The sequence below is a fragment of the Molossus molossus genome, unplaced genomic scaffold (assembly GCF_014108415.1).
Source record: "Molossus molossus isolate mMolMol1 unplaced genomic scaffold, mMolMol1.p scaffold_m16_p_1, whole genome shotgun sequence".
Taxonomy (NCBI): domain Eukaryota; kingdom Metazoa; phylum Chordata; class Mammalia; order Chiroptera; family Molossidae; genus Molossus; species Molossus molossus.
Genome location: NW_023425344.1, coordinates 99,554,928 through 99,699,106, shown reverse-complemented (window position 1 = coordinate 99,699,106; position 144,179 = coordinate 99,554,928).

Here is a 144,179-nt window from a genome sequence, read left to right as displayed (position 1 = left end):
CCCTATAGCCAAAGTGAAAGGTGATCCTGGGTCAGAGAAAGTCCAACTACCCCTCCCTCACTCTTTGTACACTCTCTTCTTCCCAGGGGCTAAAGCCCAGTACAGTTTAGGCCAGCTCAACGCATAACAAATGGGAACATTTTCTCTTGTTGCTTCCTCTGGTTCAATTTCCCTATTGCTGACCTGGCTCTTTGGCTCTGAAAGGTCTCAATCTCAGTGGAGCATATATGGTCCATTGGCTGACCTAGGAGTCAGCAAACTGTGGCCTGTGTGCCAAATCCAGCCCTCTGCCTGTTTTTGTAAACAGAGTTTCATTGGAATCCCACCATGCCCATTCATTTATATCTTGTCTCTGGCTGCTTTTGTGCTACAAAGGCAGAGTTGAGTAGTTGTGACAGAGACCATATGGTTTGTCAGCAAAGCTAAAAATATTTACTAACTGGCCCTTCATAGAAAGAACTTGCCAACACTTGGTTTAGACCAATGTAAGACGGACCTGAAATACTCAAAGTTGGGTTACCTAAAGGTGAAACATTCCTAACAGAATGAAGTTTCAATGTAAAACAGAGTGGAAGTTATTTGGGACCATCTAGATTAGATTAGGGAAAAAAATGGGTCTCCTAACAGTCCAGCCCAGCTCATTCGATTTCTGTATATTGGGGTTTTGAATCAATGCGCATTTAATTATACACTATTACTCTGCCTCAATTTGTCATTGTTTCTCTCAGGCCATGAGGGTCTGGGTTTGGTAGAACTGGCAGTAAAGAAGGCTGGCTAAGTTCCAGCCCCTCCCGGGATTCCCAAACAATTGGTTTTTATAATTCTCAGTTAAGAAACTGATGGGCCCCACCTCGGTCCCTCCATCCTCAGTCCCTTTGGAAACTTGTACATGAGGGATCTACATCAGGACCCAAATATTCTTGGGTTCCCTGAGCAAAATGCCATTTAACAGTACCCAAACGTACTTTCCATCTGCATGTAAAAGAATTATGTTTTATGTTTTTCAAATGTGCACATTTCCTGAGCACCCTATCAGAGTGGGCCTTCTAATGTGGTTTCTACTTTCAAGGAAGTTACTCTGTAACCCAAAGAAATAGATAAGTAAATCAAAAACACATTCCATTTTGCACTGCAAAGGAAAGTATCAACAAGATGGAAAGGCAACCGACCATATGGGAGAAAGTGTTTGCAAATCATATATATGATAACATATGATATCCAAAATATATAAAGAACTCATACAATTCATAGCAAAAATCCAAATAACCCAATGTAAAAGTGGGCAGATAATCTGAATAGACATTTCTCCAAAGAAAACATAGAGATGGCCAACAGGTACATGAAAAGGTCCTCAACATCACTAATCATCAGGGAAACACATCGAAACCACAGTGAGATGTCACCTCACATCTGTTAGAATGGCTATTATCAGAAAGAAAAAACAAGTGTTGCTAAGAATAGGGACAGAATGGAGCTCTTGTGCACTGGTGGTGGGATTACACATTGGTACAGTTATGGAAAACAGTATGGAGGTTCCTCGAAAAATTAAAAATAGGTCTACTATACATAATACCCAGCAATCACACTCTGGATATTTATCCAAAATAATAACAACACTAACTTAAAACAATACATGCATCCCCATGTTCATTGCAGCACTATTTACAATAGTCAAGATATGAAAACAACATAAGTATCCACTGAGAGATAAATGGGTAAAGAAGATGTGGTATACACAGAATATTTTTCTTCCATAAAAAAGAATGAACTCTTGCCATGTGCAACGACATAGATAGACCTTAAAGGAAGCATGCCACATGAAGTAAGTCAGATAGAGAAAGGCAAATACCGTATGATCTCATTTATATGTGGAATCTAAAATAGAACAACAACAATAACAAAAGACAATTTGAGCTCATAGGCTCATGGATACAGACAACAGACTGGTGGTTCCCAGAGGTGGGGGCGGCGAAATGGGTGAAGGGGGTCAAAAGGTACAAACTTTCAGTTACAAAATAAATAAATCCTAGGATGTGTACAGCATGGTGACTATTGTTAATGATACCATATTGTATATCTGAAAGTTGCTAAGAGTAAATCTTAAAGGTTCTCATGACAAGAAAACAAATTTGTAACTATGTGTGGTCATGGATGTTAACTGGACTTATTTTGGTGATCATTTCTCAGTACATACAAGTAGCGACTCGTTATGTTGAGCACCTAAAACTAAGATAATGTTATACGTCAATTATATCTAAAAAAAAACCCACATTCCAAACAGTTACATAAACTACCTCTCTGTGGAGTGATAACTAAGTGTTGAGGAAGTTTCAGTGAGGCAAGTGGCCGATGTCAATAGGGTGGCCAGGCTAAGTTACGCTGAGGAGCTCACGTGTTTTCATGGAGAAGGGAAGAGCGTTCCAGGTTTTGGGCACTCAATAATGGCTGTTATGATCAATAATGAAGATATTAATGATGGGAAGCCATGTGCCGAGGCTCAGAAGCAGCATTACGTTCCATTTGTAAATGCCAAACTTAAATGAGGACAACATTTTTCCCATTTACAAAATCTTTCACTTATCCACCAGGAAACATGATAAACTATATAAAACTGCTGTTGCCACTGGCCTTTAACAATTCTTTCTGGCTTAGGCCTTTGTGTCTCTATACGAATGAAAAACTAGTGCAATGAAAAACAAAATGGAGCTCCAAAGTCATGGTTAAGGGTAACACCTGCAATGTGGTTAGATGGCAATATTCAGCCTGGCAGGAATAGTCACATGACTGCTAATGTCAGTAGGTGTCAGCAGGGCTGCTCCCTGCAACCGCTGATTTACATTATAGCCCTAATTCAGAGACAGAACATCTGAAAACTGGCTTGTGGTTTAGTCTATCAATGCTATAAAAAGACTAGGAATAAAAGATCCTTGAAGGAAAATGAGGATCAATATAAAGAGAATTGCTTTGCTTCCTGAAAAACTCTAGAGTGTGGGCAAAGGATGCATAGTATGGTTCAGGGGTGGGACTTGGGATCTGTGGGAGAGTGCTTCTTTGTTCTTTCTCACTGACCATATAATTTTATGAATGTGGATCCTTAGATATATAGTCTGGTTCAACCTCTCATCTTACAATGAGGAATGTGCTGATGTTCATTCAAATATAGGCTGGGCAAAATGCAGTGTCTCTGCGTCTGGTGATATGAAGTATGCAAGTGGACGCAATGATGAATTGGGTATGGACCTTATCTATCTTCAGAGAGTTTATAGCCTACTGGTGGTGCAAAGATATATATGAATATTACGAAGGAGAGAACATGCAGCTGCATTGGGGATCTCAGTGCTATGGGCGGTCAGGGAAAGGACATCATCTTTCCTCTGGGAGGTGGGATGGCAGCAAGGAAGTTTTAGTGGAAAGTTCTCAGCTGCAATGAGGAAGTGGCAAACCTGGGTCAGGACTAGACATTGCTGGAGTCACCGTGGTAAAAAAAAAGACAGACAGTCCATGTCTTCATTAAAATAAGAGGTGTGGGAAGTAGATTTTTTAGTATAAAATTGAAGAAAGGATGGTGGATTAGTTGATCTCTTGAGATACCTTTTCCCGTTGCATTAAAACGCAGAGGCGGGGTAAACACAGGGGCTCTGCCTAAGAACAGACAGGAAACCTGCACACCCAGAGCACACCATATAGCATATGATTCTAGAAGTCTGGGAGTTTGTGTATGAACACACACTTGGGGGGTGTAGGGAGGCAAGTGGCACATTCTGCTTTTTATTCCCAAATGGTAGAATAAAGGTGGCAGGTGGTTCTCCTCTATTTTGGGAAAACAGCTTCACCGTGGTCTCTGCCCTTTGGGAGATTACATGAGGGATTTCTTCTTGTGTTTCTCCTAACAGAGTTTTCAGATGATCTGGATGTGCTAGTTTTGCCCTTGATACTTTGCTGGTCAGCCCGCTAGGGAAGCAGACCCATTCAGGGGAGGGGGAAAGATAATTGTCAGATAAATGTTTTTCTACTGATTATTTGTGTCAATGGAGTGGAAACAACTTATGAGGGCATTTTTTGTTTTTTGTTTTGGTTTTTTTTTTTTGAATGCTGGAATGAGATGAAAATGCAATGACATTTTTATGTGATCTTATAATAACCTTTGTCATTATTGGTTATATCATCTGCCACATTAGTCATGCTTTCTGAAAAATAGATTATTCTCTAATATAATAAATTATTTAAGAGGCCCAGATCTTGTATTCACTTTCATAAACATATACGGTAATTCATTCTACCTAGAGAATTATTACCGAATTTCCTTTATATTCTCATAGCCTACTTCCCCCTGCTCTTGCGAAGGTTTTTTTAAAAGTACCCAGTAGTAAGTAGGTCATGATTCTTCAAACTTTCCTGTGGGAAAAGGAAGAATAATGTGGTGCAAATTTTTCCCATCTGAGGCATAGTTAAGGCAACATGCTTCATCAAGTTACCAATGTACCAAGGAAAGGTGCTATGTCAGAACAGTATATGGCATTGCTTTTTTTTTTTTTTTTTTTAAGTGCTCTGGCTCAGTTTGTAAGAACCAAGCCCACTTTGTGGCAAGTGGGAGCACCTACTTCACAGTGTTGCTGCAAAGATTAAAGGACATATTAAATATAAGCACTTAGCATAATACCTGGCCTATTGAAAGCATTCCTATTCTTATCTCATCCTCTAAGAAGACGAACACCCGAACTTCGATGGCAGACTACCCGCAGTGGACACGGCAGAGCTTCCACATAATCTCTCCTTACCCCAAGTCTCTCTAAGATGTCATGTAACGTGAGCCGAAGAGTATCTACACATGGCATTCATTCAAAGTTACACAGCAAGCTTTCCTCTGTGTATTTGGAATTCATCTTGGGAGATTTATCAGGCATGTGAAAGGGAAATGTCTCCTAAATGAGCTTGAGAAAGCAATGAAAAAGAAAGAAAGAAGGCCAAACATGTCAGGGTCTGGTCTATTTTTTCCATCAACATGTGCTGTTCTCATTAATGGGAGTTTCTCACACACAGAAAGGGAACAGGCCAAAGTATGTTTTGTTATATAGTATTAAGGCTCATCCAAACATTTCAGGGATGTAGTAAGCCATAAATTTTCTCCAGACTATAATCATCTTTGTGAGATAATGTACTCACAACCTAAAATATCTTTGACCTTTGAAATATTACCAAGATCTTTAAAAAACTTTTTTCCCAATAACAAGGCAAATTTATGAAATGTACTTTGTCATGTGAGATTGAAAACATCTTTCCAACTAGATACCACAACACTTCTATTTTCTTGTTGCTCAGATTATTAACCTAGATTATAGATGAGAGGTAGACAATGGCACATGGGCCAAATCCAGCCCACTGCCTGTTTTTGTAAATAAAGTTGTATTGGATTGCACCTAAACTTAGTCATTTACATACTGTGGCTACTTTCACTTTAAAAGGCAGAGTACTCCTGGCTGGTTTGGCTCAGTGGTTAGAGTGTTAGGCCCACGGACCAAACAGTTGAGGGTTTGGTTTCAGTGAAGGGCAAATACCTCGGTTGCAGTCGGGTTCCCGGCCCCGGTCAGGGTCAGGTGGGAGGCAACCAATCGATGTGTCTCTCTCACATTGATGTCTCTCTCTCTCTCTCTCTCTCCCTCTCTCTCTCTCTCCTCCCTCCCTCCCTCCCTCCCACTCTGTCTGAAAATAAATGGAAAAATATGCTCTGGTGAGGATTAAAAAAAAGCAGAGGAGGTGCAGCATTGCAATAGAGATTTTGTGGCCACCAAAACCTAAAGTATTTACTATCTTGTCCTTATAGAGAAAGCTTGTCAGTTCTTGATCTAGATCATTCTCTTGTATAAAAGGAATGAATCCTGCTTGAATTATAGGTGTCTAGCAGATGTCTAGAGAATTTAAAAATTTTCCATGTTATCAAATTTAACTTTGCTCACTGGAACAGAAATGAGGACCTGGAGATAGAAATAGTAAATTGGGAGTTAGGAATGAGTCATTCATTCATTCATTCATTTCACATAATATACAAACATTACTGTGGTAAATAGTGGCTTTAGAGTGTGAACAGAACAGGCAAACCTTCTGGCCTCAAGAAGAGTCTAGTCAATGAGTGAGACAGTGAGCAATTCATTCATTCATTCATTCATTCATTCATTCATTCATTCATTCATTCATTCATTCATTCGTCATTCATTATCTGTTATGTACCAGGAAATATTTTAGGTACTGGGTATATACCAGTTAACCACACAAATAATAGACTCTAAGGAGACAGAGACATAATACATAAGTACATGTAAAAATAGTAGGCATTCCTAAGTGTTATGATAAAAATATTAATTAAAACATATGAAATTGAGAATTTTTTTAATAGGTCAAAAATGGTTGAATATTGGCAAATTTATATGGTTCAGCCTATCATGGAGATATTCTAGAGAGTGACTTTTGAATGACTTTAAATTGTGGGGTCTGGGATGACTTCACTGAGGTTGGTAATATCTGAGCTAAGATTTGTAGGATAAGCAGCATCCTGCCTTGCAAATAGCAAAGACTTCCAGGTAGGGAGAGGAGTAGCTTGTGCAAATATCCTATGGCCAAAATAAGCTTGGCTTGTCTGAGGAAGAGACAGAAGACCAGAGTGGCTAGAGACAGGGAGGAGACATGGCTGGACAGGTAGTCAGGGCTAGGTTAGATGGGGTCTTGTAGGCTTGACTAAGGATACTAGCTTTTGTTTGAATAGTAGTAATGGGGGGATTTTAAATAAAAAAGTCACATGATATGATTTATGGCCTTTGAAGTGTTTTCATTCCTCATGTGTGGAAAATAGACTGTGAGAGCAAGAACCAAAGCAGGGAGATGTGTTAAGAAGTTGTACAGAGTTCTGAGCAAATCAAGATGATAGCAAGGAAAGGTAGAGAAAAGCGAAGAGTTGGTAGATGTTTCGGAGTTGAAATCAACAGAAAATGGTGACAGTGTGGATGTAATTAAGAGAGAAAGTGAGGGAATGGAAAGATTCCTAGCTTTCCAATTTGAGTACCTGGCTGGATGGCTGTGTGACTTATTAGCTCGTTAGCACCAGAAAAGAACCAGGTCTTTGAGAGATTATAGTTATAGTTTACAGCCTGTTGAGCTGAGTCATCTTTAAGACATACCATTGGTTGTGCTGAGAAGTCTGGGAACTCTGAGGAGAGGTCTCGGCTGAGCTGGCTTAAATTAGGGAAGGAGAGATGGGGAGAGATGGGAAGAGAAGTGAAGGCGAATAAAACACCTCAACAAACAAGACGGAGTTCAAGAGAGGATATAGAGGCAACCTGTCCCATTAATGAATTCTGTGACCTCATCTAGTCTCTTCATCTTCTGTGCTCAATTCCTTCACCGCTAAATGGTAGAGCTAAACAGATTTGGGGTATTTTAGACTATCCCAAAGAGGTGATGCAGGGGCAGGGGTATGGATACAGCAAAGGCCAGGTATTCAGAGGTTCGCTCCCCGTCAACTCTCTCGCTGTCAACTTTTTCTCTCTCAAGTAATACCCATGAACATTACATCTTGGATTAATCACATTGCCAGGCTTGTTTTTTATTCTTTCTATCCAAGGTCTACCAGATTGCCATTTCCATTTTCTTCTGTGCACTAGGAATCTTTATTCTTTTTTTTTTTAATCCTCACCCGAGGACATTTTTCCGTTTTTTTGTTCAGATAGAGTGGGAGGAAGAGAGAGAGAGAAACATCGACGTGAAAGGGACACATCGAGTGGTTGCCACCCGCACGACCAACCAGGGCCGGGGACAAACTGCAACTGAGGTACATGCCCTTAGCGGGAACCGAACCCTGGTCTCTCTGGACCGCAGGCCGACGCTCTAACTGCTGAGCCAAACCAGCCAGGGCCTTTATTCTTGATGTAACTGATTTTGAATGTTTTCTTTGAGTGATGCTTTTGTGTTTGTCCTTTCCCAATGATCAAGAGGGGAGACTTACTGTTGAAAATTGTTGGCATGTCTTTGGGTGGAAGTTAGATTTCTTTTGTGCCCCTTAATATAGACATTAAATTAAAACAGCCAGTGGCACTATTCCCTGCCTTGATTTTTCCATTTGACAAATTATACCTAGGATGATGTCAAATACACAGTTCTTGAGAAAAGTTTATGACCTGGACTTGTATCCCAGCAGCAGATCATATCTTAAAACACTAAATTATGGTGTCAGCAGATTTAAAAATTGTTCCTTGCGATCACTTTTCATGAGCAACAGGTTTGGCAGACCTCCAGGCTGCATACCTGGAGCAAACATCTGAAAACCTTCCAGGTTTGAAAACCTTTCTACTATCATAAATTAAGCATTCTGCTCATTTGTTAATTAGACAAGGGGAGTCACAGTGCTCCTTTTCCTTACCAGAATGGGGTCTCTCACCTCTGGATTTCTAAAGTATTTTATTGATGTAACTCGTATCACATACAACGCTGTATGGCATCAGCATATACACCTTCATTCTCCTGCTAGTTGTCCCATTTGTAAGATCTTGTTATATCTTGCTTCCCCCACGCATGATAGGAAGAGAGACTGTTGTTGGCGACTGAATGGTTCAGTGAGTCAGAGTTAGCCAAAAAATAAGATGCCTCACTGTAAGCAATTAAAGACTATAAAATGCAATTCATAAACACTACCCCCTTTACAATGCCTCACCTCAGGAAAGGATTACACGCAGTTAAGAAGCTGATTAAATTATGCTTGCCAAGAAGAGATGAGGATAGGATGAACTTGGCGTACCCAAAGTGGTCGATGTAAAAATGTATCTCTTTGCCAGGTCTCTCCAGTCAAAGTTTGAGAAGCTTTCCTTACTCTATCCATAAAGTAAAACTCACTTATGTTAAGGACACATTTAGGAGACAGGCAACATTATCACTGATTTTTAAGTGGGTTAAGACTTGGGACCATCACCAAAAAAGGCCTTTACAGGACTACATCTTCAAAATTTGTATTGTCACACACATTCTGAGAGTTAGGGCCCATTTTATCCACTTGTGCAACAATATTAATAACTTAATCACCCAAAACAAATTTTAAAAGCACTCTTAAGAGCTATTTCAATTTGAGAAATAGACTACCAATCCAGCAAAAGGAAAGAAGAATGGAATTCATTCTAAGAGCAGCGTCATAAGGACACTTACTACTTTACTATCTCTCAAGTACAAATACAATTTAAACCTACAAACAGAAGAAAACATCAACGACAGACCCATAAAACTGTGCTTTTTCATCTAGAAATCCTTAGAATTATTTTGAAAAAGCAAAAATCTACATGCACAGAGATGTTCATTGTGTTATTGTTAATAAATATTGAGGGCCCTGGCCTGTTTGGCTCAGCAGTTAGAGCATCAGCCTGTGGACCAGAGAGTCCAGGGTTCGGTTCCCACTAAGAGCCTGTACTCGGTTGCAGTTTGTCCCTGGCCCTGGTTGGGGTTGTGTGGGTGGCAACCAGTCGATATGTCTCTCTCACATCGATGTTTCTCTCTCTCTTTACCCTTCTCTCCCTCCCACTCTATCTGAAGATAAATGCAAAAATGTCCTCAGGTGAGGATAAATAAATATTAAGAACTGGAACCAATAGAAAATTTCAACAAATGATAATTTAGTAAACAATGTATACCAACATTATGGTGCTTTATTTAGCCATTAAAATCATGGTTATGAATGGCAGGCAGAAACATGAAAATATGTACGGTATTTACCTGGAAAAACAAGCAGATTATAAAATAGCCCATGCAATATGATCTACAACACACATACACATTAACGTTCTAGAAAACAAGATTGAAGAATTTATAAAAAGAAAATCATTAAGATGGATATTGCCTACTCTTTCTTCTATTTGGTCTATTCTATATTGTTGCTTAAAAAAAAAAGACAAACACAAAGGCAGAACTCACAAGAGGGAAATCAATAGTAGGTAAGTAATATAAGATACATGTCAGGAAGTAGAGCCCCCCCTCCCCCCCCCCCCAAACACACACATACTTCTATATTTAGTTCCAATGGAACCATGTTTTGGGGTAGATATTTAGAACAATTTGACCTTCTATAGAATCACTTTTAATAAAAATTCCTCAATTTCACTTCTTTACACTCGAAAACTTGCCAGAAGTGCTTTTTGCTGGGCAATAACACTTGGTGTTACGTCGAACCTATGAATTCTTGGTGAACTCTACAAGAGAGCCAGCTGAGACTCAGGTGGAGGGAACACATGAACATTGCCACTTTGAGCCCCTTGGTTCTAATTTTCCTGGGCCACTGAGAGATGCAAAGGTCAGAGTTCGCCTTTTTTTAGGAGCATTACGAGAAAGACCTCATTTCATAAATTCTACTCACTCCGTTTTAATGTTGGCTGAGGTTTTCTAGCTTTTCCAAATTTGACCTAGGGAGAAGGAGAGGTCATAGGAGGAACTCATGTCCACAGATTGATAAAAGAGGAGCAGGAATCATGTTTTCTGGAAAGAGTTCGCTCTTTAAAAAATCTGAAGTCCCCAAAAGTTTGCTTCATCCCCTCTCATCTCTGCAGGGCCCCAGGAACTACAATAATAAATATGAGAGCGGGCTCCAGGGAGCGAGCTGGTGTCAGGACTCATCTCTGTAAGACTGCGCACACTCTCATTAAAATGCACCGCATTCCCCTCTTGGAGTGAAACTGAGCACCTCTCGCGCCTCGCTCTGCACAACTGCTGGGGTTGTTTCCCCAGCGAAGCGGAGCGTCCTCCACGCAGGTCTGGTTGTCACTGAAAAGCCACCACAGGCATTTCCCGTCGCATCCAGCGCTCCTTAATTGGGGTGGGGGTGGGGAGGGACTTGGCCAGGAACTGAAACAGCGATGGGAGAGAAAGAAAGCAGGCCTACCTTAAAACTTTCCAGTCTTTGAGTGGATCCAAGTCAGAGATTAAGGAAACCATTGTCTAAGAGGCAGCTGAAGGCGAATCCAATCGGAGAGGAGGGGTGAGGGGGTGGGTGCAGGGGAAGGAACTGGCCAGCCTGCTTCTTGGCGCAGGCCAGCGCGATGGGGCGCCCAGCACAGCTCTTCTTACTTCTAGGATTGATAAGCACTTGTCCTGGCTTTTCTCCACCCCCCAAATCAATCTTGCGCTATATTCCTTCCCAGCCCCGGCTCATTTCTCCACACCACCTTTTAAAGCCCCTGTAATCTGCTCCAACTGATCAAATTTGACCTTTTTGTAGCCCACTTTATTCCAAGCACAGCTCTCCGTTAAATCTCTCTTTATTAACACCGTCCTCCTTGGCTTTCTTTGGGAACAAACACAGATGAAGGCTGAAGCCTCCAGACTTTACCCGCAATCATTTACAGATTACTGCAAGCTGCAGCCCTCTCCTCCTCTGGGGCATTGCCGCTGCCTCCGAGATTTTGCTTTCAGATTCCTGTCAAAAGACTGCTTAGGTTTCTTTCTTCCGGGGTGCGTGTGTGAGTGTGCATGTGTGTGTGTGTGTGTGTGTGTGTTTTGGGTCCTGGGACACCAGCCTTGGGCTTAGAGCTTCCCTCTGAGGCTGTAACTACATGACTGTTAGGATTTGTTTTTTAAAAATAATTTGGAACCAGGCTGCTAACAAGCCTGAATTGACTGTGTTTTCTGGCAGAGATTTTGCTACACTGCTTCCCCCTCTCCTTTTTTTTTTTTCTCTTGTGTTTTTAAATAATGAAGTGGGGGAGGGTGTAAAATCTGTCAACATTAAGAAAAAAGGGTGTGGCCTTTTCTCCCTCAACTTGTATATCTTTTGTCTTTTATTTAAAACGAAACATCCTTTTGGTTATTATCTGAAACTGTGGATAGCAGATATTCTTTAACTATCCAGAGCAGATCGTCTTCGGTGTCCAAGTTCTCTCTCCCTGTGCTGATGTAGGTCTTCGTGAGCGGACAGATTCCTTATTTTCATGAGCACTGTCTCTGCTTTCCCAGGTCCCACCTAAGACTCTATCGCTGTCCTCCGTGGGTCCTGGAATGAGAAGACCTTGAAATCAACTAGTCCAGGGACTTCCAGACGATGGTCTCTCCTGTCATCAAGATTTTCATTATCTCTGCATGCCACAGAGCTGTGCTTGGTAGCCTCTCTCTTTACATCAAATTTCTCTTTTCCTCACCCTTATTATAAAAAGAGTTTTCAAGATCATTACCATAAACGAAAAATCAGCTTCACTGGTCTAACAAAACAATTATTATTTACCCAGACACATGGACCAGCCAAAGGTCTTTTTTCTCTTGGTGAAAAAGAGTTTCGTGAGTGTCAGGGGTGTTAAGGACTCCCTTGCACCAACCAGAGACTTTCCCTGCGTGGAAGAGCTGAGCTTTGAGGAGAATATTATGTGATTCCATGTTCTGTAATGACCTTACTACCTAAAATTGTCAGTTGGGAGGAAGAATTCCAAGTTGTTGCCTTCAGGCAGAACCTACCAAGAAAGAGGATGTGTTCCTTCCAGAGGAAAGATGTGATGACAGCTTTGGGAAGCCGGCCGCTGTTACTGTCAGGAAGTTCTAGTCAGCTCCAAATGCCCCTCACAGCATTTGAAATCCACTCTCTATTATCCTTTTCTCTAAGAACCCCATCTGTAACACAGGCAGCAAGCCCTCAGTGTAGACGTGTTTCCCCTTGTACACCTGTATGTCCTTTCCTTAATGGCTGTAAACGGTTCTTCAGAAATGCAACTGTCTTTAAGCTAAAACGAAAGAGAATTTCATACCTTTTACAAAAACCATTGCCTCTCTGGGGCTTCTTGCTTCTTCCCTGGTTGTCTTTGCTGTCCCACTGTGGATCGTGGGCCACAGTGTAATAATGTGTAAACACTGACATAAGGCTTCTAATCCCCAAGCACTTCCCGAATGCGGGTGATAATAACAGTATTTGTGTAGAGTGTACCTCCAAAGGGTTCCAAATGCTTAGATCATGAATAAAGTGTTGCTCCCTTTAAAAAGCTAGCAAGAGAAAAACAAAAGATTACCAAGAAATCATTTCTGTGACAATAATGACATCATCCTAACATCATTAACCACCACACCCCTGAATTCAGATCTGGGAAAGGAAGGGGAATGAGTCTTTAACCCTTGGAGTTCAGGGTTAATGGGTGAAAGGGGGAGGGACTTGGCTTTCAGCCAAAGGACAAAAGGACAAAAGCATGCTCATATATTATGAAATAATGTTTTTGAAGTGATAGTCCTTCCAAAAACTTTTAAAAGGCAGTAGAAACTTTCCCTTGAATAAAATCTTGTACCAAGTCCAAGAACAGAAACAAATAGCGAAAGGTTTATTACCAGGTACCAGGCACTGTTCTAATTTCTTTGGGTGTGTTAACTCATTCAGTCCTAGTAACTAACTTGTTAAGGAGGTGAGTTACCAGTAACACCCCCATTGTGTTAACACACATGAGGACCTTTGGGCATGTAGAAGAAAGCAACTGGTCTGAGCTCACAGGGCTAGTCATCTGCAGGGTATGTGTGGGACCTAGGAGGTGTGTCTGTGGAGAGAGAGAACTACTGAAGCAGAATGAGTGCATCTGTTTGGGGGTAGGCTGGGGCTGGGACCAGGGTAGGGGTGAGTAAGAGGGATTGCAGGAATCTCCTGCTGCCCCTCCTAAGGTGCCTGTGTTTAGAAAGACACACTTGGAAATCCACTTCCTGAAAGTATTTGGTGATGAGGGAGCAAAATGATCTTTCAAAGGTTGTATTGAGTCCAAAATGGGGTGAATAATTTGCTCTTCTCTTTCTTAATTTTGAGGATCAAGTGTTGTTTTTTTTTTTTTTAACATGCTGTAGATTAATTCCATGTTTATATGTTGCAGATTTCCATTTTCCTGTTCCCCTAAGCATTCCCCGATTCTGAACAGCTTCCCATCGAATGGGTCCATTTCCTACTAAGAAAAAAGCGATCAGAATGATTTGCTCACCTTCAACAATGAGGGTGCTCACTACAAACAAACAAACAAATAAACAAAAGTACTGCCCTGTTTAAAACCAGGCCAACTATTCATCTGTAACTCAGGAAAAGCAATAATAAACTTTCTATATATAAAACTCAAAGGTGAAGATTAACCTTCAGAAACTTGGGCTAAAAAATATAATTTTCCTCTATGTTGCTGTATAAATTACAAGATTTCATTTCATTTGTCTTTTTTTGTCTCATATTTTGATAAATTTACACCTTCAAAATCAAATATTTTGTTGTTGCTTATAATGGCTCTTCAATAGCTGGCTTTCTGAATGGTCCCTATGTGTTAAAAAAAAAAAAATCAATCCATTTAAAGCAACATTCATGACTGTCCTGCTATTACCATCAACAAGACTCATAATTCTCCTTTTCATATAAATAAAATTTCTGTGATGTCCTTCCCTCTCCTCAAGTACAGAATCCAAAACCAAAATCCAAATCCAAACCAAAAGCAACCCCACTGTTTATACCTCTTTCATCCAAACAAACAACTCCCCAAACCCAGAGCCATAAACCCTCTTAGCCTGTGAATTCCACATGTACTGGGATTATAGTCACCAAGAAGCACATTGAAATGCAGCATCTCAGTGAGGAGACACCAGCAGGAGCCAAGGCATCTGCATTTCATAGCAGACCCGGGTGCTCACAGAACACCCTGGGACATGCTGAGATAGAGCCAGCAAGCAGAAAATCTACCCCCGCCACACAGCACCCCAGGTGGGTTTTCCTATAGTTGTGGGCAATGTCATTGGAGTCAGGGGAGTGGAACTGTGGGAGCTCATGTTATAGGATATAGAGGGGCAAGAAGCACTGCAGGTATGAATTAGCTGAAGAGAGAAGGAAAACAAGCGTTCTCTGTTGGACCAACTATTCAATGGAGTTTCAGAAAGACAGGTATGATGTGTTGGGAAATTTCTCTCCCACAAAATATCTAACTTTCTGATCATCAGGAATTAAAAAGAAAAAAAGAAATAGCTGCCTTCCTAGGGAAAGTATACAAAAATTTTCTTTACATACTTTTTAAATTTTCTGTCTCCAATTTCTGATTTGTAGGAAGCTGATTAAGGTAAGTATTTTGTTTTCTTGCCTCAAACATATTTATACGCAACTCTGTTACTTCCTGATAAAAATTCTTTCCCCTGCTGCTTATTCCAGATCTTTCTTTCTTTTTTTTTTCTTTTTATCCTCATCTGAGGATACTTTTCCATTTGTTTTCACATGGAGTGGGAGGGAGAGATAGAGAGAGGAAAACATGGATGTGAGAGAGATACATTGACTGGTTGCCTCCCACCCAACCCTGACCCCAGCCAGGGCAGGGGACCGACACCCCAACTGAGGTACGTGCCCTTGACCAGAATCAAAGCTGAGACTCTTTGGTCCACAGGCCGACGCTCCAACTGCTGAGCCAAACCGGCCAGGGCCAGGTCTTTCTTTTCCTCACGTGCCAGCTCTTCCCTTCTCTTCAAGTGGGTGAGGTCTCTCTCTCCCTTTAAGAAACTGAAATGACTAATTGGAAATGCATTCTACTTCTGGTAAAGAAGCGTTCCTGGTCTTGTTGAGGAGCCGGAGTTTCAAACTTGGCAGCTGGAATGAGCTCAGAAACTCCAGCACTTGTTCTTGACCCTGGAAACACCGTCCAGCTTTGCATGCTTTTCATAGCAAACCAGTGTGGCAAGGATGGTGGACAAGGGCTGCCAGATAAAATGCAGCATCCTCTGTTAAAGTAGGATTTAGAAAAACAAGGAGTTGACTTTGAGTATAAGTATGCCCCCAAATAGTGCACGGGACACATTTACACTAAAAAAAAAAATTGTTTGCTTGTTATCTGAACTTCAACTTTCATTCCATGTCCTGTGGATTTTTTTGTTTTTAATCCTCGCCCGAGCATATTTTTTCATTTTTATCTTCAGATACATGGGAGGGAGAGACAGAGAGACAGAGAAACATCGATGTGAGAGGGATACATAGACTGGTTGCTTCCTGAACGACCCAACCAGGCCAAAACCAAGGTACTGACCAAAAGTGAGGTACGTGCCCTTGACCGGAATCAAACCTGCCACTCATTGGTCCGCGGGCCCTTGTTCTGAGCCAAACTGACCAGAGCCATCTCCTGTGATTTTATTTGCCAAATCAGGCAACCCGATGCCAGATTGACTTTTAAATAAAAATAGCAACATTGCTGTGATTACTATTTTTTTTTTTATGGAGTTTTGTAAACGCACTCTGATGTCATTGATGAAGCAACAAAATGCATTTATTTAACGGTTATTAAAGCTTTTTCAAAAAATTGTATCAGTTGTTGTAAGCCAAACAGATAAAGCCCCATTTCAGGTTGCTTTTTCAACAAAGCAGTGATATGAATGAAGTATGCCTATGTCTTCAAACACTGGAAATTAAGAAATGACATGCAGCCTTCCTGTCTTTAGACTGGCTAGATGATTGCATTTTTAAGTATTGGTAAGATTGATGTGGTCGAAAGCACTGAAGCCGATGTTTTATAAAATCTGGGAGCATCTCTATATTATATTTACTTTATACAGTGACTTGACAGTTAACTCAGCTGCTGTGTTTTCCACCAAACATCAGCTCCTACTGTAAGGCATCCGCACCTGAATAGCAAATCATTCATCTTCAGTTACATAGAATGTGTATTGTACATATTTTCACTTTAAGGATGTCTATAGAGACAAACTTCCAAAGATGGTGCCCCCGCCCCCATCCCGCTTTTTAAAATAAATGCATTCATTTATAGCTTTAATGGGATTTCAAGTGCTTTCGGGTTTGACTCACAACAACTGATACAGTGAAAACCCTATGAACAAAGGTCTGTGTTTTGGTGCTTTGTCAGTGAATTGAAAATTGCTATTATGGGACACTAAAAAAATTGCTATTATGGAAATTAAGAAAAAAAATTCTTCAGGGTCTCTATAGAGACAGCTACAAAACCTGCTAAGCATGGGGAAAGACCAAATGTGTTATTCAGACTCTACATATGTATGGAATATTTTCTACCAGGCTCAGGCCCTAACAATTGGGAAGGAATTTGTCTTTCATTGGAGTCTTAGTCAGCTGAACTGGAGGGCAGAATGGATTGGAGCTGGGGGAGGGGGACTGTTGAGTCTTTGCCAGGCATATTTTAAAAGTGAGAAAGGAAGAGAGGGGAGGAGACTCACACCCAGCCTGCTGCTTTTCATGCCATTCAAAGGAATCATAGGCCAAATTTGGTACATACAGTGAAAGAAAAAAAAAAAAATTGAGCTTTAACTCCTGTACTGCCAAGGAAGATGAGATTTTCCAAAGCTGTGTAATATCCTTCTTTCACTCTCCAGTCTGTTTCTGTTGTGCACAGGGCTGACACCAGGAGGGACAAAGGAATGCCCAGAAGGAGGACATTGTTCAGACAGTACCCGTATCCCAGGCCAGGGACTGAAACCTGCAACATTGATTTTATCATCTTTTTCTGTTTTGTTTTTCTTTAAATGGCAGTTTCAGATGACTCGGGGTTTGTGTGCCTAAAGACAGGACTCGTCGCAGGGCTTGAAGAGAGAAATCTGGGTTTTAGAGCAAAATCAAACAGTATTGCCAAGTTTCCAGTCAATGCAACAATGTCAACATCTGCTCACTGGGAAGGACTGCCTAACCACAAATACCGCAGTGTAATCACTAAGAGAAACACATAAGCCTTCCATGATTACTCTGGAAGAAAAAGCCAGCAGACAGAAGTGGAATGAAAGTGTGCAAAAAAATTCACTTGAAGACACAGATTAAAATACTTAATGACTTGTTAATTTAATTCAAAATGGTCACTACAACAAGCAAAAATATTAATTATCGATTGACTGTAAAAAGTGTTTATTTGGCAATCCGATGCTCTATTAGTGTGCCAAAGCATTTTACAATTTGTCTAATAGGTGAGACAGTGCTTCTCACCATGGTGAAGGACCAGGTTTCTTTTTCTTTTAAATTGCCAATATTTTTGCCAACGATGCTTTCGTAAAATACAGTAAAATTGAATTACTAGGGGGGAAAAAGCAAATAACCCCCAATTTTTATTGTTTTCATTTAATCAATTTATTTATTTAAATATTTTTATACGTTTTTATTGATTTTTTATAGAGAGAGGAAGGGGGAGATAGAAACACAGAAATGAGGGATAAACTTTGATCAGCTGCCTCCCACATGCCCCCTACTGGGGATCCAGACCACAACCCAGGCAAGTGCCCTGACTGAGAATCGAACCAGCCACCTTTGGTGCATAGGACAGTGCCCAAGCAACTGAGCCACACCAGCCAGGGCCCGATTTTTAAAATCATTGGATTAATGGACATAAAATTACTCCATAAAATTGCTGTGTGTGTCAAAACTCTTACTCCTAAATGTTATCAATTTGTTTATAATTTGTTTTAACCAAATAACCCACAGACCAGCATTGGTCTGCTTTCCACAGGGGTACTGATGAAAAGTATCCAACAACAATAAGAAAACAATTTATTCAGATTTTAAAAGTTTCAGGATCTGTATTGAACGAATTCCTATATGAGCTAAAATGAATAGAAACTATATCCATTTATATTGTTGACAAAAAGCAAAAATACACTAACTACTCTTGTAAATAATAAAATATTAAAATCAATGAACTTAAAAGCCACCTGATGTTCAACATTCCTAAAGCCACCACTTAATGAGAAATTTAAAAATAATTTATTATTTAATTGGGACTCAAGTTCAATGCAAATACTTCTTTGTTGACTGGTGAAGTTGGTAATTAGTAACTGTGACATAGCTCCAACTGGTTCCTCTAATTCCTATTTGATTTACTGATTCCTATTCTACATTAAAGAGAGGAAAACAAAGCTGCAGTTTGCCACAATTTAAGATATCTCAACACGTAAAAATCCAAATGTATTCCCCCACCAAAAATAAAAACCATTTAGATTACAAAATATTTTTGAAGGTTCCTAAATCTATTTAGTTTCCTCTAGCGTACTTATTTTTTTTAGGTCACTAAACAATGGAGACACAGTTGTAAGAAGACCCACCTAGATATAAAAATAGAGGGAAATTTCATTGATTTAACAAAAACATAGGAACTGTTTAAAGACTTCACAAAAATTAACTCTCATAATCCTCATAACAACCTAAGTGGCAAACTCTTTTTATTTTACAGACGAGGAAACTAAAGGACGGAGAGGGTAAATGATTTTCGCAGTGAATAGGTGGCCAGGGCCTATTCTGAAGCGAAACAGTCTGGTTTTGGAGTCCTACTCTCCTGCACACATGAGGGGCACTTCTCACGGACAATCAGAAGGAAGGGTAAAGCATTTTAAAAATTATAAATGCAATTCCACTGGACAATTTCATTGACGAGCATTGCGATTTAAATAAAACTTAGCCATGAACATATTTAATTCATAAATCAAGCCAGAAGGCAAAAACCATACGTTTATCCTTTTTAGATCACCAAAGATGTATTGATCATCTATTCATCTCCTTTTAAAACTGTCCTTTCTGAGTAAGGTAACTAGTAACATGATGACCACTCACTTGCCTTCAGACTTTCCTTTGGAAACATCTATCCCTAATTGGCCATTTAAAGGAGAAAACAGTGCCCGCTCTAATCCTCATATGTATGTATCATTTATACACACTCTGCCAGAGCTCACAGAGGATCAAAGTCTTTGAGTGTGTTGGCCACAAAAGCCACACAGCTCTTCAGGTGCTCGAAGGGGAATTACTGTTTGCCATATATAAATTAAAACCTACATGTGTGTAAGTACAATTATGAAGGAGATATTTTCAAGGGGGAAAAAAGGAAGAAGACATATCTAGACAATAATTATCATAAGATTCTATTGGTGCAAAATTAAACACAGTATTTGTACTTTACCTTGAACAGTAAAATAATAGACGAAAGAAAACATAACAGAAGAACTAGAATAATGACTGAACTAATATTTTTGGGGAAACTGTGGGAATAGTGGGAGGTAAAAATATAAGGCCCTCAATTCATACTAGAAACAAACCAACAAAATAATAAATGAATTAAAGAACTAAATGTAAAAAGTGAAACTACAGCCCTGGCCGATTTGGCTCAGCGGTTAGAGCTTCGGCCTGCGGGCCAGAGAGACCCGGGTTCGGTTCCCGCTAAGGGCACGTACCTCGGTTGCAGTTTGTCCCCGGCCCTGGTTGGTTGTTTCACGTTGATGTTTCTCTCTCTTTTCCTCTCTTTCCCTCCCGCTCTAGCTGATCAAAAATGGAAAAATGTCCTCGGGTGAGGATAAAAAATAAATAAATAAAAGTGAAACTACAGAATATTAGAGGATAATCTAGGGGAGAAAAATCTTTGTCTTGATATATTTCTCTACTTTTAAGTAAAATCAATTATAAAGAAAATTTTTAAATAAGAGCAATTATTAAAATATGAAAGAAAGCCCTGGCTGGTTTGGCTCAGCAGTTAGAGAGAGTGTCGGCCCGTGGACCAGAGAGTCCTGGGTTCGATTCCCGCTAAGGGCACGTACCTCGGTTGCAGTTTGTCCCAGGCCCCAGTTGGGGTCGTGTGGGTGGCAACCAGTCCATGTGTCTCTCTCACGTTAATGTTTCTCTCTCTCTCTCTTCCTCCCTCTCTCCTGCTCTATCTGAAGATAAATGCAAAAAATACCACAGGAAAAAAAAAATATGTAAAAAGTTTTACGTTTGAGTCCATAAAATTCCATTTATTGCGCTGGCTGGTTTTGCTCAGCAGTTAGAGCGTCGGCCTGAGGACCAATAAGTCACGGATTCGATTCCAGTCAAGGGCATGTATCCCGGTTGCGCCAGGCGGGAGGCAGCCAGTGTCCCTTTCACGCCGATGCTTCTCTTTTTCTCCCTCTCTCCCCCTCGTCTCACTGTATCTGAAGATAGATGGAAACATATCTTCAAGTGAGGATTAAAAAAAATCCATTTATCAAAAACATCATATATAACATTAAATAAAATATTAAGAAACATATACATCTATAATGGAGCAACCCCCTGTGGATACAGTAGTAGAAGGAATGTGGCAAAATGCCAACAACAAAAATGTACAGAAGAAGAAATTCAAATAAAAACATGCATATAGCCCTGGCCGCGTTGGCTCAACAGTTAGAACGTCAGCCTATGGACCAAAGCGTTCAATTCCTGGTCAAGGGCACACGCCTGGGTTGCATATTCCATCCCCGGCTCCAGTGGAGACCGTGCAGGAGGAAACCAATTGATGTGTCTCTCTCATATCAATGTTTCTCTGTCTCTCTACCCCTCCCGTCTACTCTCTCTAAATATCAATGGAAAAATATCATCTGGTGAGGAATAACCAAAAACAAAAACAAAAAAACCATGCATATAAAATCTCTGTGAGAATCCCAGTTATAAAAGTTTAAACTAAGATAGTGTTTTACCCAGTGAATTGATAAACACCTTTAAATGATTATATGTAATGGCAGAGTGAGGTGGAATTAAATATGCCCACTCATATATGAATTTTTTATTTTTATTTTTTCCTTTATTGATTTTAGAGAGAGAGGAAAGAAGAGGGAGAGAGAGAGAGAAACATCGATGAGAGAGAACAATGATTGGCTGTCTTCTCCATGACCCCCACTGGGTTTCAGGTCCACAACCTGGGCATGTGTCCTGAGCAGGAATCGAACCAGCAACCTCCTGGTGCATTGGTCAACACTCAACTGCTGAACCATATCGGATGGACCATATATGAATATTTAATGGTTATCCAGAAAGCCATTTAATGGTATGTATTAAACAATTCTAAATATTTCTACCATTTGATTCTGAAATTTTACTTCCGAAATTTTTTGTTTTTAAGATTTACAAAGAAGAAAATTCATCACAATACTAATTCTACTAATAAGCTATTAGGGGTAACTTAAATATCCAACAATTAAAGGTGCATTAAAATAATGTCTGCATGCAATGTGATAAATATAAAATGGGATACTATGAAGCCATTAAAATCATGGTGGAATAAGTTTGAAAGATTTTCACAATAAGTGAAAAAAGCATGTCACAACATGTTGTATATGACGTGTTATCAATATTTGGAATTGCTACCAGGGATGGTAAACTCAACAGCCAAGAGTCCACACAGGTAATGCTGGCAGGGAAGACACCTTTTAAAATTCAATAATCCCCTTTCTCAGATTTTCAAGAAAAATTCAGCCTTCTTGGTCTTGCTTTCTCTTCTACAAATATCTTTCCTCCCCCACCACCCAACTTTTATCTCTACTGTAGAAAAGTATAATCACTGGTAACAGAAATTCAACATCATCTTAAGAAATAGGATGCAGAGGTAGGAGCAGGGATACCTGGACAAAGGTGCTCTCTGAGGACAGGTGTCCTGTTTAGTTCTAGTCTGTTCTTGCCATGACAGAGTGGAGCCCAAATGTGGTCAAATCCTGCACTCAATTCAGAGATGACATAAACCTTAATTTTTATGTGAATTCTGATTTTTAATTGTTGACTCAACATTTTATATCTGTCACTCAATCTCTATCTATCTATCTATCTATCTATCTATCTATCTATCTATCTATCTATCAATCTATCTATCTAATGTATATATACATACACACACACAAATACACACACATTCATACTGTGAAGGTCAAGCAATAAGGGACTTCAAGCAAGTGAATTCCAACTTTCACACTTATGTGTAAGAATGCAAAAATGATTGGAAATAAAAATATAAAAGTGATACATTACTACATAATTTCAATCATTTTAATTTTATTTTTTACACCATTTTTATTTCTTAAGTTTTTTCCATGTATTTATTTTCATAATCAGAAAACTATAGCCTTCTGTCATATTATTTTATCTATTTACTCATTCTTTTAAGAGATATGTTTTCTAAAAAATGAAAAGTCCTCTTCTGCAGTTTGTCTCTGATCTTATATTTCTTTTTTTTTTCCTCACCCGAGGATATTTTTCCATTTTTTGTACAGATAGAGTGGGAGGGAGAGAGAGGAAGAGAGAGAGAGAGAGAAACATCGATGTGAAAGGGACACATCGAGTGGCTGCCACCCGCACGACCAACCAGGGCCGGGGACAAACTGCAACCGAGGTACGTGCCCTTAGCGGGAACCGAACCCGGGTCTCTCCAGACCGCAGTCCGACGCTCCAACCGCTGAGCCAAACCGGCCAGGGCTCTGATCTTATATTTCTAAATATGTCCACACATCTTCACGGTTATAGATTGTGTTATTATATTTGAAATCATTATTTCTAAGCTGCCGGAAGCTTCTTTGAAAAACAGGGGTCGAAAAATGGTCTTATTTTTTTACTCCCATTTTTGGCCTAATTTCAGGTGCATTTTTCTTTTCTCCTTTAAATCCTATCTACCCTTTCCACTTATAGCTAGGTGATATTAAGCACTTTTTAAATCTAGTGGCAGAGTCCATTGATGGTACAATTTTGGCAGTTCACTGGCAAAGTGTCTTTTATTATTTGAAATATTACCACATCCCATAACTGTTTGGACAGGCGTGGCTTTTGAAGGAGAAAAGAAAGCTTTAAGATTTAATTAACACTGTCATGCCATCTCTCAGACACAGGCTTCTCCGGGTAGTCACCTTACAAAAGGGGATTAAAAAAAGAAAAAAGAAATGTAGTCAGAAAGTACAATACTCAATCTAGAAAAGAAAGACGTAATAGGCTCAGCTGATAGAGGGTTATGATAAAACAACTGGCGGAAACGGCAAAGCCCTCTCGCGATGTAGGGACAAAGAATGCTTTTCACAAAGCTCGCAACAAATTAATTACAAATCACCGCTGCACACATACAATAATCTTTATATACCACCCCTCCAGGTGTCTTATGTTTAAAGGGTCAGGCTTCTTGAAAACAAAGGTGTTTGACCATTTCTCTTGTTTATAAAGCTTGTATGTTAGGGAAATTGGAAAAACAGAGAGAAAAATCTGGCTTTCATTTTTGACTAGCCATTGTTTTGTTCTAATTCCTCTATGTTACTGGAAGCATGTTGTATTTTTAAAAGTATTAAGTAAAGAAGAAAAAAATTGTTTAAATTATTACAGCATCAAAACAAGTGTGTCCTAGCTGTTAGGCTGATGTTATTGGACCAGGACATAGCGTAATTTATTTTCAAAGAAAGGCTTGATATAACCTTTAAAATGAGAAATGTGTGGGGTTTTTTTTTTTAAGTGTGTGATATCAAACCTTGAGGGCTTTCTTCCCACTGAAGCATTAAAAAGTGAGAACTCTGATATCTTGTTGACAATGTTTAAATGAGTGTGTCAGTTTATAATTACAAATGCAGGGAGGAACTTTTCCTAACTGAATATTTAACACATATTAAAGTTATAACACAGACCACACAATGCAATTCTTGCCCCATTTCGTTCGTGTTTTCTTTCTACCAAGTGGGTATGTAAAACTCACTTTAAAACTTGAAAATCATTTACTGAGATGATAAGTTTGCTATGAAAATGGGAATAAATTACTTTATAGCTTTTCCTTTAATGTAATTTATTTTTAAAAAATTTTAAAATTGATTTTAGAGAGAGAGGAAGGGAGAGGGAGAGAGAGATAGAAACATCGATGAGAGAGAACATCAACTGGCTGCCTCCTGCATGTCCCCCACAGGGGACTTGGCCCACAACCTGGGCATGTGCCCTGACCAGGAATCGAACAGGTGACCTCTTAGTGCATGGGTTGATGCTCAACCACTGAGCCACACTGGCCAGGACCTTTTATTTATTTATTAATTTTTTTATCCTCACCCGAGGATATTTTTCCATTTTTTGTACAGATAGAGTGGGAGGGAGAGAGAGGAAGGAAGAGAGAGACAGAAACATCGACGTGAAGGGACACATCGAGTGGCTGCCACCCGCACGACCAACCAGGGCCGGGGACAAACTGCAACCGAAGTACCTGCCCTTAGCGGGAACCGAACCCGCGTCTCTCCGGACCGCAGGCCGACGCTCTAACCGCTGAGCCAAACCGGCCAGGGCTGGCCGGGCCCTTTTAATGCATTTAAATAATATAATCTTTACAGTTAAAGACTGAAAGAAGTAGGAGGCAAATGTTTCCTGAAGGGGCAGAGGGTACAGAGAGGTTAAAGTCACCATGTCTCTCATTGTACCATGTCTCTCATTGTCCTCTGCTTCATTATGGAATGCTTCCTACTCCTGTTCGTCTTTCATGACATGGCAGACCATCTGATCCCTGTGGAGGTGTACTTCCCAATCCTCTCCGTACTTCCCTGTGACCTCCTGCAGGTAAGGTTAGAAAACAAATGTTTTCTGTTAACTTGATTTCCATTCTTTGAGTTGAATTGCAGAGTATAGAAAACTTGTCAAAGCCGACTGAGAAATACAGAAATAGTTCTAGGGTCTCTGTGCTATAATTTCCTTTTAAAAGAATTAATCCTTTATAGGGTTTTGTTTTGTTTTTTTTTCAGATGAATCATAAGGTGTGATTGAAGACTTATCATCCAGATCTAAGTTTTACGAGCAGCCAACTATGTGCCTTTGTGATGTGGTAGTTTAGGATCATTTTTACTGCCTCCACTAAATTCCCAACATGACCAGGAATCTATATATAGACAGTCTAAAGGAAATTTTTGTTTTTGCTAACACTTAATATGGGCCAAGAATTTTATATGCAATTATCTGTTTCTGTGTTCACATGAGCACTAGGAGGTATGTATTATGATCGCCCTTGTTTCACAGACCAGGGAATGGAAGCAAGGCCACAGCAGTAGCATTAAGTGGTGGAACAGTGGTTCAGGCTCAGCTGTGGCTGACCACAGCATCCACCCTTTGCCAGTGTTCTGACCTTGGCTGGGAGCTGTAACATTCCAACATCAGGACACCCTCCAGATGAAACTGGCATAGAATCTGAGGGTGGTGCCATCCAAGCTTTGGTATTTAAAAATTTTTTTTCTTTATTAATTTTTAGAGAGAGAAGAAAGGAGAGGGAGAGAGAGATAGAAATATCGATGAGAGAGAACATCGATTGGCTGCCTCCTGCATGCCCCCCACTGGGGATCTGGCCCACAACGTGGATATGTGCCTTGAGCAGGAATCAAACCAACGACCTCTTGATGCATAGGTTGACACTCAACCACGGAGCCACACCAGTCAGGCAAAGTATCGGTAGTTTAAAAAAAACTTCCAGGTGATGCTAATTATGTAGGTGAGTCGATAACATTGTACCACATGGACTTCACTGACCATCATGAGGAGGCAAGATCAGAACGGGCTATAATTCAAACGAGTCAAGCGCACCAGGAAGTTTTATGAATCTAAATTTTATATTTGACAGTGATCCTTTATAATGGTTTCAGTATGCAAATGCAGTGAAATTCTACTTGAAAAAGTAAAAGTTATGCAATTAAGCACTTTGAGTTTTGGTTGTGCGTATTCACAGATCCAAGCTTGCCAATATGACATTTGGTGGTGGTAGTGAAGGTACATGGAAGGCAGGTGAGATGGGTACAAGTGTGTATAGCTAAATATCTCAAGCCATCTAAAACCCAGAGACATGGCCCAGCTGGCGTGGCTCAGTGGTTGAGTATCGACCCATGCACCAAGAGGTCACCTGTTCAGCTCCTGGTCAGGGCACATGCCCAGGTTGTGGACCAAGTCCCCACTGGGAGCAGGCAGGAGGCGGCCAGTCGATTTCTCTCATTGATGTTTCTATCTCTCTCTCCCTCTTCCTTCCTCTCTTTCTAAAATCAACAAAGAAATAAATAAAACTCAGAGACATGGCCCTGAGTAGCCAGTTTGAGATCATGATCTTCAATTCATATTTTGCTTTGGAATAGCCCAGCTGAAGGTGGAAAGATTGTCACCTAGAACTTCCGTGGCATCGCATCTCAGTCTTCCTGAAATATCATGAATTCTTGTCCTAAGGCTTTCATAATAAAATACCATCAACTGAGTGGCTTAAACAACAGAAATTTATGGTCTCACATCTGAGGACTAGACGTTTAAGATCAAAGTGTCAGCAAGGTTGGTTCCTTCGAGGGCTGAGAGGAAGCATCTCTCTCAGGCCTCCCTTAGGTATTTATTGGTTTGTTTAGCTTTCTTCTTTCTCTTCACATGTCTCTATCTCTATGTTCAAATTTTACCCTTTTATTAGGACACAGGCATACTGGATTAGGGCCCTTCCTAATGACCTTATTGTAACAGGATCACCTACAAAAACCCTATGTCCACAAGTCACATAAAATATAATATATTTATATTAAAGACATATTCAACCAATAACAAATACTTTATGCCAACTGAAAGAAGTTATCACTAGCCAGAAATAGCAAAAATCCTTAATGAGGGAAAATGACTTATTTTTCTGAAAAAATAAAAATGAAAAAGAACTATGCCTTAAATGTGTATAGGATTTTAAAGCTCATAACATTCATAGACGCTCTAACGCCTGATATTCACAGTGGCCCTTTAGATTTACTAAATAAATTTAAAATCAGAGAGTTAATTACCCTTGGGGCCACACAACTAATAAGAGGGGTTTATTCTTTGTTGAAGTTCAGTCATCCAACCTACTGTTCTGCCAAAATAAATTAAGGGTTTGGCCTGACTTGTCACAGCCCTTGAAGGCACCATGGCTGTGAAACCTCAGGTTTACTGAGCTGATGTCACAAAGAACCTGCATGGTCATCTGGTTGCAAAAAGGAGAATATATTCTCCCTCAGAAAGTGGAGCATTCAAGATGAGACAGTGAGGAAAAAATAAAAACAAACAACTACCATTTCGGAGATCCCTGTAGGTACTGTCTCCTGACAAGGAGAAGAAAGATGCTGAACACTAGCTTTTTAAAAAACAATTTATTAATTTATTTTTGTTACAGATGTTTCCCCTTTTTTTCCCCATTGACACCCTCCTCCCCATCCCCCACCCCATAACCGGCTTTGTTGTCCGTGTCCATCGGTTATGCGTACACGAATATAAGTTCTGTAGTTTATCTGTTCCCTCCCTCCCACCACCTCTTCTTCTAAGGGTTGTCAGTCTATACCCTACTTCCACATTTCTGGGTCTACCCTACTCCTCAGACTGTTATGTTCATTATATTCCACAAATAAGTGAGATCATGTGATATTTGTCTTTTCTCGGTTTGGCTTGTTTCGCTTAGGATAATACTGTCCCTCCATGTCGTCTCAAAGGATGAGAGATCTTTCTTTCTTACAGCTGCATAGTACTCCATTGTGTATATGTATCACAATTTTTTTATCCATTTGTCTACTAATGGACACTTGGGCTGTTTCCAGATCTTAGCTATTGTAAATAGTGCTGCTACGAACATGGGGGTACATACATTCTTTCTGATTAGTGTTTCAGGTTTCTTAGGGTATATTCCTAGAAGTGGAATCACTGGGTCAAATGGAAGTTCCATTTTAAATTTTTTGAGGTAACACCATATTGTTTTCCATAGTGGCTGCACCGTCTGCATTCCCACCAGCAGTGCAGTAGAGTCCCCTTTTCTCCACACCCTCGCCAACACTTGTTGTTTGATAATATGTCGATGGTGGCCATTCCAACAGGTGTGAGGTGATACCTCATTGTTGTTTAATTTGCATCTCTCTGATGATTAGTGATGTTGAGCATTTCTTCATATGTCTCTTGGCCATTTATATGTCCTGTTTGGAGAGGTGTCTATTTAGTTCCTCTGCCCATTTTTTAATTGGGTTCTTTGTCTTCCTTTTGTTGAGTTGTATGAGTACTATATATATTTTGGAAATTAACCCCTTATCTGATGTATCATTAGAAATTATGGTCTCCCATACAGTGGGTTGCCTTTCCATTTTGATGATTGTGAAGACTAGCTTTTTTGGTAAGTGGGTTCATTTTCTCAAAATGCTTTTGTTGATGGAATCACTTGATTTCTTAGTGTTTCTGTGATGACTCAAGAGGAGTAGAATGTTTTATCAACAAGGTGTACTGCTTCTTGAAACCTGCTGGGCCCAAGTGGAACAGTTATTCGGAGTCTGTATTAAAACCCATTGACAAGTTAGATTAATTAGAGTTGTGTTGACATGTAGGATTCTCAATAATGGTGTCATGCATAGAAACCCTTGCAAATACGGCCACAGAGGTTTGGGCTCCTTGGATTTCTGAGCAGTTTCCTCCATTACCAAACTACTTTCTCAGGTCGGAAGGGACCAGATCTCTAGAGTAACTGAGTTGGCTCGTTGACCTGGCAACACTGAGAAGCACTGAGTGTCTCCTCTCTTAGTAAAATGCCTAGAGTCAGCACCTCCAAGAATCTTTGATTCTTGCCAGATATTCACATGCACAGAATTTGGATGGGATTAGGAAGTTCCAAAAAATGGCTTTGGCTTTAGGCTCTAGTAAAACAAAACAAAAAAACAAAAGGGCCAGGGTATTTAAATCATATCAGATGTCCAAATATATGACTTAAAAGGCACTTTCTTCAAAGGAAGTGTGGGTTGTTTCTCTTGAGAAAAGCAAAACAAAGCAAAGCAAAACAAAACACAAACCCCTCTACTATAAAAAAAATATCAGGACTAAAGTTGGACAGAAAAGTGGTCAGAATCCACTCTCTCTCCTTCTCTTCCTGTCTCACCTAAAACCAACTTCATCTTGTCATCTTCTCAACTCCCTGCTCTGACCAAGCCTTTCCTCAGGGATCCACCAATAGAGGCCTTTGGGAGGGATACTGTATACTGGAAAGTTGAACATTTTCTTAAATATCATTTAGGCCAACGATTTCATTTTTGCAGAAAAAGAAATTAAGATAGGGAAGGATCAATGGTTCTGCACCCCCGACTGCACTTCACAAGCTTCTAGGGAAGCATTTAAAAACACACGTGTCTGTGCTTCAGCCCAGAATATTTGAATTTACAGCACTCGAGGACATGAACATCTGCCCCCCACACCCCAAATAGCCTCTGATGAAGGGCTTCATGGTCATGATCATTCAGTTTTTGGCCAGCAGAACTGGGACCAACGCTTGCTAACAGAAGGCTTCCTGCTGCCCCAGGAAGAAGGGGGTGCAGAGGCTGAAGAAAGGGCAAGAGGAAGAGAAAGAAGAGAACAAAACAGAAGAAGGAAGGAAGGAGAGACGGGAAGGTTTGTAGTGGCGGAATGGAAGGGGCCAAAGGATAAAGGAGCCTGCTGCTCCTCAAGTCCTTGTTTGATTAAGAATTTTACATTCGCAAAGTGCTTGGCCCCATTTTTATTCTTTACACTAACAGGAAAAAATCATGGCAGAGATAACTAGCCTAAAATCTATTTCTTACATCTTAGTGGTATTCTATGACATGGGAGGGTAAAAGGAACACCGTTTGTGAACTATAGCCCATTTTACAAAGGTAAGTTTTGGAGAGATGGCACACTGGAAGAAGGAGAAAAAAAAAGGTGAAGAAAGAAAGAGTGACTCACACTTGGTCAAATACACACTATTCTGTTAGGTTCTTTCCAAATGCCTCTTTCTTGGGTCTGTCCTCTGTACACGATCCATCTTTGTCTTTTTGCACTGACTCTCTGAGGAGATGGTGTGTATCCAAATTATGAACAGATGATTTCATTACCTAGGCCTGATAGGAGATCCAATTGGTTATCAGAACATGTTGTCTACCTAGGCTCAAATGGCATCTCCTCCATGAAGCCTTCCTGGACTCCTAGCAAGAATTTTAGTTCTCTCCAGTTTTCCCATTGCCCCATTTATGCATCCCTCTGCTCCAGAGTTACTTGTATTCTTGTTTCTCTCGCCCACTACCAGTCATTCTCAGAGTTTTTAATTATGACTAATTTTTAATTCTAAAACATGTATTCATTTGTATATTCTTTACATGTAGATTTATTGATCACCCAGTATTGGCCAGATTCTATGCTCTGAGTAAGGCAGGAATATAATACCATAAGGCACTAATGGTCTAGTTAGAGAGACAAACAAATAAATAGATGAGTACTGTACAGAGTGATTCAGTTCATAACTCAGGTGTGCCAGAAATACGTCTTTATTGTTGCTTAACTTGCTTTTTATGAGCTCCTATTTCACCAGGGCAACTCCATTAACCCTCACTTAAATATCAGTTAACTCAGAGTCTCTCCGCATTTTCTTAGACTTGGTCTAAATTCTGGGAACTTACAATTTTCTAAAGTTTTAGAAACAGGAGAGTCAGCTGCTGCTTCAGCTATCTGTCTATGCATGTGTGTGCTTTGACACCCATGCAGAAAGGCACCTACACATGTCACATTCTTGCCTATCGGCCCCTCTAGGTTTAATAGTTCCCTCTCTCAGATTCCTGTCAAGTCTTCCTTGGGAACTTGACCTCTACTATCACTATGCCCAAGAAAGTAGGATACATTCTCCATGCTCCAACACCCCTTGCCTCCTCTTTACTCTCAAAAACTTTATCATAATTTTGCTACCACTATATTGGGCTCTTTCCAAAAATGGGGTACAAGTTGTCTCTCTCTGGACTAATTCTGCTGTGCTGACATCTACTCTCATCAGGAGGTGAATTTGGGGGGATGATGGTCTAAATGGGGAGGTGAAATGCTCTCTTTTCTATTTCAAAACTTTGGTCTAGGGTGCTATGACATAGCATATGGGAGTGGGGTACGAAGGTTGGAGGTAGAGATGAGTTTGGAGAACTCTTGCAGGAAGTATCTCTAGGCTAAGACCTAAGGTTGCCAAAGAGAAAAGAGGTGTGATCCAGAGACTGCTGCATGGGCAGAGAGAAGAGCTATGAGGGAAATGAGAGGGAGGGAGTCAAGGGACTTCCAGTGAGTAATTATGGCTGTGGTGTGGAGATCAAGGCAGGAGTGATAAGAAATAAATTTGGAGAGAGGGGTAGGTGGGGGAAAGACCATGAAAGGCTACAAAGTCATGTTTTGGCCTTTTGGTTCATTCTCAAGACAAAGGGGGCTAGGGTAGGTGAGCACTTAAAGATTTTAAGCAGGTGAGTACATGATCGATTTATACCTTAGAAACCACCCTGACTGCAGTTGAGATATGGACTAAAAGGAAGTAAGACCTGAGGCAGGAAGACCATCTAGAGAATGTGGGGTTGATACAGGCAAGAGATGAGAGAGGATCACAATTGAGGCAGTTGTTGGGGGAGGAAAGGAGGCTGAATAGAAAGTTACTATGAAGATAAGATAGGACTGAACTGAGCAACTCATCAGACATTGAGGGTGAGGGAGAGAGAGGAGTCAGGAATGACATTTAATTCCAGCCTGAACAACTTGTTAGATGGGGTGTCATTCTTTAAGGAAGGAGGCTCCGCTTTGGAGAGATTCCTATGGATTCAGTTTGGGACACAGATAATTCATGGTACTTGTGACATCCATGTGAGGATGCAGAGGGACCAATTGTACACACTGGCCTGGAGCTTGGGAAAGAGATCTGGACGGACTCAGTATCATTAGCATAGTGATGTATTTAAATCCCGTGGAATAGAAAAGATCTTAAAAGTAAGGAGATATTAGAACCCAGTACACCATACTGTGGAATACTAACTATTCAGAAACTTCCACAAAAGAGGAGTTGGATTGTGGATAGAGTGGATGAATTAAATTCCAGAGATAGGGGTGTTGTGGAAGTCACAAGAGGGAGATTTCAGGAAGAAGGAATTGGGAGGCTGGGACCAATGTCATGCAATAGAAATGAAGAGATTGCGGTAGACTTAGCCTCAAGGAGGATGCAGTGACCTTTGCCAAATTATTGCGAGAAGAACAATCCAACCAAAGCCAGAGGCCAAGGAGTGAATAGGACATAAAGAAGCCATCCGCAGATCATGTAGAGCCCCTGCTTAAAAGCCCTTCTGGGCCCCCATAAACTTGTAATAAAGTCAGGCATTCTTCCCATGACCTAAAAGTCTCTGTGATCTGCCCCTGCCCATCTCTAGGACACCATTCCCCCCACTTTCTCACTACCACTCTGTAAACACAGGGCCTCCTTTCTGTCCTTCCAAAATACTGCGCTCATACCTATTCCAGGGCCTTTGCATTTGCTGCTCCTTAGCCTGGAATGTTCTTCTCCAGATATTTTTAGGCCTGTCTACTCATATTTCATGTCTTAACTGAAAAGTCACCTCACCCTAAAGTCCTTCCGTGAGCACTGTGGAGACACCAGTAATATACAATCCACTGTCACCCTCTGACCACAGTGACACTATTTCAGATTCTTTACAGTGCGCATCAACTCTCCCTATCAGCAATTTGTTTATTTGTCTACATTTATCGTTTCCCTCCATGAAATATAAGCTCCTCTGTCGGGTTAGAAATTATATATCCAGCACCTAAAACCATGTCATGTACATGTTCCATGTACATGTTCCATGGATATTTCTTGGTTGACTAAAATGTGGAAGCAACACATAAAGACAACCATGAAAAAGTTACCCGGCAGTATTGAAGGGCCTGTTTATGGGACTATGAATCCCTGGGGGCAGTGGTCTCGGCTAATTCTGTCCATGGGGGTAGAAAATGGTGAGTGAGGGACTGAACTGGACGTGTAGTTTTGCTGTAAATCTTGGGAGGGGAATGATGGAAAAGATGGGCCGTGGGGTCTGAGCCATGTGGGGGTTGGAATGGAAGAGGGGAGAGCATTTTTTGACAGGGGAAAGGTCAAAGTCAAGGATGAAGAACAACAGAGGGGAAGCTGGGCTTTAAAAAGCACTGATGTATGTGCCCCACGATGCAGCCAGGTTTGAAAAACCACTGACGTCAGGGAGCAAATGTATCAGCTGGACCAAGTTGAAACCCAGCATGCTGCTCAAACAGTGAGCCTTAAATTGTTCTAATGGCTTATTTTTACTGATGTAATGTGCTAAGCTTTAAATCGAAGGGATAAGCCCATATTGGTAAAAATGCCTATAGGAATTTTCAATGTCATAACTAAACCAAACCAGCAAAAATAATGCTGGAGCCTGAACGACAAAATGAAGCCAAAGACTTTCAGTTGACGCATTTCAGTTTGAAAAGCTATAGGCCAATTTCTCACGTTCAGCTCTCATACCTTTATTTAGGTATGTGACAAACCTGAGTGATGGGCTCCTTGGAGACTTATGTAGGCACATGGGGCACAGTGAGCCACCTGATCGAGAACACTCCTAAAGAGTGGGCAAAACAAAAGGTGGGGGGTTATTTTTCCTTCTTTGATTCATATTTTGAAATCTGCACCATATATGTTTTTAATGAGATGCTCTCTATATATTTCCAGCAAGTGGTAGATACTGTTTACCAAATAAATGCTAAGTCAGCATGTATCGGACAATTTAAACTACCTAATGCTGTCTCTCCCATTCAAATGTGATACTATAAATCTTTAAAGGTATACCTTTTAACGAAATGGTATTCATGTGCTACATTTTCTTCTACTGTATAGAAATTAAAAGCAACATTTCTCTGGCCTAGAGCTAACTTTTCATGACTCCCTGGGTACTCTCTTTTTTATCTTGATTTTTAAGATGTTCAAATAAGTGAGTTTTCTTTTTACTTGACACATTTTCACATATGTTGCCTTGATCTTTCACATCTTTTACCCATATGGGAGACTTCCTAGGAAATAAAGGATCTGTGTTTAATTATCTCATGGGGACAATTTAAAGGGAAATCCAGAGCATCTTCTCTGTAGTTCTGCCTTAAGGAGGAATAAGAAGCAATGGTGAGTTTATAGCTTTTGGCTGTTGATAGGGATTTCTCACAGTTCCCTCTGTGATAGCACTAATTCCACCTGTTCACTTGGGTACATCCCAAGCTCATTGATTCAGGCCCTAATTTGTGAACGTTCAGTTTGGGACTAGGCTGACATATACGGCATGATTATCACAAATGTTTACATAGTAAATTAATGAAATATAAAAAGATAAAAGGGATAGCGCTGGCCAGTGTGGCTCAGCTGGCTGAGCATTGTCCCATGCACCTAAAAGTCAGTGGTTCCGTTCCCAGTCAGGGCACATGCCCAAGTTGTGGGCTCGATCCCCGTCGGGGTGTATGTGGGAGGCAGCTAATCAATGTTTTTTTTTCTTCTTCTCTCTCTCCCTTCCTCTCTCTCTAAAATCAATAAAAACATATTTTTTAAAAGATAAAAGAGATAGCACTTTAATGGAAACCAAATCAATTTTATGGAAACTTAAACACAAAATTATTTAATGATTATATCTTTATTTATTTTTCATTAATTTATTTTTTGTTACACGTTTCTCGTTTTTCCCTGCAGACACCCTATCTTTATAATTTATATTTAATAATTCAGAACTGACTTAAAAATCTACTACAATATCTTATGAATTTGTTCAACAGATTAGTCTCATTCTTTTAGCTGGATTTCAAAAGCATGAGATACAGGATAAACATAATTTGATAAAGAAGAAAAGAGGAATTGGGGCTGGCACTAAAGCAGCCTAGGGTGTACGGTAGAGAGGTGGGATGTGGTATTACAGTGGGACTCCGTCCAGTTAAGAATGATCTTAAACTCATGTTTCATTTTCTGACCACATTCTACTATTTCAGCTTTTCCACATTCTCATTTTATTGTAACTTCTCTTCAGTCTCGTTCTTCTAGGTCATGAGTTCTTAATTTATTTTTTTCTCCTTTCACACTGGCCTCAAAATCGCTTCCCCTGCTAGGCTAGAGCATACAGGCTGCTTGAACTACTTTTAAAAAATACGTTTTTATTGCGTTTTTAGAGAGAGAGGAACGGAGAGAGAGAGAGAAACCTTGCTGTGAGAGAGAAACGTCAATCGGCTCCTCCTACACCCCACCCCCCTGACTGGGGATCAAGCCTGCAACACTGTGCCCTGACCGGAAATTGAACCTGGACCTCTCAGTTCATGGGATGATGCTCAGTCCACTGAGCCACACCGGCCAGGCTGCTTGAACTACTTTGTAGTTGCATTCTACCCTCCATCATTCCCATATTTCGCTTTATTCCCTCCCACTTGCCAGCTGCTGTTCACTGTTGAGGATTTTGTGCGAAGACATTCCAAACGTTGGTGTATAACATCAGCTTGACCTCACAGCTGCCCACCAACCTTCGATTTATCATGCTGCAATCACTTTTCCCTGTTGCTATCAGAGACTAGGCCATACCTGTTCTCATGAAGCTACCCACTCAATGCTCATGTGCATCGTATCCTTCACTACCTACTCTACTGAGAACCGGGGCCAGCCAGCCAACTCTAATATCAAATCTATCTGCATTTAGACTTGAATCCTTACTTATCTTTCTCTTTATTCTCAGAGAGTGAAGGATTCCTCTTTTTGTTCATGGCTGAAATCTCTACTCTTCTGACTCTCAAAACTCTTCCTGGGTCTTGTTTTATCTCTGTATTCCTACCCTTTCTCTTTGTGGGTGACTTTTTGTCTGCCTACTCCTTACACGTTGGACCCAATAAAAATACGTTTATGATCCATTAATCTCCTCCCTTTTGATAATTGTTTTGGGGGATCTAATATATTCTTACATTTTTAACCACCAAATTCATACTGATGGTTCCCAAATATTTTCAGTGGAGCTTGCTTCTAGACATTCACTTGGCTGTTCCCGGGTATGTCAATCTTAACAAATCCAGAACTAGTTGCGTCATCTTTTCTGCCAAAGGTACATCACATCCTCTTAGGAACCCAAGTCAAGCTACCCTATGTACAATCTGTTCTCCTCAATCTCTATATCTTATTGATTATAAAATTTTGCTGCTGTTACTACTTAAATGTATCTCTAACTCACTCTTTCTTTCTAACCCTCTGTAACCTTATTACTGGTTCAGATCATCATCATCATCCTTTGCTTGGGCAATTGCAGTAATTCTACAGTTAGTCTCTATGCTGCTGCTGTGAGTTGATCCACTCTTCTGCCAGAGTAATGTATCTTAGGGTTAATTCTGAATGTGACCCTTTCTGTTTAAAATTTAACAGTGGATTGACATTACTTACTGAATAAATACCTGTTTTTTTATTATGATATGAAAGATCCTCCATGATCTACTACCCATTAGCCAGTCACTGTATCATATTTTATGTGCAAGTAGCATGGAACTGATTCCTGTTTTCTCTGACCCCATGCTAGCCTCTTTGCCTTGACTCTTCCCTTGGAATGCATTTGTATCATTCTTTGCTGGACCAATTCCTATTCATCCTCTAAGACTCTGCTCAGGAATCATCTTTTCCCGGAAGCATTGGTTAGTCCTCCAGATTAGGAGAAATGCTCCACTTTTGTAGTGTCTCTCCTCATAGACTATAAACTCATCAGGACAAAACCCACATCTTTAATTGCTACATTCTTATTCCATAATACAAATGCCAAGCTTATAATAAGCTTATAATATATTATCTATTGTACTGAGCTGTAGACATGTTAATGAGACAATCTCAAAATAATGAAGAGACCATAGAAAAATTAAGAAGTAAGAAGAAGGCAAAAACTCTCCTTGTTTAATTTATAATTTTATGTTTAGTACAGCATATACTTGGGGTGATGGAATAAAGAATTGGGGGGAGAGTACATTACTATCATTGTATATGACAGTGATTTGTAGGTATATAGACTCTATATAGAAAACAAAAATTGGGGGTGGGAATCTAGAGAAGGAAAATGACAAAGGTAAAAATATCCTGTATCACGCAGGCATCATCTTTAGATTCTCTTGATGTTACTGGTTTCCAGGGACTTTGGCCACTTGTTCCTGCCCAGTAGCTGCTTTATTAAACTTTTTATGAGCTCCAATCAAATTCATGGAGCTTCAACTTGCTAGAACGTTGCCTCATGCTCCTACCACATTATCACTTATCCCCCACCCTGGGGCTGAGGTGTGAGATGCCCTCATGTATCAAGGATCTATGCATGTGCAACCCCAGAAGACTAGAAGCAACTGCCACATGGGACAAATCTTTGACCAGCTGGATATGGGAGCTGGCAGATGCCATATCCAGTCCCACAGATGGGTTGTCTGAAGATGAAACTATTTAAACATCCTCTTGGAAGACACTCCTATCAACTGAGTAATCAATCATTCTGAACACAAGCAGTGGTCTTCTGATTAACAAACTCTACGTAGGCTCTCTCTTTTTCTCTGCTTCACTCCCTCTTCCTCTCATTCTCTTTCCCTTACATTATATTCCCTAATAAAGCAGTAACATATACGTGTATAGTTATTAAATTATTACTGCTTTAATCCCAGGGTCTACTTTCTGAGGGACCTGGATGAGACAGTTGGTGCCAGGCATGGCCCTAAAAACATACTCTCAACATGGTATTTTAGAAACTGTAGATTTGGGATCAGGCCTAAGCTGATCCAGAAGACATGAATAAAATACGTGAAGAGGTGGCTTTGTCTACCTTGTCATTTACTTCTTAAGTACCCAATACCTGTCCTTCAATATATACCTATAGCGTTAGACATTATGGTGGTGGTGGTGCTTATGATGAGCTAAATGTGTTGAAAGTAATTTATAGTTCATTGCTATGTCTGTATGATATTTTGGCATTAGTCATAACTGGACTAGTGCTACATTTCAGTGCCAACCAGCATGCCCCACCCCCAAAGACAGCGATAAAGGGAGATACCCTTGCTCTACATTTCTTGCACTACATTTAGTTGTTCTGTTGTATTGGTGGAGAACTGGCCTGAGATATGGATATATATGGACCATTGGGAAAGGCAGATGAATAGGTTGGTTGGTCAGGGGCTTAGAGAGAAAAGACTGGAGGATCAAGGTCATAGAGCTCTGGGGAAGACACATTGAGAATGGGCATATGTGTGTGGGCACAAAACGTGCTATATCTTTGTGCCTCATGGCCATGCCCATGGGACAACAGCATCTCAAAATCCAGGGAGCGAGATGATTTCTTCTGTGATGTCATCCAGCATCTGTATCTTTGGCAACCCCAGTGAAGGTGCAATGGGTTCGTGTACAGAATGACAGGGATGGAGATCAAACATGAGTCTGATGGCATGGGCTCCCTCACCAAGACTGATCCAGCTGCTGCTACTGCTGAATACTCAGCCTTCTAGCAGCAGAGACTGGTGCTGAGCCCTCACACACACCCTTTCTCAAGTAGCCCACCAGACACATGTGCAGGTCACTTACACCAGACCCTTCCATCACGATGGAGATGGCAGTTTTTCCTCAGAACCCATACAGTCTGCATATCTGGCTCACCTTCCCTGTTCTCAAGGCCTCAACCTATTCACCCATCCAACACAAGATCATCTCAGACACATTTTATGATGATGGACACACAGTAAGAGAATCCTCATTATTCTCTTATGGGACTCATCACCCCAAAGAGTTGGCCTTAATAAGACTGGCTGTTTAAGGCTCAACTAAGGCATGAGCTTGGGGAAACATCCTACAGGTCAGTGTGTGATCTTATACACATTAGTATACATGCAGTTCATACTAACCAGTTTCATATATACTGTGTTCTCAACAGTCAGAATATACGATTCTTGGAACCAAAGGGACCAAAATAGGATTGGTTCCTCTTGTCATCACCTAGTAACCAAATTATGGAATCTATGTTTCCTATCCCTGCAAGCTTAGCTTCTACCAGGTTAGAAGTTCTTGTTTCCAGGATTGGTGGTTGGGGCACTTCCACAGGGCACTTGGTTTCTCAGGTCAGAGTGCCAGAGGCCAATCCAGCAGTTACTGTAATGGCAGCTCCATCTTATAAGAGGAGCTCGGAGGGCTGCTGCACAACGGGCAGGGACAGTATGTCTGGAATCCAAGATTCCCTGGAATATTTCTTGGTACTTTGATGTTCAGTGATGATGATGAGAAATGGGTCTTCCAGCAACGACAGCCTGACAAGAAAAAGACAGCCAGTGTGGGTCAGTTCTCCAGGTGAGCTACACAGACAAGCCCCAGTGCTGGCCGAGCAGAAGGGAAGTGTAACATGGCGGTGGGGGGGGGGGGGGATCAGCCATTTCTTCTAGACCAAGTGCAGGAATGAGGATTGTAGTTTGCTTCACCCACTTTAAACTTCAGGTCCTCAGAGATTGAGTCTGGCTGCTGCCTTGAAGGGACACAGATTGATTTGCTTCATATGTACTCTCACGTTGTCTTGTTCCTAGAGCAGTGAAGCCCAAATGGTAATAGGGAAGTCAATAAAAGGCAAGGGCATGGATAAGTCTGACAGACTCCCTATCTCCGGGGCCTAGGCCACTGGCTCTGGCTTGCCTCCTGCTGTATGATCAGCCCTGCTTGGATTCTGGCCACTTTCATACAGGTACAACCAAACAGCACCTTTACCACTGCACAAAGTACTCTGGCCTCTTGCCTTGGGCCTTCTGTTTTTGTAAAAACTGAAGCAAGAGAGGTTTTGAGATCTGCTCAGTGCTATACTCGTGCAAGCCAGAAGTGTGGGGCGGTTATCCCTTGATGTGAACATTGACCAATGGGAAGTGAAAGCTGGCAGACAAATGTTTTCCTTCCTCCTCTCCCAGACACAGGGTCTGAAGTTACAGTCGTTCATATGACTCCGTGGACACTAGTCCTGTAAGAGCAAGCTATCAGTGACACTCGATCCCCAAAGGTGGCCAGCTGGATAATGATCACCTGCCCTTGTATTGAGTCTCACCTTCCCTGTCACCTCCCCCCCCCCCTTTCTCTGAATCCTGCTTTCCTGGGGTTGCACTCTCTGATAAAGGACTACACAGAAGCTTTTGCCTCCTGTTTTGCTTTCTGGGGAGCCTGGCCAAGGTGGAATTGAAATGAGAATGCAGAGATTTGAAGTGGAGATATTTTGTTTGTACTGAAGATCTAGAAGCAGATGTTTAACAGGCCGTGGGGATGAGACAGACATGACTGAAAAGTAGGGAGGGGGCGCCTTTTTCTTCTTGACTACATTTCCCAATTCAAAACATTAAAAAGAAAATACTGGCACCATAATTTATAGTATTATTTAAAAACTTTAGAAATAATGGAAAAGTCAGATTACGAGACATGTACAGAAGGCGGGTCATTTTCTATGTGCTTTTTTCTGACATGAACCCTGAGCCTGGTGCCTTCCCCGGGAGACGCTGACCTCCAGGCTCCTTCCTGTTCTTGGAGACCTTGGCCTCCTCCCAGAAGTCACTTGTGCAGTGTGCAGTGCCCCGCGATCGTTTGATTAATTTCTCATGAGCAATTGTGTTGGAGGTCTGAAATGTTTTGCTATAAGCACATTTGTTTATACTTGTGACGTACTTGGAAGCCCAGGTGAGGCGGGTAGAAATGCCGAAAGGTGAAGGCACAGCGTGAGGCTGGTGCCAATTTGCCAAGTGGAATTTTTGTGGAAAGCACACCTTTTAAAGCAACTCAGTCAAAGCAGCTTTGATTTGGAATTTCCAAAGGACACATGCCTTCCCTTTCAAATATGAACGCTCGGGGTTTTATTGTCAATGTACACAATACAGTGAATCATAAACAGCCTCACAGAAAAACATGTTCATCTTCCCAAAGTGTCCCACTGGCATCTACTTTCCTTTTGAATTTTTACATGACCCCAGAGTTGCTCTGTTACTAATAGGAACGAATGGCTGAATGAACACTAAAAGCATGGGGCGCTGCTAGTCTGTGGGTTACCATTTAAAACTCTCAGACAGTAGCACAGCGTGAAATACTAATTCATTACATCTACAATGCCATATCCATTAGTGCTTTCTCATCCTGGAATTTAAATAGTCCGAAGCTCAGAGAGTCACTAAAGAGAGTAATTAATACAATAGCACAATTCTCCATGGTTCAGGTGATATGATGGACTGGCTTACCTGTCACAAATAAATATTAAAGGAGACAGTCTCCTTCTGTTTTGCATTTTTAATCGTCCTGCTCCTTTCTCCATGTTCCAACAGTCATTTTTCCAGCTGGATTTTATATGTTTGCCTAGTGAGGCTACAATGACCCCCTGTTCCCAGGCTCACGCCTCATTCTATTTAAAACACTCCACAGTTTGAATAACCACACAATTGCAGAAATGGCTCAAAAGATAGAAATGTGTGTTTCAGTTTCACCTGCCATTATCTTCCTTCTGCTTCCTCTTCCTCTTCCCTTTCTTTCAAATTCAGGGCAGTTCTGCAGAGTGCAACATTCCTTGTAAAAGGGCTATTCAGTCCTTAGACCGTTTGGAGAGGGTTTTCTTGACCCATCGTGCCTGCCCAGGATGTGTGAGCTGGGGGCCTCCCTCTCATAATTACAGTCTCCTGGACTCCAGGAGTCTCAATTTCCAATTTTGTTATCAAATAAATATCTTTCATTATCACCTTCATGGGGTTCATTACAAGGGAAATAGTTGCATTTTTGTACCCTAAATGGGGGGTTAAAAAAGCTTTTGAAAACTGTTGGGACTGCTCCAATGGCTTGGGCACAGGAGAAAAGCATTTTATACCTAACAATATACCTTCCTATACACCATCCATCCAATTCCCACAACCACCTTATAAGTTTCACAGAACAAGAACCATCAAGTATATTTTTTTAATGGGCATACTGAAGCTCAGAGAGGTTAGGAGATGGTATATAAAAATATTGGATTAAAATCTAGGGCTTCCAATATAAGTTCTAATTTATAGCATGAAATTCTAGTACTCACTAGAAACTACAGTTCTAAAAACATGTTGTTGTTGTTGTTTTTTAACTTCCTTTGCTTTATCCTTTTGGACTTGTTTGTTTGAGAAGCTAGATAGCTATACTCATATAAAAGCACATTGGCATAGATATTGCATGTGAACCTAATATTCCTGAGACCTGAGAACTTCCCCTAAAAGGCCAGAGGTTAAGCTTTCCCAGATATTCTGGAATGCTGTCTCATTTCCTGAGTACTAGTTTGAACTTTATTGACATGTAAAAATATATCATATACAATTTCTCTTCCAGGACCCCATAATCTCATGAGCCAATTTCTCAAAATAAATCTCCCTTTCTCTGTGTGTGTATGTATGTGTGTGTATATGTGTGTGTGTGTGTGTGAATAAATATATATATATATATATATATATATATATATATGAAATTTGAACCTGAAAATTCTAAGCATATAGATGGTAAATAGAGCCATTGGAATTACTGAGATAGCCTGAAGTTGGGAATGAGGAAAGAGATGCTATAGCTACAATGTATTCTCTAATTTTTCTCTCACAGCAAGTTCTCAGATGAATTTCCTACACAGTATCTCTATTTCCTCATCTTCAAGTCATGCCTCAATTTACTTTCATTTGACATCTGGTAACACAGTTCATAATTAGATACTATTTCAAGCACTGACTTTCATATTACTCAACTCAATGAATATTGGCTGGTTATCTCAAGTTCACCATAGTGTACACCCATTCACCCCTTTCTTGCAGCATTCTCCTCCTACAGTCCATGATGGCTCAGTCTCCTACTTTGCCTCCTGCCTCTCCAGTTATTTCTTCTCTGTCTCCTTTATTGAAATATCTCTAATATCAAAATGCCTCAGAGCTCAGTTTTAAAATCTCTTCTCCCTCTCCCAATTTTAGGCTATTTCATTAATTCCAATGGCTCCACTTACCATCTATATGTTCAGAATTTTCAAGTTCAAATATATATATATATATATATGAAGAGATTTATTAGAAGGAATTGGCTCATGCAATTATGGAGACATAGAGTCTGAGAAGTTCCGTGATCTGCATTTGGGAACCCGGAAGCCCAGGAAAGCCAACGGTGTAGTTCTAGTCCAAGTCTGAAGGCCTGCAAACCGGGGTAGCAATGGTGGATGTTCTACAGACTCAAGAAGATCTGATGCTTCAGTTCAAGTCCAAAGGCAGGAAAAGACTGATGTCCTAGCTCAAGCATTCAAACAGGAGGAGTTCCCTCTTTTTCATGGAAGAGACAGACTTTTTGTTCTATTCTGACTTTCAACTGACTGGATGAAGCCATTCACATTTGGGAGGGCAATCTGCTTTATTCATTCTACCCAAATCACGTTAACCTCATCCAAAAACATCTTCAAAGATTCATCCAGGGTAAAATTTCACCAAATATCTGGGCTCCCCATGGCCCAGGCAAGTTAACAAATAAAATTAACCATTACAACTTTTCAGAAACGTATACCTCTAATGACCTATTTACCATGTCTACTTTGATTTTACAGATGTACCTCAAATTTAACCTGTCAAAAAAAAATCAATGTTACATCTTTTACAAATTAATTCCAAATTAATCAACTATTCCCCCAAACTAAAATGATATCACCACCCATTCAACTACTTATGTTAGAATCTTAGAGCCATCTTTTATACTTCTTTTCCCCAAATTTCCCAAATCAATATTTCAGTCAATTAAATTCTTAGGTATTTATTGTAGTTGTCTACTTCTTTCCAATGTATATTGCTACTTAATTCAGGTCATCATAATATTAAGGCTCTTGACAGAACTGATCTGCAGGCTTCTAATTCTCACCACCCAAATACTGCATAAAGCACTGAGTGATCTTTTAAAATGCTCATTATATCATATTACCACTCAACTTAAAATTCTTCTATGGCTTCTCATTGCTCTTAAGATAAATCCAAACTCCTTAACAAGCAGGGAGAAGCCTTGCATGATGTGACCTTTGCCAACATCATTAGCCTTATCTTGTTGATCTTTCTCATTCACTATTCCTGGCTGGGAGTTTTTTTTTCTCAGTTCCTCCCACACATAGAGCTCTTTCTCTCCTCAACACTGTTACAGACACTGTTCTTCTGCTAAAAACACTCTTGGCCTTTTACCATAGTTGCCTGGACAAGTTCTATACAGCCTTCAGGACTCAGCTGACATGTCACTTCCCTTGGGAAATCTTCCTGAGTCCTGCGATTAGGTGAATGTGTACACACAGGCTCACAGCACCCCTGCTTCTCCATTATAGCTCTAATCATAGGCATCATTAATTTACTGCTTTTGTAATTATATTTAATGCCCATCTCCCCTACCAGACCATAAGTTTTATTTACCTAAATTATTTGCATCTTGTAAGTTAAGCAAGGCTTATACAAAGTTTGTGCCATTTAGTAAATAAATGAATAATAATTTAGTAAGCAAATGAATGAACCAATTAAATGGCTGGTTATTCCTTCACAATCAGATAGCAAACCAAGTAGCAGAATATCTTCCCCATTCAAGTGTCAGTCTGGATCATGTGCAGGATCAAAGGGCATAGCAGATAACACCTAGAGTCCCGTGTTCTCAGGGATTAAGAGGAGGTCTTGATGTGCCAGGGCAGAAAGGGTAAGAGTTAGGAGAACAACAGTAAAGATAATAAAAACTTGGCTATTTTAGCTACGATTTCTATTAGGAATAGCACCTCTTTTCAAGGTTATAATTTGTCTGCTCTGTATGATTTTCCAAAATGGATATATTTAGGAAAATCATGGCATCTCACATTGGTACTCTTACTTTTTATGAAGAGGGGACAATAAATAATTAGACTTATAAAACTACTGAAAGAACTGTGACTGAAAGGGCAGGTTTAGCTCCCTGTTGCAATGAAAGCCAAACTCGTGAGACAGGTGCTGGCACAAAAGCAAAGAGGTTTATTCAGATGCCATGACCTGCGAGAATGGTGGAGTCTTGTCTCAAAGACCATATTCCTTTCCTGCTCAAGCCTGTGGTTCTTATAGTGATAGGGAGGGGAGAGCTTTTTTTCTATCCAATTACTTTGATAGCTTTTGGTGTACTGGGGCCCTATCCATTCATCTTTCTAGCTTTTGGAGCAGTGGGGCCCTGTCTTTCTACCTATTGGCTCACTTAGTGTAATCACCTCCCCCTGTGTCATCTTGGCCAATAGGGGAAACTCCCTGATGCTCCCTGACTGCCCACAGTAAAGGAATTTTCTATGACAATGTCAATTCTCCTAAGTGTTGCTAAGGCCATGTGGCTCCAGTTGGGAGTGAGGTCCAGTGTAAGTCATGAGGCTGCCAAGTAAGGTCACTGCATTTTGTCAATACTCGCCGATACCTGCTTTATTATAGGGGTGTGTGTGTTAGGCTTGGCATCTTTATGTTCTTGTTTCATCTTGATTTCATGGAGTATTATGTCTTTGGGATTTGGCTTCAGTGATGAATTTGTATGTTATGCTCAGGCTCCGAGAATGAATGGCAAGAACCATGTCATGAAGCAGTCAATGATTAGATTCTCGGGTCACTGTGAAGTAAAGACCCATGCCAACTGAGGGGAACTTCAGCTTTTGGCAAGGTTATAAACATTCAGAGAATTGTCAGCCACTTAGGGAACAGAGAAAGCTTTCTGAGTGGCTTTGTTCAACAAAAGGCAGTATCAATCAAAAGACAAATGAAGTTAGAAGGCACACTGTATTGATCTTAGGGAAACTGAGTGAGGCAACGTCAGAACAAGAAATGTGTGAGATAAAGGAAGAAAACAAAGACACTTATTTTTGGATTGGGTGGCTTATTTCATTCCACATTATTTAAATGCACTCAAGTCTGTCAATTATAGCAAGCATGCCACATTATAATTCCTTGCTCACAGTCATGCCATGTCTGAACTATCTTTTCCCATTAAGGCACCAAGGTCAATGACACAGATAATTAGCCAACTGATTTAGCCCACTAATTTTCCCTGAAGTTCTGATAAGGGTCTCACTATCCAGCCTTGAGATTCCCACTCTATGTAGGCATTGGGACAAGGGTTGATCCTATATGGGACACTGATGTTATTCATGGCTGAGGCTTTGTCTAGCAACATTGTGTGTCTACTTAAATGATGATGAATGCTATCTTTGTTCCAGGCAGGAAGATGTCATTACATTGGTTTATATCGCTGACCTCCCAGGGTTTCTCACTAAGTGTTGCCAAAGGGTTGAGGTGCTGATAATTCCTTCTAGAGCTCTGAAGAGAATAAAACAGTGAGGCAAATCTGATAAAAGTAGATAAAGGGCCTAAGGTGAATTGAAGCTTAATACACCAACACATGGTTGTTTTCCTTTTCCTTCCTCTTGTTTTCCCCTTCCACAATTGTAGTGAGCCATCCAGTTGTTATTCTGCCCTCTCAAAGCATTCTTCAGTCACTTATTTCTAGCCCAGTACTTCACCTATCAATAAAAAGAATTTGAAATCATTCAACGCAGAGATATTATTTCTGCTTCAACTTATTTCAGGATGCGACAGTTCAAAATGAAAATCCACAGATTGCTGATAGCTCTGTCAATATCATTCAACTGCTAACAACACTTTATTTGTGATGCCTAAAGGAAGAGTGTAGGCATCTGAACCCATCAATAAATGGAAAGTCCTGGGGCTCAAACAATTTGGGTCTACACGGGGCCTAGTTTACACATTTGCTTCCTCATTACTGAAGAATTCTTTACACATTTTAAAATATATAAAATAAAACAGGCAGAAAAACAAGGGCAAGAACTATACATTCTATTGCTCTCTACATTGCTTTCAGTTTAGGCTAAAAATGAAGTAATTTGCCATTATGCATTATTGTTTTATATCACCAATGTACATTCAATCATATATATATTTGACAAGTAGCTTATTTATATATGTAGAGAGAAACAAGTAGCTTATTTTTATATTTTTAGAAAATAGTTTATAGTTGATTTTATTGGAATTTCTTTTTGTTACGCTGTTGAATATCTTTTCATGTATTTCTTAATCATTCCTTTTCCTTTTTCATTTGGTTTTTTGGTCTTTCATATACATACATATATACAGACAGACTGACAGACACACATGCACATATGCATTTATGTACGTATATGTATTTGTTGCTGTCATTGCTGATTTCAATGAATTCATAGAATTTTTTTGTTTTTATGTATATTTGCCCTTTATCTAGTGATCAACAAAACTATTGATTTTTTAAGTCAATCTGATTTATAGGGTCTTGCTATTCATACTGCTCTAGAACAGTGATTCTTAGAAAATTATGAATCATAAATGAAAGTTAATAAAATGAAAATTTGAGAAAAGAAAAATGAAAAAAAAAGCAATAAAAATATTATCACCAGTTAATTCAATTGAATCAGTGTAACATTCATTAAAAGTCAACATACCAGAGAGACATAGTCAATAGAAATTTACTTCCTGTGAGGTACCTTCGATGTTCACTGAAAAATTACTAAACATATATAAAATCAACCTATGTAATATAATATAGATTTTATAAATCAAAATGTAATATAATGTTATATTTTGAAGTGAAAATAAAATCTCTAGCTAAAAATTCTGAGATCACTTTTATTTTCAGGAGAAAAAAATTGTATCCCAAACATAGTAACTCTATCTTAAATATCTAAAAATGTGACTAATATTATAAGCTAATATTAATAAGCATAGGTATTTTATTATTATATCCCTTATAAATGAAGAGATGAAAATAAAATTTTCTGACTATGAAAAATATCATAGATATAGTGAGCAATTACTTTCATCATTAGTAATCAGTGAACTACATTTTCTTAAACACTTTTAATATAGACTGAGCAACTTTGATAGGTCTACTGCTTCATAATAATAAACGACTTGCAAAATATAACATGTTTCCAGAAGAATGGAAAGAAACAGCATTAGCATTTTTGGTGAATCACTATGTTCCTGGTACTATTTTAGGTATGCCAAATACAGAGGAAAACGTATTCTTGATGTTATATGAAATAGATGCCTCCAAAATAATGAAATATTTATTAGTTTTTCCCCAAGAATATATCTGTGAAATTATTGTGGGAAATACAGACTTTTTGCCCAGGAAGTATTTATATTTAACAAAGCCAACACATATATTGAGCCACAGAGAGATGATCATTAGCATGGTATGCTTTGGTGGAAAGAAAATATTTTTTGAAAAGTTGGATTAAGGGTTGTTGTTTGGTTGCCTTTTTAGCATCTTTTCTCTCATGTCTTTTTTCCCAAAAGAACCCAGTTTTGTTACCATATCTTCTTATTTTCCACTCAGCTCAGGTGTCTTAGGTGTATCAGGGTCCACCTACAGCCACAAGCGAGGGCGTGACTGCGCTGGTTAAGTTGTAGGAGGGGTCTCATGATGTAACTTGGCAAAATAGCACAGGGACATCATGTGCAGGCTCATTTTAGGAAAGTCCTTCCCTGCTGTTCTGGGAAAGATTACAAAAATGTCCCTTTCTCTTTTTCCTTTGGACAATTTGTCCTCTGCAAACATTAGCCATGGAACTATTGCCATCATCTCAAGACCAATCTGAGGAGAAAGCCAGCTGACACAGGAGGGCAGAACCAAATGAATCACAGGGAAATGGAGCACAGCCAGTAGATTAAGGCAAATTGAAACCTCTCCTACCTCTGGATTGCTAGTGCCTTAAGCCAATAAATGCCTTTATTGTTGGCACCAATTTGAGCTGAGTTTTCTATTACTTGCAACCAGAGTCATCTTAAATAATTGGAATATTAGTATACTATGAAGAAGAGGCAATAGAAGATAAATATGAGAATGGAAGAAACACATACTCTCACTCTAACTCTGAATATCTGGTATAAAATGATAATGGGTTATATTAATTATTATATTAATTATCTATTAACTCTTCCTATATCCAGATATGAATATTTTTTATGACATTTTGAGATTACAAATCCATATTTTATTACTTCTTATTTTTTCTGTTTCTCTTTTCAATTTTCATCCCAGTGTTGGTCTTTTGTAGACATGACCTTGGAATAAAGTTAATGTTACTGATGAGTATTATCTTTGAACCCACTGAAGATGGTCACTGCTCAAAGGAAGCAATTAATCTACTTAGGGAAACAAAATATCTAAGTTTTAAAAAGCAGTAATAACTAACACAATACACAAAGATTATTCTTATTGTCAATCGACTGAAGGAGATGATTCGTAGCTCAGGAATTTAAGAGAGTGTTATCATTTAAGGCGGCTGCCAGTGGCAGAGAGACCTGCTGGGGCTTCAGAGAATGAGTAGAGTGCACATCTGCAAGGAGGCCTTGGGCTAGAATGTAGCAGGAGATGGAGTTTGGCAACCATGTTGAAGCCTAGAGAAAAGATCTAAAGAATTTGGACTTAACCTTGCAAACGACAAAAATAGATCTGCAGCTAAGCACCCCTTGTCTCATCAAATTCTAAGTCAGAAGAATTCACTCCAAAGCCATTTCTTTATGATCCTGCTGACTCATGTCCATCACTTGAAGTTGGTCTAGTCCTCATTTCTCCTCTAGTATCTTACGAAGAACACGAAGAAGAATGCTTTTGTTTTATGATTTAAATGATTAATTTAAAAGGATTCTCAAGTCAAATATTTAAAAAAGCACAATTCTCCAAGGAACCTTTATTTATATTTACTTATAATAAGAGTAATAAAACATGTCTCAACAAGCAGCAATATAATTATGTCCATGCATTTTATCTGATAAACATCCTGTTTATAATAAACCCTTACCTATAAGTATATATGTCAACAATTTAAATTAAGCATCCATGCTAAGCAATGTGGCCTGTTTTCTAGATGTCATGCATTTTGCTCTGGAATTATATGTATAACCTTAGGAAGGTCCTAAGTTCTTTTCCTAGTCCATTGCATAACTTTAGTTTTTATTTGGGAAGTCAAGGGCATGTGATTGCCTCCCTTTTACCGCACAAAAAAGTTTATAGTTTCTAAAGTCAACTGTTCATCTAGGAGTTCTTCCAAAAGACTTCTACAGTTCTTTATACAAGAAACAGAAATGCTACTCTTGTTTAGTTACCCAGGAACAAAAGTTACAATGAATCAATCAACATGGTGTTATGTTTCCCAGTCTTTGATGATGTTTCTTTTTTTGGGAGTGGGTTCACTTTTTGTAAGACACTGTTCATTAACTAATTCCCATAATGCTACCAGAGGATATTCTTCTGCCTCTAAGTGAAGAGGACTGGAACTGATATGGAGATTACTGGAACTCTGCTGTATCAGATTTGTTTTTTCTGTGACTCACTCTTTCTATTGCATAATCCCCCCCCCCCCCCCACACACACAGAGAGCTTTGGAAATTAATTTTTAGAGAGAAATTTTAAAAATGTGACTCATTATCAAAGAAACATAAACATCCTATGATACTGACTTTAAATTTTGTTTCATATTGTGATATAATATATGCACCCACCAAATACACACAAACTGAAACATTTTACTAAGCTATACTTGCTTTTTAATATGAGATACACGCTGATAAATTTAATTCTCTAAAGCTATTTAAAAATAAAAAGGAAAAAGCTGCAGTTCACAACATCAATTTCACAACTCATTAATGGGCCCCATCAACTGAAAAACACTGTCTTTAGGTACATTATGTTATGTTTGTGGACAACTGTAACATACGTAAACATGTAATATTGGTTTCTTAATATGTGAACTAAGAATCTTCTTTCTGAGCCAGGGATTACCAATAGATAATTCTGAGATTCAATATTTTATTTATTTTAATTTGTATTAAATTTTTTCAATTATATTTGACATTTAATATTATATTAGTTTCAGGTGTACAGCATAGTTAGACATTTATATAATGTGAGTTGATTCCCACTATAAGTCTAGTACCCATCTGGCACCAGTTATTATAATATTATTGACTATATTTCTTTTTTTTTTTATAACTATTTTCTTAATTGTCGAAAGTATGACAGATGTCCTCCTTTTTCCCTCCATTGACCTCTTCCTCCCCACACCCACCCCCCTCCTGCTTTCCCTAAACTAATGTCTGTGTCTATTGATTGTATATATATGCATATACGTTCTTTGATCTCATTTATGGATTATCATGAACAAAATAAGGTGTTGATCAAAACAGATTGCGTCATGGAAGTAGAGAACAGACTAACACACCTCAGAGGGATGGGGTGGAGGGGAAGTGGTTGTGAAGAGACTAACCTAAGTATTTCATTTTTAACGCCTATCATGGTGGAAATATTTTTGCTACCAGCACTCCCCCCACCCTGGGTCCTATCAATAAATTATTTAGCCCTAATTCTTATAGATCTTCAGAAATATCTTGGGACATAAAGAAACACAGAAGTAGCTCATTCTTGCCATGTCCTTTTCTAGAGTTAACTGTACTCAACAGCTCCAGCTGCCCACATGCTCCTCGTGGCATCTTAGAGCACCAGGGGCATTCCACACAGTGAAGGGGAGATTCGCAGTATTGGCAGCGACAGGTAACATCAGGAGTGTTCATGGGCTGGATTACAGGCCAGAGAGACTCTCTCCCAGGAGGAGAATAAGTCAAACGGAACCAGAGTTTGGATCTGGTACATGCCCTATTGTTGTAAACGCAGAAATCAATGCTTCCACTTGAGTGTTTTCAGTGAGAGCGCCAGTAGGTTAGGTAACACCTCACTGTTGTCAATTCGATGACCTATGGAGGTCATGATTTGCTGTTTCTAGCACATCTTTTCTTAGTAACGATATTGGTCTATTTGATTTAGGAATGTATTTCAAACTTTAATCAAAGAAAATGAGGTCAGGAGAACTGGGCAACACAAGAATACATCAATCCTGGAAACCACACTTGAGTATTTAATTTCTCACTCAGTGAAAACAAAAATTCCTCTCACAAATGGGAAATATCATATATTTCACCAACACACCTAATTTGGACTCATTAATGTAAAATATTAAGCTTATTTTTCCAAAATCAGTGCAGCATTTGTACTGCTCTATCTCTATTTTTACCTTCTTTCTCTTTGAGCAGGGGGTAACAGTTAATAAAAGTTAGTCATGAAATTTACAGCCCTGGAAGGGAGATAATTTGACTGATTAATACCAAGACTGAATGCAACACTTTGCCTCATCGTCATGAAGCTCTACTCAAAGGAACTGTGGAAGGAAAACTCAAAGGCACCATCGGGATGGAGTTACAATGGCTCTGTGGTGGCCTAGTTTGCCCCTTAAGAAGCTGTATGATTATTCTGTTCCTCTCAGATGCAAGCTTAATTCTGTCTCAGACGTGGATTTATAGCTGAATTGGAATTATGTTCTTTTACTCTCCAGAAGGTTCACTCCTCCACCTAGCGACTAGAGCCAGCTGACCTTGCTTTAAAGTGAGAGTCCTCTAAAGCAGCGGACAGTCTTCCCTTTCAGTGAATTGCTTGTAAGGCAGGTACACTTATTTTTAAACCAAAGGACAGGGGGAGAGACTTTCAAAAAATCTGATTTATAAACGCACCCCTAAACCGATATTACGAGATTACAGAAAAATGTTCCACAAACAGCACATCAGTGTTTTTAGAGAAGAATTATTGTTAGCACAACGGGATCATAAGCCTGCTAGATTCTATAAAGAGTGCAAGAAATATTCAGGGATTTCTAGGCACATCTGAAATGTTTCTGAAATCGGAAACAATTATTTTGAAAAGTGATGTTTGTTATTTTTGCAATATGCTTTAACAAAGGGGTTTGGATTTTGTAGATCTAGTGTCTAAGTTGGAATAAGAATGACACAAATTCAGTGACTCTAGGGACCTCGCTGTCTGCACCCATGGCAACTACACTGGAGCCTCGTCTCACCGCTTCAGTTTCAAGGACACCTTTACCAGCTGGTATTTAATTAATGATAAATCAACAGACAGACAGGTGACAACCATTACATTCTTCCACCTTATCACTGCGGTTAGAATTAGTGACAAAAATTTTAATTAAATCTTAACTTTTTCTTAATTAACTTTATATGTGGATGGAACACACACACACACACATATATTTGCATGTGTGCATTTATTTAATAATGAAAATTTCCAGTTTCTTGTTTTATATCAGAGCAATTAAAGGGAAAGGAATGATGTTTAATCCAAATTATTATAGTGTATATTTAACATTCTCCAATTGTCTTTCTTACATGTAAAATGCTTAAAGGACTGCCTGACACATAGTAAGTGCACAATAAATGTTAATTAACAGTAAAAATTTTACATGTTATTTTATTTTCCCTCCCTTGTGGAGACTATCTCTCCAATCTTCTGTATGCTTTTCCTACAAGTTCATATTATAGCCTGGCTATAAATACCGGAAGTACTGACCCTTTCAGTGGCTGAAGAGGAAGTGATACACCTGTTTTTCATAGGTCTATTCCATACACTTAACTTAAGATAGGGGTCATACTGACTTGTTCCTTCTATTTTCCCAAAGTTCCTATCATGGTTCTCTCTCTCTCTTAAATAAATACCAACACCTTCAATTTAGAACTGTAGAATAGATTCAGCATAAAACATTTTGAAAATATCTAAAAGCATAAAGAAAATATGAAAATCATTTGAAATCTTACCACCGATTGATAACTACAATTGACATTTTTAGTCATTTCCTTCCTCTTTTTTCTATGTATATATTACTTGTTTTTCAAGAAAACTGAAATTATATTATAAATATGTCTTATTAGCCTACCTTTCACTTATATATGTTAACTATTAGTTTATGCTATTAAATATTTTATCTTGTGTCATTAAATATTTTTCCAAACTTTTTAATGACTGCTTAACATTCTTTTATATGAATATATCCTATTTAACCTTTCCTTCTGTTAGATATTTGGATTGTATCAATTTTTGCTATTATAAAGAATGATAATATTCTTTGTAGATTGAGTATTAGTAAACATTCTTGCCTGTCTCCTGTCACTCAGGTGCCATTTAATCCACAATTTGATGGGCAATACAGAAAGCTGTAATTTAGTTCCTTCTTTAGGAGTACATAGTAACTCTCAGCTGGTCCTGACATGTCTGATGTCATAGCCTGTTAGCGGGGCAGCAGAGGCCCTGTGCATTCTGTAATGAAGCCAGCACTCAGCATCTCTAAGTTGATTTTTAAAAAAATCCCCACCCAAGAATATGTTTTTATTGATGAGAGAGAGAGAGAGAGAGAGAGAGAGAGAGAGAGAGAGAGAGAGAGAGAAACATTGATGTGAGAGAGAAACATTGATCGGTAGAAACATTGATCGGTTGTCCCCTGCATGTGCCCTGACTGGGGAGTGAACCTGCGACTCTTTAGTGCATAGGATGAGGCTCCAACCAACTGAGCTACACTGACCAGGGCTAAGTTGATTGTTTATCAAGTCATTTTCCTAAGTTATTCTCCTAGATGCAGAATCACTTATCTTTATCATAATAGAACAGTATATGACACATAGTAGGCATTAAACAACTATTTGTAAACTGAACATCCAAGGGTCTATTTGACATTTTACTTGAATCTTACAGGCATTTCAAACTTAGCACACCCACACACTGAACTCTTAATAACTGCCACGGATATTCCATAAAGCAAACAAAAAATCACCTGTCTCGCTCCCTCCTCCCCATCTTAGCAAGTTGGGCCACAATTCACACATTTTGTGAAGGCAGAAAGCTGGGATCCATCCCTGACATTCTATGTCTCTCACTAGGAAGTCTTGCTGCTTCCTGTACAGAACCGCTTCAATCTGTCCCTTCTCTCCCGCCCAGAGCCGCCCCCTGATCCAAGCCATCATCAGTTCTCTGGTGAGTCCTCCGTTCTGCCTTCCCACCCCACTGCTGGCCTCTCCCAGAGAGACTTCTTTCAACACCTCTGGGATCATGCCCTTCCTATTCTGAAGACAGTGCAACACTTGCCTTTGCACTTAGCATTTGTAATAAAATACAACTGCAGAGTCCTCCCCATGGTGTACGAGGCCCCACCTGATTTGTACACAGGTGCTTCAGTGTCCTTCTCAGAGCATCCACCTAAGCTGTCCTGGTTTGCTCTGTGTCTCTCCCTTCACTGTTACCCCGCACAAAGCCAATCCTTCTCATAGTTCAGGTCTAAGCACATGCCACTGTCTGCAATGCCCGTCACTCTCTATCAATGTGCCTTTTTCATTTCCTTCACTGCACTTACCACACTTTGCAAATACATTTATTTATTGGCTTACTGGTTTATTCTTTGTCTCCCTCACTTGACTGAAAACTGCAAGAGCCATACTATGTATTTTATTTATAGTGTTTTACTCAATGCCTAGCACAGTACATGGTATGTAGGAGACCCTTCAAGAATATTTGTTGAAAGAGACATGACCTTAAGTTTCCATCACCTCAGGATGCCAGAGTGATAGCTTAGAACGACCTATCTATAGGTCCACTGGCTGACAGGCTCCCCAAAGATGGACCTTTTCCTGACTGGGCAGCACCAGGAACCATTTCAGGATTTTTTTCAAAGCTCCCTAAAAGAGTTCTCTCCCTGAAAAAAATCTTGGTTATTAATTTAATAAATTCAAATAGTTTCTAAACACTTCAAGAGAGCCACAGCATATGGAGGTGCTGCACTCTGATGCCACCGAGCTCGCACTTAGGAACTGACACAATCATTTCCTTCCCTCACACGTCTGTTTCCTACACGCTGACACCATGCAGCGAAGGCGCTGCTTGTGAAACTGTCAGGGAACATGATTTAGTGGTGGTATGACAGTTATCTATTTTTGTTGTGTATGAGATATTTGAATTGTGATCCTAATACTTTAATATACTTACTTTATTTTATTATTTCTATTAAGAATAGCAACTCTAAAACTGATATCATCTCCAATTTTGAGGTCTAAGAGATTTAGTAACAGGTGTAAAAACATGACACAATTGCTTCACAGTGATTGTTGCTTTCTGCTCAGTTCTGGGCAGAGATATCAGGAGGATAATGAGAATCCTCTTACCACATGCACTGGAACTTCTTTTTCGAGATTGCCTCATTCAGAAGTTAAAATGATTCACTTAAAATTCTAAAATGTTTTAATTAAAAATCTATATAGAATGAATAACGAATCCCAAATCTAGGTCCCTTTTTGGCTAATTTTTTTTTTAATTGATTGTACAAAGAGAAAGAGGGGGGAGGGGAGAGAAACATCAATTTGTTGTTTCACGTATTTATGCATTCATTGGTTGATTCTTGTATGTGCCCTGACTGAGTATCAGACCCGCAATCTTGGCGTATCAGGACGAGGCTCTAATCAGCTGAGCTACCTGGCCGGGACTGTGGCTGAGTGTTTCGACACAGCGTCTTCCCAAGGGGCTGCCAGCCCTGGTCATAGTCTTATATTCTCCACATGCAAACAGCATGATTGTAGCACATTTTACCAAATCAATGTATAATTGAATATTACATATCTGGCTTTTAAAGTCTGTGTCCATATTGACCACATTCTCTGTTATCTGGTTTTCCGCAGCTTTCCTTGTTGCCCTCCAAGAACACAGATTATTCAGTTTTCATAATAACCAATCCTGCTGCAAGATTGAAAATAATACAGGGAAAGAAAGCCGTGAAAGGCAAGGCAGCTGATTTGCCTTAGATGAATGGTTAAAATTTAGGTGACACAAGGATTCATGCCCTGGACTGGCCCTTTAATTAAAATGAGAAATGGCACAGGCAGAAGCTAAGCAGTTTGGGGAATTAATAATCAAGCATAAATGCAAAATAAGGACACTATCTTTGAGAATGTTCATTTCCATCTCTATGTCATCCAGTCCAAATGACAGGCAGGAAATAATACCAACAAGATGCAGGCAACATTAAAAAATGTGCCCTCCTTTAGCACAAAATAGATGGGATGACCAGAATACCATCCCTATTCAAGTATAGCAGCAGTATTGGGAAATTACCAAGGGTTATGCGACTTACCCAAAATACCTACGTCAAGGTCAAAGACAGGGAGTGCTGATGATCGGGCAGTTCCATATTCCTTTTACAGGGGTTTTTCTCCATTTGACAGAGACCAGCAGAAATAAGTCCATAAATACGAAGCAGAACCAAGATAGGTGGTCTTTGTGAGGATAGATATACCCACTGGACGGAAATGAAACCGTTTTGAAATCATGCAAAGTTCTGGCAAGCAGGCCAGTTAGGAGGAGGTTAAAAACACACACACACACACACACACACACACACACACACACACACACAGAGCTCAACCCCCCAGGAAGAAGAATGCCTCTTTGCTGGGAAGGATCTGCCAAGTTATTCACTTCAAAGAGAGCTCAGTAGGGGTGCAGACAAAGAAGAATTTGGATGAACCAGTGAAAATGTTTACATGGATCTAGGATCAGAGATTAAACAAATTCACATAGGCTAGAAAATTGCCTTGAAAACTATAAAAAGAGATAGGAGTAAAGAAGGGGAAATAATTTAGCAAGAAATCAAGGTGATGAAGCAGCAATTTTTACCAAAGCAGTGTTATTTTGCACATGAGTTTGAACCCCAGTTCTGTAACTTTTCTGCTCATTTGCTCAGTGACGATGGGGGAAAAAAAATCACAAGTAGGCCATGTCTGCAAAACAGGCCTCTTTGCAAATGTCTCTTTGGGTTTTATCAGAGCTTTTTATTCCCCTATAGCTTTACATGGCAGAGTTTTGACGGATTTGACAGCAAGCACATTCCACATATCTTTTAGGGAAGAAACTTCTCCCACAGGAATAAACTAATACTCATGTCTCTGAGCTGGCTTTCCTGAGCCCTGATGCTCTGGCTATGGCTGTGAGTGCGTATTCTGAGACCCATATATGAACCCACATACCAGGAAAGGTTGGTAAACTAAAAACAGGAAAGGTTGCTAATTGGCTTCCAATTTAGGTAGAGAGTGGATTTAGGTAGGAAAAGATTCCTCCTCCCCACAGAGAGCCTCTCTGACTTACAAATCTTGATTTTATAGTCAGAACATGAGGGGGGAAAAAATTAACAGTTGTATTGGCCAACTAAATGTCAGACTACAAAGGGCCCAACTCATGGTAGGTACTCAATAAATAGCTGCTAAAAATAATGGAATCATTTTTACTAACACAATAGGCACAGATATAAATGCATATTTTGAAGTAAAATTTTAAAAAAAGCAATGTCTTCTCTTTACATAGGCTTTTGGGAATTGACATGGAGGGTGAGGTGGGCTTGCATGGATAGGATGAGGTCTGAGTGCCACCCACAGTGGATTCACTGGCTAGAGATGGTGAGTATGGATTAGGAAAAATATAATCACTGTACCTACCAACTTTTCCTTAATTGGGAACAAGTAAATACCATAGGAGATTGCTTTGAAAAGTACTCTTTAAACACCTTGAAAGTGCACTAATATAAATAAGTACTAAATTGCATGTATGATCATTGCTAATTTATGACCAAAAGATTTCTTTATGTTTCTTGTAAATGAAAATAATTACATCTAACATTTCCAGGCACTGAAATTATATGCATTTGAATGATTGGGGATGTAAAATAACATTGATATTTTTTAAATTCAAAGGGAGGAAAAATGTGTGTTTAGAAGAAAGTGTAGCTTTTAATACTATTTTCAATATGTAGGTGGTGCATAATATTTGTATGCATTTATAGGGGCTTGAGATTTTAGAGTATTTTTGAGAAGATATGGGTCATTTCCACTGCCTCAGATATTTGTAAAAACTATCTTATCTGAATTATTTAGAAAAAAATCAATTTACAAATAGATTTAAGCACAATTAGTGTGACTAAGGGAAAGGAGTCACTAAGAAAAATTTCACGTCTGTATGATATAGCCTAGAATTATCAGAGATGACCAACGATGCTGGACTGGAGTCCTGTACTTATGCTTCCAGAAATCTATTTGCTCCTTAATTTCTTATTGAAATATTTGCCTTAAATTATGTCTTTCAGAGTGTATGTGGTCTGGAAGTTACCCAACCAGAGCAAATAACCCTTTGTGTGTGACATTGTAATCATTTCCATAGCAACCACTATGGGTTAAAATGTCACAAAGAGGATTAAGACTTCAGGTATGCCATAAACAATAGGAGTTGAACATCACGAAGACAAACGTGCTTTTCATACATTAAATCAATGTGTGGGAAATAGACAAAATAGAGCAATAATATTTTCCAATTAAAAAAATTCATTGCACTTGCCTGTTGCCTATCAGTGAGGCGATCCTCAAATGTGAGTTTGGGCAGATGGTGTCTACTCATCAGGGGTGATAATGGGCCAACTATATGTAGCCATGTAGAGATTAGAGCTATTCTCAGTTTCTCAAAGGGCAGTCCTCTATCTGGCTGCATGACATGAAACATTTGACAGAAAAACAGTATTATTGTATACAACTGTAAGTTGTCATTTTTGTTTTTCATCAGAAATGCTCCAATTTCTTCCAATCCCAAGAATCTTGCTTTGCCTCTAAAGACTACCTCTTATTCCAAGGAGGCTGTCAAGTATATTCTCTTAATCCCAGTGGGCATCCCTGGGTGCTTTCCAAGTTTGGAGGGACTTATTTTTTTTGGGGTAAAGACTAAGACTACTAAGAGATCACAGGAGTCTAGGAACTTGGAAATATCTTTTGAACTAGCTAGGAGGTAAATTCCATGGGAGCCAAGACCATTTTCCCCGAAATTGAGACAGTCTTGGGCACATAGTAGATACTCAGAAAGTATTTAAGTCAATGAATTAATGAATGCGGCAGTAGATACCATGAGAGCAAAGACAGAAATACCTACTGCATAACTTTCAGAATGTTTCACCACAAAGTTAAGATTTCAACCTCAGGTCAAAGAACATACACTTCAAGCTCTCCTTTGAGAAAGGTGCCACTCTCTTTTTTTGCTAATAGAAATCATAAATGTTTTCAAAATGCACATTGCCAGTGAATTTCAAGACCCTGGCGAGGGGAGAGAAATGGCCCTGGTTGTAGAGAAAAGAGGCTGAATGGCAGGTAGAGATTCAATCATACCGTGAGTCATAATAAGCATTAGCTTTGCCTCTAACAATTTTCAGTTCAAGTTCTTCTCTTTCTCCATAGCTGATGGATGCTACAACTTTCTGTAACTTGATTTATTCCAAGTTGATTTCCCCTGAGTAAAAATGTTCTTGTAAAGAGATGTTGGAGAAAGGGGTAGGTGGCCATACATGGGAATACACTTTAACTTGATTATGGATCTAAATGTAAGAATAAAACCAAATAAGCATTGGAAGAAAATGGGGTAAATTCCTTTTTAACCTTGGGGTAGGGAAAGGGTTTTAAGTATGCCTTAAAAACCAAAGGTAATATAAGATTGCTACATTTGACTATATCATTAAAATATTTTGCATGGCAAAAATCTCCCATAAAGAATGTTAAAAGTCTCCCTAGCCAGTTTGGCTCAGTGGTTAGAGTGTCGGCCTGCAGTCCAGAGAGACCTGGGTTCGGTTCCCACTAAGGGCACGTACCTCAGTTGCATTTTGTCCCCAGCCCTGGTTTGGTGGTGCAGGTGGCAACCACTCCATGTGTCCCTTTCACGTCGATGTTTCTCTCTCTCTCCCTCCCACTGTATCTGAACAAAAAATGGAAAAGTGTCCTCGGGTGAGGATTAAAAAAAATAATGGTAAAAGTCAATTGATGAACTGGGAGACAATATTTGTAACATATATCACAGACAAAAGGCAATATCCTTAAAATGTAAAGAGTTCTTAAAAATATAGAGAAAAAGGTAAAAAAAACCCCAATGGACAAAGAAGGAAAGATTCAACGAGAAAATTTATGAAAAGCACATAAAAAGCTGTCACAAAAGGTAAGATTTCCTTGTTTTCTATGGTCATATAGCATTCCATTGAGTAAATGTACCACATCTTTTTATCCATTCATCTACTGATGGGCACTTAGGATGCTTCAAGATCTTGGCTATTGTACATAGCACTGCAATGAATATGCATTTGTCTTTTGACCTAGCAGTCCCACTTCAGGAATTTATCTACAACAATATGAAAATATATAGGCATATGATTATTTCTTATAAAATAATTTGTAATTGTGAAATATTGGAAGTAATCTAAATACCCATACATAGGAGAATAATTTAATAAAGTATTATATAGCCACACAGTGAAGAACCATACAGTACTAGTTGTATAAAAAAGAATGAGGGAGACTTTTCTGGACAGATAGGAAATTTTCAGAACATACTGCTAAGTGAGAAGAGCAAAGTGCAAAAGAGAATCTGTAGTAAGAGGGAGATACCCATGACAGGTGTGGCTCAGTTGGTTGAGTGTTATTCCATGCACTGAGAGGTCACTTGTTCAATTCCCAGTCGGTGCACATGCCTGAGTTGCATACAAATTCAATTATTAATTTTTTCATAAGGATATATGTTAGCAGTTCTGAAACTACTTTAAGTATATGTGAAGATTGAATAAGTAAGTAAATAAATTATAGACAATGAAGACTGAGTTTTTCATGGTTGGGGAAAGGGGTTATGAGCAAGAAAGGTGAAATAAACCTGTGGTGTTATCTATCTATCTATCTATCTATCTATCTATCTATCTATCTATCTATCTATCTATCTATCTATCGAACTAGATGGGTATAGAATTACAGATGTTTATATGTACATGTGGGTTGCTTTACATATATATATTTCCTCTGTTCAGAGGTCCTAGAAGCAATGATTTTCCAATATTAATAGCATATCTTGGATCTAGATTTTGGTTTCTAAACACCATTTTCCAATTAAAACAACCGGGGTTCCTTGGAGAGATGGTAGATTTCAGGGATGGGGCAGAGAAATATAAGAGGAGCCTGGAACATTTGTGGTGCCCTGGAAAGCAATTGCCCCAGAACTGATGGGAGCATGTCAACAGGACAAAGGAGTCAACCTAAAGGAGTTCCTAATGGCAAAGTCTGGAACAATTTGAGAAATAATATTGGATAATAACCCACAGAATGGCACAAGTTTATACCAATATAAATATATAAATAGGGAGAAGAGATACCTTTTCTAAAGAAGTACAAGTTGTCAGTTATAAATACAGTTACAGGGATATAGAGTACAGCGTAGGGAATATAGTCACTAATTCTGTAATGACTATGCATGGTGTCAGACGGATATAAGGTTTATCAGGGTGATCATGCCATAGGGTTTATAGATGTCTAATCACTATGTTGTATACTTGAAACTAACACAATATTGTATGTCAACTGTAACTAAAAGATAAATTATAAAAATAGACCTTAATTTCTAGAAGGTTTTTAGATTTATGGGAAAATTAGAATATAATGCAAAGAATTCTCATATACTCCACATCCAGTTTCTCCTACTATTAATATCTTACATTTGTATGGTACATTTGTCACAATTAATGAACCAATATTAATACTACTAACGAAAGCCCATACCTTACTTAGATTAAATTTCTTTTTTAACCAAATTTTCTTTTTCTGTTCTGAGATTCCCTCCAGAATACCACATTACATTTATTTGTCATGTCTCCTTAGGCTCCGCTAGACTGTGACAGTTTCTCCACCTTTGCTTACTTTTGATGAACTTGACAGGTTTGAAAAAGTACTAGTCAAGTATTTGTAGGTAGTCCCTCTGTTGGAATTTGATGTTTTCTCAAGAAATATTGGAGTAATCTTGTCTTGGAGGAAGACCACAGAGGTAAATTGCCCTTCTCATAACATCATGCCAAGGGTTCAAATCATTAACATGGTTCATATCAACATGTAGATAGTGACATTGATCATCTGGCTGAGGTATTGTTCATCAGGCTTCTCCACTGTAAAAATTACTCTTTTCTACACTGTTTCATATGGTACTTTTTGGAAGAAAGTTATTATGTACATTTCACACTTAAAGATACAGTTTAATTTTAATGGCTTCAGAATTATGACTGTATTGCAGTTTAGTTAAATAATTTCTGTTATGGTAGAGATGTTGAGGGTTTTCAATTTTTAATTACTTTAAAAAACTTTGTGGTACATCCTAACCTAAAATACCTATCTCTTTTTTTTTTTAAATCTTTCTTAATTGATTTTAGAGAGAGGAAGGGAGAAGAAGAGAGAGATACAAATATTGACAAGAGAGAACATTGATCGGCCGACTCCTGCATTCCCTGCACTGGGGATTTGGTCCACAACCTGGGCATGTGCCCTGTCTGGGAATTGAACCAGCGACCTCTTGGTGCATGGGTGGATGTTCAACTGCTGAGTCACACTGGCCTAGTTAAAATATTTATCTGTTAATGTATCACTGATGATTACTTTAGGATAAAAAAGCAAGGAGTGAATTATTGGTTCAAAGTATATGAGCAATAAGGCTTTTGATGCATAGTACAAATGGATCTCCAGAGTATCTGTGGCAACCCATAGTCTCACCAGCAAGCATGTAACAGTGACACCACTTTTGTGTAACTGGAGTGATTGAGAGTGATATGCATGAGGCAAGACAGTGTTGGAGTGGTGGGTGGGCAGAGGTCCAATTGTGCAGGGTGTGCAAAGAGTATGCCTTTTATTCTCAGTGTAATGGGAGGCCATTGGAAGCTTGCTAGCAAAGGAGAGATACAATCTGCTTAATGTGATATGTGCCATGTCTTCATTCCTTAAAATGGATTGTTAGATTATGGCTGGGTGATTCTTTTTTAACCTTGGGTCAAAGTTGTCAAAATAAAAAGGTGATGTGCAGATGACCTGCCATTCTCTCTTACTCCACTCTAACTTGCCATCAAGTGGGGAAATGCAGGATGTAGGACTGGAAAGAGAAGAGGGAGTGCTAAGATGATTTATTCTGAGGGAGGGGGTTGGGTGGTGGGGTGGGAAGGGGCAAAGAATGGGAAGACCCTCTGTACTGCTGAAGGCTGTCTGAATGACTCTGCTAATGAATTTAATCTTGCCTTCTGTACATACTGTCCCGCATTGACACGAAGAGCAATGGGGAGATAAAAGTAACAACATCCAGACTGCTGACAGTTTTCTGCTAGTTTTGAATCCTGGCAGAAATACATTACCCAGGATAAGGAGAACATAAGGACACATTGGAAAGAGCTGTTCGGAGATAATTCTGTGTGAGATACTAGATCTATCTTTTGATGTGACTTAGTAATTCTTCATGCAAAGATGTTTATCACACTTGGGATGACAAAAGACTGATACAAAGTACTAGAGTCTCCTAAATTTTTGAGATTAAAGAAAAATGAGTGTTAAAGAGAATTATAGGATTATATGAGCCATTAAATAGTCTCATCAGAAAACGTTGACTGTTTAGGGAATAGTTAGATGGGACAAATAGATACACAAAAGAACAAAAGGCTAAAACGTCTTTTACTTTTTCTCTATAAAAGGTATTGGGACATATAAGTTCCAAGGCTCTTTAAACATTTCAGGAACAACCAGATGGCCACTGTCAGAGGGCCTACCGAGATTTAGAATTAATCTTTAATTACTTATCTATAATTTATGATTACAAAGATAGGGGCAGCCATACCACTTGAGTAATTTTCTCTGTGGGATTAAATTGTAAATTGTGCCATTTGAAAGGCATATTGATTTGTTTTATATTTGATATTTTATTTTGTCTTAAAAATGTTCATTGTGACTTACAATTAATTTCTTGATGCATAATGTAAAAAACATTGATATAGACATTTTCCTTAGTTGTGTTGATAGCGTGGGTATGACTGCTGGATGATCAAAGAAACTAGCTCATCTGTGAAACTGTTGCAGGTCCAGGAACTTACTTGAAGTGATAGGTATACATCTTAGATTTTCATTCTTGATACTTTCTGATAGAATGAGTCTTTAAGAGTTTCAGTTATGGTCTGATCTAGTAAGGCTCCAGTGAGTTTTCCATGGCTAGGTCAACTACCAGGATAGAGCTGGTAATATATTTTTAGAACATCCTTGGAATGCATTCTTGACCTCTAGCCCAGCTGGGAGCCTGCTGTCTCACCTGTCCAGTGGCAGTTGAGCTTACCCTCAATTCCCTCCACATCACTGACTCTTTAAATCCCTCGAATATTAGAAACTTGTATGTTAGGTACCACATCATCCTGATCAAAATTTTTAGTCAATATTAATATGAAACTACTGAACAGATTAATCTTGGTGGTCTCTTCTTTTCTTAAATGATTAAATCATATTATTAACTGGATTCTACAACATTAATGGTCAGCATATTTTAGTTACTGAAAAGACTGAGAATTGTACACCTTAAACCTATATAATTTTATTAACCAATGTAATCCCAGTAAATTGAAGAGAGAGAGAGAGAGAGAGAGAGAGAGAGAGAGAGAGAGAGAAAGAGACTGGGCTTAAAATATTTTCTTTTTCTTTCTTTTCCTCGAACTAAATCATCTCACTAGGTAGGTATGGCTTTGTGAGCCAGAACAAGAAAGCAAACAAGCAAACACAAAAAAACAAGTTGTTACTATTCGTTACTATGGAGGATTTTATTAGGTGTTGATTTAAAGATATTCAAATTTTGTCAATTTGACATGCTTGATACACCTCTATAACAAGGTGTGCAAAAGAGGAGATCAAAAAAAGAAAAAAAGTATAAATAATTTTAGAGCAAGAAATTCCAAACTAGATAGTGGACTACATTATCAGCACATTTATTTTAAAAGCAAAGGGGCTTTAATGAGCTTTTATAGGAAAATAACATAAGAGGCAAGGATACAGCCCTGTCAGTACATTGGGCTGGATCCTTTTTTTGGGGGCGGGGTTTGTATTTTGGTTTGGCTGTCCAGAAAGAATCCGGAACAAAGAATGGAAAAAAAAAAAAAAAAAAGATTCTAAGATGGCAGAATTTCAGGACTGAAATGGGTGCTCAAGAAAATCTAGTCTAATTTTCTTATTTTAAAGATGAGAATAATTAAGTCTATTTGGTTTGGTGACATCTAAATTCATACATTAAGTTTTTGGTAGGCTTATTCATTCAGCAGGTGTTCATTGGCTTTACATTGGGTATGTATTGAGTATTATTAAATTTAAGATATAGAAAAGATAGTGGCAAGCAAGCTGTCACACAGTTTATATTCAGGTTGTCACCCTGCTTCTCTCGTAAGTGATGAAAAGACACAATATTGTTACACTTAGACTAGGAAAGGCAAAGGGATGGTATTTGTCCACAAGTATATGAAATATTCCGAGGAAGATGTTGACCACTTATTATCACTGTAGGAATGCAAACAAGACAAATGGGTTCATGTTACAGTAGAATAAAGTTCAGTTAAAAGTAATAAACAACTTCTTGGATGCCATGGCATTAAGCATTGAAATTATCAAGGGTGATTTGTTGATAGCATAAAATGAAATACATATGTATCATTGTCAACTCTAGTTTTCTTGCAAATTATTCATTTTGTTTCTCAAAAGGTCCCTTTCAAACTGCCAATTTCAAGGGTTTTAGTTACAAGGTTGTTTTTAGTATAAAGCATAGCATGCTTGCTTTCTCTGAGATGATAAATTTCATAAAAACTATTTAGCTGTTGTGCTTCTATATTTATACTGGCACTTTTCCCCACAAAATACTGTTACATAGAAATAGTTTGTAAAATATAACATGGATGAGATTCTGAAAAGTTTACTATAAAGTTAAATTCAGAATTTAAATTTAAAATTTTTTTACTACTGACTTCACAATAAAATATTAAAGTCATATACCCATGAAAGTCATTCAGGCCCTGATTTTAATAACAGACTGTAATAATAATTGCCAAGACAAAGTAAATGGAAATATAGATGTGAAGAGAAATTATATATCAAGATGTGGGGAGAGAAAGCAGATTCCTGTTCTGTGGCTTGGAGAACTATTTACTATTCAGAATCTCCCTGACATCTAGATAAAATGGAATAGGTTAAAAATGTTGCTTTATATGAATTCTAAGCTTGTGTACATCTCACCATGCAGGCAAACCACTAATGCACAGAAAGGACTTCAAAGCACCTGCACAACAGCTTGCATAACGTGTAGGGGTTGAGCCTCACAGTCTGTCAGCCTGAAGGGACAACTACAATCACAACCCAATTACAACAGGAGAGCTCAAATAACCCACACAAGAGACATTTCTAGAGCATCCAGCTAAGGATATCAAAGAGACTGCACCATTGATCCCACAGGGCACTTACTACATAAGGCCACCCCATGAAGACTGGGAAGCATAGCAGTTCTATATAATACATAGAAACCAGCGCAAAGAGACAGCAAAAATGGGGAGACAAAGAAACAACCCCCAAATGAAAGCCAAAGAGGAAGGTCCAAAAAAAGAGCTAAATGAAAAAGAGGCAAGCAATTGATCAGATGTAGAGTTCAAAGTAATGGTTACAAGAATGCTCAAGACACTTAGTATTACAAGAAACTTAATGGGAACTACAACAGCATAAAAAAGGAAATAGAAACCATGAACCAGAACCAGTCGGATAAGAAGAATGCCATATCTGATATCAAGAATACACTGGAAGGAATTAAAAGTAGATTGTATGAAGCAGAGAACTGAATCAGCGAATTAGAAGACAAGGAAGACAAAATACTCAATTAGCAGCAGCAAAAAGAAAAAAAAGAATAAAAAAGCAAGATAGTTTAAGGGAACTTTGGAACAATATGAAATGTAAAAACATTCTCATCATAGGGGTACAAGAAAGAGAAGAAAGTAAACAAGGAATAGAGAACCTGTTTGAAGAAATAATGACAGCAAACTTCCCTAACCTGGTGAAGGAAAATGTCATACAAGCACAGAGAGTCCCAATCAAGACAAACCCAAAGAGACCTCCACCCAAACACATTATGATTAAAATTACAAATGATAAAGACAAAGAAAAAAAATCTTAAAGGCAGCAAGAGAGAGATAGAAAATTACCTACAAGGGAGTTCCCATTAGACTGTCAGCTGATTTTTCATCATAAACACTTCAGGCAAGAAGGGAATGGCATGAGTATTCTGAGTTATGAAAAATAAGGACCTGAATCCAAAGCTACTCTATCCTTCAAAGCTACCATTTAAAATTGAAGGCAAAATAAAGAGCTTCCCAAACAAAAAAAGGCTAAAGACATATTACCACCAAACCAGCATTGCAGAAATGTTAAAGGGACTGCTTAAGAAGAAGAAGAAATCAAGAAAGAGGAACATAGGTATTAAGAAAAGAAATGGCCATAAATAAGTTTCTAACAATAATAATCTTAAATGTAAATAGACTAAATTAAGAGACATAAAGTAGCTGAATGGATAAGAAAACATGACCCATATATACACTGTCTACAAGAGACCCACCTCAGAACAAAAGATTCATGCAGAAAGTGAAGGGATGGAAAAAATATATTCCATGCAAACAGATGAAAAAAAAAGGTGGGTTAGCAATACTCATATCTGACAAAAGAGACTTCAAAACAAAGGCCATAGCAAGAGACAAAGAGGGTTACTACATGATACTAAAAAGATCAGTCTAACAAGACAATATAACCCTTTTAAATATATATGCACCCAACATAGAAACACCTAAACATGTAAAAACAAACAAACAAAAAAACTCTTGGTGGAGAGATCCATAGCAATACATTCATAGTAGAGGACTTTAACGCCCCACTGACATCACTGGATAGATCTTCCAGACAAAATATGAACACAAAACAGCAACCTTAAATGACATACTAGATCAGATGAATTCAACTGTTATTTGCAGAACATTTCATCCCAAAGTGGCAGAATATGTATTTTCCTTAAGTGCACATGGAACATTTTCAAAGATAGACCACATGTTAGGACACAAACTAAGTCCTAACAAATTCAAGAAGATTGAAATCATATTAAGCAACTTCTCATATGACAATGTCATGAAACTATAATTCAACTACAATAAAAAAGCTCACAAACATTCTAACATATGGAAGTTAAATAGCATGCTATTAAACAAATAATGTATTACCAAGGAGATCAAGGAAGAAATAAGAAACTTCCTAAAACAAACAAAAATGAATACACACAACCAAAAAATCTATGGGACACAATTAAAGCAGTCCTGAGAGGAAAGTTCATAATACTGCATACCTATCTCAAGAAACAAGAAAAAGCTCAAATAAACAATCTAAGCCTACAATGAAACCAAGAGTTGTTTCTTTAAAAGATAAACAAGATTGATAAACCTTTAGCCAGACTCATCAAGAAACAAAGAAAGAGGACCCAAATAAATAAAATCAGAAATGAAAGAGGTGAAGTAAGAATTAACCTCTGCCCTGGTCGGTTTGGCTCAGCGGTTAGAGAGAGCTTCGACCTGTGGTCCAGAGAGACCTGGGTTCGGTTCCCGCTAAGGGCGTGTACCTCGATTGCAGTTTGTCCCTTGCCCTGATTGGTCGTACGGGTGGCGACCACTGGATGTGTCCCTTGCACGTCAATGTTTCTTTCTCTCTCTCTCTTCCTCTCTCTCCCTCCCACTCTATCTGAACAAAAAATGGAAAAACGTCCTCGGGTGAGGATAAAAAAAAAAAAAAAGAATTAACCTCAAACTGGACAACATGGGCAAAATGGACAAATTCCTAGAAATATACAATCTTCCAAAACTCAATCAAGAAGAATCAGAAAACCTGAATAGGCCAATAACAACTAATGACATTGAAGCAGTAATAAAAATACTCCCAGCAAACAAAAGTCCTGGACCTGACGGCTACACAGGTGAGTTTTACCAAATATTCAAAGCACTAACACTTACCCTCCTCAAAAAAACTATTCAAAAAAAATTCAAGAGGAAGGAAGACTTCCAAGCTCTTTTTATAAGGCCAGCATTATCCTAATTCCAAAAGCAAATAAAGACACTACAAAGAAAGAAAATTACAGGCAATCTCTGATGAACATGGATGCTAAAACTTTCAGCAAAATATCAGCAAATTGAATCTAGCAATACTTTAAAAAGTTCATACACCATGACCAAGTGGGATTTGTTCTGGGGATGCAAGGCTGGTACAATATTCACAAATTAATAAACGTGATGAATCATATAAAGAAAATGAAGGATAAAATTATATGAGCATATTAATAGATTCAGAAAAAGCATTTAACCAAATTCAGCACCCGTTTATGATAAAAACTCTCAGTAAAGTGGGAATAGAGCGATCATACCTGAACATAATAAAGGTCATATATGACAAACCTATAGCTAACATCATCAATGGGCAAAAACTTAAGTGTTTCCCTTAAGATCAGGAATAAGAAATGCATGTCTTCTTTCACCACTCTTATTTAACATAGTTCTGGAAGTCCTAGCCATGGTGATCAGAGAAGAAGAAAAAATAAAATGTATGCAAATCAGAAAGGAGAAAGTAAAACTGTTATTATTCACAGATGATATGATATTGTACACAGAAAACCCTGAAGACTCCACCAAAAAACTGCTAGATTAAATAAATGTATTTGGCAAAGTAGCAGGATACAAAATTAACACCCCAAAATTGATGGCATTTTTATACACCAATAATGAATTACCTGAAAGAAAACTAAAAAAAAAAAAAAAAAAAAAAAAAAAAAAAATCCCTTTACCATTGCAACAATAAAAAATAAGATACCTATAAATAAACTTAACTAATGAGGTAAAAGACCTATACATTGAAAACTATGGGACAGTGAAAAAGAAAATAGAAGAAAATACAAACAAGTGGAAGCATATACCATGTTCATGGATTGAAGAATTAACATCTTTAAAATGTTCATACTACCCACAGCAACCTATGAAAATACCTATTAAAATACCAACAGCGTATTTCACAGACCTAGAACAAATATTCCAAAAATATATATAGCACCATAAAGTATCCTGAATAGCCTCAACAATCTTGAGAAAGAAGAACAAAATTGGAGAGATCACAATACTGGATAGGAAACTATAATACAAAGTCATTTTAATCAAAACAGCCTGGTACTAAAAGAACAGGCACATATATCAATGTAACAGAACAGAGATCTCAGAAATTAACCCACACCAATATGGTCAATTAATATTTAACAAAGGATGCAAGAGTATACAATGGAGTAAAAAGAGTCTCTTTGATAAATGGTGATGGGAAAATTGAACAAGTACATGCAAAAAAAAAAAAAAAAAAAAAATGCAACTAGACTACCAACTCACACAACACACAAGAATAAACTCAAAATGGATAAAAGACTTAAATGTAAGTCATGAAACCATAAAAATCCTAGGCAATAAAATCTTAGACACATAATAATATTTTCACTAATACATCTTCAAGGACAAGAGAAACAAAAGAAAAAATATACAAATGACACTACATCAAACTAAAAAGCTTCTGCACAGCAAAATAAACCACCAAAAAAATGGAAAGAGAACCGACTATATGAGAGAACATATTCGCCAATGATACACCTGAACAGGGGTTAATTTCCAAAATATACAAAAAATTCATACAACTCAACACCAAGAAGTAAAACTATCCATTTTAAAAATAGACCAAGGACCTGATAGACACTTATCTAAGGAGGACATACAAATGGCCAATAGACATATGAAAAAATGCTAAATGTCACTAATCATCAGAGAGATGCAACTTAAAACTACAATGAGATGTCACCTCACACCTGTCAAGATGGCTAGCATCAATAAATCAGTAACCAACAAATGCTGGCAAGGATGTGGGGAAAAAGGAACCCTAGTAGACTACTGGTGGGAATGAAGACTGGTGAAGAAGCCACTGTGAAAAACAATATGGTGTTTCCTCAAAAGACTAAAAATGAAACTACTGTTTGACCCAGTGATCTCACTTCTGAGAACTATCCTAGGAATCCACAAACACCAATCAGAAAAAATATATGCCCCCATAAGTTCATATCAACATTATTTACAATAGCTCAGATCTGGAAACAACCCAAGTATCCATTGGTGGATGAGTGGATAAAAAAGCTATGGTACATTTACACAATTGAATACTATGCAGCTGTAAAAAAAAGAAGGAGCTCTTACCCTTTGCAACACCATGGATGGACCTGGAAATTATTATGCTAGGCGAAATAAACCAGTTAGATAAAGGAAAATATCACATGATCTTACTTAGATGTGGAATCTAATGAATAGAATAAGTCCAGAGGCGTGGGTGCATAGAACAGAATGATAGATCTCAGAGGGGAGGTTGTTAGAGGGGCCAGGAAGAGATTAACCAAAGAACATATATGCATAACCTATGGGTACAGACAATAGTGTCCAGAAGACCTGGAGTCGGGGGTTGGCGACTGGGTGGAAGGGGGCAAAGTGGAGGGAAATGGGGACATCTGTAACACTGTCAATGATAAAAAAAAAAAAAAAGAATTGCCAATAATAATCCCACTTTGTTCAAGATACTTAATATTTATAAATTCTTATAATCCTCTCAAGCAACCCTATTTTATACCTGTTAAGAAAGAAAATTCAGCAGATAAAGCATATTGCTCAATGTCACACCCTAAAAAGTGGCAGGACAAGGTTTAGAAGCAGGATTAGATTAACCAGGAGGCTAATGAAGTCTGAGTTTATGGACCCCACATTCATTCAGCCCCACCCTCACCCACAAGGCCCTGGGAGGTGTCCTGGAAATGTGTTTACAATACAGGGTGGCCAACTGTTCTGCTTTGCCTGGGACTAAAGGGTTTATTAGGATGCAGGACTTTCAGTGCTAAAACTGAGACTATCCTGACAAACAGATGATTGTCCACTCTATTGCAGAGGGTCATGTTTGTAAAAAAAATTTTTTTAAATGAGCCCTAGACAGTTAGGCTCAGTTGGTTGAACATCATCCCATGTTCTAAAAAGTGTCTGGTTCAAATCCCGATCAGGGCACATGCCCAGGTTGTGGGTTCGATCCTTGGTTGGGGTGCATGAGGGAGGCAACAAATCAATGTTTCTTTCTCTCTCATTTTCCTTCTCCCTTCTTGTCTCTAAAAAAAATTCAATAAAAACATTTTAAAAAAGAAACAATAAAACAATTTTTTAAAATGAGACATTATGGTGACAATGATTGAGAGAGCTTCCCTTTCCAGCTCATATTTCCTTTTCTTTTGTCTTACTTCCTCTTGTGTTGCTAGAATAGCCACAGGCACTTTTGCGTCCTAGTGAAGGGGAGGCTGAGCTGCAATTAGAGGGGTGTACTGTATTTATGTGGTTTACAGCTACTTCTGTGGACTGTTAGGTTTGCAACAAGCCTGCATTAGGAAAGGCTCCTAAGACTGCTCCTATGCCCACTTGGCCAACCCATTTCTCACTGCGATATGCTGACGAAGGGACAAAGGTCCAATGGTGATATAAATACTTCCTGATGGCACCCTGCACGGGATGTGTGTGGGAGGTGGAGGAAAAACAAGATGTGAAAGGTACAGATCCAGAGGCTCTGCAGTCAAAAATTCTTCCAAATCTCACAGCTCATTAGACAAGAAAATTGAGAGGTTCTCCCAAATTTAACAACAATCCTAAACATGTACATGCTGTTACCAACGGTAAGTTGTGAACTTGGAAGAATTCACAGCGGCAATAATCATCACCACCGGTTTCTGATCAGTCATTCTGGGAGACTGGATACTTTTCCACTTTCTCCAAAAGAAAAGAACACAAGATTGTTACCCTATCAAAAGGTGATCATAGACTATGCAGCCAAACAAGCATATAGGAGAAATGGTATTACTGAGAGGAGATGTTCTACACAGGCTAGATCCACTTTCTCCTGCGTCCCTGGGCACACTTCCCAATTTTTTACACACTTAGAGTTTGTTTCTTGGATGACTGAAGTTGGAACATTTATCTCTATTGACAGAAGGAGGAAACGTTTATAGAAAAAAAAATAAATTATGGATGTGATTATGGATCTGCTACATGCAGACTCAAACAGGAGTAGCAAATCTCAGAGAAAATGTCAGACAGAATAGGCCTACCGTACATTCCACCTATGGGCAAGCAGACACGGGCGCTGAAACATGCTGTAAACACTCCTTCTCCCTGAGGAGTGTGGTCTCCATCCTTTGGTTAATTGTTAGTGGATTGCACTCTGATGCTATTTTTGATATTAAAAATAATGGTCTTATAGTTAAGTTTTAGGAGGTAATTACAGTTGGCCCGTGAGCAACAGGGGTTTGAACTGTACGGTTTCATTTCTACGCGGATTAAAAAAAAAATACGTGTAGTACTATAGATGTATTTTCTCCTTATGATTTTCTTAGCATGTTCCTTTTTTCTAGCTTATTTTATTGTAAGAATACAGTATATAATACATATAACATAAAATATGTGTTACTTTACTATTTATGTTATTGGCAAGGCTTCCAGTCAACAGTAAGCTATTAGTGGCTAAGTTTTTGGGGAGTCAAAGTTATACATGGATTTTTGACTATGTGGGAGGTTGGTGCTCTAACCCCTGTGTTGTTTAGGAGTCAACCGTATTCTGTGCTACATCACATTCCTCTTTGCTTGATGTTTCCTTCTTAATCTCCATTGCTGGTGAAATGATCCCTATGGTAAGTCCTTCCTCTTCACGAGGAGTTTGGGTGTGGGCTCCCCAATCCTAACCTGCCCGCTGAACTATGGCTCCTTTTACTCACTCTGGAGGTTACATATTTGTACTGGTACATCCCTTCTCTGTTCCTCTTGGGTTGTCTTGGGGCGGCAGGTTTGAGTGCGGAATGCTGCATGGAAATATAAAATACACCATTTATTGAAAGTGGCATTGTTGGTGGCAGTATTCTGAGGTGTAACCTTTTTGGAAGTGTTTTTTGACAAGCAAGGATCCTCAAATATGGACTAACCACATTTGATCTCTTATTTTACATTTCACACTGCATTTAAAAATACCAATTTCCATATTTCCATAACAGATGCTGGAGAAGTTTTCTATCCATGACTTTCAAATGGGAACGTCATTTATGTGAAATCCTCATTTCTTCTCACTTTATATAATTTTGTCATTTTTTTTCTATTAATTATGTTTTGTGGAATGTATGGAACCATCAATTTAATAACATGAGACATGGAAATGGAAGAAAATAGCATCTACCTGAATGACCATGATAATCCCGCTATGTCTATCATCATGTTTTTCTATTTTGGCTAAGAAGAGAGTGAATAAAATTATTTAGAAGTGTGTGTGTGTGTGTGTGTGTGTGTGTGTGTGTGTGATATTCTGCAGAATCATCCTTGTGCCCTTAGCATATAGCCCACTTTGGAAAGAATGTTTCCACTGGAGAAAAATCTTTTTGTATGGACTACTGCAATATTTAATGTTCAATCAAACCTGCCCTTTTGGAAAAGGGATGGAGATTAAGAGTGAGAGTAAAATATTTGCAAAGATATATATCATATGGCATTTTACTAGGAGAAGCAAGGTTTCTTGGGAAATACTAGTGGTCACTCTATCTTTGCCTATGATATCAACCAGCATGATCCCAGGGACAAACAGTTATTTCTCACTCATACACTATGTCCACAGGTGAGCTTGGGACTGTACTCACTATAATTAACCTGGGATTCAGGTTGACAGAGCAACTGGCGTGAGCACTGAGAAAGGGAAAGACCACTCGGCTGGGTCTCACACCAGCAACCTGAGAGTCCAGAATGGAAGTCTCAGGTCACTTGCCCTTACAACTGATTGGTAGCAGTTCTACTCATGCAGCTCCAGTCAATCCCCCCAAGTGCCCAGATTATGCAAGGCAGAATTACTTTATGCACAGGATTAATTGTTTTCACAAGGGAAATATTTTAACCTTCCTTCTTTCATCCTTGTATCCATCATCTGTAAATTACTTCAACGTGTGTTTATTTAGCTACTAGTATGTGCAAGTTACTGTGCAGAGTGCTAGAGGACAGACTGATGAACCCACTATTGCTTCCCAAGATTAGTGGGCGCACTGAAGAAAAACAAAAGCAGGGGGTTAAGACGAGATTGGAGAATTCCCTTAGTAAATCGTATTGATTTTAAAATGTTGTAATATTTCTATAATCTTGGTATATGTCTTGTTTACCTTCTTAATCTATAGGTGAAGCTGATAAGTTTGTCAGGGCCATCACCAAGTGTGTTCTGCTGCTTCTATTCGATTACTCTGTCCCAGCCTTCAGCGTGGAGAACAGTGTGGGTCTCCCTCCTTTCTCAGCTATGGGTGCTGTAAATCTGAAACCCACCTGGAATAACCATTGTAACTGGAGTATAAAAGAAGATTAATGTTCACTTATTTTACTATCCAAGTAGTAATACGCAGCTTTCATAGTAATAACAATCAGCTTATCATCAATAACTGTGTTGTTTATTTTTTATACTTATCTTTAAGACTCTTATAGAATGCCACGGTGCTATTATTGTTGGAAATAAGTAACCACAACTACAAAAATGTTGGAACCTGTGGCTTTTTTGGCATGTTGCTTTCTCAGGAAACACAAGACAAATTCTACTTGAAGAAGTCCTGTTGAGAAAGAACCTGGCTTTCCTCATCTAACCTAATCCACTCTACTCTTTCAAATTAGAGACATGAATTAAATATCCAATTGGCTTTATTTCTTTTGTCATCACTAACCTACTTTATTTGAGTCTGAAAAAGTTAGGAACTGTCAGCATACCCATCTGTTAAAGAAGGGCCACAGTTAAGGTCTTAGAACATCTGGTCAAAAGACAGAATTTTTCTCTCCTGTGAAGACTGGTATTTTTATCTGGTACCCTCAGTTTGTCTGCATAATTTTTTCCCACAAATTGGTATTTAAACCTCAAAACCTTTAGCTAACTACATCTGTCAATGATATTTTATTGTTTAATTTTCTTTTTATGGAGCCAAATTACATCTCTCCCACATACAGCCGGCACTTTACATGTCTAATTTGTTGACATGTTCTATAATGATAATTTCATTGATTTAGAAAGTGACATTATGAGCAACATATGTTCAGTTTAGCAGTAGACCTTGTTATGGCAATCAATTCTTTTCCCCTCCAGAACTCAACTCTATTCCACATTCAGAGGCGGCAAAGTAATTTAACCAGTTCATGTTCTTACTACTTAAAAAAAAGAGAGAGAAACAGGCTGCTTGTCTACTTTCCCAAGAGTCGATTCTCACTTTGTGCAGTTTGCAATGTGCATATATTATCACCGCATAACAGAAGCAGGTGAAAAGAAAGAACACAGACAAAGTGCTTAATAAAATAGAAAATGACAAAGAAGAGATGGTTTGCAAAGTCCTTTAACTGTCTCACCATGCAACCTTGACCAATACCTCTGCAAATATCTGCTCCGGGGATCTCCAGAGCAGTAGGCACTGTGCCAAACCCTGGGCTCCTCTGGGTGCTTTCCTGTCCCTGTGCTCATGTTTGTATTTTTTTTCTCTCTAGTCATTTACTCCTCGGAAACAAACAAACAAAAAATCCTTCTCATATTTCTAGATCCAGATTAAAGGTGACCTCTACTCACAGGTTCTCCAACCCCCTTCCCCCAACCCTAGTCAGCATCAGTCATGCCATCCTTCCTTGGCCTTCAGTGTGTGTGACCTCCTCCTCCGTCCCCTGCAAACAACTTGGGGGAGAATCTTATTCATCTTTGTGTCCCTAGCAGCTCAGTGCCTGGCTTATTGTAGTGCTCAATAAAACTGAATTGGATTAAATAGAAAATATTTTCTATTTGACAAAGTTATTGTATACCATAAAAGGATCTTCAAGATGGCACCCTGTTTTTCTTCATAAAGCAAACAAGGGCAGGTGTTCTGTGTTTTCGCTGATGAGGATTTATACAGCCAGCTAGGAGTTCAGTGCAGCACCAGTACACAGTGGAGTGGTTTAGAAATGACCTGGGAGGCACTGGGAAGGAGGGTCAAAGCCTCTAATAATGTTAGCATAGGTGGGTGCATAGAAAACAGAAGTGGTAGGAAGGTGAAAGTGAGCAGCTTTAGCTACTGTAGAAACCTATTTTTGTCTGGAAGAAACTTTTTGGATTTAACTTCTAGTGGGGGCTAAGCCCCGGCAGCAGCCGCATCTACTGTACTATGCAGTTATGATAGACAATAGAGCATTATTCTTAATTATAAAAAGATTAACTTATGTTTTGTGTAAGATGCTTATAAAGGAAGAAATCCAGGTAAATACTTCAGAGTTTTTTTTTTTTTTTTTAATGTCAGAGAAAAGGACAGCTCTCTAGCCAAAAGACAAGGAAAGTGGCAAATTAGCAAGAGAAAAAAACTGATAGACAATAACCACCACTCTCAGTCCCAGATGCCAGTTCTGTGCTTTTTTCCTTCAGGAACTATCACATGTGAGTATTAAAATACATACCAGGTAACCCGAGTATCGTCCGTCACTTAGTAGTGATAACATCCCCCAAGACAGTCATCTCACCTTGCATTTACCACACGGGAACAATGCTATTCTCAGAGGCTGTGTCATCGGCCCAAGCTGGCGAGCTCGTGGGTGGAAGAAGTGTTGCTGGAGAATGGGGTCCACCCCGCTCTAAGCCTGTGCTTGTCTCGTTTCAACCCAGTCTTAACACTGCATCGGAGGTGGACACGCAAGTTACTGGAGGTGAATTTTGTTACAAGCAAGTTGGGATTTTTTTTGACAGTCTGAGGAGGACCACCAGCAGTGGATACACATTCCATAAGGCAATAAATAAAGAAATCTTTTTTGTTCTCTCCCTTTCAATCCTGTACTGCTGTGGACTGTTTAATAGGTACTACATTTCACCCTAGGAGACTGAATCCATCACTTTGATTGAGCTTGTTTATCACCCTGTCAAACAGGAGACGGACTCTATCCTCCTTTGGTGGGGAGAATATCCTATATAAATGTAAGCACTTACCAATGTAGTTATTATTATTTCTGTTAGTGGCAGCTAATTAGAGTCACTTTTTGATTCATATCCAGAAACAGAAAATTGATTTTTCAGTAATACAGAAGGAAAGCTACCCTTAGGGAAATTATAGTCGATAATTGAGCTAAGGATTGGACTGCTGGTAAAAGCAACAGTACACCCAAGAATAATTCACAAAAGTTAGTGTTGAGAATGAATGTTTTCAAAGAAGCATTACATACGTGTTGCAAAGTAGTTCTATTAGTTGGTATGCACTACTTGAAATAGAGTTGTACATTTTAGAATTAAACTAAAACTTGTACACCTTTCAGAGCTTTCTAAATTTGTATCAAAATTAATGTCTCTTATAAATATCCAAAAAGCACAACCATGAAGTCAATTCCACAGAGCCACTGTGCGCCATTTATATAGAAACTCAGGGGCTAGAAACCTTCACAGGAGGCAAGGACTTGAGGTAAAAATACTGTGAACAATTGTACCTTTTCCATATGAATGTCATGCTGAAGAGTCCGACAAAATCCGCATAATTAGTTTGTAGTGGAACCTTGCACTTTTAAAGCAAAAGGAGTCACACAGTTCATGATTAAACAATAAATTCAATTTTTAGTTGAGGAAGCTGAGGCCAACAGAGGTAAAATGAGTCCCCCAAATATGTACACCCTAGTGAGAGGGCAGTGGGGTAACACATGTTGTAATTACTATCTAGGTGCTTTCATCTTTGTTTTGGCTTTGTTTTCACTCAAAATGAAAGAAATAGAACTTGCCCTGCCGGTGTGGCTCAGTGGATTGAGCATCGTTCCATGTTCCATGAAAGGTCCCAGTTCAATTCCCAGTTAGGGTACATGCCAAGGTTGTGGGCTCCATCTCCAGTAGGGGGCGTGCAGGAGGAAGTCCATCGATGTTTTTCTCTCATCCATGTTTCTCTCTCATAGATGTTTCTCTCTCTCTTTTCCTCTCCCTCCTCTCACTACAAATTCAATTAAAAACATATATATATATATATTTTAAAGGCTGCTGCTGAAACTTAGAAACAACAAAGAAATAGAACTTTTTTTTGTGAAAATAAAGAAATGAGGTGATTTACCGGCCGTTATGAAGTTCAAGGGAGGGGCCTTGATTTCTCTGCAGCTCTAAGTCAGCTGTCATAGGGCTGAGCTTGGGACATGGGAGAGGAACTCAAATTTTCACTTAATTAATAGAATAATGCATTAATTCCAGATTGCTTTGATTTAATAGATTAATGTGTAATGTTACTGGCTCCCTAAAGATCAAGTATCATGTTTGCTTTAGAAGGAAGAAAAAACAACAACCCTCATCTTGCTATTCTTAAAATGAGACTTAGAACAACTATCCAACCAAGAAGTGAAGATTACTGCCAATGAGATGTGGTTTTAAATAAATATAACTAATCATTTGCGAACGCCTTGGCTACTCTTGAAATATATACTACTGCTTTCTGTTTTCATTTCCTCTAGAATCCGCTCTTTCTTTCCCAGAACGGCACACAAGTGTTTTCCAGGAGCAATCTCTGTTTTGTTCCCGTATCCTTCCTAGCGCCACCGATTCTCTTTCTCATACAAGAGTGTGGTTTTGTGTTTTAAAAAACAAGGACTATATAGGATGTAGGACACTCTAGATGGCTTAAACATGCTTTAAAAAACTGCCTCGCATTTCAAGGTAAATGCTAAGTGGTGAACTGTTCGGAATGTCTGGAACAATTTCCAGCAACTCAAACATTATTCAAATTAACTGAGAACTGAAAACATACTGCAAAATGTGAGGAGTCTTTACCAGTCTCTGGTGGAGAGTCTCTCTTTTATTAGATCTCTTTGAGTAGCCTCTAGGGATTTCCTTTCCAGGATGCTGGGGATATTGCTTAGAAAGACATTTGGACCAGCATCTCTCTTGTTTCAGGTTACCAAAAGTCTAGAAATATTGGACCTTTTTTTGAGAGAACCACACATAATTTATATACTCATTATGCAATGCTTCCCATTAAAACATAACAATAATAGCTGTCCTGAGGAAAGTACCAACCCAGACACATAATCACATAAAAAAAAAAATTTACCTACCTAGGCACATAGTAACATAAAAAAAAAAAAAGATCAATTTAGGGATGTTTAGTATTTTTAATTGACTGGGTCAAAAAGTATTGTTCCTCATATATACCACTGAATTAAATAAAATTCAGAGAAAAGGCAAAACACATGAATATCATAGTGCATAAAGATTTACAAGGAAGGAATTAATGATCAAGTTAGGATTTTAGCATTTCCTTTTAGAAGAATCAAAATAACATTAAGAGCCTGATTGGTGAGGCTCAGGGGTTGAGCATCAACCCATGCACCAAGAGGTTGCTGGTTCAATTCCTGGTCAGAGCACATGCCCAGGTTGTGGGCCCAGTCCCCAGTGGGGGGCATGCAAGAGGTGTCCAATCGATGTTCTCTCTCATCGATATTTCTCTCTCTCTCCCTCTCCCTTCCTCTCTCTCTAAAATCAATTTTAAAAATTATTTAAAAATAAGATTTAGGTCAACATCCAAAATTGAGGAAGAGAAGTATCATTTCCTTGTCAGAACAGGAAGGGCTTTGCTTTATTATCTCTTAGTTTGCCTCGTCCCCAAATCTCACTGCTGTCATCACCTCGCCCAGGTCAAGATCATTAAGGTAGTATTGTAAAAGAAAGTGCTAAAACTTGCATCTGGAAATACAGCGAGGACATTTCAATTCTCTCACACAAGTGATTCTCAACTTTTCTGGTCATCATAGCACGGCTGGTCACGGCAGATTAGATGTCCTTCAAAATTCCCACACAGCAGAATCTTCCCTGTTAAACTCTGAAATTGATGACTTTTAAGCATTAAGCTACAAAATTCTGTTCTTGGAAAAATAATTTTTAATTACAAAAATAAATTTGTCATGAGAGCTTGGCTGTGAGTCAGGGTTGAGAGGAGTGGGGAAAAAAAAAAAAGCCATTGATTTGTTTTCAATTTTGCCAGCTTTAAGAAAACCACACTAACCTTTCATTTATTTTAGAGAACAAGGTTATTTAGGCTATGCCCATTTTTATTAGCCTATAGGTATTTCCCACCACTCAAGTTCTTTCACATATTTCTTACCATGTACAATTCAAAGGCCTGCAATTTTAATAAGACTGTATGTTCATACATCATTTTACTATTTTAAAAGTGTTTGCCCATGCCTGGTTTAACCATTGAAAGATCCTGTTCAATGGACCGGACGGACTCCCTTATCATATGAGGATGCTCACTAATTCACTTATCAAACCCTGACCTACAGCACGCGCGAGGCACTTTGCCGCCCGCAGAGATGATCGCATTCGCCTGAGGTAATGCAGGGAGCAAGGCACCAGGAAGGGAGCATGCTGTTCTCGCCCAGCCCGACTGTCCTGTGGTTCTGAGAAGGCAAACATGGAGTGAGAAGTGGATGTATTATTACTTTATCTAGAGTGAACGTTGAAAAGGTGATACATATGTTGTCCAGGGGAAGTGCCAATTCTTTACAGAAATTAAAATTTAATTCAAGGAAATATTCATTGTGCTCCATTTTCAAGGGACGATGCAGAGCGGGATCAAGAGGTCGGGTATTTAAGCAGAGGAACCATCAGCGAGTGTGAAACACTGATGTATTTTGTTCCAAAACTTCCACTTGGTAAACATTAATCAAACAGAACAAATAGTAGCTTTGAATTCTACCAATTACTTTTCCTAAACAGACACTAAATATTTGATGGTTGGGTGTCGATTGCTGTTAAAATCCAAGTGAGATTTCGGTGTAGTTTTAACAGGGGTAAAATGCCTTAAGTAGGGGTAAATCAATGATTAATATTTCAAACTAGATCTACTTGACTACTTATATAGATTGACCTCACCCGACTTCAAAAGTTCTGCCAAAACCCAGTATTTGGGTTCTTTTTCCAAATGGCACAGGAATAACTTTTCATCAAATGCAGTTGTGTATGCCGGTGAAGGCTTTGAATTTAAAATAAGATCTGCTTTTAAAAACTCATAAAATGCACATGTTTATAGTCTCTAAGCAGGAATTGCAATCTGTGCGAGAGTGCTTTACCCACACCAAATTGATGAAAACATTACCTGTCTAACACGGTTTAATTATTTTATTAATCTGTCACCAGGCAGAACATTTTGTTTTACATCCAGTGGGGTTTTTAAATGATAGTTTTAGGATTTGCATTCTTTTTTCCCCCCAACTGGCTTTCTTAAGATTTTACTTCTGCTTATTTTGTTGTGCTTTGGCAACAATTGGTCATCGAGGAGGCGTCTTGGGCCCACCACCTGCTGTTCCAAGGAGAAAGCTTTGTGGCAGAGAGAAGAGCTTGGGTTTCTAAGCCCAAGGTTTGAATCCAGACCCTGCCATTCATCCCCTGTGTAAACTTGGGGGTTACTGAGCCTCTGGAAGCCTGGTTTCCTCCTCCACAGGCCAAGGACAATATATAATTCCAAGTGCATTGTGAGGGTGAGAATCATTATATGCAAAGAGTCTTATATGGCACCTGCCTCATGGTAGGCTCTCAGTAAATTGTAACTAGTAAAAAAAAAAAAATTACTTGAGACCAGATCAAATGATGATGACTAGACTTATGATTAACAAGGGCTATGTTGGGTAAAGAGGTTTATATAGTGTAATCATATTATTTATTCATTCAGGTGACCAAAATACATTTCTCATATATATTTGGTCTTTGTCCATAATTCCTGGCTCACAGCTTGAAATTTCCTAAGTGTTGAAAGTGATCAAGGTCTTTTGTTATGTTAATGAAGCAAATTTGGAAAGCGGCTAAGGATGGGGGCTGGCTGCCAAAGAGCCAACCCTGTGATTAGAGGGTTGGGCCTTTCAGTCCCCCCCCCACCTCCACCTCTGAGGAAGGAGAGGGGCTGGAGGTTGAATCAGTAATCAATGGCCAATGAGATCATCAATCATGCCTATGTAATAAACCCTCCATAAAACCCAAAAGGTGGTTTTCAGGGAGTTTCTGGGCTGGGGAACCAGAACAGGTCCTCGTGCCGCCGTTCTGGGTCCCACACTCCAGGAGAACAAAAGCTCCCTTGTTCGGACCTGTCCTGTGTACCTGTGTATCTCTTCATCTGGCTGTTGTTTTGAATCCTTTAATATCCTTTTTAATAAATGCTAATCTAGTCAGTAAATGAGTTTCCCTGAGTTCTGTGAGCTGTTCTAGCAAGTTAATTGAATGCAAGTAGGGAGTTGTGGGAACCTCCAATTTATAGCCCGGGCTTGTAACCAAGGGTGAACTGTGTATATGTGCGGGTGTGCTGGGGAGAGGGGGCAGTCTTGTAGGGCTGAACCCTTAACCTGTGGACACCGAGTCTATCTCAGGGTAAAGAGTATAGGTGGATTCTTGGACACTACGCTGGTGTCTGGGAATTATTTGTAGGTATGTGGGGAAACCACCCCTTCACTTCCCACCTTGGGATTGGATCCAGGATCCCAATTTAGACAGGCAGACCTCAGTGGTACTCTTTAGCTTCTCATATTATCTCCAAATTTCTCTATTTTTTTTTACCCAAAACCATCCAGTCAACACGACATGCTATGAGTTCTAATCCTCGGCATTGCCCCTATCTTTGCAAAACCTCTGTGCCCCCGGTTCTGTACCATTGTTCCTCCCAGCGTAGGTGGACAGATGAATTAGGGAAGAGACCTAGTCTGAAGAAGCCATCCTAGTGTTTGTTAGCTGCTTTACAGAAACGATCTCATGTAATCATTTGTATGATCATTTTGCAGGGTTTCCAAGGAGGGTGCTGGCAGCGAGGGCCATCTCAAGGCACTGGGTGTTGAGCGGAGCTCGGAAAGCTGGGAGGAAGCAGACAAACTGATGGTGGGAAGGGGACATGCTATTGAAGACGGTAACAGTCCTTGACCTTTGCCTGTATTCTTTAGTTAATATAATCGTGTTTTAAACATTTGTTTACTACACTCGACCTATGATAAGTAGGATTCTTACTGTCTCATTCATAAATGGGTTACTTACCACATGTTCTACGTAATAGTTAGGCCAAAGGTCGAGTCCCAGGGCATCTGACTATCCAGGGCTCAGTACTCACCATCATCTTTTCCTGTCTCAATAATAACAAGCCTGACTATCACTCGATTGGGCTAAATTGTATTCTTTCAAGATTAAACAAGGTCTCTCAAAATGATGAAATTCAGGCAGATGAAGGGGCTAATAATTAGCCCGTAACTGTGCCTAACTGGATGACTGTCATTGAACTGCGAACAACTGCTTCTGTCCTTTTCAACTCAGGTTATGGGTTGCTGTATTCCCACCACCGAATCAGAATCAATAGCTGACATTTACTGAGTTCGTACTGAATGCTGCTGCATGCTATGCTCACTTCTTTTTTTTTTTTTTTAACTTCTATCAAGCCTTTTCATTACCCAGTGGAATAGGCACTACTTAAATTCCTCTTCTGCAGGTGACACGAGACCCAGAGAGGTTAGAGTCACACAGCGAGGTAATAAAATTATCTGGAAAGGAGCTCAGAGGATCTGGCTCTAGTGACATGATTCAGTTCATAGAGTTGAAGGGAACACTTGGCCACTGTCATACAACACACAAAAGTGAGCCTCCCCTACAGATGATTTTTCAAAATTAAGTGACGGGAGGGGGCGGGAAACGAACAGAACCATTTGCTTTGAGCAGGGCACCACTGAGTTCTTGCATGACCACAGTGGTGTTTGCAGCAGCATGTTGTCAGCACTCCAGGCGTGTTTGCACATTTAACCTTGTGCTAATTGTGCAAACACAGTCAGGCAGAGCTGCTACTCCACCATCGAGGGCCCTGCAAACGCTAGCCGCTGGAGTGCAGGGGTTTGGATATTGCTCCCGTCCTCTTGCTATGGCTGGTCTAAGAGGTGAACCTCACTCTGCAACCAGCCCAGAGATGGAGGGAGACATGCTCACAGGAAGAACCTGAACAGGACTGTGAGGTTGATTCGTACCACACAGTGCAGGGCAGCTTGATGGCAACATCCTTGGGATCTATGCTGCTGGGCGCATGAAGCTTTCCCATCACATGAAAGCCATTGGTAAGAAGCTCCAGACTCATGGGTAGGAAAGTCACCAACAGGGCAAAGAGAAGACAGAACAGAGGTGTCTTTGACTCAAACTTACTAACGTTCTTTTGCTTCCTATTAAGAACAAGAGAGCGTCCCCCTTTTAAAAACTATGGCTCTCATATTCGTTTATTTAAAACCTTGATAATTAAAATAAATTGGATTGATCTGTCAGGCAAGAAAGCATTTATAAGAGGCTTCTTCTCCCTTACTGATTTCATTTCCCATATTCTAGAGATGATAATTATCTCCTCTCCCTGTCTTTAATACCAAATATAAAGTCATAATTCAAGTAAATGCATCAGGTCACTGAGGGAGAATAATCATAGTTTATAAGTTTGGCAGTATAACCTCACTAGGAAACAAAATTCTTTCACTATTTTATTTATTTGTAATAATTTGAGGACCCTGGGGTAAAGTGGGGAGAAGCAAGTTTTCCTAGCAAATTACCATCCTCAAAGACACTAACAGAAACCTGTATAACAGCGTTCCTTTTGGAGAGGGTTGGGAATAAATCTTGTGGATAGAACGTACTTTGATGGATCAAAAAGAATATCATATGATTTCTGCCCTCTTCCCCCAAATGTCTCTGATTCCTTTTCTTCTGCTTCTCCTTTAAATGGTCACATAAAATGCTGACTCATTCTTTCTGCATTTTACATGTGACTTAAAAGGTAATGAAAGCTCTTAATTTGGGAGGCATGAGGTTAACTATTTTATACATAAAATGGTTCATTCCCATTTACATGAAAGAACAAAATATAAATTTATTTTTTACATAATGGGCTGAAATTTTCTTTCATGAATAAAAGTAATGGCTTATAAAGTAGTTTAAAAAGCCATTTAAGAGGCTGTTTTGATTAGATGTCTGTGTTTGACTAAGATACATTATTTTCTTAATAAATTTCATTGCCTTTGGTGACTCCTCTCTCAAAGGGAAGAAAAAAATAGTAAATCAGAGGTACATGCTCGCATGGTACAGAAGGTTCTAGTGGCAGGACACAAATTATTTTATTACCACACCAACTGAGCCACTGATACTTCACGATTCATGAACAAATTTTCCATTACTATAGAGTCATGCTTTTATTGACTGTTATAAAATCACCATTTGTATCTTTTTTATCCTGCTGTGTTTTTATTTTATTGGAAAAGTCCTGTAACAGGTATAACATCAGCTCAGATTACCAAGAAATCTATAAAATAGCTTCCTGCTACTGCCTTTGGTACAGATTGAAAGAACACACTGTGATCCCACTGGGTCTCTCATAAAAACTCTGATTCACATCCCCCATGATTTATCCTTATCTGTAGACACCCAGGCTTTATCTGCTTTACTAACTTATGGGACCACCACACTGATATTGATTAGTTATGGTGGGCCTAATTAAAGCATCTGGGTCATGAGATTTAGGTATAAACTTTCAGTATGGCAATAAAAGCAAGAAAGCAAACAAACAAAAACACCCAAAGCAAAAAGGCTGCAGAAACTAGAAATGTTCCAACAACATGTCCCCTTTGCTGGTGCTTTGATTGCAAATGACCACTTTAGTCTGTGACATTCAGATATGGTGACCACCTAGGCTTAAAATAAAAACAGGAAAGAGAACTTGACCCGACTCATTAAAAAAAGAAAAATACCCTGAAGGAATTGTTTTTTAAATTATTGCTATCAATAATTTTTAGAAATAGAAAGTGTATATTCTATAAAACTTTCAGGAACTATGATCTGAATCTTTTGAATATTAACAGAAGAATATCATCGATCAAAATTGCTCTTAAGTGCTAGTAGTGATAAAATTTCTATCCATGCTCATGTCCATGGGCCAGCTAGGAAAATCGGCTGAATACATTCTTATCCCTTCCACATGGTTTCTGTCGATGTTCAAATAAAATGAATTTTGTTTATAAAATACAGAGCAAACCATATTTGGACTTTATTAACTTTAGCTAATTTCAAAAGAACAAGTCACATGGCAGAAGTAGGGAGCCTTCACCACAAATGAAGACACACCAGAAGGTTCAGTCTTTCATGGACACTGTGGAAGAACTTTCTAATCATCTGTGGCTTATAAACGCAAATGCCATACCAGTGTTAGATACCACTATCTCTACTAGCTTTGTGTATAGCTATTTATGCCTCCCAGAGTTTTCAGATACCTCAGCCCATCTGCTCGCTATAGTAACTCTGTCAAGCAAACTGACAGATATTTTACTGCTGAGGAAATGCTGGTTATATAATGGGACTCAGCTTCATTCGTGGTCACCAGCTCTTCTACCAGAGTTTTTGACAAATGTGTCAAGTATGTTTGGTTTTCGTAGAACAATATAGTGGATAATATCCATTATCGGAACCCATAACATTGTGTAACACATTAATAAAGGGAACTATGATTTCAAACATGTCGTTATAAAGGTAGTTAGTGGTAAATAAGGAAAAAAATGCTTTCATAAAACAATGGAAACTAATCTTTAGCCAAGAACAAAATGTAGCCACTTAAAAGTAAAAGATTACTGAACACCGTGCCAAAGAATTATGATATATGAGAACTTATTTCATATATGTAATTTGATTGTCTGGCTTATGTGTTAGAGGCCGGAGGGTTGAAAATTCTATGGACATAGTATGGGAAAAGATGTTTATTCTTTAACCAGTTTCTGAGAAAGCAAAGGCTCCCTTTTTCTTTCCTTCCTGGCTTTTTGATGAACTAGCCAATGTCCTTTTTTAAATCATATTTTTGTTCTTTAAAATGATCCATGAAGTTCTTAAAATGTTAACTTACTTTCCTAGTGACATGTTTAATGATTTCAGAGATGCTTTATATTTATTTCTGAGAGCTCTTCAATTGGCTATGACTTCTAGAATGTGAACTTGAAATTTCCTTCTTTCTGTCTTCTGTGTTTAATCATAATCTCCAACTGAACACTTAAAAACACAGGAGAGCTCTTTATACACTCATCCAGGGATGAATCTTTTATATGGTGGAAATAAAACCTTTTGTAGTGGGAGGGATTCAGAACAAGTCACCTCAACATGTGCCTCTGCAGTGTGTAGATTAGTATGAGCTAAACACAACTTTAGTGTTAGGCTCAGGAGAAACTTCTGCCCCCCACCCTGGCTTCCCTTAACTGCCTAAAAGAATTTGAATTAGAAGCCTTGCCCTTAGATGATTATCTGCAATAACCTTTTCAACCCAGATCTATGGCAGGGCAAACTAAACATCTGCTCTTCTTATCATCCTGCAATGACCTTTTGAGTCCCCAAGATGCATTATTACCTCATCCCTAGCACAGGATGTCTTATATACCTCAATCCCCCTTTCTATTTCTGAATCTCTCCTACATGTGGGGTCTCTGACTCTCTTATGTATGTGGGGTTACCATACATATGTATGCATTAAATTTGCATTAAATTTTCTCTTGCTAATCTGTCTCAGGCCTATTTGATTATTAAACCAGCCAGATGAACTTTGAGGGTAGAGGAAAGGTTGTTCCTCCCAAAGTCATATAAACTAATTTGAATAAATTAGACTTTTTTGAATCTGTGGCTTTTTAAATGTTTTTGTTTGTACGTTATGGGGATAAGACGAGGAAGAGCACATTGTAGATCTAAGCCAACATAATTATTTGCCAATTAAAATATAGGCATGGGGATAAAAAAGAAAGCATTTCAACATGTCTACTTTCATATTTGGAGACATTATTTTCCCTATGATTAAAAGATACCCTTTGTAAGGAACTCATCAAAAATTCCCTTTCCTTCGAGTACCAAAATGATTGTAATTCTGTCAACATGTCATGTGGACATATAAAACCTTCTTTTATTGTGTCAGTCTACAGGCATCCTTGATCTCAATTGGTGTGAATTTCATTTAATTGCCAAACTGTGGACAGATGCAAGATAGAGTACTCCCTCGTTTACACTTCCTTTTCTTCTTGAAGTTGAACGTGTCTAACCAACAGGGCATCCTAATTCTGATGGCCAGTCTTTAATGTTATAATTTAACTACCATCTTGTTTTTATGTTTCAGGTCAATATTGGCAACTATACCACATGCTTTCTTTTTTTTACAGTTTGAAATTTCTTTTACCAACAATAATGCTAATGATGTTGGTAACACCAAAATAATTATAGACATAAAAACAGTGATATAAAGGTAAAAAATGAGCTTCAGTATGTTGCCTCAATTTAAAGGCCACACTTAAAGGAAATTTCATATTTTCTAGTGTGTCAAAGATGTTTGATATTGGGGGGCTTTGTATTTTTAATCACCATCTAAACATTGTCTGAGTGTAGTCTGATGTTCATCACTTTGCTTTCAAGGTATCTACACCTATTTTTTATTTGGTGCTAGCTCAGTTCATTCACAATGACTCATCCTTTGCTTGATCAAATTGTATGAGAGTACTAGCATCACTTGATCTTACAATTAACCAAAACCATGAAAGCAAAATTACCCGACACACCAGCATTTAAAAGCAAGCTGTCTGGAGACAGGAGTTCACCTGATTAGTTAATATATGGGCCTTAAAATGACTGAAGGTCAAGTCAGGATTATCTGCAGATCTCAAGATGAATAAATGCACTCTGGTGGTAGGTAGGTAGTCATTTGATAGAGCCAAGCAGTTGGCTTATTAGATAGCATTGGAATTTCCATGGGTTTACCCCACTGTTTGATTTACATCTAGATTGTCAGCCCACAAGTGGACAAAATGTAGTCACTGCCAGCAAAGGGCATGCATTCTACCCATGAGAGCAGACAATAGACATGTAACAAATAAATAAGACAATTGCAGGAATACATGTTACATATAAGATAAAAGAGGTGAATGTCCTACTCAAATGACAGAAAGTGGGACTGCTTTGACAGGTGACAAAGGCCTTTTGAGGAGGGACCACTGGAGTTGAGATCTTAGGGATGAGAAGAGGGCACCTTACAAGGATTTGGGGAATGAATGTCACAAACATGAGAAACAGCAGGCAAAAAGGCCTTGTGATAGAAACCAGATGTGCTGTGTACTAGAAGTAAGATCAGTGTTGTGAGTAAGGGGAGAGGAGGCAGGAAGGGGTGAGGGCCCTGTAGATTTTAATAAGGGTTGGATTTCATTCCAAGTATAATGGGAAACAAAGGGTTTAAAGCTTCAGAAATACTTTGTTGACAGAGCAGCAGATCGAAGACTATGGCCTTGATCCCGAGGAGAGGGGCCAGAGGTTTGCACTGGGGTATCAGTGCGGAGAAGGTAGGCAGTGGTTGGATCAGGAATGTATTTTGGAGAACTTGATATGAGTGTGAAGCAAAGAAAAGATGACTTGCAGATTTGGGAGAGGACTGGGTGTGAATGGACTTGAAGAGGGAAATGAATGTGAAAGATTTACAGTTGTACTTTGACCCTGTTAAGTTGGAGATGCCCACTAGGCATTTAGATGAAGATGCGAAGTAGGAGGTGGATAGAAGAGAACTGACCGCAGTGAATGGTCTAGGCTGGGGAAATAAGTCACTGCTGTATATTTGAAACCCATATACTCAATGAGATCACACAGAGGGAGTGAGCTTAAGGAAAGAGGCCTGAGGACAGAGTCCTGCAAACCCTGAACTATGTATAGTTTTGGAGAAAAAGGGATCCAATCAAGGAGCTTAGAGGAAAAAGGCCTGTGGTGTAGTAGGAAAACTAGGCAAATGTTGATTATGGAAGTCAAGAGAATAAAATGATTAGAGAAGAAGAGTGTACTTAATCATGACAAGTGCTGCTGAAATGTTAAGCAAGAACGGTCCACTCTAAAAATTCTTATATCTTGGGAGGGTGCAAAGCTTATCTAGTGGATTATCTGGGGGATGATCTATAATGTAAGCCCGAGTAGACCTGCTATCAGAAAGAATCGCATTTTCCCTGTCATGATAGATTCCAATTCTCTGTGGTTATATCCTACCAAGCTCCAAGAAACTCCCTAAAACTATTGAGATGTGCTAATTTTTTTTTTTTTTTTTTTTTTTTTTGTGATGAGAAAAGTCAGAGAAGCAAGGGCCACCAAACCATTTTATAAACAGGGAAATGAAGACCTTGAGAAGTTGAGAATTGCTTAAGCTCAGTACACCTATCACGTTCCCTTCCCTGAAAACCCAGAGGTAAACAGTTCGGCCTCCTCCTTCATGTAAAGCGGTAGTAGACTAAAAACAGTCATTTCCCCCTTTATTCTCATGATACAAATAAGTTGATCATTACAAATAAGCCCCAGGTGTGCAAACTGGAGCACCTGCTCCGGGCTGTCTCTGCGCAGGGACATTCAGGAGTGGACTTGGCACCCAGGCAGCAGACGCTCCGCTTGGACTCAGAACAGCAGCCCTGGGCCCAGAACACACGATGCCTTTCATCCTTTCCTTAGGAAAAGAAGCCTGTGAGTCAGTAACAGTCAACATTCCATAAAGTCATAGCTCTGTGTCTATGTGATTTCTTGGCTAAACTTACAGCAATCATGATGTATTGAATTCAGAATTTTCTCTCATGGCCAACAGTGACTCACACAATTAGGCATCACTCTGCAGCAGAAGTTCTTAATGGGGTGTGTGTGTGTGGGGGTGCTCCCAGAGGACACTTGGCAATGTCTAGAGACAGAAGTGATTTTGGTTGTCACGGAGGGGCCGCTGTGGCAGGTGGAGAGTAGAGGCCCCGGACACTGCTAAATCTCCTACAACCTACTGGACAGTTCTCCACAAGAAAGAATGATCTGACCCCAAATTTCAATAATTTCGAGGTTGAAAACTCTGATATAAAAAAAACTGAAAACCACACTTAATTCTCAGCATTAGTCTTAATTTTAAAAAGGATTGAGAATACAATCCTGTTAGTTCATTTTCCTGACTGTGGTACATGTGTGTAACAACATCAGTGTCTTGGATGCATGCCATTGATTTCACATTTGAAAAGAGGAAATGAGAAAGGTATTCCATTAGAAGTACACAAAAGTCCCGTAGCTTACTACTGATTCCATTCATGCATTTTAGCATTTCTTATGAAGTGTTTGTGTCACTGATATTGCAACTAAAACCCCTACTGCTCCTGAGACAAAACTTGACATTTTAAAGTCATTCTAAGAATGAAACAAACAAACAAACAAAAACAAACCCTCAAAATTCAGATTTGAAGCTCACCAGGTAGTGGGTGTCCTGTGCAATTGATTTTCCATCAAGCAATTATTTCCTTAATCATATTATAAGATCAGAAACATACTTCTGCCGGACTCGGTTATGGTTATAAGACAGTGCTATACATGCAGCGTCTGTGCTTGGTACCTGCTTCTGAAATAAGTGACACTCGCTGATTCAATTGTGCTCCCTGCTTCCTGCTTCCCTGTAATTATTTCCACTTAGATATGAAATCCTAGTCTTAGAAAATTTTTGCCTGGGACAAGAGTTATCCCCAGACAATCGAGTCTTTTTCTAAAGTATTTCTGTACCCCACTTTATTGCTGTAATTGCAACCTGCTTGAAGATTTTACTGTGAAAAATGCATTTTGCCACCCACTATTCTGTTTTAAATGCACTGTTCCTGTGCCCCATACCCTAGAGAGGAAGACTGTTTTCCATTTGCTATTTAAAGCATTCTTTTAGTGCTACAGGATTTTGAGTGGTTGCAAAGGGCCAGGTGGGGTTCTGTGAGTTCTCACGACTATATTTTGGAGCCCTCAGTGAAAACATTTTTACAGGGCAGAAGAATCTAGCAGAGCTAGGAGCCACCAGAGAAGGAATGAACAAAGCCAACACTCTTAGCAGTGTTATTCGCCCAAGCCTCAAGCCATCAGCTTCTCTTGGGGACGATTTTTCTTTCAGAATCCTGTGATTTAGAGAGGAAACTGAGGACGTTCTGACATGTATCATGCAATCACATGCCAAACTAGTAAAAGCAGTAAGAGGTCACAGATTGATTCCAACTGATTGGAATCAGAAAAACCTGAGTGCTTGATTTTAAAAAAACTTTTAATAATTACTAGTATTTATTTCTTGATGAATGTACCCACCTCAATTGCTTTCCTTTGGACATAAGATGGTCAGCCAAATTCTTGCCTTTCCTGTTAAGCAGTGATCAGATATGACTAAAGGAAACGACTTGTCTCCCCTTGGATAGTAAGGAGGAGCTTGCACAGTAAGTCTTATTTTAAAAACTGAGTATCTCAGAGGCCTTTCCACAGAATCCTCATTAGGATTCACTCCTAATTACTGCTGGTGGGCAGTGTAAAAGGGAAGCAATAGGCCCAGAATGGAGTCACTGGTGCTAAGCCTCACACCAGCAAACCAAGACTTAATACCTCACTTAACTGCAGTTCTAGCCTCTCCCAGGAATGTAATCTCTAACCAGCCAGTCTGGAGTTAACCGGTCAGCAGAAATGAGGTAATGTGCCTGACTGACCCCTTCTATCCCCCATAAAAAAGTGACCTAAGCCTGAAACAAACGTCCTTGTCCCATCCCTTTTCTGTCTTTAAAAAAGACTTTGCTTTTCTACAGCTCTTGAGAGTCCCTTTATATTTGCCAGAGAGGATGCTGCCTGACTCATGAATCATTGAATAAAGCAATTAGAACTTCAAATTTACTTAGCTGATTTTTTTTTTTAACACTTTCTATATCCTAACTTTTCTCAGAAAAGAAGTAGCATTCTTTAAACACAGAAATTTTGCTGGCTTCAAAATTGGGAGTAATAGCTGATAAATAAATAAAGCAAGGGAAGGAGAGAGATAAAAAATAACAAAAACAGAATTTTGAGAGCAAAGAATGCTAAGAAATTAGGAGGAGGTTTGGAAGAGGGACAGAGGAAACTGGAGATTTCTTTTCTAAGGCATCCCAATACTCTGGGCCTACATTCTTTCTGAATGTTAATTATAGTCTTTACCTTGGCATTTTGCTCTCATATCAGGGAAGCAATTACTGGCCTAATTCAAATTCATAGCAGCCATTAACAATGAACAAACAGATACATTATTTTAATTCCATTTGCTGCTTTCTTTCTGCTGATGTATTGACCCATGAAGCTTTGACTGGATGTCCTGTAATTGGCATTTGGCAAAGGTTGTTATCACCACCAACCTTTACATACATGAGTATTTATTAAACGTATATTACATATATGACACCTTGCAGGGCAGACAGCTTAAAGATCACATGTCAGAAATAACCTTTGCCTTTATAGAGTTTATGTAATGATGACTTCATTTTTAGATAAAATTAAGCCTCTGTGTGTGTGTCTACGTGTGCACATGCGCGTGTATATGTGTTTCAAGGTGAACACCAATATGCTAACAGAATTATTATTTCTTAACTCCAATATTATTTTAACCACTCCCAGTATCTTATTTCAGTCATGGGTGTTAGACTTCATTCTTGGCTAAAGAATACCATGAAACTCCAAGAAAAGATCTCACAAAGAGTTAATAAAAAGAGAAAGGCAAGAGAAATAGCTCTAAAATGAAATAATCTATAACCCTTTTCCTATGATTTTCTCTTCTTTCTTGAGTCAATGACTTTTCTTACCATAAAGCTGTATAATATTTTCTTCTTTCTTATGAGTTATGTGCACTGACATGATTTTTGTTATGTTTTAATTTGGAGATATTTTATACGTGTCAAATCATTTGTTTGCTTTTCTTTCTTCAGAATCATTTAATGCCATTGTCTTATGTCTTAAGACATCAGCCCTTATATAAATTACTTAGTTTGTCTAGAAACAATGCCCAGTTCCTCAGTACCATGATAATCTTGGGTCTCAATTTCCTCATCTATAAAGAAAGATGATGGGATTCTAGAGTGTGTTCTAGCTCTGAGATTTTACCTATATATTTATTTGTAACATATGTTCATTACAGTATGATCCTGTGTTTCTTGGCTTGTGGACCAAGCCAGTGTTATGAAATATTATGAAACAGGAAAATTTATTTAACACTGATGTTTCTTTTTTTATGTCCTTTGATTTTTCTCTCTCTTTCAAATACTCAAAGTTTTCATTACCTCTTTCCCTCAGATTATCTCCAAAAGCATAAAATGTGAAATACCTATCTCATTGTTTATGTGCATGTATTTAAGTTTATAAGGAATAGGTCCATGTCCCTGAAGTTCTCTCTGTACAAGGTCTAGCAAAATACAAACTTAGATACTTAATAATTGATTAAACCAATACTCTAAACCTTACTAAAATCAATTTATAAAAGCTGAATGGTATAATGCCTGCTATTAGAAAGAAATTATTGAAAAGAAGATCATCTTGTTCAACTGCACGACCCAAGGCAGGAGGCCCATTTACATGACCTTGACAGATGGTCATACAGCTTGCTTCTGCTTCAGCAGTGACCAATTGCTCATAGATTCTTGTGGCTGGTCATTCATGCTGTTGACCCATTTTTATAAGGAGGGATGGTGTTCTCTACATGAACTCAAAATTTACCTCCCTGTATTCCAGCCATCTTTTAAAAATAATTTTGCCTCTACATTAACAAGGAATCCATCTAACATTGTCACCATTCAAGTATTTAATGACAACTCTCATTTCACATTATCCGATATAAATCTGATTTGGTTGACCAATTTTTTCTACCTTGAGTAAAGAAAAGAAATTTATTTTCACCCTACCTGAAATAATCAAAAGTCCCTACTAGTATCTGATGTCTAGGATTTTGCTGACATTTAATAAAGTGTCTAGACAGAGGGTACACACTTCATGGCAGGATTTCTAGATCAAATTGGGCGCTGATTATGGAGTCTGGTTTCTGTAATTAGCACCATAAAACTGAATTATTATTTATATTTCCACTACAGCATCATAATCAAATAGCCAGCTTTTTAAATGAATTTGAAAATTTAACCAAAATTGATATATCAAGAGGAGAGCCAATCACCTCAAAAGTCATAACTCATGCTTTTAGTGTTGACTCCAAAGATCAAAGTTTTATTGTAAAACTGGCATGATTTTGGAAGATTAAAACCTGACTTGTAGGCCAGTCTTGGTGAACAAGTTGCTCTCTTACTTGTAAAATTCTGAACTTTGTTTGACATTTTAATCTGATTTATTTCCTTCAAATCAGTAGAAGACTGAGGGCATCTTTATGTGGCCGGAAACTCTCCCCACCAAAGTTTTGGTGAAACTATAAAGTTAACATTGTAAAACCCAGGCAGAGAAAAGTCACTGGACTATGTATCTGGAGATTTGAGTATTATTCTTGACTGCCACTAACTGCTTCCATGACCTTTGATAATTCACTTGAGTTCTTTGGATCTTAGTCTCCTAATACCTATTCTGAGAGAATCTAGTTGGATATCTTTAAGATTCATTCATGCCCAACAGAAATATACTTAGGGAAGGATTCTGAACTACTTGAGAATTTTAACACATGTGCCCACTTGCTTCCTGTGATCAGGAATGACTAAAGGTTTGGTTGCATTTGGTTGAGCACCTGCTCAATATTATTTATGATTCAGGTACCCTCTTTCCATACTGAATTGAGGCCTGTGACCGTCATTACTATAGAGGTGGAAGCTGAGACAGAGAGCAGCACTCTGAATGCTGTGGGACTGGAATGAGGTTGATGGGTTGACAGTATTTTTGGTTCTGTGATGGGCCCTAGCTGACCCTGGGTTTGGTTTTCCTAAAAGATCTAGCTGGGGTAGGAGATTTGACCAAAGTCCTCTCTTTGCCATTTATACGTTGGTTACATGAGAAATACTCATTTATTTTTGTGGAGTTAAATTTAGATGAATTAAAGGTAGGTCCTGACAAAAAAGTTTTTTCAGTTGCTACCACTTTATTCCCAAAGGGGCAAACCATTTAGATAAAGCTAATTTCCATTACTTAAAGCATTTAATGACTTGCAAAATTCAACATATGCAGAGATAATCAGAGAGTTCTCCCTAGATTTTTAAAGTTGTGAGAGTTGACCAAGCTAAATTCACAGATAATTGAAGAAGAAAAGTATGTATGTGTTGGGTTTGCCATTCTAATAAGAAAAGACTGACTGCAAGGATGAACATTGACTTGTGTATTGTGATAAATAACACTGATCTTGTACTGCATCATATTTAGGCAAAATTTTTAAGCCATTTATGCAAATGAATGTAATTTGTGTTACAGCCACATAGCCAATCCAAGTTTTTAATATATAGTTTCTCATTTGATCAGTTTTTTAAAATCTATAATCAGTGCCAATGTCACTGCTTTTTCTTGATTCCCTAATTCCATGAGCTAGTTTCCCTTCTTTGCCTTTTTCTCCTCCCCTCCACCAATGTCATTTTTATCATTTGATACTCACATCTGGCTCTTTGGGAAATCTGAGGTCTTGCTCTCCATTTTACAGAGGGTCCCAATTAATTCTACCATAGTTTCCTATTAGACATATTCTTTCTATTTCTGCACACACTTTTCCTTCCCATCCTTGAGTAGTTCTGAAGGCTGGAGGCCTTCATATAGAAAGCACTCTGAGTTAAGGTGCTGTAAGTGGAGGACATTGGTGGAGGGCTCCAGCAGAACAGGAAGGGCTGCATGGCAATCTGGACCAGGGTATGAATGGGACGAGAAAACCATGCAAACTTCCCTGGCATCACTGTCCTCCATTGATTCATTTACCCACTCCCATTAAACAAAAATTTTGTTGAGTATTATGCTAGGTACTAGGGATAAAGATGAACAAGCAAACAGGGTTCCTGCCCGCAAAGTATACGGTCCACACAGAGGATACCATCAAAGCAACATGACTCATTGAGTAGCACTGGGAAATGTGCACTGAGAAGGGACTCCAGCCCGGGCTTGGCTTCCTGGGGGAAGAGTCAGAGTATGAAACCCGATGAGGCTGAAATACCAATGGGGGGCAGGAGGAGACGAGACTGTCCCAGACTGAGACACATCCAGAATGATTGGCAAATTAAGAAAATTTAAAACAGTTAAAAGATTTCAGCAGGGGAAAATCCAAGATACTTTTGGAGGAAGATGGGAATCCAAACTCACTCTCTTTTTCTAATCTCCAAAGTGCTAAGTGAGTAAGCGAGAAGTCTGAGGCTCCATTTTGGATTTTGTGTATATTTCTTTACCCTGCACCATCATTCATAACAGGAACACAAATGCTTTGGAGAGTTACTCCATCACATGGAAGAGTTTTCTATAAAGAAAGAGGCAGGCTTCTATACTATATTGACTTCAGGGATGCCAAGCCATAGGAGAAAGGAGAATAACATGGGTTTGACACATCCACACAGTTAAAGAGCTTCACATATTTATTCTGTAGCTTTATGTTCACTCATGGAAGAGTCTGTAAGGGAACTGGGGTTGGATGGATAGGAGGGGAAAGAAAAGCAGACATGAATTCTTATATAAGCTTCTTCACGTCTTCTGGGATGGTCTGAAAAACATCTTAAAGGGAATACTGGCATTACCTTACCATTAAATACTATGAACATTGTTAAAACTTCTACTTTATGGTTAAGAGCCTGTGCTGAGACCCAACAGACACAAAGAGCCAGGCCATCAGGATGAAGGAGAAAGCAGGGTGCCTAACTCAGCCCAAACTCTTCATCAACAGCAGTGCGCAGAAACCGGAGACTCAGACTCCCCTGCCACACTGCTGATCATCGGCCCTTTAACTCTATAGTATGAAATAAAGTACCCCTTGATGTTTGATTATTAATTATTATATTATTGTTCATTATTTCTGAAAAGTAATAAGATGTTTAATAAAATCTGAGCTCCAATAATGAAAATCATTTAGATAATTTCAAGCATTTCAACCTCCTGAGGACTTCAATTTGATTTCTAAAATACAGTAGAAACTTACTAATTCAGACTAATGACAGAGAACCCCATTGCGAATTACCAAATTTTGCAGATGAGTGGGTAGGCAAGCAGACAGAAAAAAGATCAAGAAAAGTAAACCGCACAATATGGTTTATCCATTTGTTTTGACAATGGTAGTTCAGACTTAACAGTCTATGATAAAACTTTCCTGTACATCAGGAAATGGATTGTTGCTTGTTTCATAAAGATAATGGAGTCTGGGTAATCAGAAATCTCACTATAGAACTCAGGCATTAAATCTTTGTGCAGAGATAGCTTGGGGACTGCAGGGGTTTTCCAATAATTATCTGGCTTACAGAGTACTGAAGTGAGAACTACGGATATTCTACTGTAAATGCAAAGTGAGGAACTGAGGTAAAAGATAGTTTAATCCATCTTCTGGTTGCCGTTTAGCATTAGCATAATACTTTTTCTTCACAAGCACAGGTCTTTTGAAGCAGAAGAGACCTCACCGTTCCCCATCTGCACACATTCTGTAATAACTGAGGACTGAGAACCATTTGGAGACCACTGAGAGTGGACAGGACCCATGGAAAGCTGTGTTTGGGGCTGAATCTTCAGTATTGTAGTCTGGGTCCTTAGCTGAGCCACAACAGTGAGGATAAGTGTAGATTCCAAGGCACGGTAGGGGACAGGCTCACTGTCAGGTGAAGGCATAGAGTAGAAGCTTGAGCCTTGGAATCAGCGTGCTGGGTTTGACTTTTCACTCTACCTCCTCATTAGCTGTGCTCTGTACTGAAATTTACTTAATGTTTCACCCTCTAATTTTTCTTCATCTGTAAAATTCCCATAATAAAAGGATCTATAGAGTTGTGATTAACTGAGTTCATCTACATAAAGGGCTCAGCTCTTGGCACTTGGCAAGAACTGTAAACTTGTTAGCTGTTATTCCAAGGGATCTGGAGGGCAGGATGGAGGATGCAAAGGTAGAGCTTCACCATGTCTGTAGGTTCTGAGGATATTGGTGGGGCCCCCAGGACGCAGCAGCATTGCTGAGAGCTGTCAAAAGGAACAGGATGGCCCTTCTGGGCAGACACTATGAATGGTTTGGAATGGTGTCAGTTTTAGTAGATTTTTTATTTTGTACCTCTTTTGGGTAAGAAACATTATGTTAGAAAATGAAGAGGGGAATAACATTGCTTGTATTTGAGAGTGGTGTACCTGCGCACTAATAAATAAATTCTGTTCATCACCAAAAATGGATCTGGAATGGTTTATAGAGAGAGAAGACTAGTTTCTAAAAATGCTTGCTTTTAATGACTGATGATAATTTTTGTTAGAATTTGTCAATTAACATGCTATCAGGTTACTACTTAAAAAAACTCAGTAACTATATTTTAGTCTTTATTTTTGCCGTAAGGGTGAACAATATATTAATTTACTAAGACTGCAAAAAATAATTTACATGGTTTATGGTTTGTGAATTAAACCTCAACAAGATGGTTTAAAATAAAAAACTTGCTGATCTGTGGAAGGAACTATGCAGAGATACAAGGTTGGTGAAGATGTCCCAACCACTGATCAACCAGTGTTCATTGGAGCTCGTGGGGGTGGGGTGAGGACCTTTGGGCAAGGTTCAATTTCAAAGACTTCTAGGTCAAAGACACACAAAGCAGTCCATCACGTGAAAAGAAAACTTCTGGCAAAAATAACGAGCTCAACATTCCACCACCATTGCTCTCCCTGAAGTTAAATCTAGATTTATGGACAATTTGCTCATTTGGTGGGTGTTTCCCCTTTTAGAAGCAAAATTTACATTTTGGGCATCTCCTGCCTATTCCGTTCTTTTTGTTTCAAGCCCGGCAGGGCTCACGAAATAGAACACATACAAGTTTAATACTGGATTAAGCAAAAACTAATTAGGGAAGCAAATCCTCTGCTCCCTTCAAAAATCAAACATTGCCAACCGGACTCAAGTCAAAATGACTTTTAGATCGTCCGCTATTTGGGGATATCTGTACTGCAGCTCCTTCAATTACCAAGTCTAATTTGGAGTTGACTGCAAATTTAAGCACTTTTAGTAGGAGAAGAGCACAAGTCATTCAGTCTAAGTGTAATTCATTTGTACAGTATTTCTTGGGCAAAGGTGGGTAGCTAGGGATTCACCTAAGTAGGGAGAAGAGGAAAAGTGCAGTGTGAGGGGCTTTCTAAGGTCCCTAAGTGAGGTGGCAGCAGAAATGGAAAATGGGATGTGGCTCTCCTCATCTCCACCTGGTCCTGCCTCCTGGTTTGCCTAACTTGCCTGACAGCAATTTGTGACAGCTCTCTGCCCCTATTTTCTCCTTCTCTTTGCACAAACCCACACAGAGGCTATTTGTGTGGGTGGGTGGAGGGCTGGTTATAGCAATGTTTACACATATGATGTCTCTGTGTGTCCCATATCATGCACATCCTGTGAAAACCTGGAGACGCTGGTATCTGGATATAATTGAAAGGGCGCATGCTAATTTACACCCCGTGACAGCACTGTAACCAAGATTCACAGTTGCAAATGGTTGACAACTCAGCTATTGGGTGAAAAGAAGGTGATGGGAATCTGATTTGATGGGATGCCCCTTTCTGACATGTGAACAAAGAAACCTGCATATCTATTTTTAACCAGGCTCTGGAGACTTCCAGTAATTGACATTTGGAGCTGAGATTCATATGTGTCCCAGTTCCTGGGGACATTTGCATCTTTCTCTGTGTTTGGGTTTTGTCTGTCTAATCCCTCTGAGCAGGTTGGGAAGCAGCCCTAGTCTGCTCATCAGCAGAAGGCTCACAAACACCCTCCTCCCTTTTCTATTCCAGGAGAAAGGCAAGGACTGCTTTGAGCTTTTATGAGTTGCTATATCCGAGTGCCACTGATAACTCTTAGCTTAGGTTTCGGAGTTATTTATTGCAGGAAAAAGGGAGACATCAAGATTGGATCCTTGAGTTGAGGTACAACTGAAGAAATAATAATGCCAGAACTCAAAATTTAGAAACTTCTTGCAAACTTTTCTCATACAAGGTGGTTGGTGATCAGAATAAATAGTACAGTATGTGAATTTGGTTTTGGGGCTTCTCTTTGTCTTCTTTTCCCTTCTCCAGATGTTACTTATTCCACCCTACCCATCTGCCTATATCTGGTTTTTGTCTTCTCTTTTCCTAAATAAAACCTCTTTCCATGAAAGGAGTCAATGATCCTCCCTAAAGTATAATGGCCAGATGGGGCCTATCTGTTACCTTTCAAAGTCTTGATTTCTTTATTTTTATCATTTTAATAGGAACAAAGCCTTTAAGCAAAAGGAGCAGACCTCTTGTCCTGAATTTCTGACATCCAGCAGGGGTCATACTTTGAATTTAAGGTGAAGGTTGGAGGTTCCCTTTCGTCCCCGGAATTATTAAAATGTCAACATTTAATTATTCAGATGCTATTTATATATATTTAAGACTAGTCCTCTTAAGATAAAGGTAAAGTTGTGAAATGTGAAAATATTTGAAGACTCCATTCTATTCTTCACAATCACTCACCAGAACTGCCATTTAGAAAACACAGATCTCTTCACTCTAGTGGAAATCCAGTAGCTATATTCTATACTATACATGCAGTATACAAATATAGAATATCTATAATTCATACTGTATATATACTATTTTGCCAGTATATTATACTTCTATGTTAAATATACATTAGAGATATTATATATACAAATTTATCAGCATATTGTATATATTTACCTAAAACCACAATGTATGTTAGTTGCAAAGAGAGAATGCATTGCTGAATTTTATAATCAAGAGTGATGCTTAAGATGGAGATACCTCTGTGTGGGTGTTGTTGAAAAGACTGACTTCAGACCACCCTACCATCTGTGTTGGCGTGTGTGAACATGGTTCTTTAATTTTTGCACAATCTTTTGCTGGTTTCTTTAATAATAAATAGATGGATGTTATGACAAGTCTTTCATTGCTGACTCTTCTGTAAAGTGAGGTCGAATAAAACAGATATCAGTCATGAGCAGCTGAGCTCAACGGGTGTTTATTGCACAAGCATGTTGTTGGACCAGAGCCCCAGACCTGTGGTTTACTGAGAAGGCTGCTACATGGTTTGGATGGGTTATCCTGAGAAGTAATGAGTATGTAATTCTGCCAAAGCATAGGCTTTCTCCTTTTTTTGATGTAGATAGAATTAGGAAAAACAAAGAAAACATTATTATATATATGTATCGTTTATTTTGCATCAAAAAGTTTGCTCAGCACTTTCAGGCTTTACCCTTGTTATTGAACCCTCCCCACATCCTGAGATGAAGGTGCTGCTACTGACGTGTTAGAGTGAAGAAGCTAGTTAACTTGGAAAACATACCAGGTACAGTAGCCTGATTTGTGGAACTATCCTACCACTCTGAGCTCCATGAATAATTCCATTGGCTTAGGATAGTTTCCTGGAGCCATTTTTCCAGTTAAAGTGATTGTTTCACCATATATCCCCTGTCCCATTAAATGAGTTTCTAGGATCTATATAAATGAGTGTTAGCATGATGGAGCTTGAGGTTACCCTATCAACCCTGACTGATACCTAGAGAGTTGGTCTGTCTACACAACTCCCAGTTCTTACACCTCACCCTAAGGAGTCCTTGGGAGCACTCTTAATGAAGGACGAGTTTTGTGTGGTCCTCATTTGAAACAAACAGCTGTCACCCAAGAGCTGTTTTGGTAATTTATCACCAGTTCTCCACACCTCTGTCCCACTAGAAACATCTGCAGAAAACCACTGCCACGCTGGTGATTCCCAGGCCTTGCTGGTGTCCCCGTCTCGTCAGTTTTTAATGATCTACAATCAGGTGTCGTATTCAACTCCTTTCAAAACTCAGCTGGATGTTTGCTCCAAAATGATAGCTATTTCTTTTGCCTTATTCTAAGGTAGAATGTCAGTATAACAATATATCCCAGTCATGATACCAAGCATCTCAAACATACTTTATTATCTAACCCATAAAACCACACTACGAGACAGAAAATACTGTTATTGTTCATGGTTTTTGTTTGTTTGTTTGTTTGTTTTGTCTTGTTTTTGTTTTGTAAAGGAAACAGAGACAACAACAAAAAATTTCCCCAAGGACATGCAGCTTTAAGGAGGTTGATCTGAGATTTTGGACCCAGGTGTTCTGTCTTTGGGACCTGCATTATTGCCAGCCAGTCTTGGGTATATACTATTGGGAGGCTTGGTGGCAGCAGAGAAGAAATTTTTAATTTAGTTTTCTGCTTTTACTTTGGCAAATCAGCATATTATACATAGGATAATGCTTTGTCATAGGCATGGATAAGTCACTAAATAAGATAAATAGATACTTTTAATTATACAGAATTGGTAGACAGCAAATATACTTGTTTTGCATAACTCAAGTCTCAAACACAAGGGAATTTCAGACTGGAGTACATTCTACGCCAAGGGTGATCCCTGCCCTGCTGTCACTGAAAGAAACCAGTAACAAAAGAGAAGTTGCAAAGTTCTGGAAATTTCAAATAGGAGGTCAGAGAATTCTCCGCCATGAAGAAAATTCCAGTCTTGGAGGATAATGAAGAAGAGGAGAGAGCTCAGAATTTGTAGAAACAATATGAAGAGAAACCACAGTATTGACCAGAGACCAAGCAAACGTGTGTGTATATCTGCTGCCCGGAGCTGGTCACTGTTTCACCCCTTCTCAATCTCCTCTACCCTGACTCCTGCCACTGGACTCTGTCCAGTGCTTAGACTGTTCTCAACCTATACTTGTTGAATGAGTCAACCTGGGAACTATTTCTATGGGATTTCATATTTGATTTCAGTCAGATTTGATTTAAAATTCAGTAGAAAAAATGTTATGTATATATATAAAATTTTGTTAGAATATATGTATTTCAATGAATCTGTAGCATACTGTGGAAACAACTTTCACTTCTGTTTAAAATCTTTGGCTGAATATAGGGTTTTCTCTGTGGATGGTGGGGTACACACTCAGTTACTTGCTAATCTGGGTTCTTTGCGAATCTGTCTTGTATGATGGTAATTTACATGCCTTCTCGGGTGTTTGCTTAGGAGCAAATTCACTGGCATAAAACCATATTTGAGTAACTTCTGTTAATTTCATAAACCTATGTGTTAAAAAATTTCATAGTAATATGAAGTATATTCAAGGATGTTTTAATTATTCATGTTATGATTTTGTTAAATATATATTTTTGACCTGATATATTGCAAAGGTGATAAAAAGAATATGGCATTTTTTTTTTCTTACCATCTAATCATCATGGATTAGTCTTAAGATGTTGATTCAAGTTTTAGGGAAGCTAAATGCTATAACTCTTATAAAGGTGCCGTAAATACTGGGTGGTCAGGGAGCAATGCATTGAAGGCCCTGAGTTACACCCAGAACTTTCTCTGTACAAGACATGCAGCAACTATCCTATTGGCTTTGTCCATCATGGTATAAAGTCACCTATAAGTTTGAGAATATAGTTAGCCCCAAACAGAAGGAGCCTGGGCAGGATCTGGGCAGCACAGGAGAACAGTGATGATAATCTGTTTGCATCTTTCTATTTTTATTTTTATTTTTTCTCTCCGTATTGATTTTAGAGAAAGAGGAAGTGAGAGGGAGAGAGAGAAACATCAATGAGAGAGAACATCGATTGCCAGCCTCCTGCGTGCCCCCCACTGGGGATCTGGCCCACAACCCAGGTGTGTATCCCGACCAGGAATCGAACCGGCGACCTCTTGGTGCATGGGTCAATGCTCAACCACTGAGCCACATTGGCTGGGCTGCATCTTTCTTTCTGAGTGGTCATGGGAGTGACATTTGTGAAGTCTCATGGCATAGCCTCACTGATCCTTATGTGGAAGAAACATTTCAGGTCTGCTTATAAGCAAGCATTTCATGTTCTACGTTACAGGGTTCTGCTGAATGGGGTAGCTAGATAATTCCAAGCTGAAATGATAGGACCTACAGTTCTTACCTTGACAAGAGAACACATAGTACGCATGCTGCCGGGTGGAAATAAAAGACATTCAGGCCCTGGACAGTTTGGCTCAGAGGTTAGAGCCTCTGCCTGTGGTCCAGAGAGACCCGGGTTTGGTTCCCGCTAAGGGCACGTACCTTGGTTGCAGTTTCTCCCCGGCCCCGGTGGGGTCGTGTGGGTGGCAGCCACTCGATGTGTCTCTTTCACATCGATGTTTCTCTCTCTCTCTCTCTCTCTCTCTCCCTCCCACCCTATCTGAACAAAAAACAAAAAAATGTCCTTGGGTGAGGATAAAAAAAATAAAGGACATTCATGTAAAATCCGAAATCCCCAAATAAAAAACTCCAGAGTAACCATAACCAAGCCAATTCTTACAACTCAGAGAATCATTGAACCGTTTTGATAAACGCGTTCACTAGTGTTACATATGCAGCAGCCACCGTGGCCTTGCTGGGGCTACGTGGTAGAGAGAACAACAGTGAAGGTTTGAGATGCTTAGGTCACAGGTTAGCATGGAAGCCGTGACTGCTCTCGGGTCCTTCGAGAGCTCACGGCTCCTCTCGGCGGGAATTCCCAGACACTTGGTGGTTGTGATCATCTTTTCTCCTCTTGCCTCAGCAAACTGACAGTGGACTAGGGAAAGTAAATGTTGGGGCGACAGAAAATATGTAAATGCTGCACTCCCAGAGGACACATTTCAACCCCTTGAGGTCTTTTAGATAGCATTAATTCTAAAAATTGGACACAAAATTTAACTTTCTCATGCTAATAATGATTTCATAAAGGAAAACTCATTAGTAAAGGTGACAAATACAAAATTCTATTGAACATTTAAATTCAAGAATCTCTGTGAATACCCTAGGGAGATATTTACCCAGCCAATGACTCTGATGTTATTAAGAAGTAATTTATTCAAGAAAGTCCCCATTCATGAGTTTACATAGGAACAATATCCACTTTATAAAGACTTGTGTCCTTAGTATAGCACATACCTAATTTACAATGACTTTTGGTTAAAATTTTCATTAGGTTGGTTCAATAGTATTTGATAATTTTAATTCAGTTTTATGAGATCCCAGGTTCCCATTTATAGAAAGAGAAAATGAATGCAGAGGAAATAAATTTTTAAAGAGCAAATTTATCTCTCAAATGAGCTCTGCTAATTTCAGTAGCAAGTCTGAGGGAGAGGAAAGGTAACCTTTAGTATTTCTATGGTAGTCCTTGTGGGCATAGACTGTGAGCATCCGTTAAAAAACAGCTCAAATCCACGGTATCACTGCTTTGTAACTATGCCCAGCAGAGCAGGGATTCTACAATAGACTCTTCTGTGGAACACTGAGATGGAAAGGGGCCCCAGGGCTTAAGCGTGGGGCATTTCCATGGGCCTGAGGACAGGAAAGGAACAGTGGTCCTCAGGCCCAAATCAGACCTAGGAAAAGAGAACCAAAGCAGGTGAGAGATGAGGGCAACAGTTTCCCGAAACAAGGGTCAAGGAGTACATAATTACAAGAGGTCAGGGATTTAGTCAGGAGAACTATTATTTGAGATTTAATCAAGAATGTGAAATCAAGGCCAACTCGGTGTCCCAAATACAGATGAGAAAGGCATATCACAGGACCAGTCACTGGAGGTAGACCAACCCTGAAGATGTGATGGGAAGTTTGCCCTGCTTGACCAGAAAAGGGATGAGTGAACAAGAGGTGTGAAACGCGCACGCGCACATGCGCGCACACACACGTGCACCCTTAAGGTTTTTTCCCACAATTAATTTTCTGTTAAAGCTTTCCAGCTAATCTGCAAACAGCATAGGGACATGCAAATCAAAACACTCCCCCCAGCTTACCAACAACTTAAAAGAATCTAATACGATGTGCCAACAATGAAGTCCAGCTTCTCACAATATTATCGCCTTGTTGACAGAGGAATTGTAAATAAAAGTCCCCGTCACATCCTGCGGTAGGGGCCTAACTGTGCAGCCAGGGCTTACACAGATTGCTGTGACAGCTGTGACCGAGGAAAACCACAGAGGGCAACCCCGCCCTTGCCCCGCCATTGCCATTCTGAACTGGCCTCTCTCCTCTGACCCCTCAAGGAACGGAAGAGGACTGCTAAGCAATTATTCCGTGAATTTGATCAATGTCGAAAACCAAAGTAGATTATTCACCGTCTAAATGTCAGTTTCTATTTACTGAAGTCTTACTTGTGTTCATTCTCTTTACCTAGCTCACACAAGTGCCCTGGGTCTACTAGAGAACAGGCTGCTTCACACCCGTATCCCCAGCAGCCTTCTTTATCGATAGGGTTCCTGGGCTATAAAGACAGCCTCAAATTAAGTTGGGATTAAAATAAACATCTCCTGACTCTTTAGGTCTAGGCCCCTGAGACATGATGTAAAACCTCTGAAATCAAATTCAAAAGTCCTATGATCTAGTTGTGTATGTACCACATAGTCTGTCTAAAAAACATCCTGCTAGTATTAGATGTGAACCTACAGAATACATTGTGTGGTGATTGCCACTGTCATTATAAGTTTCAGCTCTGTATTTTATAATATATACTGAAATGAGATGATAAAAGCGACGTCAAGCTTTGGATTTCAGTGTCTAAATTATCCATTTTATTCATCATTTGGCAACAAAATGTCTCTTAAATACTGTGCAAAGTTTTATGATGTATTGTTTGCCCAAAGAACTAAAAAAAATGTGTTAAGCTGCATTATTTAGTCAGACGATGCTGTATAAAATTATCAGAAGGCAGATGTTTGATCCAGTTTCCTTTGGCTTCTGAGAAGAGGAAGGCAGGGTCAAAGTTTGAGCTGATCTATCTACCTTGGGACACCCCATTCCCAGAGGCTCACCAAATCCACACTATGCACAGAGCAAATTAAGAGTTTACCTGCTTTTCCATCACTGCATTTAACTCTCTCTGCCAACCCTTGCAAGCTCTTCTTTTCTTCTTAGAAACCGATATTTTGGTCTCTGGTGGTCATTTGTGTTTAAATCTCCTGTCTGTGTTAGCTTTGCTATGACCTATGAAAATTCATCATTATGTAGGAATCTTTCCTCACAGTGGTGACAGACACAGTGAGATAGATAGTTTCTAGTGCTGTGACCATTATATACCTGCTGGTTCTCTTGAAGACTGTAGCCTATGAACCTTGTTTCTCCGGTTTAGGAGCTTCAAAACAGGACATTCTATTCATGTGATGGAAAGTGGCGTAATTTGACAAAGCTCTTGTTACTTTCCCTCTTTATTTGACTGAGCCCTCTGCTAGTGGAAAGGGCTTTCCATCCCATCCCCCACATCCATAACTCATACGCCAGGTCAAAATGGGTCCCTAAGCAGCGGCATCTAGTTTCCATACTCACTTTGTTTCGACTCTGTCTCCAACAGATAATCTTGGTCAGACTTCACACTGATGAAGGAGCAACCCACTTTGTAGTGAGACCCTATGATTTTAAGGGATCTGTGATGGTCCTAGTAGTCCCCAGAATATCTGCTCATCTGTCGGCTCATACTGAAACAATCACAATCCATCATTAGTTCTTCCTCCCTTTTTCTTAAGGCATAAATGCCAGGCAGTATATGAAGGCTGTGACAAAGACCACTCACTAAGACATTAGTGATCATACATCAAAGTGCAGGAAGTACGTGAGATTTGTGTGTGCGTGCACATGCGTGTGTGTGTGTGTGTGTGTGTGTGTGTAAACAGGGGCCACAAAGGTAGAGGTTGTAAAAAGGAGGAAAAAAAGGGACCAAGAAAGAAGAACAAGAATAAGAAGTAGAAAATGCAGAGATCCTGGAGACACTTTGCCTAATGGCCTTCGCCACTGGCCCGGGTGACAAAACTCTAGGGTTTTAAAGAATCTAAATTGCTTTTTGTCACCCTGTCAATTAGAGAGGCTAATCCCTATATTAAAGAACACTCCTGAGCAATAAAATGTATAAAATATTTTTCCTTTTATAACCAAGCAGATCATAAAGGAGCCAGATAGCTACTTCTATCCATGCAATGCATATGTATTTTAGGATTAAGTAACTTTTCCCTTTCCCATCTGTGCTCTAAATCTGTGCCATATGTCACCTAACAAGGTATTTACCATTATTCTTTTATGCAGTTCACTGCATTTTGTTCCTCTTGTCCCTTGAAAATTAGCCTGTCTGTAATCAGAAATCACTTCTACTCACAGCTCAGTGCACCTACTGTAGATGTGGCAAACGCTTATTTACGCGGCGGGTAATTGGATTAAAACATTGAAAAGAAACAGAAAAATGGGATGTATTAAAAAAAATGAGAAACACGAGCATAAAAATCAACAAAACTGAAATGAATTAAAAAGCTCTAATGAGTGAAATTGCTATTAATAGGAATCATTTATCAGTAACAATATTCTAGACTTTGTGGTCCTCAAAATTCAATTGCAATGACATTAAAAAAAATCCCAAGAGAAGAAGCAAAAAAGATTCTGAATAGCCTTTCTCTGAGGATGGCTTGAAATGGGTGATTAGTTTCTGTGTATGTTCCAGGCTGTCTTGAAAAATGGGCAGTACGTAGATCTTTACCAGGTTTAGATATGGAAATATTACAGTAGGGAAAGTGCCCCTGTATTGAATATATAAGAAAAATGAATTATTCCTTTTTTTTTTTTTTTATCCTCACTGGACATTTTTCCATTTTTGTTGTTGTTGTTGTTCAGATAGAGTGGGAGGGGGAGAGACAGAGAGAGAGAGAGAGAGAGAGAGAGAGAGAGAGAGAGAGAGAGAGAGAGAGAGAAACATGGACGTGAAAGGAACACACTGAGTGGTTGCCACCTGCACGACCCAACCAGGGCCAGGAACAAACTGCAACTAAGGTACGTGCCCTTAGTGGGAACTGAACCTGGGCCTCTCAGGACCACAAGCTGACGCTCTAACCGCGGAGCCAAACCAGTCAGGGTTTATTCCTTTAAATTCAAGTAACGTTATTCTGATATTCAAAATCACAGAAAAGAAAAAAATAAGTTTGATCTCCTGAGTGGCATGAACAGGCAATAGACAACACTGAGGGTCACTGGGCATGGGCGCCCTTTTGTTAATTGAGGGGTGATGGAGTCAGCCTACAGTCTATTGTTCCTGACTTCAAAACTGTAACCCCTGGAACTAACTTTCTCAACAGTCTTTTAATAACTTTATTTAACACATATTTTTAAAAGAAGCCAATGTTTCGGATAAAAGCATAACAAAACAAAAGCATCTGGAATATAAAATCACATGGTCATACAGAAATGACAATATCCAAGAACAGGTTGGCTTTGATATAAAAGTGATCCAGTGAGACAATGAATCAGGCTCAACAGTAAACAAAATCCAGAAGAGAAAAAGCCAAAGAGAAACATTAGAAATGCTTACATCCCAGAAAGCAGAAAAGACAGAAAATCAAATCCACGCTTGTCAACCACCTTATCGTAGGCAATCCGCATAAAGTCAGCAAAAGAAGCAGCTCTTACCTGCTTGGCTGGATCACTTCTCTAGTTCTGTCGCCCTGAAGATGAAAAAAAGTAAAAGCAATTAACTTCAGTTCTTTCATTTGAGGAAGAAAGTCTAGGTTAACATGTAATTTTTAAAAATATTTATTTTTTGTTAAAGAAAAAGTTGGAACGAAAGCAATATGTAACAATTTAGCAAGTGAGATTAATTTATTTGCTCTTGCAAATTACTCATTATGCCCATTGACCTAAAGTGAAGGTGGGAGTGAAACTTAGTAATGGGGACTTGTTCAGTCCTCATTAGACTAAAATGATACATTTTTACTAGGATTTGTCTATATTCCCTTGGGGATTTTGGTACCCGGTGTCTACCTTTTATTTTATCTATATCAATTGGATTGGGGAGGATGAAAATCAATGCCCTTTTTCTGCCACAGAAATTTTATCTAGGAACTTAATGTCAGAAGATTATTATGGGAATCTGCTTAATTTGTATTTATTTAGGTGGTTAAATCTAGAACATTACCTGGTTGTTCTGGTCTAACGCTTTACTGTAAAATTGCCTATTGTAAAAAAATGTTTTTGCCAAGCAATACAAACTGGGTTCTAAAATGTTTTAGAGGAGTCGCAATTAACTTGTGTGGTTGTCAGTGGTGTAAGATGGATGAATTAGGAGTAGTGAGGAATATTCTCTTATAAATGGAAATCTTGAAGCCAGTTCTAGAATCCCTGAATCCATAGTTTTAGCCAGGGGTTGAGAAACTATAGCCCGGGGACCATATCCAGTCTGCTATCTGTTTTCATATGACTCATGAGCTAAGAATAGTTTTTTTCCTTATTAAGCAGTTGCAAAAAGTCAAAAGAAGAATCATATTTCACATCATGTGAAAAGTATACAAAATTCACATTTTGGGGTTCCTAAATAAAGTTTTTTTGGAACACAGACACATACGTTTGTTTATATGTTGTCTATGGTTGCTTTCATCCCACAATGGCAGAAGTGAACACAGAGAATATGGCCTGAAAATCTTAAAATATTTAGTACCTGGTCCTTTAAGAAAAAATATATTGACCCTCAGCTTAGGCTGTGGTTGATTTCAGCTTCGTTGTGGGTCTTGGGGGTAATGGGATGAGATTCTAATAATTTTGGCGGATCAATACAGATAGGTGAGTGATAGCTTTTCAGGCCATTAAAATGGCTATATTTCTTTCATTCTGGAGTCATTTAGGGTGCTCACTGCAGACCAGAAGGAACACACTGACAAATAAATGGAGTACTTGACTACTTGTGCATAAAGTTCTAGGCTGGCTTCCTTGCTGTGCTTTATTCAAATCTCCGTTTTTATTTTATAATAAGCCTTCAACATTCTTTTCAATATTTGACAAAAATGTCTAGAACATTTACTCAATATGGAATAAGAAACAATTCTTGAAAGAAGCAAAACACAATATATAAGTACACATGAAATAATTTATATGAAGTCCAAAGATTTGCACATTTATATGAAGTATGCTATAATACATAATACTTAAGCATTTATATGAAGATCAAAATCAGGCATAACTTTTAGTGAAATGATATATTCATATGTGTGCAGTAAATAATTAACTTTGCCCAAAGAGAGGTCTGGCCTTGGTTCTTGCACTCGCAGAGATCTATTCAGATCTGGCCTTTTTGCTCTCACTTTCGGTCTACACAGTACACATAGAAAGACCACCATCATCTTCTTCCATGTAGGAAGAGCAGCTCAAACAAAGCTCATGTTTCCTAACAGCCAGGTCATTGGACTTCTGTAGCAATTGCCATTACTTAATGTCTGACACAGGTTACAGCCTGAAAATAGAGAGGTTGTAATATGGTGAAATAATTTTTAGTATTCATTTAACTTCTTAAGGAGTCAGATAAAATTTACTGACCTTTACAAATAACCTACAAATCAACTCAGTTTTAAAACATCTTTGCTAGATGTTGGGAGCGTGGGTATATCCTACAAAATAATAGAAGAAGTCACAAAGGGAAAAAGATGATAAAGATGGCTGGTACCTAGCTGAGTAGAATAGTCACAAAATATGCCAAAGAAGCACAATTTTGCCGCAGACCACCCTCAATCAATGGTCTGTTCAGACAGAGGGATACATGTAGACTGAAGACAGAAACTCATTGGGTCATCCTATAAAGTGACTGCCTTTTTAAAGTCAGATGGATCGACTGTCACAAGTCAATTCTGGTAATTGCATTACCCGGTTCACCTGATCCCATTGTTCATATGGCCTAAATAATCAGGCCACTCATTGATTACTGGTTTATTCTGGCCAACTGAACAACTCAATCAAATTGACCCTGTGGCAACTTGTTTCATTGTTTAGCAGATACCGCTCAGGATCCCCCAAAGCCTGAGTTGGTCACATTTGGAGCATGGAAAGCCCTAAATAAGAGGCTGCTTCCAAGCAAAGAATGTGGTTGTAGAGAACACACCGCACGTTGGCCCCACCACACACTGTTGCAAGCAGAACTGGAACACACAAAGGGTAGTCCTTAAATTTTATTGTGTGTAACAATCACATAACGGAACTTGTATAGAAACTCTGATTCCTGGGTCCCACTTTAGAAACACTGATTCAATAGGCTGTGTTGGAACCCCAGAGATACGCATTTTCAATCAGTGCCTAGGTCATTCTGATACTGATGGTCTTGGAGAACCTTAGAGAAACATTAAATTTCTTTGTCCTATAGCCCAAACAGAACTGCTTCTAGGCTTCTGATGATGGTAGTTGATTTCCGCTGCCACCATATAATTCATGTGCTTAACGCCAGGACTTTTTAGCAGCCACATATTCTATCACTCAGTAGAAAAGTTGCACCCAGTGGCCCTGTCCACAAGCTATGGCTCTGTTGGCCACTGTATAAATGGCACTTACTTATTTTCTATATAATTTGATGTGACTCTCCAAAGTACTTTAGTAACATCATGTAAATGGATACTCCAATGTCCCTGGAGAATAATCTTGGCAGATTACTTGCCCCAGATCATGTATTACTACAGTCATCATTACCTTTCAGTTTTCCAATGAAACCATAAGCAGCTGGGCTAAGCTGGTCTCATTTTTTATTTAATTTTGACTATATCTAAAGACTTTATATTGCTAATAAATGGAGGCAATTAAAGTTTAAGTATTTATCTCATCCAACCCTTAGAATAATGATTAATTATAAAGACAGTTTCAATTTAATTCTCCTAATTTAAATTTGGCTAAAAAGCTAAAGTATAAACAACACATTTATTTATTTTTTAAATCAATTTTTAATCATAATTTTGTTATTTGGTAAGTGATATATATATATATATTTTAATGGTCACAGTTAGGCTGGCCAATCAGTAAGGATATTGGTACTCTTTTGGAAACTCTGTCTGGGATTGGAAGTCAATTTAATTTAATTCAACAAATACATGTTGAGTAGATGCTATGATAACTCAGTCCTTATCTGCAAGAGGCATGCAATTTTAAATAAGGAGCAATGATACTATGAAAAACATGTAGTTCAGTTTATATTGTCTATGGTTCACAAGAAAGGAAATTATATCTTGTGAGGACAAGTGATGTCACGGAAGAGGTGGCATTAGCAATGGCAGTTAAGCCAGGATGTGTTGAGAAAATACATAATCCAGTTTGGGTGGTCTGTAGATTGCATTTTTGGGGGTGACAGCAGATGATAGATAGAGCTGTAGGCTGTTATTCTTTTATGAGTTGGGTCCTGACTCCTACTAAGGCATTGCTAGTTTCAAATCAGTCTCCACTGTAGTGGTGGGAGCCAAGAAAATAATGTTCTGTTCCCTGGGTTTGTAGTCACTTGCTCTCTACTTCTCCACCTGTGAAATATAATGTTAAGAAGTCCTCTTTCTCTCAAAGGAACATCAACATAATAAAGATGTTATTTGATTAGGACTTTACACAAAACACACATATTATCTCTTTTGGTTCACATAACCAATCTTTTCAGGTATTTGGGGCTGACATTTTAACTTCTATTTTGCAGGTGAGGAAACTGAAACTCAGAGAAAAAAGGTAAAGTTATCCAAGGCCACATTGCTTCCAATGAGAGCGCCCCTATTCGTGGGTGAGGAGGGAATAGTGTGAACATAAAAGTCTTGAAATAGAGGTAACGTTAAAGCTCCTTAAGTCTAACCTAAATAACATTCACCTTCAAATGGCTAGATTTTTTTGCATGCAAATTAAAACAAAATCATTAAAAGCACAGAATAAAAGTACAACAACAAATAAAAACTTCTGGAGAAACTAAAATAGAATTAGTTGGGTCAACCAGATAGTCAGTGTCTTTGATGTGATGCCTCATGAAATCCATATGATATTTTTAGCTCAAAATGCATAACAGGACTTTATCAGGCCTCTACATATACCTTCCACTTCATAGGAAATGTGAGAGAGAGAGGAATACACTAAAGGGCACCAAAAAGAAGCAACCAGTCCAATCCAGGAGCTGGGATGTTCTGGCAGGGCGCTTTACTTAGCCTCCTCAGCAGATCAAGGTTATACGTCATGGGACTGAGGAACAGAGGGAGTGTGGGAGGAAAGGATTAAAAAAACAAAACCCAAGAGAATGTCCAGTGCTATCTTAACTGGGGTGAGGCTCTCACAGGTATAATACAGCTTACCAAATTTTACAGTTTAAATATGTACAGTTTATTGAATGTTAACTATACTGCAATAAAATGCTGAAAATGTTAATGTTGAAAGCAATTTGTAAAACTATACAAATGTTTATTCTCAGTCTCTGGGTATCTCAGTCCCTCCCTCTAAGCTGCTGTTTTGCCTAAATGGTCCATTTCATCCTTTTGAACAGTAAAGAAAACTGAGGGACTGGCATGGCTGCTTTTGTGAATCTGTGCCCTTTGGAGGCACGTAATTTGAGCAGCTAATGTGGTCAAAAGGGTTGTGCTCATGGCGAGGGTGTGCAGAGAATCACGGGGTTAGTTTTAAGGGTAAAAAGCTCAACCAAACTGCCATTCTGAGATACCCAGAATATTCCTGACTGAAAAATGGTTTAAGCTATGCCTTGAGCAACTGGAAAGGCTCAATTTTATTTCAATCTGACCTTCATCTGATTCCACCTGTGCACTTATCCCAGGTGTTCCAGCAGATTGGGGGCTAATGCATGTGCACCTTTGAAAAATCTAATTTGCATAAACCCACACACTGCAGAGTGCTTAAAAGATCCATCAATAAGTATAATATTGCTCCTGCAAATAAAAATAAAAAGGCTCCTTGAAATCTGAGGAACATATTCAATAACTCCAGCTTACATGCTCTTTAAATTATAAGAAATATTTCAACAGTGATTTATAGTTGTGATTAGATTGGCAACTATTCCTGTGGCCTTTTGGGCTTCAAACCATCTCCATTTCAATATGTCGCCACATGAGAACATTAGCCCACAATTACTGACACAGACTCTTTTTTGCATTTGCTTGGAAGGAGCTAAATGTAGGAACACATTTTGAATATGTTACTCTTTTTAAAACAAATGCTTGGTTGATTTTTCACAATGTTCACAATATAGGCAGTTACTAAAATAACAACCTGTCCCCAGACATTTTTCTTAATTCTATTGCATATGTTTTTTCAAGTCAGCTGTTTGAGAAATATTGGCCATAACTGCAACGGTAACATCAATAGACCAAGTCATTTATTCAAATAGCAATGGCACCTTTCAACTGCCATCTTAAAAACGTCTTCATGTGAAACAGATTCTCTTGGATTGCTCAGAGTGCATGTTTATTTTTTCTTCTATTATTCCCCCCTTCATCATGTTATTTTGGAGGGCCCTTGGCTTATAAATATATGCTGTGGGGTATGTGTTTGTGCATACGTATGCTCAAAAAACAAACACACTCTGGACATAGGCTATAAGGTGAACTAGTTTCTTTCTTGATGGCACACAACCTTCCTCCTCAGGTGGGAATCTTGGATGTGTCTGAGACAAATCATTTCAAGGTTTTCCTTCCTCTTCGTCTGCTACACGCACTACCATTTGAGATCCATCCTGGTTTCTTCTACTGCACTCAAGGGACAGACAGGGCAGACATTGCTGGAAGTCAAGGTGGGGATAAAGAGGTTGAAGGCAGAGCTACCACCAGTGTTTGGTTCCCTGGGGCTGTGCTAGGTACCTACCAGTGAACTGCCCTCCCCTGACTCATTTCCCCTGGGGAGACGCCCAGCCAACAGAGGTCCTTCCATCTGGAATGGGTTTGATTAGTGGAATCTACAAATGGAACACATGTAGTCACTGGTGCTTGGCTGGGACTTTTCATCTGGAATAGGGAAAGGTTAAAGCTCTGAGGGTCCTGAGTGGAAAGAATGAACTTGCACTCTCAGGTTGAAGAGCAGATCTGGAAACCCACGGAATGACTAAGAAAGAAAAAGGAGAGCCTAGCCAGGGTGGTGGCAGAACTAACGTGAGGATATTCTGCCCGTTGCAAGCAGGGAGAAGGATGATACCTGCTGAGAAGGTCCGAAACCATTAGAATCACATGGGCCTGGATGGATGGACAACACCCTAGTTCAGGTTTCACAGACTTGGCTTTGTTGGTGGACCTTTAACTGCTGGTGATTGTGTGGCATAAACTTGCACAAATATTCTTTGTAAAACATTTTATTTTCTTTATCCTTAGAATTTTTATGAAATGAACTATTTATTTGTGGAGCTAACATTTAGGAATAATTTGCAAGATTGTGATGTATCCAACCATACCTATCTGAGCAATACTAAATTCTAGTGTTTATTAATAAATAATTTGCAAATTTATAGCATCTCCCTTCTTATAATAACAATTTGCAATGGATTGACATTGGGATTAAATAAATAGAATCATATTCTCTTTATTACATCAGTATTACATATATTTTAAATTACAAAGTAATTACCCATTAGATAACTAGATCTAATGATCATTAGATACCAAAATTTTAATGCCTGCTGGTAGATTTCTACATTCAGGGTAGAGATTGTTTTTCTTAGGGGGCTTGCTCCCCATCATATTGAGGATTGATAATTAAAGGAATGTTTCAAGGTATTTTGATTCCAAGAAAAAATAGAAGTCTCTTTCTTGATTCTACATATGTTATCATATATCCATAATATAGACTACGCATACCATGTGTTTGTAATGCCAAGCTATTGGAAATTCGATTTATAGACAATTTTGCTACTTCCACAAATTTATGGGTATAAGCTCTCTATTTAATTTTGATTACCATGGTCTTTTCCACAGGCAAGCATATTCGTTGACCCCAGGAACAAATTTTGACCTTTTCAGCTCTTTTATTCAGTTTGACATTAATTTTCCTCCTTTATTCTTAACTGGTTTTCGTTGCACTCTGTGCAATACAGGGGCCCTGGGAGCCAAAATAAACCCATAAAATGCCCATGAATTTTAACCAAAGACTACAGCAGTACATGATTAAAAGCTTTAAATTCTCAAAGAGCAGTGTGATTAATCCAGTACCACAGTGCTGAGTGGCTTCACACTGGCTTCATTTGTTGGTATTGTTGTTTTCCTTGGGTGTATTTGATTTGTTAGAATGATGATGATTTTCTTTTGTGCAGTTAATGTGAATCTCTCCCTGCAGTTGCAAAAAACATCTTAACCATTTCAATAATTTTTTTACACGACTCATATCCAACTTTGTGAGGGAAAGATGTACACATGGACTTTGCAAGTCCAGGATATGCATATGAAGACAGATTCACATAAACCACACACTTGGGGCTACTCCCATTAAGACAAACACAAATTCTCTTCAATTTATTGTTTGTTTTGCAGAACTGAATGCAAATGGTTCAAATGGTTTTCTATTCTGGAATATTTTCTATCTAGCTATTTTTAAAGATCTCTAGAATCCCAAACTTGCCCTTGATAGACCATCCCAGTATTAAAATAGAAAAAGTGTGCAGCAAGTTCTGTCACAGTCTACTTCTACACGTTCTCTTTGGCTTATTCTTTAGCAAAAATAAAGAAAATTCACTTTGTATCTTTTCTGTACTATTGTTTCAAATACCCAAGAGTTGCTGTGAGGTAAGTTTTCCACCTTCTCTTTTTCAGGTTAAAACATCTCCATTGCCCGGTTGGTGTGGCTCAGTGGTTGAGAACCGACCCTTGCACTAAGAGGTCACTGGTTCAATTCCCAGTCAGGGCACATGCCCAGGTTGTGGGCCTTATCCCCAGTTGGGAGCATGCAGGAGGCAGCCTATTAATGTTCTCTCTCATCAATGTTTCTACCTCTCCCTCTCCCTTCCTCTCTCTCTCTAACATCAACAAAGAAAAAAAAAATCTCCTTTATCATTAATCTTTCATCACAGAGCTTGTCTCATAGCCCCTTGTGTTTATATTTTTATTTCTACTTTTTAAAGCTTGTGTCCCAAACCGGTTGCAATAAAGAACGTTACAATGAATATTGAAATGGAGTAGTGGTTTCATTCCCTGACTCATCTCATTCCGAAGACATATCTGTTGCTATTAACATCATTATATCAGTATGTCTACCATTTTTAGTTGCTGAAAATTTATCTGCAGCTTGCGATCTGCTGGCACCATCAAAGCTGTGTTTTTGTACTTTCGTCTACCTATCTTTGATCCAGATTTTGAATGGAGTCATACTTTTTTTGACTCAAAGAGTGTTAATATGCATATACCTTCAATGGTTTTTATTCCTAAACTAATTTGTTTTGAGAGCTTGAAGTTCTTTAAGATAAGCTCCAGAAGGCTAAATAAATGTGAGTTTTCAAAGTCAATACCTCTTTCAAAATGCCACTTATAACTAAATGGATTTCTTTTGTTCCAATAGGTTAACTACTGGTACTAAACTGAAGATGACACACTGAAGAATCTATTTGTGCTCTAATTCTGTAACATGTTGCTACTGTTGAGCTAGAAATATAATAATATTTCTGCTACATGCTGTGATTCATCTCTCAGGGAAGGGATAGATATTCAGGGCCAGGGAGAGTCTCTGATATCAGTCATTATAAACATTAAGTCAGCCGAAAGAGACTCTTTAATAGGCCAACCGTCTGAGGCTTTCTTATCATCTTACCACATAATTTCCTATATCTACCAATTTACTCTTCTTTAAAAAAATTTTTTTTCTTTATTGACTTTAGAGAGAGAGGAAGGGAGAGGGTGAGAGAAAGAAACATTGATGAGAGAGGACATTAATTGGCCACCTCTTGCATGTCCCCCACTGGGTATGTGGCCCACAACCTGGGCATGTGCCCTGACCAGGAATCAAACCAGTGACCTCTTGGTACATGGGTTGACACTCAAGCACTGAGCCTCACTGGCCGGGCTCTTACTCTTTTTTCTAACAACTGGTTACTAAGTGAGAAATAATAAACTTCAGAGAGATCTTCCTGCCTGTTTTCCCCTTGACACAGACATCCTTTGGGCCACAGTTATCAAATGGATTGGACAGCTTTAATAACCAAAATCAGTGTTGTAGAACTTTGAGAATGACCCACATTTAATGAATATGAATGGCTTCCTAAAGATCACTTCCTCTTAATCAGTGTGTGACTGCCCTAGATTTCTCTTGTGTTTTTATCCTTTTGGGTAAACTGGAGAGAAATCCCAACTTATGAGACTATTCCACTTGAATGGCCCTAAATATTAACTTGTGGCTGCTTGCTCTTGAACAGCTACAGAGAAATAACCAAAGATTAATAAACGTTGCTCAATTTCATGGTTGTTGTTCTCAGGCAAGTTCTTCCTCACAGTATTTTGAGTGTACACAGCAGCTGCAAGTTTAAAATGAAAGGTTTTTCAAGTTCACCTTTAGCCCCTGTAATATTTCAGCTAGGCCTGCCTGAGGACTTCCTTCTTTTCTTTGATGGAAATAATAAACTATGATGAGTTTGCAATAGCAGCTCTTGTTCCTACCACTACCTCATTTCTCAGAAGTGGAACAATAGTTCCTTATATTGCTGACAGGAAGACCCTCCAGAAAAGCAGTGACACCAAGAAGCTGGAATGAACCTTTCTTCATTCAAAGTGTCATCAGGGCCATGGAAAGACATCTTGACATTGAGTTGCCATGGATGCATTACAATGTTGCAGAGATATTCCCCTCTTTTGGCAAGTGGTTAATGTGCACTCCAATTAACACATCAGAAAGCAAAGCTGCTGTGTCAAAGATCATCTGGTGGCTTCTAAGTCCCCTTTGCCTATCCATCCCTTCGCTACTACTGGTTCAGTTGAAAAGGAGATAAATTAATTTTTTGCCATTTTGTGACCTTTTCTATTTTACTTTTATACCTATTTCTGTCATTGTAGCATTCAAATATCCCTCACAGAAAGACACCACTAGCTCCAAAGATTGGTCTATAGAGGAGGGGTCAATTTTAGTGCAAAATGAAACTTCTTAGGCACATACATTTCATTCAGGTCACAAGTCATGTCCTTCTTCATATGCTTGTCAAGCCTGCAAGTCCTACAAATCTACAATATTAAGTGGTGACTCAAGCACCGGGATACAGGGGCGAGCGGTTATCATTAGGAGCTAGGTCACTGCTAAAAGATCTCAGAGAGCAGCCACAACATCCTTGAAGTGCAAGGTCACCAGGCAGAAGTTCAAAGGGTGGCAGCCACTATTGGCCTTTTACCCCTTGAGAAGCCATGCAGGTCTCCAGGCATATACTAAGCCTGGACAGATGTCTGTCATCTAGAGTCATCTGATCTGGGTCATGGACATGAGTCTTTCAAACTAATACCTAAGTTTGGTATGATAGTTCTATCCTTAACAAATGTAGGTCAATTGTGGCATGGAGAGAATTTACATGTTCTAGTGACTAACCTGGTAGAGTGGACACTGTTGGAGCCCCACCTAGAGTCCCTTTATCAGGCTGGTGTTCCCATCCCCTCCTTGCTGTGAGTGTTGGATGTGAGGGCTCACAACTGCTTTCTTCTTCGAGGAATTGCTCTTGATCCTCACAGCAGTCATTGTAGCCAAAAGATGCCTGGGAGGCTCCTTCCCACATGCAAACTCCACCCACCTGGCTGTCTGCAGCAAACAAGCAGCTGAAGTGTGGACACAAAGGTCCCAACTCTCCTACCTTAAGATGAGATGCTCCAGAGCTTTCTGTGGGATAGGGATGTGTTTGGGCTTTGCTTAGTTCCTTCCTTGCCCTACCCTGTTTCCCTCACTCCCTCATGGTTTTCTCTCACAGGCACTCTCTCAATATATCACCTTCACAAGAAGCCCTTTCTCTGCCTCCACTGCAAGGGAACAAAACCGAAGACATGGTAACTGAGTCTCCACCGAAGACATGGTAACTGAGTCTCCTATTACAACACACCAACATTCATAAGACAATTATAACAATTTATATACTCCTTAAACAATCTAATCCATCTGGTAAAAGATAAATATATATGCTTACAAGGTAAACCAGCAATTCCACTCTTAAGGTGTTTATCCAAGAGAAATGAAAACATATGTCTGCCCAAAACCTTGCATAAGAATATTCACAGAAGATTTATTCATAAAAGCCCAAACTTCGAAACAACCAGATGCCCATCAACTGAAGAAAGGAAATGTAAACTGTGGTGTGTTCCTAAAAAGGAATACAACTTAACAATAAAGAGAATGAACTACTGATTCATTCAACAGTGTAGGTGAATTTCAAAATACTACAGTGAGTGAAAGAACCCAGACACAAGAAAGCACACATCATAGGATTCAATTTAAATGAAGGTCTAGAGTAGACAAAACCAATCAAGAGTGATAGAAGTGAGATCAGTGATTATTCTAGAGGAGGTCATGGAAGTGACCAGGATGGAGCAGACTGAAATTTCTAGGGTGATAGAAATATTTTGCCTTGATTTGCACTCAGTACAACTGATGGAAGAACACGATGAAGACCTGAACATTTCACAGTGTGTAAATTTTTCTTCAATTAAAAAAAAACACATGTGCGAAACATATTTTTCTGAGTTTTATTTTGATCATAAATTTGTGTTGAACAGGAACTATGACAAAGTTAGCTCAGAGACAGACCAAAACGATAAGTTGCAATATTTTAGCATCCCTATGCATCTATTTTATAATGTTGAGTGCTCCATTTGGGTTCAGATTCACTTTAGGTTTACCTTGGTTTGAGAGAGAGGGAGGGTGGGGGGGGGGGAAGAGAAAGAGAATTGATTCTCCAGCTTGCTTAAAAAAATGTGACATAGGTCATACTCTTTGATGACAATTTGCAAAAATTTTTATTCATTTTCTTCTAGCAAACATTTGTAGTTTACTTAACAGCATTGAAAGTACTGAATTAGATGCCAGGAATATAAAGAAAAATAAGATATTTTCTCAGCCTCAAAGAATGTGTTGAAGCATGGAACTACATCAAACTCAAAAGTTTCTGCAAAGCAAAAGAAACAACCACCAAAACGAAAAGTCAACCCACTCTATGGGAGAGCATAATTGCCAATGATACATCAGATAAGGGGTTAATTTCCAATATATATAGAGTGCTCATATAACTCAACAAAAGGAAGACAAAGAACCCAATTGAAAAATGGGCAGAGGAACTAAATAGACACCTCTCCAAACAGGACATACAAATGGCTAAGAGACATATGAAGAAATGCTCAACATCACTAATCATCAGAGAGATGCAAATTAAAACAACAATGAGGTATCACCTCACACCTGTCAGAATGGCCGCCATCAACAAATCATCAAACAACAAGTGTTGACAAGGGTGTGGAGAAAAGGGGACTCTAGTACACTGCTGGTGGGAATGCAGACTGGTGCAGCCACTGTGGAAAACAATATGGTGTTACCTCAAAAAATTAAAAATGGAACTGCCATTTGACCCAGTGATCCCACTTCTAGGAATATACCCTAAGTAGCCTGAAACAACAATCAGAGAGAATATATGTACCCCCATGTTTATAGCAGCACTATTTGCAATAGCTAAGATCTGGAAACAGCCCAAATGTCCATCAGTAGACGAATGGATAAAGAAGCTGTGGTACATATACGCGATGGAGTACTACGCAGCTGTAAGAAAGAAAGATCTCTTATCCTTTGAGACGACATGGAGGGACCTGGAGAGTATTATCCTAATCGAAACACGCCAAGTAGAGAAAGACAGTATTATATGATCTCACTTATTTGTGGAATACAATGAACATAACAGTCTGAGGAATGGGGTAGTCCCAGAGATGTGGAAGTGAGGTACAGACTGACAATCCTTAGAAGAGGGATTGGGGTGAGTGATCAACCAAAGAACTTATATGCATGTATGCATGAACAATGGACATGGACAATAAAGCTGGGCACAGGGCTGGGAGGGAGGGGGAGGGAAAAAGGAGAAACATCTGTAACAAAAATAAATAAATTAATAAAAAAAATAATGTGTTGAAGGAATTGATTGCAACTATTATGTAGATAATATATTAGGCGGACTGTGGCACAGCAGATACTGAATGGAAAAGGATAGAAAAATCCATCTGGGTACTTGGACAGGCTTGCTAAGGAAGGTGATGCTTGAAATAGGACACCCAAGGTGTGAGTATGCCATTGTGGTACTGCTCAAGTATGAGGATTCTGGATTTAGGCAAACCAGTTAAGACCTTTGCTCCAACATGCTCTCACTTTGGACAGTTTCCTTATCTTTCTCTAGCCTCTACCTCATAATTTATAATTTTGGTTATACCTTGCAGTGTTGCTATAACATCATCCCTCATTATTATTATTTTTTGGAAAAGGTGATATATTTAAATCATGATCATCCATTAACGTTCTGCTTGACCAGATTAGTGACTCACGCTAATAGCAAGCAAAGTTCACTGGTAAATTTTGATTTTGGGGGGGTCACGATAAAATCCATTCCCTTTTCTCCCCCAGTTTCTAGAGGCTGCCCCCACCACTGGCCTCAGAGCCCCTGGCTTCATCTTCAGAGCCAGCAGCACAGCAGCTTCAAGCCTCGATCTCTGATGAACTCTGCTTTCAGAGTCATATCACCTACTTTCTTTGTTCTTTTGTCACCACCTTGCCCACTCTCCCTCTGACTCTCCTGCCTCCTTCTTAGGACCCTGTGATAATATTGAGGACACTCAGATAATCTAGGAAAATTTCCCCATCTCAAGATCCTTAACCTAATCACCCTTGCAAAGTCCCCATTAACATGTAAAGTAACAGATGCCAGGATCTGGGGAGCTGATGTGCCCGTCTTGGGGGAGGGGCATTTTTCAGCCTACCACAGAATGCATGTGAGTTTTCCTGAGACCACTTTGGAGATTCTGAGTAGCTGAAAGGCAAAGTTGGTGAGGCTGACTGGGTAAAAGCTGGTTGGGGCCAGGAAAATGTCTTGCATACTATTGAGAGGGAGCTGGAGCTGAGGGTACCAAAGAAGCCTCCCATTGATAAGCTTGGATTGTGCTTCAGGGAGTTGATTCTGATTAGGGTGGAGGATGGCTAGGAAGGATCTGGGAACCTAAAGGAGGCATATCCTTGAAGTCATTGCCGTGGACCAGGTGAGGTATGAAATAGAGAGTTTACCCATTTCTTAACCTTGCCCTTGTTAGATTCCATCCTTAAACACCGTAACAAGGGAGGAGATTTGAAGACAAGAAGAAGGGAAAGAGAAGGGGAGAGAGAGCATGGATTTCTTTCTTTCTTTTTTTTTTTTCAGAGTTTTGACAGAATAGGTAATCATTAAAGGAAAATAAATTTTATAGGACTTGCTTGTAGTACAATGGCAGTGGGTGCTTATTGATATGCTTGGAGGCCCTGGAGTTCGCACGGTGACAGATCACAAAGGATTTCAATTTGCAACCAGGCAACACTGTTATCCTGTCCTTAAACGCCCTGACACCTGGCATTGATCTGGCCTCCTTATGGATGAAGGTCCATTCAGACATCATTTCCAGAGAAGGGAGGTGTCATTCATGTTGAATATTTGCTCTTTCAAGTAATTTTTCTCTACCATCAGCTTATCTAGAGTTTCTAAAAATTCTTCAGCTGCCTTCACATTAGTACCCGGCTCACCACTCACTTCCACATTGTGGAACGAATAACAAATCTTGAATAATTTAAACCACCCAGAGCTAGCAGTAAATTCGACATTGTGGTCGGGTACAGTCTTTTATTTTTAACATGGCAAACAATCTCTTCGCTTTGGCTGTGATTGTCATGGTGCTGAGAGGGATGGCTTCTGTGTCTGGCTTCCATCCAGGTCACCAGAAATGCCTCCATGTCTGCTGCAGGCCCCCTCTTGAATCTTGGTTAGTCTCTTGGCCTTCAATGGAGCAGCTCCTTTAACAGCTTCCATCACTTTGCTGTTGTTCTTCAAGATCATAGCTATGGTGGAATAGAACATGCCTGACTGGCGAGCAATGAGCATCACTGGTTTTCCCCCTTCGTAGTCCTTAATCAGTTTTCATTTTATTTCCAGGTCAATCACTCAGTGTGGCCACTTACAGGCAACATTAGCAGTGGATTTTATAGACGTAGGGGTCACGATGAACCAAACAAGACAAGATGAAATCAAGCATGGAAAAAAAATGATGCAGTCAAGAGACACAGTGCATGAGATCTATGAAGTTGCCACCAGCATCATACAACATGCTGTTTTTACAGTAAACATTTTTTTTAATAAGTAGAAAGAGTACACTCTAAAAAAGTGATAAAAAGTATAGTATAGTAAATACATAAACCAGTAACATAGCTTATTATCATTATCAAGTAATATATATTATGCAATGGACAGCGCAGTAGGTTTATTTATAGCAGCATCACCACAAACATGCAAGTAGTGTGTTGTGCTACAAAGTCACTAGGCAATAGGAATTTTTCAGCTCCACTTTATTCTTATGGAACCACCATCATATATGTGGTCTGTCATTGACCAGAACATCATTATAGGATGCATGACTGTACTTACTCCCTTTGAAATTTTTAAAAATAGTACAGCACTGAGGACATTTTAGACTTAAAAACATAAATATTTCACTAAAGAGAAAATAATTCACTGGCTAATCTGATCAGAAGACGATTTTTTTTTTTCCCTATGAAAACAGTGACAAATTATTTGTATACAGGGCATGATCTCCTTAACAGACTCTTGTTTTCTTTATGAATTGAGGGATTAGACAGGTTAGGAAGATATCAAAGAACAAAAAATCCTTATTATCAAGCTCTTGAGGTCATTTTATATTCAATAAAATAATCTGAGAAGCATTTTTACAGCAAGAGACTAAGTAGCTTATGCTTGCTTCTTTGAATAATCAGAAATAAAACAATTTTTAAGCGTTCTTCTGGTGAACAGTCATTACCCTAGCACTTCAAACAGTTATGCAGCTTCATTGATGAGTTCAACATGACCTCCAGGTAAGATGCAGTAGATGGTCCTCAAATGACAGTAAATGCTCCTTTATCTTGCTTGAAGATCCTACCATTCTCTAACAGACTTTGACATTTTCTCTGCATTATTCAAGCAAGATGGACAAAGTCCTAGAACATGTCAAGTTCTAACCATCTAGACTCAGTGAAGAGCAAAATCTATCAGCCCAGTTTAAATGTTAAATATTTGATTAGAAAAGAAACATAAAGGATCTATATAGGATATACTCACATATTCAGAAACTGTAACAATATAGAATATATTTTATGTTTAAACTTCCTGAATATGTCTTTCTTTACTGCAAAGATTATGAAAAAAAAAAAAAAAAAAAAAGACATACCTTGATGATAAAAACATTTATATATATTGGCAACCAGGCCAAGATTTTGGTTTTCTATCAGGTGAATGCATAAAGTTGCTTAGTGTGTAGGACATCTGGTCCTAGATCTAGCATGTGCAGATACACAAAGATTTTTTTCTTAATAAAAACAAAGCATATTCATGAAGTAGCTAATGGATGATAGTTCTCATAATAGTTTCAATATTATTTTGGATTCCAGATTTGACATTTAGTATCATCTCAGAGAGTGGAGATGTGTCTAAAGAAAAAATAATCAAGCGATTGTTTGACATTCTATGTTGGATCATTCACTCCGCCACGCTTCAAACAGCAGAAGAGTGAGATGAGCTAATGAGGGGAAAAAGCCACAATGATCCTAGTGGCCCACAATTTTAAAGATTTGGGGTTTGACATCATCAGATAGAAATTTTTTAGTAACCCTTCTCAACAGAGAAATAGCGATATTAATTTAGAACCTTGACATTTATAAGGCAAGTGTGTGTGGGGATGTATTTGCTAATTTACTCTAAGTTTTATAGTGGGATATTAAAGTTGAAACCAAAAACTCATAGGAAATTTAACTTTTCTTTGATGTTACAATTCAGTGTAAATCTAATGGATGCAGAAAACTAACAATAGGGCAAAGAATGTAGTAATATAATTTAGCTGCCCTTTCTAGATGAATGTGCTTATTGATCATTATTATTATTTCTGTTATAATATTTTCAAAAAATTAAAATGGCATAAAGGATATTATAATAAATATCTTGTATCCTCAACCAAACTTAAGAAATAAGATACTACAAATAGAATTGAAAACTTTGTATAATTCTCCAAAAGCAACTTCTCCCTTCCCCTTCCTCCCACCCCTCCTTTGTTACATACACATATACATACTTAATATAAATGTAGTATTGTTTGGCGTATATTTATATTTTATATAAATGGGATCATATTAAATGTATCCTTTTATATTTCTTACTCAACATTATGTTGTAGAAATTAATCGTATTGATAACTTTGCCTCTATTTCATTTGTAATTTTAAAAAATAGCTTTATTGAGATGTAATGAATATATCACACAATTTGCCCATTTAGAGTAAACAGCTCAATTCTTTACATATATTCACAGGGATGTGCAACCATCACCATAATCTAATTTTTGAGCATTCTCATCCCTCCCTAAAATAAATTCTGTATACATTAGCAATCATTCCTGCTTCTCACAAAGTATGTACAATGCCTAACTTACTTTTTTGTCTGTATAGATTTGTCTCTTCTGGATATTTCACATAAATAGACTTATTCATTATTTAGTCTTTTGTGTCTAGTTTCTTTCATTTAACATTTTCAAAGTTCATCCATGTTGTAGTATGTATCAGTAATTTATTCCTTTTTATGTCTAAATAATTCAGTTGAATGGATATACCACTTTTATGTATCCATTCATCAGTTGATGGACATTTGGGTGGTTTCCACTCTTTCACTATTATGAATAATGCTGCTATGAACATTCATGTAAAAGTCTTTGAGTGGACATATGTTTTCATTTCCCGTGGGTATACCTAGGAGTGAAATTGCTGGGTCAGATGGTAACTCTATGTTAGATATTTTGAGGAACTCCCAAACTGTTTTTCTAAAGTGGCTGCACCATTTTTCTTTCCTATCAACAATATATGATAGTATTCAGGATATGCGTATCTTCAAGTTTTTGAAAAATTATGGTAATTAATTTTTAAGAGTTTGAGTAAAATGTGTAGAACTGACACTCTGGAAGGAAAGTGGATAGCAGAAGTGTGAATATGTTCAATGAAAATAATTTGATTCCTCTGCTAAGATGTCTTGCTCTTTGCAGGCTATTTTTGTACAAGTGAATGCGTTGACTGAACACTCATAATACTTTCAACAGGGGGCTTTTTGTTGTGCTTTGTTTGATTTCTATTTTCAATTCGCGTTTACTGCCTCAAATTGAGGTTTAATAAAATACTACTAAGGGACAAGGCTGTACTTTGCATTGTTCTTTATTATTCTTTGGATTCTGCATTAGTAGAGCATTCGACAATCTGAAAGTTTTCGGCAGATTGCAATGCAATTGTATTCCTGGAGCTCAGCCCACGTCTCTCCAGAGAATGAGCAGATTATGGCAGGGTAGATGTCTTTGTTGAGCTGTCTCGGGAATTGATCTAAACGGCCACTTAAATCATTTCCCCACAGAGATCAACGTGGAGATGGCAGAGTGGGCAGGACTGTCGCAATCTGGGGGATTTGAACACAGGCTCTCCGGGGTCACAGTGTCCCCCAAAAGCAAGTGGACATGATCTACACTGTATGTTGGGTCTTTTACATGCTGGCAAGTGTGCAGTCAGGACCCAGAGATTTGGGAACTCCGGATATATCTGGGGTTATGGGAATCTGCTTCCTTCTTCTAGAACTGGGAATCATTACACCTGGATTTCAATTTAGAATATGCTCCCCGGGTATTTGATTACACACAGGTGATGCTTGTCATTAAAACTGGCATCTAAGATGAGCTTTGTGGCCTCTGGAGCCATTTGCATCTATAGGATGTATCTACATGTGAAACATGTAAAAATCATCCTGGGGATGGTCCAGCTCATTTTTTTTTTTTTTTTTTTTTTTTTTTTTAGAAAAAGATAGTTGGTTATATTGACCTGAGTAATATATAAATAAATATAAAAGAAAACTATAAAGAGAAGACGTACCCCCCCCAACTATTTATAACAATTTCCAACCTTCCCGATAGAAAAATAGACCTTCTTTTTTATTCTAAGATGGTGAAGGCGAGTATATTCAGAAAATGCAGTTACCTTTGATTTATTAGGTCATTTAGAAAAATGAAAACCTCACCATTCTTGGCTCTGAAGAGTGTGTAAGTGTGTGCGGGATTATCTGTGAGCACCCGTGGTTTCACCAGAGCGAAAATATCAGAGGATAATGGTTTCTTCAGACATAGTACCTCTTTCAAAGAGGAATAAATGGGAAATCAGTTTTAGCCTATCAACTGAAAACCCAGGATTGAAATCTCAAGCCTTGAGAAGTTACAATGTATCATAAGGAAAGATGAGGGACAGGCAACATTTCCATCCCATGGCTCCCGGGGGAGAGAAGTGTAGTAACAGGAAAGAGCCGGGCCTGGAGGCAGCCCGTCCCTCCCTCCTAGTTCCGTCATTGAATCAAATGGAAGGCAGTTAGAGAAATATGTTTGAGAAAATCAAATTTCAAATACAGTTGTTCTGATATTTTGAGATAAATAATCATGACATTTCAGGATGTCTTCCTTTCAGCTGCTGGGTGGTATGGTCAGTCATCTTGGATATTAAAAAACAAAATTACAAAACGGTAAAATATTTTCCACCTGGCAGTAAGAGGAAATCGGAATACGTCCCTGGCTCGGTTAGGCTACAGACCGTCACTTCCAGACCCCCGTGCATTACGCACAGCGGCGGGGCCGGTGCACCACGGAGCGGCACTGCACTGTGCGCCCGCTCGCTGCTGCTGCTATTTCTCAGCTTCGCTTTCAGGGAAATGGTTCGTGTTTTCTTTTAACCTGCTCCAACTCTCCCTGCCCAGTCGCCAGAAACGAGGAAGCTAGCTCATTCATTCGCTAAATACATACAGGAGGGCACTTCAAAAAGCCAGACACTGAGCTGAGTGAGGAACGGCACTGATGCAGAAGACATTCTTACTATGTCCAAGGGTTTTATAGCCTAGTTATAAATAAAAACAAAACAAACAAAACCCAAACAGATGCACGATAACAACGAGGACACTGAAGTGCCCCAGGAGCTGTGAGATGAATGTACAGGCAGGCGGCTGAGCTTCCTCCGGGTTTCTAGTTTGGATGCTGGAGGTGGCTGCAGAAGGGATGAGGCTGAGAGCTGAGGTTTCCAGGGAGTGAGCCAACATGGACTTGGAGGCTGTGGCGCCAGGGCAGTGGGTGGTTTCTTTCGTTGCCAGTAGGTAGCCAGTGGTGGGTAAAAGACACACTTTCATATATGATTAGGCCAGTGATGCTGAAGGCTTCTAGAAGAGCAAAGACATTTTTGCAGGAGGTGTGGAGTTACCAAATTTAGGTTTAAATCCTGGCATGTCACTAATCTGTGACTCAGGAATCAAACTGAGGATCCGTTTTTCCTCCCATAACAACGAGTTAATAACAAACGTCTCATCCCTTTCACAGAGCAGTGAAAAGGATCACGTTCCGCCACATTCTCGTTTTTCAGTCTGGTACTGTAGACCCACGAGATCTTTCTTAGACTAGCATTTTTACTTAATGGTGAGTAACTTAAAACATGTAAAAATGGAAAACAAGGAGGGTTATCATGGAAGACAAAATATTCACGTGGAGTTTTTAAACAAAGCAAGAGACTCAGGCTGCTCGTTGCTGGCTGGCTTTTCAGCCTGTATCCCCACACCCTCAGGATGCACGGCCAGGGTGCCAGGGAGGAAGGCCTGTGGAGGGCTGGCTGTGCAGGTACTGGCTAAAAAGTAGGGTCTCTTCAAATGGTGGTCTTGATTTGTAATCATCACTTACCGATAAGTCACTAAATCCTCACCAAGCAAGAGCAGCATGTCAGCTATAGGAGAAATGGCTTTGGAAGTTGATGACTAAATCCTACGCCCATTTATATTTGCATTTACAAATTGTTCTCAGTTGGATAGAAACACACAGGAGAGTTGAGATCAGACAGCGATATCTGTGCTCATTCCCATAGGGGGTGGGCTGGGAGTGGGTTCAAAGGGCAGGAAACCTCAAGGACCAGGGCGAGCAAGAAAATCTTACAGTAGCTGCTGCTTCAGCCAAGCCCTGAAAGAGGCTTAGGGGTTCGTGTGGAGGAGAAACGAGATAAGAGGCGTCAGACGTGAAATGAGGGAAGGGACAAGGGATGGGCTGTGAGTTGTGGAAAGGGGAACCAGGTCATCAAACTCAGGTTTCAGGGTTACATTCAAGATGGAGGGGAGCGTCAGTCATGTCCCCATGGCCCTATTTAGAAATTCATGGAGATATTAGATGGCAGGACATGCGATGTATTCTTCACTTCATCCTTATACCAATAAGAAGGCTTGAAGTCAAAAGGAATCGGCAGGGTGTGTACAGCTGATTGAAGGGCAGGGGTATTCCCTACTGCGTAGAAAACCACTCACCCTCTGAGGTCCATCTCTTCACTCTTAGCACAGACACAGCAGCGCTGACAAGGCAAGTGCAGAGCCAAGCCAAGTGCAGAGGGGCTCTTACAAACAGATGACATGTGAGTTCCACATAATGTGGTGGCACCTCGGTGGCACCTGTTTCTAGTAGAACATCCTGGTTCAATATTTTATCACAGCTTGTCATAAATATTCAATGAAACAAAACTCAGGAAGTAATACTGGATTTGGATAATTTGTCTAGCCTCGGAAGTCCTAGTCGTGATTTTCATTGTCAAAGCATCTAATCCATTTCTTAATTATGCATGAACATGGATGTGGCTGCTCTAATATTTAACACTGTCAAGTATTACAGCAACGGAAGAGACTTGGTTAAATAGTGTGGGAGCAAGGTAAGGGGCTGAGTGATGAAGTGCAGGAAACCAAGCACTCTTTATGAGGTGACACACGACAGACCCACGTTTTACGGAAAAATCGTAGAATTAGCATCAATTAGATGTGTCTTTCATTTGCATGGGTTTGTTGGATTTCATGGTTCCCAGGAACATACTCTGCCTCTACTTGTGGGTGTTTACTGATTGGGGATTGGGGAAATGGTGAAGTAGGTACATTTTAGTTTGGGTAATTTTTTATCTTCTTTTCTGGCCTCACTCAAGACCCCCCCACTGTTTATGGTCCTTTGTCTGTATGTGCTCAGAACACATAGGTGGTCTCAGATGCCCTGACCAACATGGAAAAATTGGACCAACACAACATAATAAATTGTTAGCAACCTTATGTATTAACTCTTTTTTGAGAATTTGCACATTCAAATGGGAGTAAACTGTCAAGCTCCCCAAGATCCTAAACTGAGGAATTAGGATTAGAACACCTGGAAAGGTTTGAGTTAACACACCTTATCATATGAGAATAAACTGAGGCCCCAGGAAGCTGGAGTCCTGGTATCAGTCCCCAAAGCCAGAACCAGGACTCGGTCACCCTACCTGGCACCCCCATAGAATCTCAGACTGGAGTTACTTCAATAAGGGAAAGAAAGTTTAGACAGGAACACCTTTGCATTCAGTCATCCGTTCAGTCAAAAGAGAAATATATTGCGTGTCTTTTCTCTATTAGGCAGCTGCGAGACACAGGAGGCGTGCAATGAACAAGACACTCATCCAGGACTCCGGAAGACTGTCCCCCATCAAGCAAATCATTTCTTCGTCACAATTGTGAAGAGTGTGAGTCATGAGTGGTGACAATTCCAAGGCAGGTGAATGGACCTTCTGCCGGAAACATCATTCAGTAGGAGGGAATTCAACAGCATTCCACAAGGGGGGATTCTACCTTGCAAGCCAATTACATACCATACCCTCTCAACAAGTGAACTACATGGCATCCTACTGTTCTGAAAGAAATCACTGTGCTTTCAGAAGAAGCCAGTATCCCCAGGAGATCATTCACAACCCTGGCAGGATGTTTCCATTTTGGGGTTTGTTTTCACAGCTGCTGGTGGAGAGAGAGCTCTCTCTTAGTGTGTTAGCTAAATTTACCAAATAGCGCCCTGATGCACAGTTGTCCCACTTCATCCACCTGTCACTAGGATTTTCGAAGCAATGTGAAAAGGTTGAATTCCATCTGACATATTAGAAATACTGCTGATTTGTTGACATTCTCCCAGTTGTCTGGGTGGCAACTGTGAGATGTTCCAAAAAGCACCCTTGTCAAGAGAGCCCAGGAAGTCAGAGGGGGTGGAGGAAACCAAGGGGGACCTTCGGAGAAAGGCCTTTTGTTTGATGTATTTATTTATCTATTTATTTACTTATTTAATCCTCACCTGAGGACATTTTTTCATATTTTGTTCAGGTAGAGTGGGAGGGAGGGAGAGAGAGAGAGAGAAACATCAACGTGAAAGGGACACATCGAGTGGTTGCCACCCGCACAACCCAACCGGGGCCGGGGACAAACTGCAATCGAGGTACACGCCTTTAGCGGGAACCAAACGCGGGTCTCTCTGGACCGCAGGCAGAAGCTCTAAACACTGAGCCAAACTGGCCAGGGCTGTTTGATGTTTTTAAACAAACAAACAAACAAACAAACAAACAAACCAACCAACCAACCACCTCAGAAAAGAAATCTATGAACATCCCTCAACATCCAGACAGCTTTCTGCTTTCTGTACCTTGCTCAGATTAACCCTGCCTCCTATAAAACCATGGAACCTGATGAAAGTTAGCTGATCAGTCCTCCTCTGTGGAGTTGGACATAGAGTTCCAGTCTATGGCTCACAGTGGCAGCCCACTAATTCTAACTGTGAGGACCACTGACTCTGTGAGAACAAAGCTGACACTACTCTGTCTCAAAGCAGAGGTTCTGAAGTGCACACACACACACACACACACACACACACACTCACACTATGCGGTTTCTTAATTGAATCTAAAATGTAAGTGCTTTGCTGTTTAAAAAGACCTTGCTATCTTGATAAGAAAAACTAATGAGTTGCCCTTTCCAGAGCTGGTCACACAATAGCTCCAGTGACAAGGACCCCTATCAAGAAATAAAGCAGAAGATAAATGAGATTTTTCTAATATCCATTTCACCCATTGTTCATCAGTGTCAGGCAGTACAGATCCTATTTATCATGGGGTGGCAGAGAGAAGACATGATTTTGTGAAGAAAGGCTACATTGCAGCATCATCGTATCAGCCACAGGTAAAACTCTCTGGTCCTTGATGAAAAACAAGCAAAGTTTTGGTTTGGGGCACGGGACGAGGAGGCTGTCCATAATCTTGCATTTTTACCCCAGCGCTAAGACAATGTTCAAGAAGTTATCTTTTGGAAGACCGGGAGAGTTTATTTCTGACTAGGGACTAGATGAGTGTACTGTCTATAAATCATTAAATTATAACTGTGTCAGATGTTCAAAATGCAAATGGAGACTAAGAAATTGCCACTTAAGTTGGACAAATCTAGAATTTTCAGAGGCTACATAAAGACAGAAAATAAAGGAGTGACATCCCATTGTATGTCTAGGAGAAGTCTGGGCAAGTTGTCAGAAAAGCCCAGAGTTCTCCTCTGTAGAAGGAACCCCACAGGGACCAATATCTAGATGTCGGTCCATACGGTCCAGGATAAATAAAAGAGAGCATTTGCCAACAGGGTCGGATATCAACCAAGAAACATGTAAAACTCTGTGCTCCAGCTTCTCTAAAACTTACATTTACAAGAATTACATAACTGTCAGAAATAGGACCCCACAAAGGTCTCATTCGACTGAGTTGACGCAACTTGTCTCCTCTGCTAGCCCCGTTCAGCCTCTCAGTGAATGTTGCCTGGTGATGGTTAAAACATCAGTTAATATTTTGTGTTTTAAGAGAACTTTCTCATGGGCAGAACTCAAAGGGCTTTCCTACTCCAATTCTCACAACTGCTGTTTTCCAGGATGCAGATGAGTGTCCTTGCTCTCGGAGAAGGAGGGACAGCCGCCAGGCTGGATGAGAGGCCATCCACGTGGAGTGACAGCACCAAGGTCACATGGCCCACTGGGGATGTCAACATACACTCCCACCAATGGCTTACAAGGAGGGGCTGGCTTTACTTGTACCTCTGCTGTCCACCGACCCACTGGGAAAAAGAATGATTTTTGAACCAACATTAATTTACCCTTCTGAGAACTTTTACTATCCCTTTTGCTATTTTTAGAGGAAGTACGCATTTTTTAAATAAGTATTCCCTCTCTAAAATTTGTATATATTTTCATATAATTAGTTCCCTATAACACTGTAGAGATAAGCAAGTGAGGACGCCCCACAAATGCTACTGTCTTCTAACAGATTGTCTTTTTCAGAAGCTCTAAAGCACCACACAAAGGATTCATTTGCATTTCAATAAACACTTTCTTTCTCTAGTTGTTTTCATTTTCCCTTTTGCTCCTTGCTGGAAAGACCTCGCTCTTTGGCTGTGACATCATTATTTAATGCAATCAGTAATGCAGGTTTTTAAGGTAGCCTGAGTTTGGCTTTGGGACACTGCTAGAGAAGTGACTCAGGGTAGTTGGTGTGACCTGCCCGAAGTTCCTTTTGCTCCACCACCACAGTGCCAAGATATGGGGCAATAACGGTGTGTGAGGGAGAAAAACTTGCCTCAGATTAAAAAAAAAAAAAATGCAACAGGTCAAAATTCTGGGATTCTCATAAATATCCTTTCCAAGGCAAAGGGAATCACCCATTTGGCTGGCTCTTCTGTCTATGTGTAGCAAACTTCCTGTTTTCTCTTTTTTATTTTAGGATGGACTTGATTGGCTACTGAATAAGTGAATGAGTGAATCAATCATTTACTGACCATTTACTGTCAGGTCGTTACTAGGCACGCTGAATCAGAAATAAAAGCAGCGTCCTTCCTCTCAAGGGGTTTATAATCTGGTTTGAAGGCTCGTTAAAATAAACAGCATGAAAAATGATATGACAGCAGAAAACACAGGATATGTCAGGAGAACAGGGTGGAGACCTAATACTGCCTGAGGGTTACTGAGTTGCATATTGATATTTATTTCAACCCATTTTTATCTAAAAATGATAACAGGGGTTTGGGGTGAGAGATGCAAGAGAGCAGAGATAAGGAAAAATCTGTTTAAAAAATTCTTTAGTAATATATCAGTGGTGAAAAGAAAAAAAAATACTTAATCTGTTCTAGACACTGTGCCAAGTAGAGACACATATGTTCACTTCTTAAGAACAATATGACAAAGTACTGTGTTATTTTCATTGTACAGGTGAAGACATTGAGGCTAAGTAATTGGCTTAAGGTCCTGCTAGGAAGTGGAATTATACAATTTAAAACTTGGTCTGCCTGTATACAAAGACTATAATTTTGTTTTTAATTCCTCACCTGAGGATATTTTTCCCATTCATTTTTAGAGAGAATGGAAGGGAGGGAGGGAGGAATGGAGGGAGAGAGAGGAGAGAAACATCAACATGAGAGAGACACATCGATTGGTTGCCTCTTACATGTGCAACCCAGGCATGTGTCCTTGACCAGGAATCAAACCTGCAACCCTTTGTGGGTGGACAATGCTCTAACCACTTAGCAACTCTGGCCAGGGCTACAAAGTCTATAATTTTATGTACAACCATATGCTGCCTTCCAAATAAAAACTTCATTATTGTTGTTGATGAGCTCGGACTATGGGAAGTTGGTGAAATTGTATATTTATTAAGAATTTCCAGTAATTTATGATTAAGTTTGATGTACTACAAGTTCTTAGTAGTGTAGTTTATATTCCAGTGAGAGATTTTTAAACATTTTTTTCCTTAAAGAAGGTATATCATAGTCATATAATTGACTTTTAGCCAGTTAGAATCTCTTTGCTGCCCAAAGCCAAGCAGATGAAATTAAGTGGTAGGAAAAGTATGGAAGAAAACATAGAAGTCTGTGAGGCCAACGTCCATTGCCATAACTGGGTCAGTACGTAATGAGTAGCAGAAGTAGAAGGAAAATAAAGTCAAGGATTTTGTAATATGCTAAATCAATTACATTTCTCCTTTTTTCTTTCTTCTTTTAGAAAATAATATAAGAATGATAGCAAGATGTATGATTTATCTACCAAATTTCATTTTAAAACTTATCCATCCATCCATGCCTCCATTTCATGGGGCAACTATTTATTGAGTGCTTACCATGCTGGTCTTAGAAGTTCAGAGATGCGAGATATGATTCCTGTTTTTAAGGAACTCACAAGATTACTGATTAAGATCACTTTTTAAACAAGCCATTAGCGAATCAGGCAATACCTGCCGTGACTGAGGAAGATAGACATATCTATGGACGTGCAGAGGAGAGACTCAAATCTTTCCCAACTGTTGGTGCAGGGGAAGGTAATAATCCAAGTAGCCTTACTACAGGGGCACAACAATTCAGGAGGTCCTAAGTAAGAGAGTTGGGTAGAGAAGGGAGTAGGGTTTGGGAGAAGGTATCCCAGGCAGAGGGAACACCAACATGGACAAAGGCATAAAGGGGAGAAAGAGAATATCTTCATGTAATTGCAAAAATGATTGAAGCCAAGCACTTACTGAACACCTAATATGGTCAAAACATTATCAGGGTCATAAAGATACAAAGAGAGGATAAAGGTTTTATCTTCAACATATTTAAAATCTCATTGGAGAGACATATATAAACAATGGCATAAATAAAATAAACATAAATAAATAAATAAATAAATAAATAAATAAATAAATACAAGAATAATGAAAATAGTGTTAAATCAGGGCGGGGGGTTGGGGGAGTTAGCATGGTGAGAGTCCAGAAGAATGGATGACCAATCAAGGGATCAGGAAAAGTTTTTGGAAGAGATAATACTTGAAGTGGGGCTTGCATGATGAGCCAGCTTTCGCCAATTTTGGAAGAAGGTGTTAACCGGTAGAAAGAAGAGTTTGCAGGAAGTTGTGACCTGTTCCAGGAATGGAAGCTATTCCTGTGGCCGGAGCAGGGCATACATAGGAGGAATAATAAAACGTGAGCCTGGATACCATATCCTCCTACAGTCTTCCTTTCACTGATTGCCCCTAGTGAATCTTATTTGCTTGGTATAGACAACAGGAAAGTTCTCACCTTTGGAATATAACTCTTGGAAAATCAGTTGCAAAATAAAATAGATTTATTTTGAAATTTGGTAATTATCTGCCCCAACAAGAAACTATACTATACAAAAGACATTATCAAATGTTGACTGGGGACTGCCTGAAGCTCTCTCATTATTTTAATAATGTTTTGGAAGGATTTTATAGACATATGTCAGAACAATTAAAATATATTTATTATGAACTGTTTCATCAAATGTAGTTTAAACAAAGTCCAAGTGGAAATAGTAAAAAATAAAAGAGTAAACTAATTTACATCAATGATTTATAAAAATAGATATGTCCTCCAACATTTATACCTGCCCCAACCATGTTTTTCATTTTACATTTAACTTTTTTCAAAGAGGAACGTTTTCAAAAGGCGTGGTGCCATTTTTAGTATAGTCTAGATTGGACAATATTTCTTTTATCATAATTAGAAGCACCATATACCACAAGCTAACAAGAATATTAGCTATTGAAAATACTCAAAACACTTAAGGTATTCAATTCCTTAGGAAGAATTTCACAATGTCCATGTTCATCATACAATCCAGCACAACTGTGCGTTTTTCAAAGCTATAGCTAAGTTTTTCTTATGATCATAAAGTGGTAGCCAGAGCCTGACATTAAAAGCTCTCCTTTGGATTTTAGCAAAGCCAAGAAAAAAATAAAATCTTGGAACAAACGTTATATTTCTCTTCCATTAATGTTTCAAACAGAGAATCTGGAACTAATCTTATTCATGATATTCATGACCTTCCAGTAGATATGTACAGATTATTTCACAGTTCCAAGCTCTTATTATACCACGATATGACCATTTCCCCCTCATTCATAACTGAATGAATGGATGGACAGATAAATGAATGAATGGGTTCATGTAGGAATTTATTAATGAATGAAGCCTTTGATGATAAAATTAACTAATAGGCTTAGGGCAGAGGATACAGAAGCCACAAGGATCCATAGATTTATGTAAGTAGAGGTCCTTCAATAATCAAGTGTCAATGATGCTCATTTGGTTGCATTAATTAATGTAAACAAAGAAAAACAGCCTGGTGGGTGTTATAGTCTATGTCCCAGAAAGATGCTGTCAACACTGCTTACAATATTTAAAGATACTCCACTTTACCAGCCAGGGTGGTTCAGTGGATTGAACGTTGTCCCATGGACTGAGAGGTTCCAGTTGGGTTCTGGTCAGGGCACATGCCCAGGTTGCAGGCTTGATCCCCAGTAGGGGGCGTGCTGGAGGCAACTGATTGATATTTCTCTCTCACATTGATGTTTCTATCTTTCCCTCCTAAAAAATAAAAAATAAATAAAACTAAATAAAAAACATATTTAAAAGAAGTTATTTTAAAAAAGAGATACTCCACTTGATTCATGTCAGTGCCCTTAATTACACAAAATATTTCTCAAGATTCTGTTTTTGATGAACTATTCATCAACTGAACTAAAGGGGAAACTGCACATAATAACCTTGTGAATTTTCTTGAAAAAAAAAAAAAAAGTACAATTTTTAACTATTATTGAACCTTGTAAATTTGATGCTTGTTTTAAGGACCTCAGAAAGTCTACTTAACCCCTATTCAGGATGTGGAATTAGTGCAGCTGCAACCATAATGCTTTGGATGCGAAGGACCGACAGGGGCCAACAATGTTCTATTCAGATTAATGTGAGCAGAGCAGATATCCAACGACAAATTCAAATCATTTGAGACTCAGTGCTAAATTGAGAGGTGAAATTGTATTGTTTCACATAACTGTTGTGATTACTGAAGTAGAGAGGTTTTCGAACAATTATATCTGCTGGGCGTTTCCCGCTTTGAAGTATTGAAATGCGGATGCATCAGAGTTCTGAAAGCACTGTGTTCTCTAATTTTCGAATGAGGGCAACTAGGTTCTTCTTGACCACCTCCTATCAGAGCCAGGGCGAAGGCATGTTTCCCAGGCTCTGAGAAAAAGAAGCTAAATGCAATGGCTGCAGGGTGCGTTCTTTCTGTGGTGGAAAGGAAGATAATGGGGTGCTGGGGAAACTGCACTGGCCTAGCATCTGGGAAGACTGGGGTTCCAGTCCCAATCCTAGTGCTGAAAAAATACGTTATCTTCATGTTGCTGTGCCTGGGTTTTTGGGACACTACAGTATCTTTTGAGAGGGCACAGAAAATCCCTATGGGATGCAGACTTCACTCCAACATTTGCAGTTTTCCAATAATTATGTATCACCATGTGGTAGAATTGAAAAAAAGTGGGTATGGGTGAGTCCAAACAGCGGGCTCTAGAGGAAGTACAACTGCCTACAAGCTGTGTGACTATCAGAACTTGCTGAGCCCCTCCCTCCTCATTTACACAATCATCATGGTATCACTTTGAAAAAAAATTTGACTTGTACATGTGATGAAGTGCTCCACCTGTATATTTTTCCTAGGAAGAGATACATTTTAAAACTTATATCCTGACATAAAAATAGCACTTGTTTCTCTTGATCCTAATAATTTCACTGTGATGCATGCAATTGTTTCAATGTCTAGGTTACCAGAATTTGGTGAGCTGCACACCTTCGTAATCTCTCTTATAGATAATTTTTACATGGAAGGTCTTTTTGATAATAAACATACTTAACTTATTGAGCCCAGTGTGATATTAGGGTAAAGATTCTCAAGCAGTGGGCATTTTCATTTTCTAATTGTCCAAATTCAAATTCAGATATTAGAAAGAAACTAAGTATTGAACACCGCTTTAATGGATTATTGTTAGTCAGCTAGGATGTAACTTCTACATTTGTACCTGGTGACAGCAGGGGAGATTGAGAATGCCATATTTCCACAGCATCTTTTCTACTTAAATTGCCCAATGCAGTAAACA